Source organism: Pollachius pollachius (assembly GCF_949987615.1).
Source record: "Pollachius pollachius genome assembly, chromosome: 14".
Taxonomy (NCBI): domain Eukaryota; kingdom Metazoa; phylum Chordata; class Actinopteri; order Gadiformes; family Gadidae; genus Pollachius; species Pollachius pollachius.
The window spans coordinates 15,246,682-15,379,949 of record NC_136947.1 but is presented as its reverse complement, the minus strand read 5'-3'; the positions used below and the strand labels follow the sequence as shown (position 1 = coordinate 15,379,949).

General features: G+C 47.6%; 3 protein-coding genes across 5 annotated transcripts; 1 reads left to right on the top strand and 2 right to left on the bottom strand.

The window, feature by feature from the left end:
* Positions 1–13,804: 13,804 nt before the first annotated feature.
* Positions 13,805–71,466, bottom strand: mib1 (MIB E3 ubiquitin protein ligase 1). 3 transcript variants are annotated; one of them, XM_079751078.1, is made up of 22 exons: positions 70,588–71,466; positions 69,934–70,105; positions 66,118–66,247; positions 64,541–64,645; positions 63,467–63,533; positions 62,640–62,844; positions 61,907–62,090; positions 60,310–60,454; positions 60,046–60,179; positions 58,462–58,569; positions 57,200–57,397; positions 56,920–57,071; positions 28,392–28,524; positions 27,114–27,200; positions 25,702–25,860; positions 23,230–23,411; positions 22,243–22,432; positions 21,890–21,968; positions 21,571–21,729; positions 20,511–20,582; positions 19,134–19,234; positions 13,805–18,600 (listed from the first exon to the last, which is right to left on the bottom strand). In XM_079751078.1, the coding sequence occupies exons 1-22, from the start codon at positions 70,814–70,816 to the stop codon at positions 18,460–18,462; spliced, it is 3,132 nt and encodes a 1,043-aa protein (XP_079607204.1). In that variant the 5' UTR covers positions 70,817–71,466; the 3' UTR covers positions 13,805–18,459. The 3 variants fall into 3 exon arrangements, with proteins under 3 accessions (XP_079607204.1, XP_079607205.1, XP_079607206.1); XM_079751079.1 differs by having other exon boundaries at positions 20,511–20,579; XM_079751080.1 differs by lacking the exon at positions 13,805–18,600 and having other exon boundaries at positions 19,152–20,582.
* A 1,585-nt stretch (positions 71,467–73,051) lies between these two features.
* Positions 73,052–83,976, top strand: abhd3 (abhydrolase domain containing 3, phospholipase). Its single transcript, XM_079750322.1, has 9 exons — positions 73,052–73,284; positions 74,553–74,716; positions 76,827–77,009; positions 77,987–78,032; positions 79,935–80,047; positions 80,726–80,899; positions 81,232–81,280; positions 81,412–81,577; positions 81,940–83,976. Exons 1-9 carry the CDS (start codon positions 73,123–73,125, stop codon positions 82,122–82,124), a joined length of 1,242 nt encoding a protein of 413 aa, XP_079606448.1. The 5' UTR covers positions 73,052–73,122; the 3' UTR covers positions 82,125–83,976.
* Positions 83,977–88,877: 4,901 nt separating this feature from the next.
* On the bottom strand, positions 88,878–116,445 carry greb1l (GREB1 like retinoic acid receptor coactivator; the record flags this gene model as incomplete). Its single annotated transcript, XM_079751689.1, has 33 exons — positions 116,335–116,445; positions 110,312–110,471; positions 109,646–109,828; positions 108,815–108,991; positions 108,209–108,385; positions 107,436–107,558; positions 106,103–106,228; positions 105,087–105,224; positions 104,871–104,996; positions 104,165–104,311; positions 103,620–103,805; positions 103,010–103,309; positions 102,375–102,503; positions 101,999–102,133; positions 101,081–101,278; positions 100,457–100,637; positions 99,135–99,324; positions 98,626–98,759; positions 97,830–98,172; positions 97,260–97,375; positions 96,654–96,889; positions 95,505–96,166; positions 94,950–95,052; positions 94,671–94,820; positions 94,423–94,565; positions 93,989–94,150; positions 92,710–92,914; positions 91,364–91,526; positions 90,776–90,997; positions 90,532–90,673; positions 90,159–90,359; positions 89,422–89,560; positions 88,878–89,041 (listed from the first exon to the last, which is right to left on the bottom strand). Exons 2-33 carry the CDS (start codon positions 110,466–110,468, stop codon positions 88,878–88,880), a joined length of 5,958 nt encoding a protein of 1,985 aa, XP_079607815.1. The 5' UTR covers positions 110,469–110,471; positions 116,335–116,445.
* Between the last annotated feature and the right edge of the window lie 16,823 nt (positions 116,446–133,268).

Below are 133,268 nucleotides of genomic sequence, written 5' to 3'. Positions count from 1 at the left end.
ATTGTTTCTCACAACAGAAGATAAAATAACATTTTTTTCTTTGGGGTTTCGACAAAGAATCCGCAACAAAACGCTGCACAATGTTTTTCATAGAAATGGCAGAGTCAGACTTAGCAACATTTTAAAGTCCACAGTCATGACCAGGAACAAAAACCTCTCTCTCTCTCTCTGTCCCTTTCCTTATTTGTTTCCCTGCAGGCTTTCTTTATTTCCGTCAGACGGAAAACGTGTTCAAATGTGTCTGTGACTTCTGTGAGTCTGAGGAACAAAAAAAAGCCCTCTTGAGATCTGATAAGATTCCAGCGTTATTGAAAAGCGAGGCCCGGGCACACCAAGCAGACGTGGACTCACACCGGGCCAACATTGTATGGCCGTTGTCCTTCTGTGACCGCACCGACTCGCCTTGTCTCAAGCACTCACCGCAAGCACGTACACACACACACACATGCGCAGGTGGACGCGCAAAGAACACACACATTCAGACACGCACACACACACACACACACAGGCGCACGCGTAAAGAACACACATGCGCGTGCACACACGCAGACAGACATTCACTCACTGTGCACATGCACGTACACACCCCAACGTGTGTGCACACGCACACGCATACACATACATGCACAGACTAACGCTCTCCCTAGAATACACACAGACAAGCACACACACAAATTCAAGCCGACACAAACTGACACAAAGTAATACAAATACACACACACACACACACGTAGCCCCTCAGCACACATTAAACCAACAAACACATATACACACACACACGTACACAGCCCCTTAGCACACATTAAACCCACAAACACGCATAGGCACACACACACACACACACACACACACACACAGCCTCTCAGCACACATTAAACACACACACGCACAGACTGAGTGAGGTTTCAGCCACCCTCGTACTTTACTTTTCTCAGTTGCCAGACAATGAGCACATTGAAAGGCAGTTTCTATGGCGTGACCAGGGCTTTTGTTTGACTGAAAGAACATATGCATTCTACATGCTCCAATTATGGTTTTATCAGATCTCCGTCAAACACACCAATCATGCGCCTGCCTTTGTGCCGTCTCTGGCCGTGTGTACTGTACCATGCGGATATGTGGCTCGCCATATTTGCATGTTTACCCATGGAGGGAGTGTATCGTCTGAGCTGGGCCCAGAGTCCCCACCGCAGGAAGAGACGTTGGCCCTGAGTGGAAAAACAATATGTCACGTCGTCGGCTGCTACTTCAGAGTAACTGATCGCTTTCAAAATGCCCTCACTTTTTCTGACGCTGTTTCGCTTTTAGCACGGTAACGTTAGCAAGGACCAGAGAAGCAAAGAAGGGTCTCAAGTTTCTTAAATCATTTCCACACAAAGCCCTTCTTCGGTTTGAGTGTCGGTACCGCAGAGTCTAAAAGTTATAGGGGGTGTCGAGGAGAGCCATAGCATGTAGCCAATAGCCGACTTTGCAGCTCAAAGGAGGACGAGCGGGCAACAATGGAAAAGACAGTTGGCCATTGGCTCATGCCTCGGTCGTTCTGACCGCTCTGGTGTCCCAGAGCCGTGTCCACAGAGGTGACCTCGACAGATGTCGAAAGAGTGCGTTCCCACACAAGCGTAAAAAACAAATAGGCACTGAGGGAAGGAACAAAGTGGCTAGCTTAAAAAAAGACTGTGTAGTGTATAAACTTTGTTTGTTGTTCCCTCTCCACATTGGAGTCGGACCGAGGTGAACACACAGCGTTAGCGGTGTTTTCTTTTTTTTCTTCTCCAGCTGAGAGACAAATCCTATTAGCGAGCTCATGGGGAGGCTCATCGTTTCCCTTTAGCGGTTGATCCTGTGTTTTCTCTAGCTCGACCTCTGGCACTATCGCAGGCAGACACAAAGGCAGAGCGGGGTCATTGTTGTGAGGCTCAGGGTGGTGTGTTGATTAGGACCTGGGCCTGTAGCTTGAGGGGACCGGCTCCACCAGGTCCACTGTTTACTGATTATGAAGAACACAGCCTCCCAGACCGAAGATGCCCCCATCCAGACTCACAGACAGTGAGACCGACAGAAAGAGAGACAGGCAGACTGGTTTCACGGCTAGGCCGGCTGATATGATGACAGTGGCAAAGAGGAAAACGCTGTTGTAATGCTTTAGGTTGGCTGGAGACTGGGATGGTTATCCAATACGCTGGTATCTCGGTCACTGCTGCGTCATGTGACCCGAGACTGTTCTGAACAAGTCAAAGAAGAGATAAGGATGCATGACACGTCCCTCCGCTTCAAAGCCAGCGACGCCTTGCCAAACAGTCAATTAGATCGATTCAAAAAGGAAATGGCGTTTATAACTTTCATCCCCTCAAATACACAATAGGAGGCCGGCGTCTGGGACGGGGCTGGGCGGAATACCTCTCTCACCGCACAGTGGAATGGGAAGACAAAGGTTGCCATGAATACAAGACTGTAGTTATAGGGCAGGCGCCCATTGTGGTGCTGTTGACTCGAGAAACACCTTCTGCCACAGCCAGACCACTTCAGAGCCACATCACCTGGGGACAATGGGGAGAAGGTGACACGGCGGCGGTTAGCTGTGAGCGTGTGTGTGTGTGTGTGTGTGTGTCTCGATTAATGTGTTTGCTGTCTGCTTATTAGGACCACCAAAGCTGGACACTAAAACAAGAGAAGACGGTTAAGAGTTAGCCCCATAAATTAGCCAATTTTGGGACGCTTTTCTGATGAACTGGCAAACAATCTGAATGTAAACAAATGAACATATTTTTTTGTCATTCGATGCATTGGATTGCAACACACACACACATGCTCTGCTCTCATATCTCACCTGAGCTGTGATTGGCTCATCACCAACGTCATCCTCGCTACACGAAAAGAACTGAGCTGAGCCATAAACACACACACACACACACACACACACACACACAAACACACACACACACAGAAAAGCACAGAACCACACAGAAACACACCCCATTACAACTCTATATCTATGGTCGTTTATTGTACACAGGATAAAGGTCAGCATGAAGGTCGCTGGGAGGGGTCCGAGGGAGACAGGAGGAGACATGTTGCCAGTGGAGTAGGAGTGAGGGCCCCGGTGTAGGGAGAGGCGGAAGTGGGGGAGAGCGAGCGAGAGAGAGAGAGAGAGAGAGAGAGCGAGAGAGAGAGAGAGAGAAGGATGAATGGATATAGGACGAGGAGAAAGATGAGAGAATTATGATATGAAGGGAGCAAGGCTGTGGACCTCCAGCTCATACGCGGACAGACACACACGCACACTTAAAAAGCCTACACACACACACACAAACGTGCGCATGCACACACACCAAAACCCACACGTACACACCTGCACACACACAAGCTCAAGCGCCCACACCCACACGCACACACACACACACACAGGTGGGATACCTGCAGCACAGGTCAGCCAGAGTCTCAAGAACAAGAGGTGGGAATGAGTAACAGCGTTATATGGTGTTGTTAATGATTAACGCGGCCCCTAGACTTGTGCCCTAGCCCCATGCACCTGCAGCCCCCTTTCATTTTTACAGCCATCCTCCCAGGGCCAAAACAAATACCCACAATGCTTATTGGGCACATCGACAATATATAAACCATCTCCCTTGCCCTGTGTCTCTCCTGCTCTTGTTCTATTGCTTCCTCTCTCTCTCTCTCTCTCTCCATATATATATCTGTCTCTCTCTCTCTATCTCTCTCTCTCTCTCTCTCTCTCTCTCTCTCTCTCTTAATCACTCGCTCTAGAGGCCAACAGACCTACAAAAATCTCTATCTGTGGAAATGGTCAAAAGTGTTAAACCGTTTGAACGTTCAAACATGGCAGTTTTTTTTACTGTCAGCTTTTCATGTGGAGTTCGGCATCGCTGTCAAGCTGCTCAGCTGCACCATGTCCATGCATACGCCTACTCTACACTACTCTACTCGGCCCTACTCCACTCTACACGGCCCTACTCCACTCTACACGGCCCTACTCTACTCTACACGGCCCTACTCCACTCTACACGGCCCTACTCTACTATACACGGCCCTAATCTACTCTACACTATCATACTCTTCTCTATCATACTCTAATCTACAATCTCATTATTCTACTTTATGCCTACTCTAATCTATTTTTACTCTCTTCTACTATACTCTGCTATATTCTACTCTACTCTAACCTATGATCTGAATTACTCTCAACCATTGTATTCTATTATACTCTTCTTCAACCTATGATATTATATTCTTCTCTACTCTAATCTACTATAACTCAATTCTACTTGAACCTGTTGTATCCCACACTCTTCCTTATTTAACTCTACTCTCACCTTTTGCATTGTGCCTAACTCTAAGCGGCTCTTCTCTACTCTACTCTATTGGAGTGGTGTTGCTCATTAAAGACGCCCACTGTCCTTCAGGGTCACAGGAATAGGAGTGATATCTGGCTGCACTCCTCCCTGCAGATGGCCTTGTGGCTTCACAAACACACACGCACACAGGCACATGCACACGCACGTGCACACACGCACAGACACAGCCACACAAATACACACACACACGCTTAAGCACACTCTATCCTTGACAGACACCTTCACAAAATCCTGAAGCTGTTGAGACCACCTCCCCCTCAATCCGTGCTCTCCCCTGTATGTCTCTCCTGCCTGTCTCCACACACACACACACACACACACACACACACACACACACACACACACACACACACACACACACACACACACACACACACACACACACACACACACACACACACACACACACACACACACCTCCTGTGGCTCCCCAAATACAAACAGCAAAACTCCAGCTTTGGTGAGGATAACCTCATGGTGACCCATCGGCTACATCTCCTATTGTGCCCCCCCCCCCACTAGAGGTCTTCCCATCTGCACCACCGAGCCCACCATAGATATGCACACACACACACACACACACACACACACACACACACACACACACACATTTACACACACTCTGAACCACATAGGGGTGCAGGGGAGAAGGAAAGAGAGGTAGGTGGGTGAGAGGGAGAGAGAGAGAGAGAGAGAGAGAGGTGGGGGGGCACTGAAGGCAGTGCTTCGCAGCATGGCTGAGCGGAGATGCGTGTGTACAGTGCAAACAGACCCTTGTACCAAAGGAAGCCCACAACGACAGACTTTGAGCAAGCCAGAGCGAGCACGTGGGCTAATGTCTGTTTCTCACACTAAATGGTTTTTTGATAAGGAGAATATCTGGAGATAAGTGTTGTCACTATCCTATCTAAAACAAAACAGAATCCCGCTCGATAAATCTCCTGTGTAATCTAATAGAGGCCCTCGGATGAGCTACTACCGGGCAAACAAACTTTGACTGGATAAAAAAATAGAAAGTGTGAGTGCGAATCTAGGCGGTAGAATTTGGGACACCCTCTGAGCAGACACTTCCGATAAGACCTTTACATTGTACAAATAACTATCACTGCTCAACTCTGGATTACTTTTGGATTTGTTGATTTATGGAGGTAATAGGCGATAGCCCTCCTCTGTTGCCTAGAGACGGAACATAATGTGTGTGTGTGTGTGTGTGTGTGTGTGTGTGTGTGTGTGTGTGTGTGTGTGTGTGTGTGTGTGTGTGTGTGTGTGTGTGTGTGTGTGTGTGTGTGTAAGTTGCTTTGGATGAGAGCATCTACTAATAGACTGAATGTAATGTGTTTTGTCGGCCATCACCAGAGGTAAAACTCCAGTTGAGGGATTACAAGGTCTGGGATTACGGTAATACTGTTATGCATTGCTGGTTATGCACCCCACTGACATCAGACAACACATCTGGTCAGACTGCATCCTGGCCCACGAAGAAAAATAAACCATTTATCTGTCTCCTCTTTCTGTATTGCAGCAGTTTGCTTATTTGATACATTTTATGTTCTTGCATGATTCTTGCCGTTTTTGTGTTGCGCTCACAACACACTTACTGTAAGTCACCTTGGACAAAAGCCTCAGCTTAATAAATGTAGTGTAATGTAATTAAATTCACTCCACAAAAAGTAAAATAATTATACCAATATATTCAATTCAACTTAATCTGTGTCACATATACAATCAATCACAACCAATCTTTTTAACTAAAATATTAGTCAGGATGATTTCCGTCAAATCACCTGGGTGATGGGCTCAACATTCCACCAACCAGCGCCTAGTGGACGCCCAACCACGCAGCCCCCAGGTCCTAGTGCCCGCCCCCCGCCACACAGTGAAGCCCCGGGCTCACGTTCAACACGATGGACGGATGAGCGTTTCAAAAGAACTGTGACCGCCTTGTTTCAGAAAAGCGACATTTCATCGAGTCTACCTTTTCAAGTCAAACACGCATAATAAATATCAGGAAGGAGAGATGGCGGAAGTTATGAAAAGGGGGATGTTTGACTCAGCTAAATCAATACAGATCCTTGCACTAATAACTAACAGTTCTTACATTAGTTAGTCAAAATGATACAGGAAAAAGGAAGAGAACGCACAAAAGAAATCTTCATCTTGTAGACTGCAGGCGTTTGGGTGGGGTTTAGATTGCGGTTTATGTGAGGGGAGCGAGGGCCCACGAGGTCGGAGGGAGGCCCTGAGCCCCCGCCCTGTCCATGTTTTAGCCGTGTCAGTGATCTGAGCGGCCCCTGGGCTGCGAGCAAACAGTGCCCCCCCCCCCCCCCCCCCCCCATGACCCGGGCTCCCCAGGGGTGAGCCCAAAGTAAACTCCGTCAGGCAGACCACCTCCAGCGGAAAACCGCCCCCCCCCCCCTCTCGGCCTCCGAAACCCCCCCGGCCTTCCTCGAGACCTCCCCCCGCCTCGCCCCCTCACCCGGTCCAACGCTACCTCCGCCCCCAGGTATTTCTGTTTTCACACCTACCATTACTCCTCAACAAAACCTTCTCCTGGTGGTCTACAAGGTCTCCCTCCACCAGCGATAAGACCACCCCTCCCACCCCTCCCACCCCCCCGGCCCCCTCCCACCCCTCCCACCCCTCCCACCCCTCCCTCCCCCTGCTCCTTCCCTCCCACCCCTCCCACCCCTCCCACCCCTCCCTCCCCCTGCTCCTTCCCTCCCACCCCTCCCACCCCTCCCACCCCTCCCACCCCCCCCGGCCCCCTCCCACCCCTCCCACCCCTCCCACCCCTCCCTCCCCCTGCTCCTTCCCTCCCCCCGCCGCTTCCTTCCCTCCTGTCCACCCGTCACCCGGGGGCCTGGGTTTCATCCCAACATGGCTCTCTGGCTGACTGGCTGTCTGACTGGCTGGGGACTGGCTGACTGACTGACTGACTGACTGTCTAACTGGTTGGGGACTGGCTTTCTGACTGACTGGCTGACTGACTTACTGACTGAATGACTGACTGGTTGGGGACTGGCTTTCTGACGGACTGACTGTCTAACTGGTTGGGGACTGGCTTTCTGACTGACTGGCTGACTGAATGACTGACTGGTTGGGGACTGGCTTTCTGACTGACTGACTGTCTAACTGGTTGGGGACTGGCTTTCTGACTGACTGGCTGACTGAATGACTGACTGGTTGGGGACTGGCTTTCTGACTGACTGGCTGACTGACGGCTGGGGATGGCACATTGACTACCTGACAGACTGACTGACTGACTGGCTTTCTGACTGACTGACTGTCTGGCTGCATGAATGACTGGGAGGCTGGCCTGACTGACTGACCGGCTGGGTTGGCTGAATGGCGGGGCCGACAGATCTTCTGGCTGGCTAGCTGGCTGACTGACTGGGAGGCTGACTGGCTGGCTGGGAGGCTGGCTGGGAGGCTGGCGTCTCCTGCGGTGGAGACAGCCTATCAGGGCCCTCACGTCATCTGTCTCCCATGGGGTCTGACTGACGGGTCGCTGCGGGAGATTAGCATGCTGCTATCAGGAAGGGGAGGGGGGGACGCCTGTCCTCTGGCGCTCTGGCGCTCTCGCTCTCTCTCTCTCTCTCTCTCTCTCTCTCTCTCTCTCTCTCTCTCTCTCTCTCTCTCTCTCTCTCTCTCTCTCTCTCTCTCTCTCTCTCTCTCTCTCTCTCTCTCTCTCTCTCTCTCTCTCTCTCTCTCTCTCTCTCTCTCTCTCTCTCTCTCTCTCGCTCTCGCTCTCTCACCATAACAGTGGTTGGGAATCAGGGCCTGGTGCAGGCATTTATCTGTCTGGGAGACACTGTTGATCAGCCACAAGGCCTTCAGGGACCGTGTGCCAGACAATGGGGGATGTCAACAATCTTAGGCCATCACAGAGAACACAGTGAGAGTGAGAGCGGGGAGGGGGGGCGGGGGGGATGCGTAGGGAAACGGGGCCACCCAGCGTTAAGAATTTTCCGGCTTGTTTACTCGTGTGTTAAACACCCAATGGGTCACTCTGCCGGCGCGGCCCGCTGGCGGACTGGACAGGACTGGACCCGCATGGAAAAGTGGAGGTGTGCAACCAAGGGCATGACACCCACAGATGCTGTGTTTCCCAGGATGCCTGGCGACCACAGCAACACCTGCTCAAACACACACACACAGCCTTCTGCAGCAGTCACAGCAGTAGTATCGAAATGTGTGTGTGTGTGTGTGTGTGTGTGTTGGTCAGTGTGGCTTTTTGCGCCTGTGTGTGTGCTTATGTGCGCCGACACGCGTGGTTAGTGAGATTCCCCCCCTTCATTGTCAAGTGCTTTGTGTACCTTTAAAAAGCGCTGTATAAATGTAAGAAATTAGTAATATTATTTTTGAGATTTGGAAAAAATGGCCATGGATACGTATGGATTAAGGCTCAATGATTAAAGTTATTATTTCTAACACTTCATCCTCCGCGTACGTCTTCGGTTTGAATTTAATCAGCGTCAGGAAAAAGGAACCAGAGACCTACATCAATGGGATCCCCCGTATAGCTGCAGGCCTGTGAACAGACTCTCCCAGATGCTGCAGGGCTGGTAAACTCTCAGGCCCCGCCCGCCACTCCGTCCAGAACACAGAGCTCTGGGGTATTTGTGTACCGGGTATCGATTTGGGGGTACAACCCTTAGCTGCAAAAGCCAGATAACAAAAGTTAAGCATTAACTTTTTTTTTTCTCCAGGGGTCACTATGAGCATGGACAGGACCAACCGACGAAAAAAAAGAAAAAGAAAAAATGTGATGGACTCTGGATTATTGATTTTTCTCTCTCGACAGAAAGGCCTTTGCAGTCAGTATTTCCCTTCCGAGTTCAGATAGGGTGGCAGCATTCCTGTCTACTCCCTTCAAGGTTGCGAGCTAGCCGGCGTAGCCAGGCGCAGGCTAGCACCTGCCAGATGGACGCTTGTTTTATGTCTTTGTAGCGATTTTCCCCTCTCGCACAGCAACTCCTTTCTATCAACTGTTAGGACGAAATAAAAAATAAGGTGAAAGAGTGAAAACACACAACTGTGTTACTAAAAGTCTGTATTTTTGTTGTTGCTGTCTTGGCCATTTTGCCCAAAACAAATGTTTCTTATACAAACCATAATTGTACCAAGAAGGCACTATTTCTCACTTCACCTATGTTGAAACTTTTCCCAAGCTGGTGTTTAGAGTGTGACTAAACGCCATTGCACCACATGCAGCCCGTTTGCTTAGTGTAAGGGGAGTTGTCAGCGAGCTGAATGTTCCTGGGTTTGCACTTGTTGATTAAGTATGTCTGCCCCATTGTTCCAGGTACTCCTGTTGGTGTGAACCTAACCGGGGCTTCACAGAGATAGAGCACAACTGTCTGTGTGCAATGGGTTTCTTCTGTTCGCACAAGCCCCATTGATCAGCTGAGTGATCAATTCACTTAAGGAGAGAGGTCGTCCCTGATGTTATTTGATTATATGTTAGATTAATTTGTGTCTTCTTGAGTTGGTTTGATGAAAACATTTCTGAAGTTAACCTAATGGTTTTTTAAACATGTCTATATTGCAGCGGATTTTATCATAATTTTACAGTTAAAAAACTTATCTGATCAATTATAAATAGACCAAATTATATTAACTATCCAATTATTATTATTATTATTCAAGAACTAATGCATTTTATTCATCATGACTTTTTATTCTAATAATTTACCGTATGTTTTATTTAAATATAGTAATTATAACACCTTTAAAATATCAAATTCTTGAACGGTGCAGAAATATATAATCTCAATAAATCCTAATTCAATAACGGCATCAAAAGCACTCTGCAGTTTACTGCCCAGCCAAAGGTTGCTCCTCCACCGCTTTATAGAATTATTAAGTAAGCAATTATGATAACCTACTGTTTTAAAGATAATAGGATGATAAGGTTCTGCCAAACTCACACTGCAGTTTGCCCTCCGGTTGCTTTTTACTCAACCAAAAATCAATGATCCTTTAACCCGGTATCCTCCTATCCACCGTTATTTATAAACAACATATATCTTTATTCCCTCGCGCATTCCTCTCCAACAGACCTCTGTTTATTTTATTAGATATTTCTGCTGAGTGTATTGGGTTTCAGTCGTCACTGCGCGTTGTAGTGACCCCACTTGGCTATGGCGGGTTTTTTATCAAAGCTCATAAACCTTGAATGACTATATATTGATAAAGGCTGTTTAAAGTGTCATTGGAACGATAACATTTGCACTGTAAATGCGGCCAGCGGGCTCCGTGTGTCTCCACTCTAGCTCACCCAGGGGATGATTAGCGACCACAGCGAAACACAGGCCTTACAGGATGCTTCAATAGGTCAAAGGTCACGACGTCTTTGATTTAGGGGGGTGGATGGTAGGAAACTAATATCTGTTGGCTCATCATACGTATGAAGGTTTGGGTTTGTATTATATTGAAATATAAGACCTATTAACACTAGGACGAGGCGTCAGACACAGGGACAAAGTCTGACCGTAAAATACCTATTTAACTGATGGCTGATAATAAATAACACAGAACCATCTCATTCATGTCTTTCTTTATAGGGTTAGCTTAAGAGGCTAGCGCCGTTGTACGATAACCTCAACAAACGTTTCCTGGGAGGAAGTTATCCCCACAAACAGCTAGGTCTCCTCGTGCGTGGGAGACCGTAGTGCGCCATCGAGCCGTCTCCAGGAAAGCCACCAGGTCCATGCACCGTACACTATTTGAGCCTTCATTGCTTTTTATTTGTGTCAGTATTAAAAGAACACTGGGCTATTTGTGTTGGCCATAAATAACTCACCATTCGTGGAGGGGGTGACTGAGCACTGACACTTTGCCCCCGGTTCAATATCAATAAAGCAATATGAACGTCAGGAGCCTATATGCCGGGCAGAGGAAAGAGAGAGGGAATGACTTTATGGCTTTACCGTGGAGGTGGGGCGCCGGTCCCAGGTACGGCCAGTCACCTATACACACACCTAGGACACGCACACACCTCATGCTAGTCCCCTTCCCTCTGCCTCTCTCAGGTCCTAAAAGGAAACTTTCCAGACAGCTTCTCAGTGTACTTTGGCCGGCGTCTGGTCATAAAGACAGGTGTAAATACAGAGATCCACGGGCTGCATAACAGGAGGGACCTTCAGACGCGCCACAATCAATAGCTCCAGCATGGCAGCGCACCAGCACACAAACAGCCAAGACTTTCCACTGGCGCGGAGAAACAAAAGGTTCCTCTTTTGTCGCTGCTCGTTTCTGTAGGGGGTCAGCGGGGCAGAGGAACGAATTGGTCGTGTTCCCCACAGGAGCGCACTGAATGGAGGCCGCCTGAAGTGGTGTTCCTGTGTCACGCCGGTGGCTGCCACGTGGCCCCCCCGTTTCAAACTGAAAGCATTACCTGAGAGCTTTATGGCTTCAACATGGCAGTTACAACAGCACAATTACCATATTACTTCCTTATGCAGTGCCCCGTATCAGTTCATCGGCCTTGCACTATTGCTGTTTACGAGCCGATTCAATTTATATAAAAACAACTCGCACACCAGGAGGATATGGCTGAGATTAGAACAAATTCAAGTCTCGTCGTTGATACATTTTTTTTGTTAAGACTTAATAAGAAGCGCGAGGATTTCTTGGTGACCGAGTGGTTAGATCCTTACAGCCATTGTATGCACTGCCACCTTGTGCTATGCTCTGAAACCTGCAGCCTACAACTTCTGCTTCTTTGACTGGTGTTCATCACGGGCTAAATGAATACACTCAGTAGTCTAGGGCCATACTTTAGGGTTCACTCCCCTGGCCAGGCTGAGGGGGGGGATGGGGACAGCAGGCATGAACTCTTTTCCCAAGGAGCCAACTGACTCGACCAGCAGATAGAGACACAAGCCTACATAGCACAACCCCCCCCCCCCCCCCCATGAAGCATTACATTGCCATCCATGCCTGCTACTGTCGGAATGTCCACGCAGCCAATCAGAATGCTCGCACTTATCCCCAGTGACATCACAGCGAGACCTGACAGACGCTCAGAATCATGATCCAGAATAAATCCCCCTCCCCTCAACCCCCCCGGTCCAAACGCTTTCCTTCTCTCTACCTCACCCTCCCCACCCAGAGACATCCGTCTCCATTCACGTCTGCCTGCACCGCGACTGTGCCGGACCAGCCCCCAATTCCCCGCTGTGAGCTTTAAGACCCCCCCATCCCCAACTCGCCCACCCTCTCCCCCCCCCCCCCCCCCCCCCCCTCTCCTGACGTGGGGAGTAACGACCTCTTGGCATCTAGTCAGCAAACACGGCCCCCTAGAAGCGGCAGCGGCAGCAGTGGTGGGGCGGCAGCGTCTCCAGGATCAGGCTCAGAGGCCAAGGGGAGATAGCGGAGTCTCCGGCCATCACTCAGCATGGCAGCCAAGGGCAGGTCTGCAGTCACCAGCCGCCGGTGATGGACGAACCGACCGGGCCCTGCCATCATACACCCCACGCACGCCCCTCTCCATCACGCGCATGCATGCACACAAAGGCACGCACACACAGGCAAGCACGCTTTGACAGGGCAATCCATTGAACCAGTGGATCTTTGGTGACGTCAGCGTCCAGGTTGTATGTGTGGGCGTGGAGTGTGCGAGAGTCAGAAGCCAGAGTTCTTTACTGGTTAGAACTGCTGCGCCCGACTCTGGCTTGGAAGAGGAAAATGATTAATGTCAGAGTCACTTAAGCGAAGCAGACATGTTGTACATAACACTGTGAGGGTCTTTACTTGAGAAGAGAGAGCTCGCTGCAGGCGCAGGCAGAGAGGTAGCGTGTCTGGGAATGGGTCTATGATCTCCGCAGAGCGAAAACAATGACAGCATGATGGATGTCTTGTTAGGAGAGGGTGCATAGTGCCGCTGAACACCAGCCAAGTCCAAAGACATCCATGCTTTCAACGAGCCAGTAAATGAGCTATAGCATTAGAAACAGCCCAGGGTCATCATTTATGCGATGAAGATAGCTTTTGAAACGCCATTTGTGTATTCCACTGCAGGAGCTGCATCCATCTATTTGAATATAGCCCATTCCGCTTCATATTTCTGTTGGGGTGCCTTTACGTGTTTGAACTGTCCCTTTCTCTTTCCGGGTATGTGTTGCAGATTAGCATAGCTGACTCATGGCATGCTGGTGTCGACTCATTATGAGGTGTTAGCATTTTCAATTACCCCCACACCCCCTGCCTACGTGTCACGCTGCCTCCACGCTAGTCAGACGCCCCACAGCAGGGGAAAGGCAACAAAATGTAAATGATCCGCTCGAAAGGGCTGACTGCAGCTGAGCTAAACCAACAATAACAAAAAAGTAACAAGACAATTAGCATTTCAAAAGTGGACCCAGTGAGGGAGGGGAAAAAATAACGAATCCAAAAGGATCAGAAAACAGCGATACAGGTCATTTACCATGGTTATTTTGAACTTTATTTCAGCTATATGGTTGTTTCAAAAGCACTTATCAGCAATACAGAGTGAACAGGGTTTTGTGATACATGTCGGACTGCATACATCAAACATTCATGCCAAACAAAGGAAATACTATTGGAATTCATTTAGTTTTCCAACCAGAACAGACCTCTGTGTTGCAGAGGGAAGGTACAAAATAAGCGTTTCATTAACACCTTGAACAAGACAACACTACCATAAAGCGTATTAGTGCTTCTAGCGTAAAAGTGTCATGGTAATTGGAAATAATAAGAACTCAGACTGCAAAACTCTAGTCAAAAATATACTGAAAAGAAAAGAAAATAGACACCTTGGCTGTGTTCCAAATCTCATATTTTTTCTTTTGACACGTAGTACGTGATGCAGCTACCCTTACAAAGTGTGTACAGTATGCATACAAGTGGGACATACTACAGTGGATTTCACTGATCAGCACGCCAGTAGGGCTAACCATCCATTTTCACGGATTCAGTCGATGAAACGCATCTTCTGCTGCACAGAGCATTGTGGGGCAGAACAGCCAGCAACCATGCTGGCTTGCACACTGCGAAATGCGACCGGATTGGGTACAACATCCTGGTATTTTTGGCATACTGCATTTTCCATACTATGTATGGTACCTATGCACATAACTCCTTAGAAGCCAAGGCCGCTATAGCCTGCGTTCGCAGGATGATCTCCATTCGCCGGTTCCGAAGGCTCATACTGAGCTGGGGAAAAAAAAGGTATTCCGTTTTTTTTCCCCAGTATTAAGTATGCTGCCCAATCTGCTATTCAGACCCTCCAAAAAGACTTCAAACTATCACGTTGACCTCATTTGTATCCTTTGGGTCTTTACTGAAGGACTTATAATATTGAAATAGTGGACATTGTACCCGTGTATAATTCCTCACTTGAATTCCCCAAACTGTCTTTTAAATGTTTCAAAGTTGCTTTTTTTATTTGTTTGAAACATACAGTGGGGCAAAAAAGTATTTAGTCAGCCACCAATTGTGCAAGTTCTCCCACTTAAAAAGACAAGAGAGGCCTGTAATTTTCATCATAGGTAAACCTCAGCTATGAGAGACAAAATGAAAAAAAAAATCCAGAAAATCACATTGTCTGATTTTTTAAGAATTTATTTGCAAATTATGGTGGAAAATAAGTATTTGGTCACCTACAAACCAGCAAGATTTCTGGCTGTCACAGACCTGTAACTTCTTCTTTAAGAGGCTCCTCTGTCCTCCACTTGTTACCTGTATTAATGGCACCTGTTTGAACTCCTTATCAGTATAAAAGACACCTGTCCACAACCTCAAACAGTCACACTCCAAACTCCACTATGACCAAGACCAAAGAGCTGTCAAAGGACACCAGAAACACAATTGTAGACCTGCACCAGGCTGGGAAGTCTGAATCTGCAATAGGTAAGCAGCTTGGTGTGAAGAAATCAACTTTGGGAGCAATTATTAGGAAATGGAATGCATACAAGACCACTGATAATCTCCCTCGATCTGGGGCTCCACGCAAGATCTCACCCTGTGGGGTCAAAATGATCACAAGAACGGTGAACAAAAATCCCAGAACCACACGGGGGGACCTAGTGAATGACCTCCAGAGAGCTGGGACCAAAGTAACAAAGGCTACCATCACTAACACACTACGCCGCCAGGGACTCAAATCCTGCAGTGCCAGACGTGTCCCCCTGCTAAAGCCAGTGCATGTCCGGGCCCGTTTGAAGTTTGCTAGAGAGCATTTGGATGATCCAGAACAGGATTGGGAGAATGTCATATGGTCAGATGAAACCAAAATATAACTTTTTGGTAAAAACTCAACTCGTCGTGTTTGGAGGAGAAAGAATGCTGAGTTGCATCCAAAGAACACCATACCTACAGTGAAGCATGGGGGTGGAAACATCATGCTTTGGGGCTGTTTTTCTGCCAAGGGACCAGGACGTCTGATCCGTGTGACGGAAAGAATGAATGGGGCCATGTATCGTGAGATTTTGAGTGAAAACCTCCTTCCATCAGCAAGGGCACTGAAGATGAAACGTGGCTGGGTCTTTCAGCATGACAATGACCCCAAACACACCGCCCGGGCAACGAAGGAGTGGCTTCTTAAGAAGCATTTCAAGGTCCTGGAGTGGCCTAGCCAGTCTCCAGATCTCAACCCCATAGAAAATCTTTGTTGAAAGTCTGTGTTGCCCAGCAAAGGCCCAAAAACATCACTGCTCTAGAGGAGATCTGCATGGAGGAATGGGCCAAAATACCAGCAGCAGTGTGTGAAAACCTTGTAAAGACTTACAGAAAACGTTTGACCTCTGTCAAGGGCATGTAACAAAGTATTGAGATGACCTTTTGTTATTGACCAAATACTTATTTTCCACCATAATTTGCAAATAAATTCTTTAAAAATCAGACAATGTGATTTTCCAGATTTTCTTTTTTCATTTTGTCTCTCATAGCTGAGGTATACCTATGATGAAAATTACAGGCCTCTCTCATCTTTTTAAGTGGGAGAACTTGCACAATTGGTGGCTGACTAAATACTTTTTTGCCCCACTGTATGTGTGTTGTCCTTTTTATGCTGCCCTCATGGCAAGGTCTCTCTTGAAAAAGAGAAGTGAGACATAACAAATCTTTTTCTGGCATACTAAATAGTATGGGCGTATGAGTATTGGAACACAGGGCTTGTTTGTGTTGACAAATTGCAAGCTGGTTGCCATGACGATTCTACAGAGGCAACTGCCTTTTTAAAGAGATAAAGCAAGCTCTGCAAAACATCCCGCTTTCTTCCAAAATAAAACACGGATGCCAGGATAAAAACAAACTAATAACAAAAATGTGAAGGTGACCAGGTTGCTACTATAATCTGACAAATTAACATGACTTGCAGACTTACAAATATCCATATCAAACAATTTCAACGAAACAGGCAATAACGTTTCTACAGTTGAAGCAGTTTGTAAAAAGCAAAACAAATGACAAAAAACACACCACCCCCAAAAAACAACCAAAACCAACATTGATATCAAAGCAGAATGTTTAGAGAGGTTTTGAGGCTACATTTAAAGTAGGCAGTGACACCTATATGGGGGTAAGGGGGATGCAATACAAAATAATTTACATTTCAGTTTAGTGTTCTAACAGATTGTACGCTATAGCTCAATAAATGCTCTTTGTTTTTCTTCAAAGTAAACTATTTTAAATTATAAAAGGTAATACAAGGTAGAGAGCACCAGTTTCCCATACAATTTGATTTTTTTTGAAGCAAATGGCACAGAGTAATCAATGGTAAATTAGCAATGCTCATAAAGTCACCGTTTCTTCGACAGACAATACCACTTTTATAGTCTCAAAACCGGCTTACATCAATGTGTGCACAAATATACTGACTTTTTTTTTGTGTTTCTCATACAAATGTTTTGCATCGGGGTGCATATTGAAGTCCATCTACGAGGCGCGAGCTATATATTAGACATGAATATTAGCTACGGTAGACATGAAGCAGGAGGGGCTGGAGCTGTGGCCAGGGGCAGCAGGAGCCAGGGGAAGGAGCGTCCTTGGCATGCCGTGACTGCGCTGGTAAAGCCAGGTGTGTGTGTGTGGGTGTGTGTGTGCTAGTCGATGGGACAGCGGGTCATCGGAGAACGACCTCCCATGCGTACAAAATCAAGATGGCCGACGCGGTGAGATGGGGCGATGTCGTGCCCGCGAGCGAGCGACTCCTTCTTTCACAACACCTTTGTCCCTCCTGATGAGAGCGGCCGGTTCCTACCGGTTCCTTAGCGTCGGCGCTGGCACACCGCGGAAAAGGCTGCCTCGACCGCCCCTCGAATCAGACGCTAACTGAACATTGTACGTCGTTACAGAGGTCAACATATAAAAAAAATAAAAATGACGCCGTCTTTCGCCGCACTTGGGGTGGTACACGTTACGTAATTCCTCCATACAGTGATGAAAGCGTCAAGTCCCGGGCATTCTTGTATTCAAGCTTCAGATGCCCACGTGCTTGCATAAGAGATGAACGGTACAATAGAACACGACCCCCCTCGCTCCCCTCCGTCCGAGCGCGGTGGTCTACAGCGGAGGGTCCAGCAGGGTTTAGACAGGCCTATGGGAGGCCTGATCCCCGCCCCTCAGGTCCAGGGCAGGAATGGGGGATGCATAATTAGTGGAACCAAAAGAGAAATCACAGACTGTACAAAATAACGGAGGCTGGGTTTGAATTGGGAATGGGGGAGTGACTGAAAGTAATTCAAGCCAGTATAGTGAGAGGCTTTATCGAGGGAAAACGTTTTTGGGGTAACAGCGACCACTAGGGGCGGCATTTAGAAAAAACACAAGCAGAGAAAAGAAAAAAATCTTCTCTTTGTAACAGCTTTCCAGTGGAACTCATCCGAGGTTTCTTTAAAAAGACCCTTTGAAGTGAGCAGTAAGACATGAGCGGGGGGGGGGGGGGGGGGGGCAGCGAGAGGGATGCAGGACGCGGCGAGCTGGCAGGCTGGAGCGGTAGCAGTGTGTGTGTGTGTGTGGTGGTTTGGGGGGGGGGGGGGGGGGGGGGGGTGAGGAGATGGGCGCTGTGGTTGCTGGGGGGAGGCGGGTGAGCGTCAGTGGAGCCCACAGGGCGGCGGGGGTCCTAGTAGAGGAGGATGCGGCGCTCTATGGCCTTGCGGCAGATGGGACACTCGCTCATGCGGTCGCCACACAGCTGGCAGGTGCCGTGTCCGCACATGAAGATCATGTTCTTCAGCCGGTCCAGGCACACGGGGCACATGGTCTGCACGGGAACCATACCACACGGGCCGTCAGTCAGCTGTGGCTTTCGCTTTTTTAGAGTTAAAGGAAGACCAAAACCCCCTGCTTTCTATAAGCTAGCGTTGATGATGGGCCCTGGCTGACTTCTGGCTGACTTGTTTATGTTTAGGAGAGGGGCTATATTGCTGTTCGACTACGCACGGGTCACTCCCACCAGTACAATCTGATTGGGGGAGGAGGTGCTGTAGCCAGAATGTTTGATTGTTAGCTGGTTAGCCAAAACGGCTGAAAACTCATGCGGCAGCATGTGTTTAACCCATAGAGGGCAACTTCAGTATACATTACTGCTACGTTTTTTAAACCGTAGTGCATCCAAGACCATAGATGTGGACCGGGATCAATCCACAGCACAGTTACGCAAGCCATTACGTCACTCCTCCTCTGGAATACGTCGACATGTCTGGGGTTTGGTTTTCCTCTAACGCCGGGCGAGCGCGGACCACTACGCATGCAGATACTGAGAAGAGAAATGGAGTTGAGTACGTTTGTCCTCACCTGCTCCTTGATGTCCTGGAGCTGCTGCTGGAGCTTCTGCACGTCTGCGTTCACGTTGGTGTTGTCCTTGTCGCGCTGCAGGCCCGGGATGTTTCCGCTGGCTGTGAGGCAGCGGGGGGGGGGGGGGACACAGAGACACACCACCAGCACCACGCCACCACGCGACAAGGGGGAACACGAGGCGCCGTTAATCAGGAGGAAGGGGACGCTGACCTCACCCTCGCCATGAGACGAAGAGCGGGTCAAAGGTCGTCCCTGGGTGGTGACGCTAACCCCGTCATTCGATGTAAGACCACCAGAACGTAAAGCGATGCTTTTGACAAGGTTGGTATTCTATCGTGTGTAGAACGACTTATGTTTGCTGTAGGCCTGGCCTTTTAAAACGTCTAATCCTTTTTTTCTTTCTTGCATAGAACAACGGCACTGATCGATGTGTTCAGAGGCATACCGCTGCAGGTTCAAACCAGGATAAAACAATCCTGTAAGCCTTCAGAAACCGATGAACAGTATTTATTTTTGAAGTTGTGTTCCGCCCCATTTAAAATGGCAGGGGTCATAATGCTGTTGTGTAATAGTTTGGCACAGATTTAGCCAGCCGATGGATTTGTAGCCATGCATAATTAAATGAGTATGAGAAATAACATGACTTTTATTTGTTTTCAGGGATTTAGTGTGGTTCTGAAGGCTTGACTGATGGCCTGCTCGCCGCCCGAGAACAAATTGTACAATATCTGCAGGTTATTCAACAATCATGACGTCGGGGGAGGTTGGCTGCTTACCACGACCATAAAGAAGGCTGAAAAATTATATTTAAATAGCGGTGATAACAGCTTTTAGAAAAGGTGGAAACAAGCATGCATGTCAGTAGTAAACATGCACTCTGAAAGCCTTTGGCAACATTAGCAGAACCTCTTCTGACCTGCCATGCGATAGTTTCACCTGCTTTTTCAGGACTTGACTAGCATGGCCACAACGTGAATCAAGTCATGGCCCATGCTACTGTTGGCATGACGTGGTCAATAGGCGTATAGAATGCATGTTTGCTTTGGTGGAATGAACAGGAACGAGCAAGAGCGCTGGCTGGACTGAGGCCTTGTTGTTCATGCCCAATTGACACCGATTTTTCGGGCTCAATGCTACATATTTATTTGTGCGTGTGCGTCACAGATTCTTCCGTCTGCTGGCGTTTATAATGTATGCGTGTGTGTGTGTGCAAGCGGTACTGGGATAGGCAGGTGGAAAAGAGAGGAGGGCCCAGAGGGCCAGGGCAGCAATGTGATTGGAAGAGGAGAAAGGAGACGGAGTGGGGGTGTGGAGGCAGAGGACCTGGCTCTATAAAGGGACAACGGTCTAAGGGGAAGATGGAGAAATACTTACACCAACTTAGCGCCAGATTGTTGGGCTGGAGCAGATCCTGCGAGCCCCCTGCCATAGAGTTAGTGCTCCCTGCTGAGGATATAACCAGTCACAGTGTTATAGCGGGACCCCCCCTTGCTGGCCAGAAGGCCAGTAGCTACTACTCACTAGAGGGAAAAGCCAGAGCGGCTGTAAACAGCGATCAGAAGCACGAGTTGTATAAGGCGGTCGTTTTCCTAGTGGAGCGGTTCAAATTGAAATGGCCAAATGAATCCATCCGTTGTCCTTTTTTGTGTGGCGCTTAAGAATATGTCGAGATGTCTTTGAATCACCTCTGGGTCGGAGGCTGATCAATCGCTGACTTCAATGAACTGGAATTTTATGTTATGAGGTTTCTTATAGGATGAGGAGAGGAGGTTCACAGTTAATGCTGCCCCTTGCGTGAGTGTATGGATGTGTGTGTGTGGACGTGTGTGTCGTTTTGAAGGCAGTGTGTGTCCGCATTTGTTTGGACTCTATGGGCCTGCAGACCTGGTATATCTGTGTGGATATTAGTGAACCTTAACACCAGTGTCCCCTTTTAACTCAACGTAAAAACGGAGAATACGAAACACAATAGAGGAAGACCAGTATTAAGGTGCTCTTGTGGAGACAGTATGAGTGACAGGACGTGGCGTGGCTCAACTTATACACAAGCACAGATGGGAAACTGGACTGAAACGGATACGCTACGTCTCTATATCCTATGTACCAGTGCACTTTAAGCATCTATCATGGTAGAACTCAAACAGGCCAATGGAATGCAATCATCTATCTAAACATTTCATAGGATGACACCCATTTAAGGAAGGCCATGTAGTCTCAGCAAATGATGGAATTGTGTGGGAAAAATAAATGCACTATACAACAAAAGCAATATATACAAAACAAACATCAACAGTATAACGGCACAAAAAAAACTAAAAAACAAGACTAAAGACAATCATTTGAGCATTGAGTCATGAAAGGATGGAAAGAAAATGAATCAAAAAACAGAAAAGAAGGATAGACTTAAAAGGGAACGTGTGGAAGATTCACTCACTAAGGTCCTCATCCTCCTCATCCTCATCCTCATCATCATCCTCATCCTCATCAGCGGCATCATCCTCCATACCTTTCCCTCCACAGCACATAACGAAGGGGGTACGACGCTCCACCACAGCCCGGCACTGTACGCACTTCTTCATGAGACTAGCACAGTCTGGGGGGGAACCACAGGTAAAGGCGTCAGTACGGGCACAGAGGAACGGAGCCACAGGGGACGGCGAGGAGGCCCGTGGGGGCCGGACCTTCTGACTAGTCAGAGAGGCAGGCTCAATGTAAAGTGAAAGGGAAGTTCGAAACGGAAAACGGAGACTTACTCTCACAAGCGCACATGTGACCACAGGGCTGGAAGAGCACGGCGGCCTTTTTGTCGGAGCAAACGACACACTCCTCAATCTGCAGGGGGGGTTGGGGCAGAGAAGGGGCGGAAGGAAGAACAGCAGCTCAGTAGGGGGGCGGACAGGCGGTCGTTCAGCAGAGTGAGCAGAGCCAACAGAAAGGGAGTGCCTGCTGGCCCCGGGGGTCTAGGCAACGCTGAACGCAGCGTCCCGGTCGGGCCAGGCCAGGGCGGCGATCCACCAGAAAGCACTGAACACAGACCGGGGACCCGGTCTGTGTTCAGTGCTTTCTGGTGGATCGCCGGGCTGGGAGGGGGTACGGATACGGTTACCTTGGTTCTGGACTGGACCTGGTCCTTGCAGATGAGACACTTTTTGACGCGCGGCGAGCACAGGGAGCAGGTGGCGATGTGTCCGCACGGCGCGAACAGCGTGTCGCGCTTCATGTCCGAGCACACCATGCACTCCTCCAGCGACTCCATGTTGCTGTTCAGAGAGGGGCTGCGCGAGCCCACCTGCCCACTGCGACACAGACACACACGCACGCACGCACACGCACGCACACACGCAGGAAACGTGAGAGCCGGAAAGATAATACAGCATGAAATATTACCGGGGAGAGAAGGGGAGAACCGAGCGGAACAATAGAGGAGTGAATATGTGTGAGCAGTAGATGCTGGAAAGAAAAAGGCATAAAAGGACGAAAAGCATAGAAGAAACAGAGCTTTACCGGGAACAAAAGCGGGCTAGGGTAAAAAAAAAAATGGGAAAAATTAATGGAAATCCCTTGAAAAAAAAAAAAGGCAATTTTACTCTCTGATTACTTTCCGATTTCTATATCAGGTATTCCACAGGAAATATGGGAGCATGACAAAACCTGCCCTATGCAGTCGAGTGATCATCACCCCCCACACTCCATGGAGAGCCACGTGATTCAGAGAAAACCTTTCAACACCTGAAAGATCTCATGCGCGCACACACACACACACACACACATACACAGCTACAGCAGCTAGAAGCTCTGGCCTGTCAAACAGAGCTATGGGTGGAAACAGCAAAGTGTACAACCGTTTCCAAGCCCAGCTAGTTTCGTATGCTTTAAGACCTTTTTAAATGTCAGCTGTAAAAATGCTCATTTCGGTTCGCCTATAAAGACAAACAGTCAAAGAAAAGCAAAAAAAAGACCCTAAGCCAAAGCAAAGCCACGCTGCAGATCCAATAAACGCGGTGTTTGTGTGAGAGAAAGCGGGAGCGTGCGTGTGCCTGGCTTAGCAATGACTCTAAACATCGTGGTAAACACTCTGCAGCGGGCTGTTTACCTGCTCTTCTCCTTGTGGCACTTGGCCAAGGCCTTGCAGAGGCTGGGGTCGGGACACAGGTCCAGAGGGGACTGCCCCTTCTTGTTCCGGATGGTCAGGTCGGCGCCGTTGGCCGCCAGGAAGCACGCGATGGACGCTGCACTCTTCTTCTCTGCCCCCTGGGTGCCCAGGCCCATGATCAGCTGCAGGGAAAACACACAGGGAGGGAGGAAGGCTCAGAGGTGGATGCCACGCTGTCCGCAAAAAGGGGAAAATACATAACAAAAATAAAAGATGCGTTTTAATGAGGCAAACTCTTGGACTTTTAAAGAACGAGTGGGTGGCGCTAACAAGCCCAGTCAAGAGATCGCTCTTCAGAACCTCCGACGTCTCGTCCGATGTCAGTCAGGCAGAGGCGCTTTCCGCCCCTCTGTCTAACCTTCACCACCATAGCGTCCCTCCCTCTCTCTTCCGTTCTCCCCTACAGCGTTCATCGTCCTCTGCATCCACGCCCCCCGCGGCTTTCCCACACCGCCAAGCCGCTGGCTAGATTTAGAGCCCGATGTGACAGATCGCCTTCAACCGGCATCTTTTTTACATCTTTGCAGATGGAGCCAGTAGGCCGGCTAATTCAATTCTCCTCCAGCATGCGGGGGAGTGCTACGGGAGAGTGGCCCAGATGCACACGTCTCAATTAGGGCCGCTGACTGTCGGTTCCACTGCTGCCGCAGAGAGGACTCAGTCAGGACAGCCGGGAAGAGAGACAGGCAGAGAGAGCCCAAGAGGATATGAGAGAGGCAGAGAGAGAGAGAGAGGCACAGAGAGAGAGAGAGACCAATAGGATAAGAAAGAGGCAGAGAGGGGTATAGAGAGAGAGAGACCAATAGGATATGAGAGAGAAAGAGAGAGAGGCAAAGGTAGAGAGAGATAGAGCCCAAGAGGATGAAAGCGAGGCATAGGAGAGAGAGAGTGAGAAAGAGAGCAAGATCGAGAGAGAGCCAGAGACAGGCAGAGAGAGGCAGAGAGAGAGGGAGGCAGAGAGAATGAGAGAGTGGAGATAGAATGAGAGAGAGGCAAGGAGAGAGAGGCAGAGAGAGAGACAGAGGGAGACCGATGGGTGTGACAGATAAAAGTCCTGAGTGGAATTAGCCCCACATTCCTGTAGGAAGCTGCAGTGTGTCTGGTTACCATGAAGGAACCCAATCAGTAGCACCCTATCTGCCACCACTGATCACTGGAGAGAGAAGGAGCGGGATCCCATTCAGGACGGTGCTGTGGTGAACGCTGGCTGGCTGTCTGACTGAATCACTGCACTGGGCTGCCGGGTGACTGATGGGGGACTGGGGAGGGGTCTCGTGCAACCTGGGCAGTCAGTCCAGTGATGCGGGAGATGGTGGAGGCTGTCGTCTCGGCAGCCGCGTGTCATCATTTACTCACACTTCACTCAGAAACAGGGCCAAGAGGAGCTCCTCAAACAGGTGACAACACTGATCACCGTCGGGCTCAGAGGCGGCGTGGAAATGATTCTAGACAGGCGGCGGCGGGGTAATGCCGGGGGAATCATGTAGGAAGAAATGAGGTACCTGTGTGGAGGGTACTTGTAGTGATATTTAAGAGGGGCTCTGTTAAAAGCTACAGGCACATTTGTATACTACATGGGATTAGGGCTGGGCGATTAATCGAATTTTGATCGCAATTTCGATTTTAGCGTCAAACGATCACAAAATTAACAAAATCGAGTTTTTCAAATTTTTTTTTTCCTTTTATATATTTTTTTGATTTAATGTTTTATAGAAGGGGCAGAACAGCTGGATACATATCTGTTTATTATTTTAGATTGGAAAATTTTGAGAATTTTTTTAAGGCGAAATTTCAAAGTTCTCAGTTACAAAGTACTTTTTGGGAGAGACATGCTGAATAAATACATCATGTTTTCGAACAAAAAAAAAAGGTTTGAATAATAGTGATTTCAACATTGCCCAAAACAATCGTGATTATGATTTTTCCCATAATCGAGCAGCCCTACATGGGATGACTTCTGGCAGTGTGTTATTAACTATTGAGTGCTATTAATAATGGAAAGGCCTTTTCCAAGGCCAGCATATCAGGTAGGCAGAAAGGATTTGCAGATTCAGAGTTGAATAGATGGTCCGAAATGTCCATATTATCATCATTATTTTATATTTATATGAATGACTATTTATGATTTAGACTTGGCTTCATCCACACTGAATTAGAAGGAAGCCAGCTACATGTCATTAAGGTGCAATTAAGGGTCATGCATGATGCTCAATGGTGCCTGGGGTTTGATCATCTGGGATCGAGATCCAGCAACGTTTTGCTTGACATCACCCTAGTCACAGCACTATCCGGGCCGTACAGTACAGCACCAAACAATGGTTATCCAACATATTGTCACAGGATTAGCGCAAGCAGCAGGCTGGCTACAGGAGAAAACCAAAATGGAGGAGCTAGCGGGGGTTGTCGTGGTACCGTGTTCTTTGAGGGCTCCCAGGGCTCCACCTTGCTGACGTCCTGCATGTCCTGCAGCTGGCGCAGCTGGGACAGGGTGTGGTGGCGCAGGGACTCGTGCAGCGGTGTGTCCCCATCCTTGTCCTGTACGTCCAGCTTGGCCGCCGCACGCACCAGCAGCTGATGACACACACACACGAGAGAGAGAGAGAGAGAGAGAGAGAGAGAGAGAGAGAGAGAGGAGAAAGAGAGAGAGAGAGAGAGAGAGAGAGAGGAGAGAGAGGGAGAGAGAAAGGATGAGAGGAGAGAGAGAGAGAGAGAGAGAGGATAAGGGGGGGAAGAGAGAGAGAGAGATAGAGAGAGAGAAAGAGAGAGAGATAGAGAGAGAGAGAGAGAGAGAGAGAGAGAGAGAGAGAGAGGAGAAAGAGAAAGGATGAGAGGAGAGAGAGGGAGAGAGAGAAAGGATGAGAGGAGAGAGAGAGAGAGAGAGAGGATAAGGGGGGGAAGAGAGAGAGAGAGATAGAGAGAGAGAAAGAGAGAGAGATAGAGAGAGAGAGAGAAAGAGAAAGAGAGAGAGAGAAAGAGAGAGAGAGAGAGAGAGAGAGAGAGGAGAAAGAAAGGATGAGAGGAGAGAGGGAGAGAGAGAAAGGATGAGAGGAGAGAGAGAGAGAGAGAGAGAGAGGATAAGGGGGGAAGAGAGAGAGAGAGAAAGAGAAAGAGAGAGATAGAGAGAGAGAGAGAAAGAGAAAGAGAGAGAGAGAGAGATAGAAAGAGAGAGAGAGAGAGAGAGAGAGAGAGAGAGAGAGAGGGCGAGAGGTGGAGAGCTCGATGTTAACCAAGCGTGCATAAATACAACATACAACATTTAAATGACATTCAAACAACCTGCATGCTTTGTTGCTATGCAGATGTCTGAAAATGTTGCGCGGTAAGCGTTTAGCCGTACACGAGCCTACGAGTGCCACCGTTCTATAGTGTCCTCTATAGTATCCCCCTCAATTAAATGAGTGCATTTTTCCCGAGGTCCACAAGATGGCAACGTGGCAATCTCAATGCAGCCGCATGTGAACAGGGACTGGGAGCGGAGCGTCTCGCAGAGAGAACATTTCCCTTGCACAGTGTCAATGTGCACACGGGCCCACTCGGCTGCAGGCCCAGCAGTTTAAATTAAATGCGGTGCCGCCGCGATGTTCCACAGCCTTTGGTGCAGAGAGCAGAATGAGAAGGAGCCATACAGGGAGATAGGATCTTCAATTAGTGCCATAAGTATGGAGGTGACGGAGGCGGACGTGGAGGAGAGGAGCGCAGGAAGGAGAGAAGGAGGAGAAGAAAGAAACAAGGGGAGAGTTGGAGAGAGAATGTGGAAGGGAGGAGGAGAAACGTGGAGAGGACAGGAGGGCTGATGAACAAAGGGAGACGTGAGTGGGACTGACCCGGACTATCTGTGTGTGCTGTCGCTCTACTGCCAGGTGGAGGGCGGTCTGCTGGTTGACGTTCTGGATGTCAAGACTAGCGCTTCCCTGTGGTGGAGAACACAGAACCGTTAACACACACACAGACAGACACATACACACAGCATAATAACCGAATAAAGACATCAACTCCTTATGCCATTACGCGTAGAAATGCAATCTAACAGATTGCTTGGCTGAATTGCGATGTATTGAGGGACGAAGGAACAAAGCGCAAAAGCAAACAATTTGGGTAAAGGAAATCCCTAACAAGATTCACCAGTCTGGAGTCACAATACCTCCGCATTTCACCCATGCCTGCCGACACGGCAATACCTCCGGGGCGGGTCGGATTGCATTTCTACAACATCGCCGCGAGTGATTGTCATTTCCAATTGTGGGGCACCTCCGGCGTTGAGGTGCGGGGAGGGGGACGACGACGACGATAAGCACTGTGATCACAGCCAGGGCGCGGAGCGTCATGAGCAGCGGCCGCCCGGCCAGCCTGACCGCACCTCGCAGCCCTGCATGCGTGGGAGAGTGGGACCGACACTGCGACGCATGCTCCCTTGCGACAAGGTTGTCCCAGCCCCTCCTAACCACCACCACCACCGCCAGAAGCAGCGCCACCACCACCATCAACCCGTCCCTCCCAGGTACAGTGGGAGAGGTTGCAGCGGCTGCAGCAGCAAGCTGGAGGCTGCTGCTGCTGCAGCCTCCGCACCAGTACCTCCTCATTAACCCAGTTCCCCTGCCCTCGCCTCTGTCCGCCATACGGTCCTTTACGTGGCGGTCTCCTCCCTGGGCGCCGCCGCAATCTCAAAAGGGAAAGGAGCGCGGGGCTGTGATTGCGACGCAATGGGCGGAGGCGGAGGATATGAACGACCGGGCGCTGGGGAATAGCCCATGAGGCCTGTATGGATTCAATAAAAAAAAACTGCAATTACAGCGACTTCATGGTCCGACCTGAGCCTGAAGTGCTTCATAAGGTGGAAGACGCACTAAATGGCGCGTTGTCTGGGTGCGCCGTAAAACATGACAGCGCCGCGGCAGCAGAGGGGGTTACGGCGTCGCGTACGAAACAATTAGTATGGGCCCCACGCATGTGCTGAGACACCAACACCGCCTGTGTGTGCGCGTGATTTGTGAGTGCTTTTATGCATGCCTGTGCATGTGTGCGTGTGATTTGTGAGTGCTTTCATGCATGCCTGTGCATGTGTGCGTCTGCGTCCGTGTGTGTGGGAGCGCGCGCACGCTCACCTGGTGCACCAGCAGCTCCGCCACCTCCACGTGGTTGTTGAGGGCCGCCAGGTGGAGCGCCGTGTAGCCGTCGTCCTTCTTCTCGTCCACGATCCACGGCCGCGGCAGCTTGGAGAGCAGCACCCGCATGGCGCTGGGGGCAGAGGGAGCAGGGGAGAGGGGTTTGAGTGGAAAGAGTCGCTCAAGGTCAGGAGGCTGACGCCAGACTCCGAGGTTAGACGCGTCGGCCAGACGTGTGAACGCGTGGTCCGTGCGATCCGCGTGAGCTAAAGCTCACTGACAAGCGCCGCCTTGTCAGGAAGAGACAAGAGACGAAACCGCATCAGTTGCAAACAACAGAGCGTGTTGTACTGCGGGGGGGGGGGGGGAATGGTGCCTCTCTTTATTCGATTTCTCCAAATGTATATATACGTTTAAATTGTGATTCGCAGCAGCGTGCAGGGAGCCCACTCTGGTTCTGGGGGACGAGGATACTAAATCAAGCCGGGGACGTGACGGCTGGCCCCTGCAGAGCAACATTTGCATCCGTCTTTGAGCAGCACCAAGGCGCTGCGCGGGATTTCAGAGCACTGGCTGCCGCCTTCCTACAGCCCCTCTTTAAAAAAAAAAAAGAAGAAGAAGAAAAAAGACAGTGGACTCTCTCCCATGGTGATGCGCAAAAGTGCCCATCATCGTGAGGTAAAAATGGTAATTACACATGACTTAGCTGCGTTAACTGGTATCTCCTCTTGGGGAATGGAGTGAGACAAGGGAAAAGGAGCCGCGAGAGCTGGCTTTTGTATAAACAGTGGCGTTTAAACAAAATGTACAAAAGAGAGGTTGATATAAAGAGCCATTGAGCCCGCCTCCCGTCTGAAGGTCGTTGGCAGGCCGTACAACAGAGTGGGGGGGGGGGGGGGGGGGAAGAGAGAGAGAGAGAGAGAGAGAGACAGAGAGAGAGAGAGAGAGAGAGAGAGAGAGAGAGAGAGAGAGAGAGAGAGAGAGAGAGAGGGGTGAGAGAAAGAGAGCGAGAGAGAGCGAGAGCGAGAGAGAGAGAGAGAGAGAGAGAGAAAGGGGTGAGAGAAAGAGAGCGAGAGAGAGCGAGAGCGAGAGAGAGAGAGAGAGGCTCAGGCTGTGTAGGGCAACTGAGAAAGAAGGACAAGGGAAATGGGGAATCAAGAGTTGTCACCTTAACACAAGTTAGGGGAACATCATATGGGAGAGACCGAGTCCACGGGGGACATTTAAATGTGGTTCAATGTGTTCCCCCAGGCGGGCAGAGGGAAGAACTAGATGGATCCTGGTAGGAATGCGGTAAATGCATTATTTGGTCCTCCTAAAACCCTCCCCTTCAACACAAAAGAAAAGGAACAGCTATAAACTTGTGAAACTCCCCTTTAAGCCTGACCACATTGCATGACGTGCCAAGTTCAGCTGGACATCTCTCTGGGCACAACCATCCATCTTTCCACTTCTCCTTCACATCCCTCCTCCTCCTCCTCCTCCTCCTTGTTCCCTCATCATGGAGCACAAAGGCGGGCACGTGTAGCAGGCATGGGCACACCCTGTTATATACCTCAGAAGGTATCTACACCGCATGCATTAAAGAGGGGGAAAAAGGTTTGGACAAAAAGGCTTCAGCCACACCGGTGAAGAGCAGCAGCAGCAGCGGCGGCATATAGTAGTCAAGGGCTGGGTACACAATGTACGGTATAAAGCACGACGTTGGAGCCGGTTCTCACCGGCGGTGAGGAGGTCTAACCTTGGGTAGCCCTGAATAATCATGCAGGGCATATCTTTGAGCTGCGACAAAAAAAAAGGAGAGGCAGAGGAGGCCGCCGACTTCACCCTGTGACACGGCTCAACGGTTCGGCTCGCGGGGGGCGGGGGGGGGGGGGGGGGGGGTAGTGGCACACACCACGAGCAGGGGAACGAGGTGGGGGTTTGGAACAAAAATATGCATATACACTAAAGTAAAATAACTAGAGAAAAAAAGAGATGCATGTATAGAAAATAGGGGTAGGGAAGCAGGTGGCACTGAACTTGCAAGGGACGGCTGGCGCCCTGCAGGGTTCTGCTAAGCCTATGGCCCGTGTCTGCATTATTGTAGGCTAATGGACAATAGCACTATCAGCAAATGAAAGGCAGGCGCAGAGCGAGAGAGAGAGACGCAGAGAGAGAAAGAGAGCGAGCTAGAGAGCGCTAGACAGGCAGGCAGGCAGGCTGGCAGGGAGGCAGTCAGTCAGCAGCCTGCGCACGGACAGAAAGCCAGAACTGCCGTACTGCTGCAGTGATGAACAGCGCAGCACACTGATACCGAGCAACCTCGCTCTCCCATTCCTTCTCCCTCCCTCCCTCTCTCTCTCTCTCTCTCTCCTTCGCCCTCCCTCGCTCTCCCTCCCTGCCTCTCATTGCACCGAGGCTTACGCACACACCTGCATTGCTTGCAGCTATCTCCAACCACTTAAACGCGATAGCGGCCTCACCCTTTCCGCCTAATCGCTCATTCATGGTGTGTCCTCTCCTTTTCTGTGTGAAGCATTACGCCTGCTATAATGGAGATTTATCATTTCTTGGGGGACTTTCAAACAATTTGCGTTGCAGTGCTCCCGTTAGGCAGGTTGACACCTGATTGAGAAAATTATCGCAGATGACTTTGCCGTGTAAGATCATTGTCTGAATGCATTAGACATCATTATTGGTCGAATTGAACATACTTTCGACTCCACTTCCACCTCATCTACGCACTCCCCAATGAAATTGAATTGAAACACACTTCATGGACGCGTTGCTCATTGCCTGGCTTTTACCGTTCCCGAAAGGAACAAGAGCTAAACTCTGACGTAAACCCTTTGTTCTTTCCCTTTGCCTCGCCACTACTGCTGCATTCCTCAACATTTTCGTTGTTCCTGATTGGCCAGGAAATATCTCCTTTATGTAGCGCAAACGGCCAAAGCATGCTGATCCCTATGCCAGCATGATCTATAGGAGCAGGAGTGGCGCCTTCTGGTGACCGAGGCTGGCATTGCGGAATTGGGCGTCTCCCTGCTGAGGGGGGGGGAACCCCTTACAGTAGACACCTTGATTGACAGGCTGCCTGCCACGCTGGGCAGAATGGTCAGACATTAATATTAATGCCCCATGCTGCCACTGCTGCATTGCAGTTAAGCAATTTGCTGTGAAGAGCAACAGAAAAGAAAAAAAAGGAAAATCCTTATTTTGTGATTAATATTATTTTCATTGCTTTGTTTGTTTCGTTTTGGAGGGTAAAGAGCTGTCCAGAGTGGGGAGAGGGAAGGAAAGGATGGGGTGATGGTGGATGCAGAACGCTAATTCTCAGCTGTTGACCCTTTTACGTGGTACAGATGTTTGCTTTGCGATTTTGCGGAGTTTACATTAAGATTACTGGGAAATAAATTATTCATTAGAGGGAGAGATTGAAGGAGAGAGAGAGCAATGGTTGGAGTCAAGTGAGTGGGCTTCCCCTTCCACATACACCTTAAAGCTAAATCTATGGTCTGGATGGATAAGGGAAGGACACGAGCCAACGAAGGAGAAAAGCATAAAGAGAGGAGGAAAAGAAGGGGAACAAGAGATGGAGAATAGGGGAAAGAGTGGGAAAAGTTGATGCGGATGGTGTGAGAACGAGAGAGAGAGCGAGCGGGAGTGAGAGAGCAAAACGAAAGGAAGAGAAAGAGAGCAGAGGTAAAGAGGGGGAATGATGGAACTGGGTCACCCTGTAAGTCTCTCAGGAGCGCTATAACGGGTCTGTTGTCTTAGGATGCAATTTGTCATTGACCGGGTGCCCAGTGGTGCATGTGGGCATGTATGTAACTATATACCTGCATGTGTGTGTATGTGTATGAGTGCATGTGCACATTTTTGCTTGCCAGTGGATTGAGGCGTGGTCCAACAGAGTGTGCACGAATGCATCGGTGCAGGTAAAATAAAGAATGTAATGCATGTGCATGCGTATGTGTAAGTCTACCATTGAGCTTGTCCTTGTGCATAGAGGTGGCTTCAAGTGAGTCTACATAGGAGAGATGAGGAACTCTACACAACGCGTATGTGTGCGTGCGCGTGCGTGTGTGTGTAATGGATGACAGGGCCCTGCTGCTGCCCTCCGCTGGCTGACAGCCATCTGTGAGGTGGTCACTGGTAGCTGTTGCAACAGGAAGTGAGGGTTTCGGGGGGAGAGGACAATAACGTGGGCAGGACAGGGGCGAGCCAGGGACACTCAACATCTAGTCTCAGATGCATGGCCCCCGCCTAAACATATGGTACCTCTGATGTACAGGGGATGCGGCATACGTCTCCGCCTTAATTAAGCAGCTTCGAGCATCAAAATTAAAAGTGCATGTATATCACCCATCTGAAAGGCTTCACCTAACAACGCAGCCCAGCTGTCTCTGAGAAACTTGAAGACAAGCCCTGTGTGTTGCAGAGGGAAAGGGTGAGCGTAGCTTGCACTTATTGTCAATGATCTGCTGGGTCAAGCGTACAGATGAGAATTACTTCGGTGCTGCCCTGTGTTTATGCTAGTTGCCGCAAGCCACAAATTGAAACGGCTTTTTCCACATAAGTCGACCTCAGAGGATACATGGCGGTGTCAGCTTATCGGGAACCAAAATCAATAGCTTCAGGCCCTTTGAAATAGTGACCCCTATTCCCAGCAAATCATTCACAAACGCAACGCACCGATTACCAATCCCCAATACTGCTCCGGGGAGCCAAGTCCGCTCCATCATAAGTGAGGGTTTTGCACGGCAGAAAGCAGTTGGCCTATTCAGGGCGCTTTTTCAGTTGTTCTGGATCACATCTCGACAGTGAGCCTAACCAATCTGAATGACACTACAGGCTTGCAAAAACATACAAAGTGAAGACAAATAAATGATGCACACCAAACAACCTGCAAAGCAAAATGCTATATATAGACACAAATACAGAATTTATGAAATTGCCCATAAAAAGTGGATAACGAGGTGATAAAACAAAGGACAAATTGTATCTCAAGACAAATCTTTGGCATTGATGCCGGCGGACAAAAAGCAGCGCGCGTAAAGGACCGGTCACCAACGTACAAGACCCCTGCAGTGTACAGTAGGTGAAGACTTGCATCGCTGGGACTCGACGTAAAAAGAAGTGAAGAAAAAGATTTCATTACCCCGCTATGAGTCATTTCCACACTCGGCGTGACCTTACTCTGTCTTTGTATACCTGATGCCCCTGAGTGAGCATGCGTTTTATTAAGGAATATTTGCATAAATTAGGATGAGAGGTGGAGGGTGGGCGGGGGAGGGGAGATGGGGGTCGGGGCGGAGAAGGGGCTGACATGTGCATTTCTACAACATTCTGGGTTATCACCGTAGCGACGGAGGCTATGGCTGACGGCTCGGGAGGTTGTTGGGGAGGGGGGGGGGGGAGAGAGGCGAGCGTGCTTTCCTACATCTCTGGCCCCATTCAGAGGGCCATTGGCAGACGAAGGTGAGAGCGCATTGCACCTTGGCGTTAATTAGCCTAATATCGCCCAGGCATTATGGCCTGTCCTGATTCACAGGGATTTATGAAGACGGAGGCGCACAGACATTGCAAGGGGCCTGATGGCACACCTTAATGTCCCATTGGTTCTAGATGACCCAATTATTTTCCCACACTCTCGTCTTCCTGTACACTTCATTCCCCGCCATGCCATTGAGTAGAAGAAAAGAAGAAAAAAAAGCCTCTTTCCTGAACCGGCCGTAATACACGTCCATTAACCGGGGCTTACAAGAGTGCAAAGGAATGAAAACAAGCCAACATCGATCATATTACAACGAAAGGCCATCTACACCTCATGAATGCTTTATATTAGAGTTGGTTAATTGCATCATTATGTACAGTTTAACAGACTGTGTAACAACCATGTAATCACTGGTATATGAACTTCCATGTATGCCCCTGCACAGTCAGTAAGGGGGTCCTCATTGTTTAATACCCAAATGGATATTTTAGGCTGGTTTAAACGAGTCTGAAGTCAATGAGACAATAAAATGTAGTCACCTACATTAAAATTAAGAACACGCAGTTAACATTGGAGGCTTACAAGCTCGAAAAATGATTTCTGTTTAAAATATTAAGAGTTATAAGTGGTGTCCTTTGGCTATCAAAGTGTTAAAAGCGTGAATTGTTAAAAGGCCCATCTATGGTCTCATAGAGCCCCTCGCTGAACAGGTGTAACAACACCTGATCTAACCTGCCTCTTGTTCCTCCCACTACCTCTACTCCACTGCAGCAGCGACTGCGGCGGGTCAGGTTGATGGGGAGGAGCCCAGCGTTTCCTGTCGACACGGCGTTCCCTGAGACCACTCGGTATGGAACATCAGGCTGCATTTCCCTGTTTCCTTTTTGTTTTTTTGAAGGCTCAGAGGTTTCCAGGCAGAGATAAATACAAACCAGCACGCTTTAGATCAATGGCTGCATGGCAACGGGGACGGGCAGACTGCCTGAGAGGTTCTCATCATCCCCAGGTCTCACCATAAATCTACCGCTGTAAATCTCCCTCAGCCTGCCTCTGATCCACTTCACACCACCACCACCCTCTTAGGCTTGTAAGGAGGACTACCTGCTACGCATAGGCCCAGGCCAGCGGTGGAGGCCTAAAGTGCCTCTTAAATCAATACCGCAGGAGGGGGGGGGGGTCCAACATATAGGGCTGCAGAAAAGGAAAAAGCAATTGGCGGATGAAGAAGAAAGAGGGTTAAAAAACCCAGCGTTGCTGAAACATCGCCGCTGGTCATGGGGTTCTCCGCCACCGTCGGGCACACATGAGGAGCATGCCGCTGAGACTCCCAGCGCCCATGTTGGTAATTAACATCCAGCGTTTGCAGAGGGAAATAATGGGGAGCAAAGGGCCCCGGTATCAGCCACTGTTTGCCGTAAGCGCTGAGACAACAAGCCATATGCCCCAGAGCCACGCGCCAAATTGTCTCGCAGCTAATTTGCTGGAGGAATGGGGCTTGCATGAATCTACATGACATGGGTAATGCGAGGGTTCACGTGGCACCGTGCCGTTTCATGGCGCTACAGATGGCACAAGAAGGGCTTTTTCTTGTTCTCCGTGGATGCAACCGTGTCTAATGTCACCAGCAGGAGTCTTGTACTGTGGCTTTTCCATTTATTATCTTGTTCACGCTCACACACACACACACACACACACACACACACACACACACAAACAAACAAACAAACAAAAACAACTTCAAAAAGCTTATCCTCTCTGACCTGTCACGCCACATTCGCATCCTGGCCATCGAATTTACAGTGGCTGGACGGGTTACCAAGGTAACCTGAGCTGCATTATTCATTAGCTGGGCCTGGTTGAGATGTGAACACGGGTCTGCACGTGGCCCTTGGAGGTTTGCTAAAGACATTGTGATGTACTGAAGACATAAAATGGAAGCTGATGCGCATGCTTGCACACACACACACACACAGGGACCAGGAACACGCACACGGACACAGACACACACTGAATGTAATCAAACAGAGGGCAAACAATGTTATTTGGAGCCAATTCAACAATCCCCAACATTGCGTTGCGTCCATTCAAATGACTGTTTTTTCATCAGCGTTGACTGCAGCAGCAGAGCAGTGTTGACGTCAGGGTGAGGACACAAACTTACTGAGGAGCATTAAGCCGTTGGCATTTTAGTACCGTCAAGTGAACAAATAAATTCCATCACTTGTTCCAATCCATCAAGCCAAGAGATAAACTATATTTGTTTTATAAAATGGAGGAGGCGGGAGAAAATATTAAAGATGCCCAACAGCTGGGCAGTGGAAGTATATAACTTCGCTCTGTCATATTTACTACCTGCATAGCTAAGGCACTTAAAGGCAGCTGCCACAAATAAACCTAGCTCTTTCTAGGTTTGGCATTCTCCGCCCGGGACAGCACTGCTCATTCAGCTGCTGCAGAATGCTCTTTTATCTGGACTCTATAGTCACTTTAGCAGGGCTTTCTTTATTTGCTCGGGTCCTTCGTGAAGTCCTTCCTGACATCCCTTACATCTATTTAGTTTACATTGTCTCCTTTATCTGTCAGCCCGCGCCTGCTTTCCCCCTTTTCATCCTGCTATGCTGCTCTCATCCCTCTCTCCCTCCCCTCCCATCATGTAAACAGATGCTCGGATGCTTGGTGTTCCTCCATGCCTCGGATGGAAAAGAGCATTACAGCATGGCGGAGCTTATCTATTGGCTAACAGCCACCGTTGGCCCAGCCCCCAGAGGGTGTGCGCATCTTCTGATTGGCTGCGGTAGAATTGGGGGATTGTATTAGCTTGTCCTCTGGCTGATCTGTTGGACCGGTCCCAGCGCTCAGCGAGGTGGATGCTAACATGGCGGCGGAGCCCGGGGATTGTTTCAGAGGGCCGGTTCTGAATGCGATGGCTCGCTGCCCTGGCCCCGCTCCGCTGCCTGGCTGCCACCTTCAATTAGTCACCTGGATAGGAAAGTCCAATTGCATTAAAGGGTAATGAAATTAACTATGGAGATAAATCTCTCCGGCCTCGACTACGTCTGAGTCTAGGATGTCGCTCTTTTTACAGAATAATATATTCTGTGATTGCGGAACAGTTGGAGTGAATAAAGACATTGTCTCACAGAGCTCTATAATGGCGGCGCATTTGGATTCCAGAGGTGGCATTGGCCACATCGCAAAGATAATTTATCTTTTAATGAATTACAACCAAGCACTTATTCTCCTGCTCTCCTTTGACAATGCTAATCATCTGCACCATCCAGTCATAAAGAATTATCCTATATTACCCAATAGAAGAAAACAAAGCGGATGCGGTCTGACTAGGCAGATTCACACACACAGACTAATTGCCCGTTGCCTATTGTCTGGCATGAGACATTTACCTTTGGTCCTCAATGCAGACACCAACACGACACAAACGTCTCTCTAGGTGTCATCCGTTTAAAGTGACGGGGAAGCCACGCTAGACGCTTCACTCCTGCCCTATATGAACAGGCAGGCATGCTAAGCGAACACAACCACCCTGCATAGGTCAGACGCAGTGTACAAACACGCAGCGTACAGTTTTACTCCCACCGTCAGGCAATTACGCACACCAGCATAACTGCTTCATTGGTCGATTTGCGTCGACTGAATCGGAGCCCGCTGGTGCACACGCACACACCGACAAGCACAGACACAGACACATGCATGCAAACTGGCCTGCAGATAGGTGTTTATAAAGTGTTTATGAGTCACTCAAGCAGCGGTATGTGGCGCCGGTGGGGTACCGTAAAAGATCAGAGACCTGGGAGGGCAGCTTCCGCCCGCAGTACTGCTGGAGTTTAACAATTAGAGTGGAGGATCACAGGCTCTGACTGCCTCCGTCGGCTTACCTACCTATCCAGCACTCAGGTAGAGCTGGCCCATTCATAAATCACTTTTATTTTCAACTCCCCACTCAGTGGCTTCCACTCGCCCACCGCCGCCACCGCAAGCCTCCCCGCCTAACGGTGCCCAGTGTAAGGGAAGGAGGAGGAGAGAGAGGATTGGAGCCGGGCGGTGATCGAGGGCGGGGCACGGTACAAAGACTGAGGCTTGGAGTGATAAAGCAAGCAGGAGGGAGAGCCGGAGATTAGTGCGAATAAAAAAAATAAAAAAAAACGAGACTCATTAGAAGTGGCTGTAATCCTTCTGTGATGTTGACTTTTAGACAGACGCACGCAGAGGAGGAATTAAGGCCATGCCTGAAGGAGCTGGCCAGGGCTCACGTTTCAGCGGTGGGCTGCGTGCAGGGCGGCGGCAGAGGGGAGAGTGCGGGTTGTTCTCGCCGACCAAGCGCCCCAGAGGTCCCCATAGTAGACCTTCCCCTCCGCCCACCTCCCTTCAGATGGACCTCCTCGCGTCAGAGAACTGACAGAAACCTCGGCCATATAGCTGTTGATCTGGAAGCCCCACCACGGAGCCTGAGAAACGCTGAGTTTGTTCCTGCCGTCAGATAGGGTTCTACCTAACAGAACTCAATATGACGGGGAGCCAAGATCCCCGTTTAACAGCCTTGAGCAAGACTGCGCGGCACAGAACGGGGCGCTCCACCCCTTTATCCAATGAAACAAAACAAACCATCCATTAGTGCGCCCCCTTTCTCATTGATCGATTAACTGCTCGGCTAAACATTCAGCCCAATACTATTCATCATGAAGGAAGGATGTATGCTGGATTTAGGGGCAGATGGGACGCCTGGCTGTAATTGAGATTAAACTGGTGGGTTGGTGGGTAGGAAAATGCAAGGAGGATGCACAGAGGAATGGATGTACACCACCAGGCAGGGGTGCAGTCAGCGCTGAGTGCTGCAGTGGACTGCTGAAAGTTGAACTCTGCTCACTGACGTACTATTTCAAAACGTAGAGTAGACGGGTGGCCATTAGGAATACACTTTTACTAGCATCCATAAAGGGAGTGTGTGTTCTCATGTGTGCATGGCTCTGGCATGAGAGTGCCACTGTCAGGGATTCGCGGCAAACCCGAAAGTTATGGTCAGATTTGTTTAAAGGGGTCTACAAAAAATTGGAGACTGCTGGGAGAATCCCCCCACCCCCTCTCCCCGCCCCAATAACAGTTGGCCGTCCACAGCTGCCATATAGGCTTCTGCAGTTCTGCACTTTCATTGGCCATGTAAGGTCAGGTTTTGAGCAGACACATTAGCCTGGAATCCATTCCACCTGGCAAATGGTCAATTCTTGTAATAGCTGTAAAGATAATGTAATCGAATGGCAATAAATTGCACGCGACAATGCATTAATTGAATTGCACACTTAAATTTATGCAGAATCCTCCCCCATAAAAGGTGGCCTAGGAGATAATTGTGAGTGGAGAAGAAAGTATGCTAGTGAGCTTGTTTGAGGGAACATCAAATGAATCACCCGATACGCAGTGAAGGGGGAGAACTCAATCAGGACGCATCCTGTTTGACGACACTTCACTCTGCTCCCTGTATACCCGCTGCATCTATGGCGTGTCGGGAGCCATCGCAAACGCTCTCAATTTCACTGACAAAAGACAATAGCCGTGGCTTGGTTTCCATAGGATTACATGCGAGAACACATAACGGTAAATGGTGTGCAAAAACCCATTAGCATACACGTCCTGGGGCACCGTGTGCTCCAAACAGGGGAGGGGTGATGGGCACAGGACTGGTGAGCTGTCATTGAGATAGAAGAGGTGAGAGAGGAGGAGAAAAAAAAAGTGAACGTGGAGAGAGAAAAAAAAAAAAGAAGAGAGGGCACAGAGGACGTTTATGGTATACAGTATAGATGTGCCCTGCGATGAGAGCGACTAATTAAACAGATTCTTCCGTGGCTGTGCCTCGGGATAGCTTGAAAAAGAAACGTGAAAATTAATGAGCTCAAAAAAGACGAAGTGGCCAGAACTTATCAGCACCTCGGAGGTGAGCCCGCCGCCCGACCCACTACGAGACCGGAATGCATTCGACTCCTGAAGGTGAGAAAATTAAAAGACGGACAGCGCCGGCACGTCCGCCCGCTCCAACGCATGCGGTAGATGCCCCACGTGCGCTCAATGCACCTCCTCACGTTTCTTAAATACGCAGAGCGGTTCTAAGTATAGAGCGTCGCAGCAGCAGCAGCAGCAGTAGCAGCAGCCTCACAGGCAGCCTCGACCATAAGCAGTGTGCTCCGGCTCCATTCCAGAGGGGATGGTCGTGAGAGACCCGACACACAAAAGGAGGGGAGCGGACGAAGGTGGGGGTCAAGAGGACATCGAGGGAGATGGTGTGCAGGGCGGGGGGTTGGGGGGAGGTGTGTTGCTGTTGGCAGAGTGGTTGGGTTGTAGTGGAGAAGGTGTTGGAGGATATAAAACAGCGAAGGGGGGGGGGGGGGGGGGCGTGGCATCCCGAGTATACAAGCGGAACCATGGGAGAACACTTTATTTGGAGCGTCTAAAAATAGTGTGGCAAACGGCAGCGGGACCTAGCTGGCCCTGCTCTCCCCTGCCAGGCCGTTGGCACTGATAGGTAGGGGGCCACAGGAGAAGCCTCCTGGAGCCTGTGGAAGCAGCAGCTGCTTGGGGGAGGAGAGGGGAGGGAGTGGGGGTATGGAGGAGAGCGATAGAGGGGGCGGGTGGGGAGGGAGGAGAGCAGAGGAAACTATTTTTTGCACTGCTTGACTAAATATGGTCAATGGAGGTAGAGAGAAGACACAGGAGCAGCCCGGCAACAGGGGCTGTCGCGTGCTTCAAATGCTTGGCCACAAAGCGCTTACCATTTAGCTTAGCTTCCCGCGCCGCAGGAAGGGAATCCGCCCGCCTCTTGTTCCCCTTTTATTCTGGCTACCGAGATCCGCACGCCCTAACATCCACATGTACCACCAGCACTCTGTTTTATAAGGTGACCGTGTGCTATCCAGGAAGCCTCAAGGGGAGCATAGTTAATTTGAAGATATGAGAAATGTTAGAAATCTGTTTTATTTTAACTGCATGCAATTTCTCCAATGGTGACTCAATGACTGGTGCTTAATTAATGGCCATTAAAATAAGCTTAGGCTGTCAGCAGCAAGAAAAGCTAGTTGGCTTTGTCCTCTTTCTGCTCTTACACATTCAGAAAACCTCCTCGCAACCATGTGTGAAGTTCCAACTGAATAATAAAAAAGTGTGTTTTAGGAGCGGAGGCGCTGGCGTCGGAATAAGAACAAGGCAGGACGGAAGGACGTTTGCCTTCTGCACTTTCTGCCTCCCCCACAGACCAGGGCATCCTCCCAAGCTCTCTCCCTCTCGCTCTTCCTCAGAATGCACATGATGGAGGGGAGTGCTGCAGAGTCCCCCTCCACCACCACCACCACCCTCCTCCTCCTTTTTCTCCATCCCCATCGCCTTCTCTCTCACTCACTTCCTCTCCCTCTCTCTCCATGCGTGCTCAACGACTTCCCTGCTTCTTAGGTATGGGCTTGCGCGTTTGTGTGGGAATGCATGTGTGCATGCTTGCCTGTGAACACATTCTCTCCTCCTCCTCCTCCTCCTCCTCCTCCTCCTCTGCCCGACTCTGGCACGTGTAGCCCCCTCCGCTCCACCCCCCCCTTCTGGAGAAGCTGATTCAGCGAGTCAGGCGTGCGCCCTGCACACACGATGGCTGCAGCAGCTGGATCCCTCTCTAGGTCATTATGGCTCTCCCTCTCTCACTCTCTCGCTCTCCACCACGGGAAATAGGAGCAGGAGAGGAGGAGAAGAGAGGAGGGGAAAGGAGATGAAGAAGAGCGAGAGAGAGAGGGAGGGAGAGAGAGGGGAGGAGCAGCCCAGAGAAGAAACTGATCTGACAGGTAATATATGCTCCCTCTTTTTGCTTTCGGACGAGAGTGTCAACCGACGGGGCCATGCCGTCTGCTGTCCTGTCCTCTCTCCCCCTCTCCCTCTCTCTTTCCCCTTCTCTCTTTGTCCCTCTCTCTCTCTCTCTCTCTCTCTCTCTCTCTCTCTCTCTATATATCTATATGCCTCTCGCGCTCTCTCCGGACTCGATCAGTTGTTAACCGCATGGCTTGACTTGGAGTCGCGTAGTCGGAAGGGGGGAGAGGAATTCACAGCTCTGCAGCACAGGCGGCAGCACCGGGACACAACTTAACCAGCACCAACACCTCTGGGCTTAATACTCTGCTTACATTTCCTCGTTTTGCCGAAGAGAGGAAGAAGAGGCTTTTTCTTTTCTTTTTTTGTATGGTGGGAGGGGGCGGGGGAAGAGACAGGTGCAAGGAGAGTGACAAGTGAGGTTGGGGAGTAGCCATGGTCCACATGGATTTCAGCCTATTCTCTCCCTCTTTCTTTCTCTCCCTCCTGTTTCGCCAATGCTGTAGTTCTTTACTTTTGCTCATCGCCCTTATATTGCTTGCTGCCTAACACTCTTCACTCTCTCTCTCCCTCCTTTCCTCCTGCTACTTCTTGCCCTTTCTTCTCTCTCCCTCTCTGTTGTTTCCGGCACTTGCTGGACATGCTGCAGCACTGGAGCTCCCTGCCTCATTAGCCTTCATGGTTGCAGCCCCGCCGCTATCTAATGACGGACTCGTTAACTCAGACCCACACTGGTGTGGAGAGACATTCCCATGGGCATAATGCGCCCTCTGCGACAGACGCCTCCCAAGACTTTTTTTTTTGCTCTACCAACCAAGGGATACAATACGGATTGGGACTCCTGCACGCTAATCCAAACTGAAACTTCCACTCAACGAAACCGAAACCACCTTTTCCAACCCCCGTGTTTTTTTTTTTTTCTGTTGCAAACTACAGATGTTGTCGGCAGATGGGCAGAGCTAGTGGGAGGGGGAGGCAGTCTTTGATGGACGGGTGGGAAGTTGAACAGGAGTTTGTCTTTAGGAGGAATGACGAAGCACCAGTGGGGTAATGGACGGCAGGACAGGTCAGGGTGAAGCGGATTGGGTGGCACACAGCTGTGATGTGTATTAACACAGATGTGACAGAGAGGAGCAGGGGGCGGGGGGAGATGGGATGTCGGGCAGGAACGGATTGCCGTGCGGATGTGTGTCACTGGCTGAACCCACATCACTTAGGGTGGTAACCTAGTTTTTATCTGTCCCTCTCTCTCTCTCTCTCTCTCTCTCTCTCTCTGGTCCAGTTTGATTTAAGCTAGTGGAAACACGCGGGGCACGCGGCACAGCAACGTAATCATCCAGACTGCAGCGGATAAGAGCGACGCCAGGCTTAGTGGCGTGCTTACGTTACCGCGACCTCTGGTCCGACTGGCGGGAGAGGGCGTCACCCCCCCTCCCAACCCCCATCCCACCAACCCCACCCTCCACTTTCCTCTCCTATTCGCTCACACTCTCGGGTGGCTGTGACATTTCCTAAACAGGACGTCACACCTTGACGACGGGCGATCGTCCACCCCGCCATCTTGGTGGCGATCTCCTCGTCGGAACACGCCAAGGCGTATTGCGCTTAAATATATCGCTCGCCCAATCTCCCTTTTACGGTTATCGTCCACATTCCCCTTCCAACTCTCCCCCCGCCGTCTAAAGCTGAGGATAGTCCATCCTTCCATTTTGTCCTTCCACCCGCAGCCTGGGTGTTCAGGCCTGGGTGACGGCAGAGCGGGGACGGGGGACTGCTGACTTGTGGAATGTGTTGGTCAGTGGCAAGGATTCATTAGAGACTCACTGAACATTTTGCGCAGACATGCAAATGGTTATTGATCCATTACCCACCGCTTCAATAAAGTAGCTGGTGTGTGTGTGTGTGTGTGTGTGTGTGTGTGTGTGTGTGTGTGTGTGTGTGTGTGTGTGTGTGTGTGTGTGTGTGTGTGTGTGTGTGTGTGTGTGTGTGTGTGTGTGAATCTATATATAGATCTATCTATATATACACAAACACACACACACACACACACACACTGACAGGTGCGCCGGCTGTGCTAGGGAGGGCTAAAGAGACAATATAATGTATGGAGAGGCGAGGGGTGAGAGCCGGAGAGAGAGAGTGAGAAAAAGAGAGAGAGCGAGCGAGAGACACTGGGACCGAGAGAGACTGGGGGGTGGGAGTATTGGGTGGCAGCTAGTGGTGGGGCCACGGCCAATCCACAAGTGCTGAGCGAGCATTAGCGCCTGCATGTGACCTATGGCCTGCCTCCTGCGCCTAAAGCCCAAATCCTGCTCACAATAGCTTCCTGTTCCACTTGGATCGCCCCCCCCCCCCTCGTTTTTCAAACATCAGCAGGCGCTCCGGCCCACGGGCCACTGGGGACGTCGCTGACACGGGGGAGAGAGACGAGTGAGGGACAGGCCATGGGGGAGGTACACGCTGTGCTGGGGGAGGCGACGGGAAGAGGGGGGGGGGGGGGAGTAGAGGTAGAGGGAAGGAAAGAGGGAGGGGAGAAGCTGTAGGTGGGGGGAGATTAAGAGAGAAAAAGAGAACGCGAGAGGAGGGAGAACGAGTATGAGAGGGAGTGGGAGGGGAGAGGTGAGAACAAGCAGCATGTCAGTGGGACCATTAGGCTGGTGGGTTCTCCCGCGTTCCCAGGACACGGTGCCGATGCTCGCACGAGGCAGGGGGTTCCAGGCGAAGAACGCGAAGGGGGGGGGCGCGGGGGGCGGGGAAAGGACAAGGACGCGGTGCACCACGGAGAAGGAGAACGGGAAAGAGTCTTCCTCCTGCCATCTTCACCTCGCCGGACAGCCGTCTCCCGATTTTTAATTTTTAGTCCTTTATTTATTTTGGAAGAAGAAGAAAAGGACCACCCACAACTAGTGGAAATGAGAAGCAGCGGCGCTTTAAACATTGCCCCCCGCCCTCCGGGTTTTAATGGTTTGTCCCAGTTCTCTGGAGGACAGCAGGGGTCACCAGGACAGTCTGTTATGGTATGGACCACAACACCTCTGAATCAGTCGCGGGGGTGGGGGGGGGGAGGGAGGGGAGGAAGGAGAGGGTGGACCAGTGGTTCAGCCCTACATGGCCACTAAAAAAGGAAAGCCTTGAGCTGAATTTATGCTCAAAGTCACTTCACGGTGCAGACTGCCATACTTGGGAAGGAAGCACAGGGAGGAGAACATGTTCTGCTCGTAACTTCCTTGACGTTGGTGAAAGGTGAGAAAATGTGATGTCTTGAGATTGCCTCCTTGGTGTACATACTTCTTTATGTGCCCATATGAACATATGATAGCTATGGAATGTAAAGAAGTATGTATTCCTGGCGGGGCGCGATTCCTCACGCATGGAAAATGATGTTGGACAGAGATGCCTTAGACTGTGTAATGCACTGTGGAAACTGTTAATGTGCCTGTATGCGTGTGTGAAAAAGAGAGAGAGAGAGAGAGAGAGAGAGAGAGAGAGAGAGAGAGAGAGAGAGAGAGAGAGAGAGAGAGAGAGAGAGAGAGAGAGAGAGAGAGAGAGAGAGAGAGAGAGAGAGAGAGAGAGAGAATGTGAGTGGTGCAGGGCTCATACATTAGCTATACTGGCTCTGGGCAGTCTTACTGCAGCAATAATCGCTGTAGGGGACTTACTGCTTTCTCAAACTGGCTGACTTGGCCGATAAAACAAATTCTCTCAATTGAGCAATGCCAAAAGCACTTGCGCAAATTGCATGGGGTGCAGATGAAAAAGACAGCAATCGAGTGTTTCAGCAAGCCCTGATTTACTGATAGCCATGTAAATTAATTGAGTGACTTCATTCGCCCACCTGCACCCGCTGAAAGGCCTGTCAATGGGCCTAGGAAATTGCCGTTAAGAACACGGCCCTCTCTTTCGTCAGTGTGTGGTTTTACTGCATTGGCACCCTTGTAATGCGACCAGCTGAAACTTAGCCCCAACTTGGGCAAGTGGGGCAGTGTGACAGAGCTGCCCGTGCCTAATAATAATACTGTTATATTTTCCAACGGGCCCACACTGCTTACTTAGGTGAATCAAAGGGCGGTGAGCTGGCCAGCAGCTCTGCCATCGTCTACGCTGGCCTTTTTTTGTATTTATTACATGCAATTTATAAAAGAACGGTGGAGAGCTGCTGAGGAAGCAGTTTGTGGAGGCGTTGAGGCCGCGGCTGGCCAGTGCTGTATCATATAGCTGCTCTGTTACCTATACTGCACCCCCCCCCATCACCCCCACCCAAACCCACACCCACTCTCCCTCCATCGGCTGCCCAATCCTCCCCTCCCTGCCTCCCCCGATTCCTGCTCCCATTGTTCACGTTTGCTACGCTTGCCAAATGCTTTGCTGTGCCGCATGGCGGTCAGATTAGGCCGTCGAGAAGTGACAATGCAGGATCAGGGTCGACTCTGGCCTGTCAGCTGATTTCCAATTGTCAACCGCTTCAAGCAAATAATGGCAACAGAACTACGGACACAGAGGGAGGGAAAGTGTGGGGAGGGGGGGTTGCCTATTCATATCTAGCACTTTCACCTTTTCTAATACCTTTGCTTCCCTCGCCGGCCCCACACTGGATCATGAACAGGGCCTGAATTAGCTTCAGAATTGGATCACTATTCCTTTAACCCCTCTGCGGTAGAAGCAGTAGTGTTGTCTAGGGCATTTGAAATGACTTATGTTTACTTTGTGAAATATAGGAGCAAACACTAAAAAACTAATTTGATTGCGAATGTAATCTATTTTGCGTGAACAAAGCAAGCGTGGTATATTCGATTAGCCGATTAACATATTTTTTTACTATTTGCATTTATATCCGTTAGTCTAGCATTGTTGAATCTGCAATGCAGACTAATTAAGACCCTAACTGTTATTAATCTCTGTTTAACTACATGACATCTCAAAGGGGACGGGATAGCTTTGCTAATAGACAATGTTCTACGAGGGTGGCTGTATCCTGGGAGGCCGGCACAACGTACTTTAAAAAAATCTGCGTCACACCCTGTGCAGTGTAGAGACAGCAAGCCTTTATATACACAAGTGTTCCTACGGGCTCACTCATTTCTTTAAAAACCAAAACACTTGATTTAAATTAGATTAATATTCTGTGTATGGCGTCACAACCAATTCCATTTTATGTGAAGGATGTAAAGCGGAGGGGAGATTCTTAACTGCATTTCTATTTCACTGGCATCTAGGGAGCCAGATAAAATAAATTAAAGCAGACCACAGAAATTAGGGTTCGCAGCGCACTCTTCCCATATTCCATTTTTTGCTTCAGTTAAGTCATATTTGATGCATGAAGACTAAAATGGAGGGAGCACTGTGGGTTTTAGGAGGGTCGAAGATGGAGGGCTAACGACAGACAGACCTTGAATCAAATATTAACAGACTGCAAAACCAATTCCGAGGCCCGGCTTTTACTAAACGGTTGCTAGACGAATTTAAATTAACCAAACCCAAGAAAAAAAAAACGAAACATTTCTAAAAGACAATTGTGCGGTATATTAGATGCTCCTAATTAGAAAGATAATTGCGTCTCTTTAACAGATATCCCACAAACACAGAAAAAACAGCCTCTGCTTCTGAATAGGTTTTTCTGCATTCTTATCCCCATTTCATGCGCTCTTTCAGGTCAGGCCTCCGTTTGTCTGCCTTGCTTCTCCCATGCCATTCGTTCAGGTATGGCCTGCTCTATCAGCGCTGCTTTGTCAGGCCCAGAGCGCATGGCTTGTATTGACCGGCCCAGCCCAGCCCCAGGAGTGGCGGTGACCCGCTTGTCTGAGTGACACCCACAGCAGATGCTGACATTATCAAATGCTCGACGCCTGTCGCGCCTTCTCGCTTCTCTGCCCTGTTATGGCCAGTGTACGAAGCCAGAGTCCCGGCCACCTGACGTGGTGAAGTGGTCGGGGGGCATGTGGGTGTGTGTGTGTGTGGGCGAGCGTTGGAGTGTATGTTACAAATAGAACTGCGCCTGGCGTGCCATATCAAGCTGGCCCTGTGCTGACCTCCATCGTGTCTACAAGCGGCTCAGTCTATCCTTCAGCTGTCGTTGGTCACTCAGAGCTCATGGACAGGAGAGGAATGAGGGAGGGGGGGGTAGGGAGAAGCATAGTCAATAAATGTAAGAGCTGACTAGGCTTCAACTGCCGTGTGCAAAATGCTCCCAATGAACCTTTAGCATTGATTAAAGAAGCCCAGAAAAGAAAAAGACCCACGCAATGTGCAGCTGTGGGTTTCTTCAGAGCCTTCTGGCCTCAGTCACTGTCAGAGTGTGCCATCTGAAACATCTCGTCTCTGGGACTTAATTGACTGTTCCAAATTAATGTTGTGACTTATCACCTGAGGGTACTGTTTCAGGAGCGCTGCGGAGAAGCAGTGTGGGAGCGAGTCATCCGGTGTGTGTGTGTGTGCGCGTGTGTGTGTTTGTCTATTGGCCGTCCCAGTGACCAAGGCAGCAGTATGTTGATGGCAGGGCCCATCTGTCAGAGCCTGTAATTGCTACATGACTCCGGGACATTTGACTCAAGTGCACCGCCACAGATTATTATTATCCTTTTCTTGGGCTACTATTTTTCTCCCTATCTAGAAAGTTGTGGGGGGTGCTGGTTAAACTTACAAGATAGCAACGAGGATAAATAGATTGGCTGGAAGGCAGAGGGTGTGAGAAGTTCTGAAAGGTTGACTGAGTGCAGCTGTGTGTGTGTGTGTGTGTGTGTGTGTGTGTGTGTGTGTGTGTGTGTGTGTGTGTGTGTGTGTGTGTGTGGCATGCTATATGTAAGTATGCGTCAGACAGATTGAAAGTGAGCAGAAAAAGAGATGGATGGGGCTGTCTGAGTGTAAACGTGAAGCCTGTCGACTACGGTTTTGAAAAGTGTGGTTAAAGATGCAGCCACTCCTTTTTATTTTGCACTGTGGGTTTCTATGCAGACTGCTGGTAAGACAACTATCTATAGGCCAGGCTGTATCGCGAGAACGCTTTACCACCAAGTTCCCGCACCTGTCCCCGGAAAGTGTGATCCACAATGCTTTGCTAAAGCTGGTAAAATGGAACCAAATCACCTCTTGAATGGATTTGGTCCCCTTCAACCAGCTGTAGCTATGCTTTGATGACTACAGGAGCTCCCTGATGCCGTGTGCTCTTAAGTGTTACAATTAGCCCTCTAACCACCTTCAAGACGACCAGAGCGATGCCGCCGGGCACCAACTGAAATCATATGTGAGTGTTGTATTGATTCCCTCCACGTGTATCATGTAAAACCTGTCTCTTAATAAATGGAAAAATAAAATAACTAATCCCACCTTGAAGACTATTTTTCAGTAAGGCTCACTTTTTCTTTTCGAGCGTCGCATTTCATTACCGTCTCTAAAATAGTAGGGGAGTGAAGGCATGCTTACCGCATGCACCAATTCAGGACGCGTACCCCTCACATGCCAGCGTGTGAATGTGCAACTTAAGACAACTCAACCTAAGCAACTGTCACTGGCTGATAAGAGTAAATTACACTGTAGGGGATTTGAGGGAGAAGTTGAAGCTGAAGAGATATATCGCCAAAATAGCACAGTGGGAATACAATAACACTGTAAAGAGTAGATCTAAAGCAGAATTAGGAGTGTTAAAACGAGACAATGGAGATTGTTCACACACACACACACACACGCACGCACGCACACACGCACTATGGTCCACAGTGCCCCGGAGTGTCCTGTCGTGAGACTGGACCTGGAGGAGGAGATTAGAGCCAGATGCTCCAGAGGACAGCAGCTGAATGCACAAATCACAGGAGCACACTTCTTTCTCTAGCTTACACACACACACACACACAAACAAACACCGGCACGCACGCACAAAGCTAGTGCCGCAGTGTATGCAGACAGATCAAACTGAACTCAGAACATGCAGTGTCCCCTGCCCTTTTTGTTTCGTCTTCATCCCTCTCCCTTCCTTTCTCCTTCTCCTACCCGCTCGCTCTCCCCCTTTCGCACTACTCTCAATTTGTCTAATTTGGCTGACAATTAAGCGCGTGTCAAATTGACCTTGGGGAGAGGTAAAGTGAAGGGAAGGGGGTTTTACAGGTACTGAGTAACTGACGAGTAGCTGACGAGTGAAATAAAGGCACGACCAGAAAGCGAGGGTTAGACTGCAGATACTGCAGTTCTCCAGAATGAGCCGGAGCCAGGGCTCGGCGTAGTTCCCAGCATTTACACATTTTCTGTGTATGTGGGAAAATTGACAATACATTTTTTTTTTCTAATACAAACTAATAACGCAGCCTTACTTGGCATGCATACACCTGCACCGCGGCATTGTGAGCGTTGAACTAAATCCATGAAATTCCAAATGATAATATTCTAAAAACATTTTATTTTTATAATGAACAGTTTATGCCATGGTACAATCCACGTGTCCAGTGTGACGGGGGCAATCAAACACAATTACGGCAAAACTGACTAGACCTCATCCAGATCAGCTTAATCTGAACATGACGGGAGGGAGGGGGTACGGGGGTAGAGGGATGTGGCGATAAACTCCTAATTCCACAAAAACCCATGGCGGAGAGCGGGAATGCAGACGGGCGCCAGAGGAACGCAAACACTCAGCCCGTTTCCACACAGTCGTCTCTCCACAGGCCCAGAACACCATTTCCCCATCTCATTATCAACCCAGTTACGAAGGCTGCCATCACAGTGCTGTGCCCGTTTGTTCCGACAGAGCAAACCATTACAGTGGGAACACTCATTGGCATTTGCAACGGACCTGAAAGCACTGAGGTTCCTGTACATCAGGTGGGGTAATGGGTGATTGGGGCCATCCTCATACGCCGACATGTTAAACAAGACCAGGGTCCGTGTTTAAGAGGGTAGAAAACGTGGAGGATGGGAAAGTAAAAAAAAAATAGAAACGAGGCAGAGGCAGCCACTGCAGCGCGTGTTTGGAGACCCTCTATGAGTCATGGGCTATTAATCGTACTGTTTACAGTGTCGTAGCAGCCCCTGGCCTGGAGTGGTCCGAGGGAAGAGACGCGGAGATGAACCAGGCTCCCCTCAGCAGGGGCGGGAGCCGCAGTGAACACACGCAGGCAGCATTCCCATCATGGCTGACCGAGGAGTCGTCTATGAGTCGAGCCGCACTATGTGGTGGGACCATTCGTTCTCTCGCTCCTCTTTTCCTCCACTTTGGCGGCGTTTGTAGAACATCACAAGGTCTAATTTATGAGGAAATGCATTTACACATGCCGTAATTCACCGCGTGTGCGTGCGCGAGAGTAATGAAGGGGGGTGATGTATAGCCGGGCGCCCAGATTACCGGGCCCGGGCGGGTGTGGTTGATTTGTCTCGGTATCAGAGTCTGAACATGGGCAGACTCATCCGTCACCTCTAGGGTCCTCTCCAGTGTCTGCTGTTGGGGTTGTTTTGTTTTTTTTACACACACACGCACCACTGAGAAAAGCAAGCTCCAAGCTTACAAACACACAACCGCAGAAACACTGGCTTTGCCTGGTGGCTGAACATACAAATGCAGACAAGCATTGGATGATGAAAAGCACTTTCAGCACTTCCAGAAGATCAGGAAACAGGGGAGGTGGCTGCCATCTTTTCTCTTATCGGGCCGCTTTTATCATTCTCCTGATTGGAGACACCGGCGAGGCTATGAATGAAGGGGCTCGTTCTGAACTGTTGTCCCGTAGCACTATCCCCGTAACTCTATTTAAAAACACAATGATAAGTGGTGGGAACCTCAACCTCATCAACCGGGAACTTATGGAAACTCTGCAAACATAACATCTCTGCCACGGTCCTCATCCCCACAGCCCCCGCCATCTTGAGAGCTGTTCCATACAGAGCTTAGGTTACATTTCAGTTGATTTGATGACGCCAACGCGCGCAGTCACAAGTGCAATAGAAAGCCCTGCCAGCAAGGGAGGCCATACCCCCTACTTGGAGAATAAATCAGCTGAAATGCAGTTATAGACGGCTACACTCGCATACTTCTTCTGTGTAGGGGGCGGGTTTACTAGACCATGCAAATGATGACAAATTGGCGCATAATTAAAAGCTAATATCTACTTGTTTAGCGACAACTATGATTAAAAAATAACAATAAGGGAACGTTTTTTGCACCATGGTTAAATGATCCGTCTCCGGGCAGCCAGGCCACTACAGAGAGAGCGAGGACGGGCCAGGTGGGGTAAGTCTGCTCCCATCCATTCATCAGACCGTCATAGTGACTTATGTAGAACAATGCTGTTGCTGCGACTAAATGGAAAACATTTGGTCTGCGGATTAAATAATACTGTGTCGAGTCTCATTTTATTAAAATGTCGTTGCGTCTTACTAAATGTATCCAATAGGATCAGCGTTGAGTATTGATGAAACACCGAAGCAATAAACCTGCATCCGATAAAGAGAATCGGTATCTACTAGACATGTTGCCTCACGTACATTTTCTGCGCAAATGCGTGTGAGCCATCTCTTTGTGTGCGCAATATTCCGCACGCATGCTGAAATGCTAATGCTAGCAGGGCTAATGAGCGAGCACGCCAAATTTCAAGCCCTAGGCCGCTTAGAGAACGCCTTGTGATTGATTGAATAGTGTGGCAGATCGTTTTTGTTTGATCACGAGTTACAGCGCCCCCTGTCGACGAAGGGATACTTTACCACTTTTTGGAGATCTGCTGATGCGCTGATTCTGTACGTGTACCGCCGACTTTGACAGCTCTGCTTTTTTCCCCATTCCCTTCAATTATAAAAACTAGCTTGCTGAGCATCTGCAACAGTGGTTATTTGAAATTGACCATGTAAGGTAGCTTTTTTAGCTATGATTACAAAACGTTCGACATTACCGAATGGGGATGTCCTTAGAGGGCCCAACAAGCTATTGGTCCCTGGGTTTTTTCTGAAGCGGACTTGTGATTGAATGAACAATGGCGGCTCATTTGTATAATCTTATTTTCACATAAATCTGCCATAACCCATTTTTAGAACAATAACAATTAAAAATATAACCGCAAGCGGTGATTAACGGGGTCCGAGCAAAATTAAAAGTCAAGAACAAACTAATGGAAGATATATAAATAACATAATTTTCATATTTAAGGAAGGATGTTCCACTTATAAACCTGAACTGCAACCTCATTCACATGATCAAAATGTCCATTGAAAAGCACACAACATCCAGAAAACTCAAAGCACACATTTCTCAAGTGAATTAAGGGCTTTCTTCAAAGCATATACCTGAAAAATCTTTGAAATTCTGGGGAATTTAAACATTTGTAGTCAAGAACACTAACGGAAGAAATATAAATATGACAGTTAATTATGAAGAAAAAATGGTTAATGAAGAAGTTCCCCTTAATGCCATACTGTGTGTTGGCAGTCTGATTCTTAGAAACTAATGAACCGGAATGTTGATTGCCTGATGAACTTCAGGTGCTGTTCAATGTTGTGTTTCTTAAGTGAGTGGCAATGACAGAATGTCATGTTCAGCTTGTTCATAATGCTCTAATCAGGATTCAAACTCTCAACTTAAGGATCACCAGTACACGGCATTATCCTGTTGAGCCACTGACATTCCTGAACTGCATGAAGCCTCATTCACATGGTGAAAATGACGATTGATAAGGACACAACATCCAGAAAACTCCAAGCACACATTTCACAGGGGAATTAAGGGCTTTCTTAAAAGAGTACAGATCTGAAAATTTGCACTGTTAATGGTATCCACCTAATGATAGCCGTATGGTAGTTATACATCAACAAAACGGTTGTATAGGCAAAATGGGTTGAGACTGTGGACGTTTGGGTTTTCTATGAAATTGTGGGAAAAGTAAACATTTTTAGAGCAGAAGACCAGGATGAAAAAGATGCATCTGATTTTAGAGACTAATATGCTGAAAGAATTATGAGTCTAGGTCAATCTAGTAAGGAGAAATAAGTCTAGTTCATAATTTTTAAAATAGCGCCACCTTTGGGTGCAGTACCACAATTTGGGTTTATTAGTAGTGGGGGGTATTGATATCCACCTAATAATAGTCGTATGTTTTTTTATACAATAACAAAATTGTTCATATAAGAAAAATGGGCTAACTGCTCCAACTTTATTGCCCAGTATTTCTCAAATGGAACTAAATAAAACAAATTATGTTCTGTTTTTGTGAGGCTTGGTCTAAAGATTTTATGTGGCGATTTTGGTAAATTTTTGATTATTTTTGTAGCCTGTAAATCTTTTTATCATGTTTAGCTTTAATATGAAATTGTGGGAAAAGGTTTTATGAATGCATCTGGTTACATACATTTTGGTTTATGGGTAGTGGGGGTTATTGGTAACCATACCTGAAAATTTGACGAGTTTTTGACTAACGGTATAGGCTGCAGTATGGCTTTGACAGAATTTGAGGAAAAAAAAAAAAAAGTTACAGAAACAATAGGGGACCAAGCAGCTTCGCTGCTCGTACCCCTAATAATACGATAAGGTTGGGCAGTATTAAGGACCATGTGTACCAAATCTGTTCTCAAGATTTAATCAACGTTTTCCAAAACTTTCAAGGTACAGATAAAAGCTTTCCAGGCGGACATTAATGGTCTGATGCAAAAAGATGCAGCATATCAAATAAGGCCAAGGTACCAGGTTTCAGATTATTTCATAAAGCAGGGCTGTGGCGCTGCTTCCTTACTTCCGGTCAAGGTATACAGATTGAATATGACAGCTCCCAGGGTTTCGTTATTGCCCCATTCAATTTCCATATTAGATATTAATATCAATAAAAAAAAAAAGTATGTTCAATTTCTAAAATCGTAGGAATTGCACACTTCACTGATATATGTGGAGTTCTTTGCAATGGGCAAGGTGTTTCTACCTGCAATACTGTAGGAGGAGATAATTACTGAAAATGAGGGGGGGAAATAATAATAAAAAAGAAACATGATAACAATATTGTGGCTTGCTTTGCAACCACACTAATAAAATCCTAACGATGCCCAATCCTACGCAATAGTGAGGCTCCCATTTTAATGGATAAATAAGGCCAGTTATTTCCCAGGGATCCATGGGAGGCCTCTGCCTCACCTCCAGTTGTGGAGGGTTACAGTCATCGTCATGACAGTCACCAGGGGGGCTTTTCAGGAACAGGCCTCCACAGATGGACCTGAGGCAAACACTCAATCAACACAACTGCCTCTGCTACCGAAACACCCACCAGCACAGACATTTTCACTCCAACCCAGGGAGAGATTTCGGAGGGTTTCAGGGCTGAGGCCGGGCATAGACGACCTTCCCTGCAATATCGGATGTGGGGGGAACTCAAGTGTACAATAAAAGTAAATGGACCCGATTGGGCGAGAAGACATGCATCTTCGTTCTTTGTGAAGGCAAAAGCTACACAAATAGCACAACACACACACAAGCACCCACCCACACACAATACTTGTGAACAGTGAATCCAAAACCATAACTTTTCACCTCCAAGTTAATGACAGCCAGAGGAAGGTGAGGTCACACACAAAAAGGTGCAAGGGAACCCCTGCGGCTGACCAGCCCCCCACCTCCGTTTTACACCAGAACACGGTTGTGCCCTTGATGTACCAGTAACCGGTACAAGAGCGTTAGGCTTCATATAAAACTATAACCCAAAGGATTTATCATCCAGCTTTCATGTTATTACCAGTTGGCAAAATGTAATAAAAAAAGAAAGAAAGAAAGATATATATATATATATATATATATATATATATATATATATATATATATAAATAAATGCTATGTCACAGTGCTATGAAAAATGACTCCAATGCATTTCCGGGTACCCGGTAGGAAATAGAATGTCAGAAGCAGGCTGATTGCGGCCCAGATTATTGTCTAACAGGCTATCTATCAGGGAGCCGCGTGGTCATAGGGGGGCCCCCTCGACAGGCCGGGCGCTGCGCTGGGGCTCGCGCTGCTGCGACGGTGCCGGCTTCAACAGGGCTTTAAGAACCCAATTGCATTTGTCATGGAGCCAACACTTGTGCCAACAACAGGAGGATGACAATATCTGTCCCCTTGGCCCGGGACAAAATACAGAAATCACTCATGCAATGCAAACACAGTCCATCCACCGCAGCAAGAAAAGGGAAAGCTATTGACACGAATACAAAGAATAGTCCTGACACTTGAACAACACAGAAGTACGTCACCTTAAACACACACTGGGCCATCCTTAATACTTTTATAACAGAGACCAAAATAAACCCAGCAGCGCTGGGAGGAACGGTGGCCAGGTGGAACCAGAAATAGCCATGGCCAAGGACGAGCCAGTGCTGCTGCTAGGCAGGGCTGCTGCTAGCAAGCCAGGGCTACTGTTAGCCAGTGTTGCAGCTGGAGGCTCGCCACCGCTAGCTCACAGTGCCCAAAAAAAAAAAAATCAGAAACAGCATCCGCCATAACAGTAAAAGATACAATAATGAACTTCATGGGCTATTAACTACATGGGAAAAACACTATTTGACAGATGCTTTGAGGATCTCCAAGGTAGCATTATTTCAATTTCAATCTATACCAGCTGTTGTAGCATAGATGCTATGCTATAGCCTGTAGGGAAACATCAAGCCCTGTTGAACGTGAGCTTCAGCCAAAAAAACATTCTAAAACAATTTAAAAACGGATGCCGCAACAACAACACTAATAAGAAGAGATTATAATGTAATGTGTGCGTGCGCATGTGTGTGACTTAAATGTGGAACCAAATTCCCTTGCGTGTGCCGTCAACTTATCTAGTTTCAATGCTGGGTTAATTGGGCCTGGTTGATTTCACCATTGCCATCCACTGTCCCATTGCGTATGTGAATTTCACACACGGTAGGATAGATCATTCAACAACCATCCCGTTTCTGTTCTAAATATATATTTCAGGGTATTACATTTCTTCGTCAAATGAGGAAGAGCAGGTTGGGCATTGTGATTGAGTCTGGCAGGAGCTAGAAATCACACCGTCTAGCACTGTGTGATTTTCTTTAAAACTAAATGAGTTGGCTATAAAGAATTGCTGGACTGCCTCAGAGCAGCGTTTATAGCCAGGGCCGTTAGGGAGCCGGAATGGACTTCTCGCAGTCCAAACCGGAGGAACGCTGCTTCCAAAGAGTAGCCACAGGCCACTTTTAGGTGTGCCAGATATAGATCCCGCCGAGTCAGGTCTGTTGGCGTGGTACCTGGGATTCCCTCGCAGGGCGGCGTGGTGCAGGGCGTTGAAGCCGTTGTTGTTGGTGATGGTGACGTCAGCGCTGGCCTCCAGCAACACCGACAGCATGTCGTCCCGCTTCTTGCTGATGGCGTCGTGCAGGGGCGTGTCTCCTTCCGAGTCCTGCAGGGGGAGAACACCGGGAGAAGACCATCAGAACGTGAATCACTCGAGCGATCGAGGGGAAACGTCGACTTCCAAGGGTATGGTGGGAGCGGAGACTGAGACCTGAATGGGTGAGGCGATTATACCTGGAGGCTGGGGTGACAGCCGAAGTCCAGCAGGGTTTTGACCACCTGGAGGTGGCCTTTGTTGACAGCGATGTGCAGCGGCGTCTGCCTGCGCTTGTTCCTGGCATTCAGGTCGGCCCCACCCCTCTGCAGGACCTCGATGACCGAGCCCTCGTCCCCGAAGGCTGCGTGATGGACGGCCCGGTCTCCGTCTTTGTCCTGGTTAAAACATTCAGATGCACGACTTTAAAAACTGTTTAGGATTCACACTTTCTTGATTTCCCCTCCTGTGCAATCGTATCTTTCCTCCATAAGACCAGGATATTTGGGATCACATTAATACTGACCTCATCTCTCTGTTTACCATATTCCGTGGTAGGGGTGCAAAGGAGTACTTGTCAAGCAAACACTAAACGATTACAAAAATATTGTAATCGAGAATCATTTGCATCCTTGCTCATTTTTCATGACATCTCATGAATATATTTTATATTATGTTTATATTTATTTGGGCAAAATTTAATGAAAGATTACTGTATAAGTAAATTGTATGAAATAAAGCAGTCGTTGTTGCATATATTTGTGGGGACTTAAAAGAGGTTAGTTGGGCAACTTTTAACGCTAGCCTTTTATGGAATTTTAAAGTCATTGATATTTATTTAAGTTACAAATATATTTTGATATATATATATATATATATATATATATATATATATATAATGAGTGTATTCCGCAGGCTCTCCAATGATCAAGGGCAGGAAAAAAAAACTATCCAGTGGAGCACAAGTGTGGACACAAACGAGTACACGAGTACTTGAGATTTGGACAACGTATTATTATTTTTATATAAACATCTTTCTTGCATCACTATTCTGTGGTATATAGATGACGTAATAACAACTCATAATAATATGCACTAGGCATAGACTTTCTTCTTATCCTAACCGGTCGAGTATCTCACAGCGGCAATAACAAACTGTAAACATGTTCTGGTTTGACTCCCGGGTTGGTCCACGCTCGAAGGGAGGGTAAATACAGAAACTGAGACAAGCCGTTTGTATCCAACAAGAGGTACAACGTGTGTACGGCACGGCGTCCAACTCAAACTCTTTAGTTGTACACAGTCTCTTGGATTTCTGGGCGTCAACGTGTGCATAAGGAATTTATCTCAATGTAGCTCTAGTGACTAGTAGTGGTAGTTGCAGTACGAGGATTTTTAGCAAGGCATGAAGGTGATAAATATGAACATTACGCCTAAAGAAAGAAATCTGTCTCAGGCAGACCTCGGCTTCCAGGTCCACGTTGTGTTTGAGCAACAGCTTGAGCACGTCGACATGACCGTTTTGACTGGCTGCCTGCATGGCCGTGTGTCCAGCACACTGCCCGTTAACCTGCAAAATGAGAAAACAACAGTGAGGAGATGTGTGTGTGCGTGTGCGCCTGTTTGTCTGTGATATGCTGCATGATTCCATCTATACTACTATCTGTTCACTTGGAACCGTACCGCATTAGGGGAGTGTATGTGTTTGAAGTCTGTGTGTGTGTGTGTGTGTGTGTGTGTGTGTGTGTGTGTGTGTGTGTGTGTGTGTGTGTGTGTGTGTGTGTGTGTGTGCGTACACTTGGGCTTCATCACAGACAGCAGCACTGCAATAATTCAGTGCATAAATATTAATGTGGACTCCTTTGGGAGTCTCAAGATGTCTCTTGTCCTGGCAGGCGGATCCCTTGGCCGAGCACAGCGCGCTCAGCTTTAAGCAAATAATTCCACTGAAAGGCGGTAGGGCACCTGGCCAGCCTTCACCACAATGACACACACACGCACACACACACACACACACACTCTGAGTAAAGACAGTACTGCAAAGCATTCAGGGTTGCTTGATCTAACCAGCTTTCAGAAACTTTACGGAGCCAAGGCCTTGTGTCTCTTACAAATGATACCATTTACACACATGCACGCCTGAACCTGACACACACAAAAGCATACAACTGCTCTGCAGCCATTCGTATCAGCCACCCCCTGTTGAGCCACTGCATCATTACATCATGTATGATACTAGTAGCAACTGTTGGGGCGGGGCCTGGAAAAAATGGTCGGGTCTGGTTGTGTAAGAAAAGCCATTCAACCAAGAAAAGCTTATCATTTATTAACTGTAAGGAGACCCTGGTACATTCATCGGTAGTTATTGACAGCATTAAGAAATAACCGGTTTTAAGTACTGCTTTGAAAAAGGGTACGGGTGTGCAGTCTAGCCCGAGACAGGACAGACTGTGTGGCTGTATGGGGACGTCTCACGTTTATGTTGAGACTAACAGCCGTGTGCTGCAGTAAACACAATAGCTCTGGGTTCTCCTCTGGGCCTAGACATAATGCTTCTTAGAGTAACAGAGGATCACATGGGCCTCTCCAAGGAGTCTTCCTTCCTCTTAACTAGAAAACTAAAAAGTGAAGGCCATTCAGCTAACAATACTGTTTGAGACCAAGTAGATGCAAATGTAAACATATGCAGGGAAGGGGGGTACGCTATCTCACTATTCCAGTGCAGTCTAAGCATGAATCTAACTACAACAGTTTGTGGTTGTAGGACCATGCTCAGGCCAATGAGCTGTGAATTAGCATGAAAAATAAAGGATATTTATGCTCCATTTTTCGCACCACTTAATAAAACTGAATATGAATTAAAATGCAGCTTGCCTTGAGGCATATTATGCAAAATCATCTCAGTCACAACATTTCAGTGTAAACCTCAGAATAAAAATACTTTAATTCAGCCCACCTAAAAGGGCCGGTGGCCAACCGCCCGCCCCCCCAAACCCATCAGACAAAGCGTCCAACCGATTACGCCGTAAACGGCGAGCACACTCACATCCACGTCGGGCCTCATGAGGATGTCCTCCACTTTGGCCAGGTCTCCGTTGGCCGCCGCCTTCACCAGCTCCTCGTTGATGTCGCCCGACTCCTGCGTCTCAAACAGCTTCTTCAGCAGCTGGGACAGGCGCTCTGCGGCACACAAGAAGGTCCAAACCAACCCGTCAGAACTAGACCAGACGTACATCGAGCGTGACTGGCCACCGCGGCCTCGGGGGTCAGGGCGGGGGGAGAAGAGGGAAAGGCGTGCGCGTGAACCTACCTCCCGAAGCGTTGGTGACAGCGGCGCCGGAGGGGGCCACCTTGGTGACAGCGGCGGGGTTGTACGTCCACGAGGTGCCGCAGACCTCCACCTTCAGGTCGCTGTCAGAGTAGATCTGCTGCACGCGGCCCACCTTGCCCAGCGTCTGTCAGGAGGGGGCCGGCGTCTCATTAGCATACGGACATGAACAACTTATCTCCGGGCTGTGCATGTGTCTGCGGCGTGTGAGTCGGTGGGCGAGCGAGCGAGTAAGAGACTGGGGACTGGGAGAATGTGAAGGGGACAGATAAAGGATATAAATAAGAGAGGATGAAATCCAAGTGGTTTTAGAAATACAATTGTGCCACCAGCAGAAGGAAAAAACAGGAGAGAAGGAAATAAAAGTGGCAGGCGAAATATGATCACGGAATATTTTAAAGTTTAGCGCTCATTATTCATTCAATGGTTGTTTGATTGATACAGAAAGGGAGGATGAGCACAGGAAAGACCCAGAGGAGGAGGGATAGATGGAGGGAGGGAAGGCGATAAAGAGAGAGAGAGAGAGAGAGAGAGGAGAGGAAAAGCCCATTCTATTAGCACAGCGATTATTCATCTATACAGCCACCCTCTCCTGGGTTTCTAAGGACACACCCGAAACGCTTTCCAATTCTAAAACCATATCAACCAGAGCTGGACTGGGCGTGGGAGAGAGAGAGAAAGATGCACACAGAGTCTTGGGCTGTGCTGGAGGATGCCATCAATAACGGGGACTGCTGCAGTGGCAGAAACGACGGGCTGGGAGGTGGTTTGCTGTGGTTAGTGATCAAAGCTACCGACCGTCCCCAGGTTTTCAGGCTCATTAGCCGCTGAAGGGGGCTTTGGCAGGGACAAGTGGCGTGCCGGAGTAGACGTTGTTACATAACCCCAGGAGTAGCATGGCAACAATTTACAATACTTCATAAGAGAGGGACAACTACACTGCCTTAAGACGAAACAAGACAATCGGGGTCAAAAATCGGAATGGCCGTAAAGTCATTATAACCGTCTTATAAAGTTAAGATGGCCGCCGGTGGTTCGTCTTGAGACAAGAGACGATGCACCATCAATCTGATATTCATCACAGGAGACAAGACATCCAGTGACTAGGGTGTGCCGGCATAGACAGCCAATTTTCAAGAAAGTGAGAATCAATTTGCGGGAATTGATGAATGTTTTTCATGCGGCACAATCGCTCATTCCACTGCGTCAAAGTGAGGTAGGAATTAAAAAACTTTACTTTAATACTGAAATAAGTGGGGGAGATTGATTCTGTCAAACTCGTGATGAATCAAAAGGCACATTATCCCTGTTCAGAGTTGTCGAGCGATAAAGTCCCCAGCCTTTGGAGCCCCATCTTTCATTCTGGGGCCTTGAAGATTGAATCCTGCTCTCTGACGCTATTCTTCTGTATTCCTTTCTATTTTTATATTCCTGGTACCCTTCTTTTTTTGGGGGGCGAATGACATAAGTCTCTGGCCCAGGTCGTGCCATGTTCAGACTCAGTTAGGGGAACATTCTGGTGGTGCGGGCTCCTGCAGCCGGTGAACCGAGGAGGACGGGGGCGGTGGGGGTCCCTCACCGGCAGCATGGCCTCCGCCCACTCGCCGTGTCCGCGCTGCAGCAGCTTGATGCGGTCGATGTCGTAGCAGATCTGGACTAGGTCGCCCACCAGGAACTGGCAGCTGCCGCCCTCGGCGCCGGCTGCCGCCTCGCCACTGCGCACCACGTTGGCCTTGGTCAGCACCGCCGGGTTGAACGTCCACCTGAACACAGGGGCGGACACGGCCGCTTATAGCCTCCTGCTTGCTTTAAACCTGCATTATGTACGTTTTCCCGTCGGCGGCCTCTAGTGGCTGCAGTTATGGAGACATCAATCGCATGCAATCTGAGGTGTTCCCGCGGTTGGGGCAGAAACGCGGTGCAGAATAAAATGTGTCATGGAGAAACATTTCCTGTATAGGTTGATTGGATGGGTGCATTCTATCAACAAAATACTGTATATTCATTACGGAGTAAATCGCTTTACTCGAAAAGTCACATGACGCAGGTTTCAAATATGTACCAATACTCATTTTGTTTATCTTTCTACATCAGTCATGGAAAAAAGCCTGCACAGGAGAGAGAGAGAGCAGAGGGTGCAAGCAAACCTGAAAGGCATACACCCCCGTTGATTGATAGATCAATCGTGTACTGTTTGGCATGCATTGTTTCACCTCTAGACGGGTCAATGTATCATTCCCACGGGCCCAATCAGTTAAAAAACAAGAAATAAAGAAATAAAGCGGTGAGGGGACCAGCGGTCGGAGGATCACCTGTTCCCGCTGGGGTACTGCACCACGATGTCGTGGTCCTCGTCGATGCCACACACCGTGCCGGTGGTGGTGAGGGTCTCGAACATGCCGTCCGTCCAGCCGCCGTGGCCGTGCTGCAGGGACTGGACGATCTCCAGGTCCAGGTCGATGTTGACCAGGTCCCCGATCTGAAGACCCCCAGGGTTCCTGTTGCCGTTCTGCTCGCCTGGGAGCCGAGGAGGAAGCCGTTGAGACCCGACACCACAGCAAAATGAACAGGACCGGTGCATGTGTGTTTATCAACCGGACCGGTGCTCAACAGGACCAGTGCTCATTTAAAACGTGGGCGCGCGCACACACACGCACACGCACACACACACACACACACACACACACACACACACACAAAATGTAGGGCACAGCGCTGAGCATCCAATAACATCCAGGCTGTCCCAAATGTGTTCCCACAGACTGTCCTAATTAAAAAGTGTACACTATATTTTACTGACTCAACATTGAAAGTTAGCACTTGATTAAATTTAGTGGAGGTTGTAATGCAATACATGGACTAAACGAGGTCACTCAAGCGTAATGTTTTTCAGAATCAAAGCTGACACTGAGCCCATTCCCAAGTATCCCACTGTGTTACTAGCATTCCTCCCTAGCAGGAATGCTGCGCCAGCCCGCCCTGATTGCAGTCAGGGGACTGAGCTCTGCTGCCATCTAGCTACCAGAAGGCGCCACTGCAACATGGCTCCCCTAATGCCCTTGGAATTTACTGCACCACAACGGGAGGTGAGAAAAGTGGTGCAATAACGGCAGTGAGCATGGATCACCGGCTTACTCACCCAGCACCGGGCAGTGGTCTCTGTAGAACGAGCCGCCTTTGGCATCCTGGACGCATTTCAGGTCCGACTGGAGGAGAAGACAATTGGCGTTAATGATATAAATCACGGGTACAACAGGGACAATTCCATTAGGGAAGAAGCAAGATCATCAAATTATCTTAGTGAGAATTTACACGGAAGGAATCCGAAAGCGCTCCCAGAGATTTACAACAATAGCAGTGCCCCGAGGACGGGCGAAGGACAGTAAAACGTCAGAGTGCTGTACAGAGAATGCATTATCACACCTTTTTGTGATGACTCAGACATGTGCAGCCACTGTGGCAGAGTTAGAGGGTAGATTTGATTAAAAGGCATTGCACACATTCCTCCTAGGAGATGGGACTGTTCATCCCTTCGCGACGCAAGGATCAACAAATAAACAGGTTTGTGCTTGTGTGTTCACGCCGTGAGGCTCTTAAGAAAGCATCGGTGTGCTGCTTGCCGTCTTAAGACTGTAGGCTACGTTGTTTTATTGAAGAGACATCAGTAGAGTTAATGCGTACGGAAATGCCCAACACTGAGACCAGGAGTCTCAGAAATACGTTGAAAATTCCAGAGCAGATGCCGTCTGCCCCATCATCATCCCTCATTAGCGTAACAAAGGAGAATCTGTAACACAAGTTGGGAGGGCCGATTGGCCATTCGGTCAAATGCAGAAGCGACCTCACCCAATAGGGAGAGGGCATTTTTTAGGCGCGTGTGTGGCCATAGTCCTAAGCCTCCAACATCCCCAGCCCAATTCTCTCAAGCTGACCTCAGTGATCACTCTCTTCCCCTGCACAGCAGAAAGGGGAGCAGATTGCCTTTATCATGTAGATCGTCCCCCTCCTCCCCTTCCAGCTGCCTGCACAATGGCGCCTCACACATGCCGGCTGCGTGGCTCTCTGCAGCCAAAGAAAGGGCCTGGCAGCCAAAGAAAGGGCCTCAAGCCTGTGGTCAAACACAAAGACCAGCCGACAGCTGATCTATTGTAAGACTGAGCGGGTGTGGACCGAGTGCGTGTGTGTATGGGGGTCCGGCTGGAAGTTTGCTCACCATTCCCTCAAAGCCAACTCGGTACAGGTTCTTGGCGCCGTTGTCCCACAGCACGTACGCAGCGCTGTGGGGACTGGCAGCGCTCCAGTCCTGGATCTCGGTCACCTGCAGAGTAGGTAGGTGGAGTTAGAAAGTAACAGAGACAGAGGACTAGGGAAAATGGATGATTTATTCCATTGATGTCGTCTACGATGGACCATGAACCTCCTTCTCTAGTACATAGAAGCGTGAGGCTGAACGTCTGAGTGGTCTTCCCCTACAAGCCCTCTCATAGCACTGAACACTGAATCGCAACATCAACTGACATCCTTGGCGGCGGTTTCAGGGGAGACCAAGTTGCTCGGAAAAGTTGTGTGTGACAATTTGTAGACCAGCACTACAATGCACCATCTGCAGTCCTGTCTCCTATACCTCCACTATGATCGCAACACAGAGACCAGCTGCATTCCCCAGCGTCTGGAGAGTATGAAAAGTGGGAGTCAGTAGGGGAGATCTCATTCTATTTGAGTTCTTGGGGGAGCTGTTAATCAGATTTAATCAGATTTGGATCTCGAATTTGTTTACGCAGCAATTTGATTCAAAATACATTTTTATGAGTCCGCTGTGACTGCCAATCTCTCTTATAAAAACACAAACAAAAAGGATTTCAAGGATATAGAAATGATAGAACACACACATGACACACACGTAAACTCAGAACACTGAAACATACACATCCCAAAAACACCATGAACATGTAAGTACTTGGATATACCACTACTTCTAGTGGACTATAATAACTACATTAGATGACGAACATTGAATTTAAAAAAAATAGACAATGAATGGGTAATGGAATGTTTTCTGAATATTAAAACCGCAGGGCTGATGACAATTATTTGACAAAAGCCAGTAAAGGAAAAAAATAATAATACCTTTAGGACCTAAAGATCAATTCAAATCTGTCGCATATTTCACCATGAGCTATTGGTAAGCCACAAAGGAGCTAGCCCATCAATTTTATGAGAAAGCACAGCCACCTCACCTTTCATTAATTATTAAACAGTTATGCCCTTAGTGAATAAAGAGTTTAAAATGAGACATGTAGGGCTCTATCAAGGAATAATTGATTAATGGCCCATAAGAGGTCACATTTGTAATAAACAGTTAATCCAAGATGAAGGACATCTAATAGCAGCTTTCTGGGGAGCATATTGCTTACAGCATCATAAAAGAATAATGAAATATGCTATTAAATAACAGCAAAATGAAGTCTTAATTAGCCTGGAGGGATTGTTCAATTGGAAACACCGGGGTCTGAACTGGAGTCAAACTATGAGGGCTTTATAGCGTTGTTGTCGACTGTTCACCCTGAAAAGACATTGTGTTATGGCAGGGACGCATGGCTTTAGATAAAGTACCGCTTTAATGGTTCCCATCCAGGCTCTTTTACAGGGCTTACATTAAAAAGATGATGATAGATTTCATGGCGGCTGCCCCACAGCTAGAGCTTCTGCATAAACAACGTCAAAGTGGTTTACTTTGGGTTTGTTTATATGCATCAAGCTCTTTGTGTCCCACTGCGCGTCTCCTCATACCTTTCCCCTCCTGCCGTTGCCTCCATCCTGGTCCTCCCACTGCCAGTCCACTCCTCTCACCACCCGGCCCCCCGTGAAGATGCCCCGGGCAGTGATCTTCTTGGACTTCCTGCGGGACTCCAATAGCACTCTGTGGAAGAGCGACAGAGACACTTTTTTAGAAGGAGAACGGTACCAAGAGCATTTGCATTTTTTCCGCATGTTTCAGGAAAAATAAATGATTCCCCTAAATCCCTTGTTGGTATGGCTGGACCTGTGAGCAATATCATATGGAACATAATACAACAAAAAAACACTGCAAAAATACATACATTATTACACCAATGCTACACCAACCTGATAAGGATATTGGAATGGAAATTTTCCATTTTAGTGCATTTTTATTCTTAAAATCTCATACAAAAAAACAAAAAAAACAAAAAAAAAAGAGAGTCCTGGGGGTCGTAAAGAGCTTATAAAAGTTATATTTAAAAGGCGTATGTCACAGCAAACAAAGTGGAATAAATAAGTGTCTGCTCTGGTACTAGTGATGACCACAGCGCTGGATGCATACCATATTGCTACGAGAATGAACGGATGTTTCAGAAGGGACTGCCTGTCGATGGCTCACTGCTCCCTACCTCTGTCGCTCTGCTATTGCATTTCACCTACTATTCTCCTGTTTACAACACCACACACACACACACACACACACACACACACACACACACACACACACACACACACACACACACACACACACACACACACACACACACACACACACACACACACACACACACACACGTTCTGCAACATGGTGAAGAAGACTGATGGCCTATGATTTACTTGTAGATTGACAGAGGGAAATGACTTGAGCTCTAGAAGCAACGAACTCTATCATTAGGCTGGCCTATGCCTTTTACTGTTGACAGCTGCCATTTCTGCCTGGGCGTGCGCAAATAAGACCGACAGACTATCACTGCACACGTCTCTAGAGATCAAACGGAAAGGCGAGGCGTCTGATAAATGGTTTGAATCCGGTATATTTTATGACAGATATTCAATGTGGCGACATATTGTTTGCAATCTCCAAAATACTTTTGGTGACAAATACTCAATGCGGCTTAATGATTGGAGCAGAAAGTCAAAGCAGATGCACTGATGCTTTCCAAAGGCCTCTTGGACACTGTGCTTTTTGAACTGCCGTGTAGAAGAAACGACAATCACTGCAACCAAGATTAAATGAAAATGTTTGTTTTCCCAGGTGTGGTAGATGAACAGTTGTCCAGCTGTGTGGTTGTCATTGGGTAAATATGGCAGTATAGATCTAACATTTATGTTTTTTCATCAGAAGCATCACATAATACTATTAAAATAGTTGAAGCTTGAATCATAGAGATTATTCGATGGGACCATAGCCTAAAATGGTTTCCTGTCTGAAATACATTGCTTACAACTGGTCAAGTATATATTCACATTATTTGCAAATATATTCTACTCCAATTGTACAACGATATATCCCGGTTGTCTAAAAGAGTTGTCCACATCCTTCTTAAAATATATCTTTCGTTATCAGCACTGTTAAACAAAATGCCCTACTTATTCTAATTTCTCTGCTTATTGTTACGCTGCGGTCATCTGAGGCAGGAGAGCCTACGATACTTAAATGGGCAGCTAGTGCCATCACCGCCTCAACGACTAAAATCTGATGCAGGCATTCACTAGTTTAAATTTGCGATCATGGATGAGGCGCGGTTGATAGTCGAGGTTGAGGAATACAGCAAGTTCTAGAACCCCAGATATTGTTTATACAAGGAATATTTAAAGAAAGACCAGATTAGGAGAACAATTGGTACTGTCATTGGAGCTTCAGGTGAGGTTTGTTGAGAGATCGCCAAAGAAGACATTGGCCTGTTAAATGACTAAACATTTACTGTATGCACAATCCACTTGTGATTGATCACAACAATGAAAAAACATATATAGCCGAGCAGTCATTGTTGTTTACTCTAGATCTCCTATATGCTCCCTTTGCTCCATACAAGACGCTTTCATGAACAGTGTAGCTCCCGGGTTAGCCCAAAATGTATTTTTTGTATTGAAATAAAAACACACTCTTTCTAGAGCTGTTTGACTTTTGACGAAAGGGAGGTATACAGGGCTGGCAGATTCCTTTCTTTCTCCACAACCTTCATGGGCAGGTAAGACGAAAGCGAATGAGTAATGGAATTTTTTGCCTCTATAGATCGCACACGTGCAGAATATCGAATGAAAACCTAAAATATATAAACCTAAAATATGATGCTTTGGCTATTTTCAAGCCGGCTGGCTATGAGGCTCCATCTCCCGGTGAAACTGCTTGTCAAGATCCCAACGTTTGAGGCCACCGATAGCGTTAAAAGGCTGATTTAATAATTCCTTTTGGCTAGGAACCAAAAGGAATTATCCTAGGAATTAGCGTAGCCTATTTACACAGAGTTATGAATGGAGAGCTTATGAAGGTCATAATTCATCAATAGTCAATTACTCAAACATGCCTAGTAGCCGTATACTGGATTTGTAAATGGGTAAATTATGTATGAAACTAAAGTGGGCAGAAAAGTGATTTGAAGACCAGCTTGCTTCCACCCTGTGGCAGAAAATGAGTGTAGCAGCTCATGGCACAATGGAAACAGACTCTCTGCACTCTTGTTTGATTATACTAGGTTTCTTTGTGCCACTGAAACATAAACCTAAATGTTTTGGGGTGAGGTTAAAAATATGTATATACCTTTCTGCACCAAAAACACATACACAGTAATTGTGAGTGGGGAAATCTCCAATAATGATCAGAATTACTGTTATGGCTTCGGTGTTGAACAGCATAGCCTCGAGCTTGCTAAGTAACTAAACAAACAGAACGCATGTCAATAAATGCATTTGAGAAATGGCTGATTAATCCCCTAGCACAGTTAAAACCATCCGACCCCAATGTGGCTGCTAATGGTAGACTCTGAAGCTGGACCAAAGCAAACAGGGTGCACCCTTCAAACACTCCCTCCTCCTTCTCAGTGGCCAGTGAAAGAATCTAATGTAGCATGACCCAACACCCCACCCTGCTGTTGGAAGAGTGTGGAGAGGGGACACCTCCAGCCCCCATTGTGTGCTGCCATGCAATATAACCGTCTCAGGGGGCAAACAGAGTCATACTCAGCTGAAAAGGCTGCCAGCTGTTAGGCCACAAGACCATCAACTGAGGTTCACAACAATTTCTGTCTGGAATGGACAAGAAGAGGCCATCGCAAAAATATTGAGACACAACATGTTGTATTTGAACCTGTGACAGCACAGCCTTTGACACAAAGGCGCATTTCATCTATATCAAGACATTGTATTATGACAAATAATAATTTACATCTGACTGCAAACTGCAGGTAGAATTTTACATACAATGGCTACACAATGATAGGCTCAACTCTATATTTAGATTACAAAGGAATTAAGTGCTTGTGAAAGTAATCGATCCAATAATAAATACATAAATTGGTCTTGACCATCACATCCTGTATTATTTTAAATAGCTGTTTGAGGTTACACAAAAACTCAACAGAAAAGCAAATGGCTCTGAAAACGAGTCTGCGCTGTTGCCGGGCAACATGTGAATGCAGAAAGACATGGCTCAGACAAGGCCTCTCAGATTTCAGGGAGAGAATGCATCAAAAACCGCCATTCCTAGCGAGTTAAGAATAGGCCATGCCAAAGTGTTACATGCTCCATACTTTGTTCTCCGATCGTATCGGAAGTTTGACGATGCTTGAGAATAATTGTTATGGGGTAGTATGGGAAAAACTTTACCTCTCACTGCCAGGGGTGGTAATCCTGTAGAACCGGTGTCTGAGGTGATGCTTGTCCCCATGGTAGCAAGTTGTGCAAAGGTCATAGTTGGTGCACTCAGCACACTTCCATCGGATCCCAATGATGGGCTGTTGGCGGCAGGTGTCACACATGGTGCCGTCATGCTTGATCCCTAGGATATATTAAAGAAAGGTACAACGGTTATGGTGTAGACAATATTATCATTGACTATCTTGGGTTTAACAGCATGCAGATATGTACTATATAGGTTCTTACATATAACACATCTCCATTACCCTTTTTGTATAGCATATATACATGATGGGGGGTGATTCACATTGATGCACAAGACTCAAATTGATATAAATCGATTGGTTATAGTCTTCACTGGGAGTGAAAACATTTAAGCTCGGCTTGTAAGAGATAGAAAAAGTACGCATGGCTTCACCAAAAAAACAGTTATTATTTGAAATGGAAATAATAATCTCGAAAATAACGCATTTATTACAAAGGACCCCACGTTACTCCACTAGCTCCACAAGAAAGTGCATGCATAACCACATCAGCGTAGTCAACACGGACGCTGCACGCTTTATCAACAAGTGGTATTTATCGCTGACCTGTCGCCGAACAAGAAAAGATAGGGGACCGTACCTGTAGGAGCACTGTCAAATATCCTCACGTCGTACGCCCCTGAACAGCGGTAGTTAGCAGCCGTTCCGTTGTCCCACACAACGACCACTTCTTCGGGACTTTCAAAACTCCGCACAGTCCCGACATGTCCCTCTCCGCCATCCTGTTTACCCCATTTCCAATCGGGTCCACGGAGCACCCTCGCCCCGACTCCTTCCATCATCACCCGGTTATTCCTGCCAGTGGTCATTTGCGAAACTGTCTCGCAATGCCACAGCCAATCGGGTTAATAAGCCAGCTAGACAGAGCCAGCCAGCGATGTGCGCTGTGATGGAGGACTTGGGAGCAGCTCGCGAGTACAAGTCTTGACAGGAAGGTAGTGTGGAGCGAGCCGCTGAAAGGCTAGCCTGCTAGCGGGAAGTAGCTACTGGCTACCCAAGGAGGCACGCACCTTATTTTCCCAACTATTGTGAGAAACTAGCAACGTGAAAACACCTACATTCGTGGTTGTGTTGTGAAAGACCAATGTACCGCTCCACCAACACACAAAGAATCTACAGAGCTAGACTAGAAATATGTGTATAGGTGAGCTGGGTGTCTCTCCTCTTCTTCTCTCCACACAGAAGAATGCCACCTCTTAACTTAGCGAGCAGGCTAGCTAAGTAGCCAGCTAACAACAGCTAGCGAGATAACCCTGTTTTCCTCTGGTAGGTAAGTCCAAAAGGCGTGAGCAAAACGGGGTGATTTTGGATGAAATAATCCTTGTTGTTATTGCGCGAAAGACAGATTTTATATCCAAGTTATTTTCTTTGTGAAACGCCTCCCTTGAGTCAACTCAAAATAAATGCGCCGCCATTATTGTCAATCATGGTTTTAGCGTTCGCTGAGTGTGTCCGGGGATAGACGACATCGCACGAAGACGCTGAGCATGAAAAAAGCTCGGCTTCGGCCTGTGTTGGCAGCGTCATCTGACGCACATGGAGGCGGGTCCAACACGGCGCTCCCAAACAACCCTTTTGAAGTTGATCATAGAAAGAACGCGTTAAAAAACAAATCAAATAACCATTTTTTAGATGTTTTTTGTGGTGTGTATATATCCTTTTAAAACACAGTCGGATAAGTAATAAATAATATGTTTATTATTGTAGTGGCCCTTAACATGGCACAGGGTTTATAGACTAGTGACCATTAACTTGGCCACTGCTATATAAACCGATCAGTTTGTTGTTATCTAATCATATGTCCTTGAAATATGCAAAGTTCATAAAGATATGCCACACATTCCCAGTATATTAATGCACTTAATGACATATGTTATTACATATTTATTACAAATACATCCATTCTAGATATAATAAGATGCCTGTGTGATTTTTATGGAATATTGAAATAAATAGGTTCGCCTAGAAATACATTTCTTCAATACCTTCAAAGACAGATATGTTGGCCTATGAAGTTATTGTGTAATTCTAAATATTAAGTAACAGTGTATCTCTTTGTAAAAATATAAATTGATATTAATTTCTGTTTCATTTAGATTATTTATTATGGGAAAGTCCCCGTATACATTATTTGTTTAAAGCTAAAATGAAGCAAGCCCATTACAATTATTGTGGTATGAATTAAAACAAATGATTGAAAAAACTATAGGAATATATATATATTGCAGACTTTTATCTTAAGTGGTTAGATAATTCTTAATAGAAGGATGTGGATATTGGGAATTCTACATAGCAGAGTCAAGATAAAATGAAATGAATTAAAAAATTATATCATGATGTGGCTTTACATTCACTTTTCATTTCTAAATATTTATCGTCTGTGTAATTCCTATTTCTTCCCCATCCACCCTGTTAAGTTTGTGTTCCCTCAATGGTTTTAATGACTTGATGAGTTCCTTTAATATTTGGTTTAGTTTAGACAAACGCCTCCACTAAACAAATATGGCCTAACTCACGACAACCATTGCACATTGCACAGATGGATGTACGCAACCCAGTTCAGGGACAGATACGATCAGCAATGAACTGATGTGGTCTGCGGTTGTGAATACGCAACGTTTTTTTGCAACCCATTACTCAAATGTTGAAAATACTTAAACTGAAAACCATGCAATATCTATGGGCTATATGATCTTTGGTTTCTGTAGTCTACGCTAGAACGACCAAAAAATAGTTGCATACATTGCATCTATGGGATGCATGCATGAACACACAATGCACCCAAACAGCTTTAAAAATGTCAAACATGGGCTCATCAGATGTGGAAATTTATTTGCATCAGTCAATCCAACGTATTTTCCCATAATATTATGAAACAAGTCAGACTTTTGTACTACCGCTATGGCGTCTGTAGGTGGTGCTTTGCACTTCTTTATACCCACAGTGGCAGAGGCCCTGAGTTTAGCTGGTGAAACAGCGCCATCACCTGCCCCTATATATAGCAGGGAAGCGGTCCCCTTGACTGTCTCCTTCACTTTGCGAATGCAGCACCCAGCTGGACCTCAGCGAGAGACAGCCGCCAACCTCGCTGCTTGGAGAAAACAGCAACATTGCAATGATCTCCCTGGACATCAATCTCAACGTTTTGACGAGGGACCTGTCACTGTATTTGGAAAACCAAGTGAAAGTTGGTCTATTCGGATCCGGAGTCGGACTGTCGCTGGTGCTTGGCTTTAGCGCAGCGTATACATGTTACTACTTGGTGTCCGTGGCTAAGGTAACTATTGCCGGCTGATTTGCATAAACGTGTTTCCTATCAACGGAATATACCTATCTATTTACGATTTGTTGTTAATTTCGCCGAGGACGGCAACAATCGAGGATAGGTCAATAATTGCGCTTTGCGCAGAATCAGCCTGTGCTTGCATTCGCTGATGGAAATTTGGATAGGGATGCAGCAGCCCCCGACGGACTGTACGGCTGCACGCTGTTAAAGAGTGGCAGACATACACACACAAACACACATATACAGGCCTATCATGAAGTTGATGTCTTGATCTAGCCCGTGTCTTAACTTAGGTAGCATTTCATCTGATTTGTATTACGACTTTACAGGCATTTTATAAATCGCCGGGAAATCAGAATCGGATCCACACCCGATTTGCTGTGGTTAAGCTAGGCCATCCCAGATGCCGGTACGGGTTATTATGCAACGCTGTCGGTGCCGTCGCTGTACACAGAGCACGCGCGCAGCCTCATCATATTTCGATTCTAAGTTATTATATCCGTGACATTGGGATGCAAATAGGCGCTCAGAAATGGCAATTTGCCTACATGGATTTAGTCTACCGAGAATAGGTTTGCATTTTTAAGAGGATTTATGATGGCTACTGAGTATAATTCAAACCGAATAGACCAAATCATACAGCATGGTAGGACATGTTTTCGATGCGCCGGCTTCTACTCCCATATAATAATGAATGTGTTGGAATTCATATGGCTGCACTGTACAGCAGCACTGCAATCAGTTCAGCTCACATTATTTGAACACGCTGCTGGTCAATATTGTTGGACAGTTCCTGGCTACTCATATTCTCGTCATTATTTATTGCATAATATTGCAGTATCAGTGTGCAACTCATGAAAAAGTACCAAAACAAGACTAGAAATGGATGTTACACTGGTTACTGGTTACACTGGTGTAACACATGTGTATTGCTTTTGTTAAACATTAATTGTGTAAAACAATTATTACACAATTATACCCCCCAAACACACACACACACACACACACACACACACACACACACACACACACACACACACACACACACACACACACACACACACACACACACACACACACACACATCATGCGCATTCTAACAAAAGTCAAGCGATCACTTTTTCTTCATAATCATATCCAGTGAAACTACACATCTACTATTCACAGTTACATTTGCTCTATTTTAAGAGTTATTTCTGGATATACTAGTTTGTTTTGTATGAAAGCGTAATCCAGCACATTTAATCTCTACGTTGCAGAAGCCTCAGCTGGTCGCTGGGGGTAAGAAGTTCTACAAGTTTCTGCGGGAACAATGTCCGGTGGTTTCAGAGACCTACTACCCCACTTTCTGGTGCTGGGAGAGTCGAATCCAGACGCTGCTGAGACCTTTCGTCACCGCCAAACCCGGGGTCACCTACAGAAAGTAAGTAGTGACACTACTCACAAGTGACAAGGAGTGGCTTCCTCTGACCGAAGGCTGGCTCTCACCCGTCCATTCATTCAAATTCAACTCACTCTGTCCAGTAACCCGATGGGTTTGTGTGAGAGTGCGAGATGAAAGTGGAGCGGGACAGTTTACAAGCCACAACAATGATTGTGGGGCATAGGGGAAAACGCTATCAATTGTTAATTGGGCAATATACTGTTATTACGGCTGATATTTATCTAAAGGGTACTAAAAGGACCACTGTAGGAGGTTTTAGGAGCAGGCTTGGGAACTTGGCACGTGCTCCAAGGAAGTCTTTGTCCGCTGTTCCTTCTTGCCTTTGTATTTTTCTTTCTAGGTTTCACAATTTGTCAAACAAATCCTTATTTTTTTGCATTGCCAAACTCCACGGCTCAGAGAAGTGAAGGAGTTCTTTCATTCTATGGTGTTGGTCCATGGCTGCTTTCAGATCATGTAGATTACGGTGACAATGAACATGCAGTACAGTCCATTGTTGCATTTTGGTGTTTTCCTAGGGATATCTTGGAAGGGCTCAACAGGTTTTTTATGTTTGTAGAGGACTAATTCTGTTTTCTCACCCGTGAGGGAAACGTAGATTGACATAACCGACCTCCAATCCAAAAACAAGCAAATTAAACATTGTCTATCGTGGAAAGAAACTCTACGTTTTCGACATTTCGTTTTAGTTTATAACAAAAATTAACACTTCTTAGTAAAACAGAATGGAGCCCTTAGATAAAACAGTCATCGTTATAAGCGTTGCCATGTATGTGATCACGTTTTACCCTCAACAACAAAGTAGACCCGACAGACATATGTTATTCTGTTAAGTATTCCTCTATGTTTTGTCATTGTTATTTGTAAGCCCAAGGTATGATACCAAAGTTCTCAGTAACATACTAAAAGTCAACCAATAACTGGCCATTCATGCTACTGCTGTAGCTTTCATCCCTATTCCAACTGCCAGTTTGTTTTTTTGAGTCAACTCAGCAGTTCAACTGAGGGTCCTACTATGAGTGGCACAGCTGCTAAGGTGCACTGTTTCCTCCAATGGCATCCCTACACCCCACCAACTTTGATCCATGTTCCCATAATGCAACAGGGCCACACTATGTCTAGTTCATGTCCCATCGTATGTCTTATCACAATGACCGATGACATTCACACAGAGGACAATGTTACTGTCCCCCCTCACACACACACACACACACACACACACACCTCCACATCCCCCCTCCCCCCAGAGGAAGAGAAGGCGACAGGACTCAACCTATTCTTGAGTCTAATCGAGGACAGGTGGAACAAGATCAGAGACCATGTCCGATTCCTCCACGGGCCAGGAGTGAAATTCCACTCACATCACTAGTCCTTTGGTCCAATAAAGGATTAGCATGAGGCCTTGGACAGTTGCTCTCAGCTCTCAGAGTCTTTTCTGCAGCCCGGAGGTGCATATTTCATGGCGGGTTCTGTAATTTCAAGCCGATGGCTGGACAAGTGTGGCTTGCTGGATGCCTCTGCTGCTTTATGCGTGTGTGTGGGTGTGTGTGTGTGTGTGTGTGTCTGTTCAAGAGACTTGTGATATACATTGTGGTGGGATTGAATGACCTCATGCGATTGCTTCGCTGTACTGTACAAATTCACCGGTGCAATGCCGCTGTCGCAATCATTGCAAAAACCATGTGCCTTGAAAAGCACAGTGACAGGCAGGTCACTGGAGAGGGGTAGGGGGATTATAGGTGCAGCTGCGGGTAACACTTTGTGCAGTCAGTTCGAATCTTACTTCCTGACTTCACCTCCTAGGTATTTCATTTCCCTCGACAATGCCAAAAACGCCCCATTCAACTTTCACTTATCTTACACACCATCATTGTTCTGCAAATTACCTTGTTCGCTGTGGGTGTGTGGGTTTTTGAAAGTGTGTGTGTGCGTCATTGAGAGTGTGAGTGTGTGTGTGTGTGTGTTTGTGTGTGTTTGTATGTGTGTGTGTCAGTAAAGGAAATGCAGCAAGTTAGTTATGATGGTTGCATAAGCCTGTGTACCCAGATTGTGTGTCTCTCTGAGTTGCATGTGCCTCTCTCCTCTGCAGTGAACTCATTAAGGCAGCAGACGGGGGCCAGATCTCCCTGGATTGGTTTGACAACGATGAGAGCCCCACCCACCCCGACCCCGCCTCCAGGCCCACTGTCATCCTCCTGCCCGGCCTCACTGGGACCAGCCGGGAGTCCTACATCCTGCACATGGTCCAACAGAGCCGAGATCTAGGCTATAGGTGGGTGGGCCTGGCGAACAGCCACTATCCCCCCCCCCCCCTTAATGTTACACCGTGTTGCACCACGTGACATGGGATGGGGGGGGGGTCAATCAGGCGGGCAGGTGCACAGGGGAAGCAGGGTGCCGATCACATTCTTTCCATAGCTGCCTTTTGTTAATAACCAGCGAATACAGCGAAAGCATTGAGAGATGCAGAGGGAGGCTTTTGTTTCTCTTTCTCGTCCTCGTCCTCCTTCTCCTCCTCTTATGGAATCAGAGACTGCATCTCTCTGTTTTCATTCTTCCACAGAGGTCACACCCACAGAGAAAGGGACTGGCGCAAATTCAGCAACTTCCAACTCGGGCCCCCGTGTGCGTGGCTTAATGAACCACACAGCTTATCCCCGTTAAAAGCTTTCACGGCTTAGGCCGGCACAGTGACTACCTTGCCGTCCGTGCTGCAGTGTAGAGTGTACAGGAGCACAGCCTCTCACACAGCTCTCAGTAACCCCCCCCTCACCGAGCCCCACACGGCACCTGATTGCTTGCGATGGAAACAGCTAATCTGACGACATGAGACAGTGGGGAAGAGGAAAAGAGACAGGAAGAGAGAGTGAGAGGGAGAGGGAGTGAGGGAGAGAGACAGTGGGGAAGAGGAAAAGAGACAGGAAGAGAGAGTGAGAGAGAGGGAGTGAGGGAGAGAGACATGCGGCATGTTTCTCTCACACACAGCTGTGAATCTGTTCCTTGGCTCATCATTTTTCGTGTTCTGTTGTTTCTTTATGTTAAGAAGAACATTTACCAAGAGAGAAATGATGGCTTTTGCGAATTTGGAACTGAGCTAGTCACAAAACACTTGAATGGAATGCACCTACACAGTAGGGCCAACTGGCTCGCCTTGTACTATATGCAATGATTGGTCGACAAAAAAAAGCATGACCTTGCATTTACTTTATTTAACTCACATGTGTTGTTTTGTTTTATTTTGAATTTCAGATGTGTGGTATTCAACAACAGAGGGGTCTCTGGTGAAATGCTTTTGGTAAGAATGCAATGTGATTTTTATTATATATTCCTTATATGATAATTATTTTTGTATCATAATGATATTGTAGGTCAGAGCACTCATGCCCAATATGAAGGCCATGGGTAGTAAACAACAGATGTGCTAGCCAGGTAGAGAGAGCTGTGAGATACCTAACCTTAGTCAGTAACTGTAAGCCCTCTAAGTGCCAGTTGGATAACTAGAGATGTCCTTTCTGTTCCCCTCTGTCTGCCCATGCAGACAGAGTTGTCACCATTGCAGGGATTAAATTGCAAGGCGGACAGATAGTGTATTTCAATTAGAATCCTCCACCATATGACCTCATTGGGCTGGTGTTGCAAAAGAAGCACACCATTTGTTTCAATCATTTAGCGCACAGAAACACACTAAACCAGTCGTGTACTTTTTTGCATAATGTGCCCACTGTTTGGGTCGTCCTTGCTTTCTTCCTCTGTGGATGTCTGTGTGTGGGGGTCTTTTCAAGCGACACATTATTCCGCTCTACTGATAGTATGCCAGTGTTACTTGGAGACCGCGTCCTAGTGTACAAATGGTGTTTGTTATTAGCCAGGGTGTTCTCCACAATCAATCTAATGTTAGTTGCTCAAATCCTTCCAATGTGGCTGTAATAGCCGCTCACTTTCCTATATATATACACGTATAGCCTAGAGTAAGGATCTCTATACTCAAATGGGAAAAAGGCTTACGTCATGTGAGTATTGAAAGTACTGTAGCAAGAGAAAATATCCTCGGGCCTGCCAAGTGTGCGCTACGTTTTAGATGCAAATCATTTGTCCTTTGTTAGCTTTTGTGGATGTGTTTCTCTTTGGCCAGTGAGTGTGAATACGCTCCATTGTTTAAATAGGCCAGCACTTGTCCAGTGTGTGCGGTGGACGCTGCTTCAAAGACCATTCTGACAAGCCAGCAGCCCCGTTCTCGACCTCTCCCCATTAATAGCAGTTACAATAACTGTGAAAGTAAAAGAGGCATAAATCACACGCTGTGTTCTTTGACACGACATGTAAAGGCAGCATCACTGCTGGTAGAAATGAACAAGGATTCAAAGAAAAAGATCAACACTGTTTACAGAGTATTCTCCTTTTTTTGTGAATCTTAATGAAGGGCCGTGTCTGATGAGTCAACAGCATAATAAGAGTTGGGTGAAAATGTGAAAATGTCTCATTAATCGAATCAAGTTTGGAAGCGTATTTCCTTTGGTCCTTAGATACGAGCTTTGCTTCAGACACATCGACAATGTCCCATTAAATATTACTTTCATGGTTAGTTTTGCGTTTTTTGTATTTGTATTTTATTAAGTCACAGACGAGATCCTTATTTATTTTAGGAAGCTTTCGAGAATACAAATAACCTCAAAAGTTTGTGAATTCACCTCAAGAAGGCTTTTACTTGTCAAATGAAGTACAAAAAGTGAGGGTATGGCTTTCAGTGCAGAAGTCCACTGCTTTAATTTATGTTAGGTATATCCATCTATTTTTTATATCTATTTAGCTTGCAGATGTTTGCATTAAACAATTTTTTATGGGAGGAGCATCCCAGCATCCAGCATCCCTTAGCATCAGACTGCAACTCATTGGCGATGGCCAATGCATTATCTCATGGCAAACCTCCATGTCAGTCCAGAGAGTCACGAGTCAGCCATTTGTAATGAGTGGGGCTGCACATGAACCAACCGAGTGTTGAAGTTGTTCTCTCATAACCCAGCATGGAGAAAATTCAGCTGCAGATTAGTTTTCATATGATTAACACCTTCCCGTAAAGGTAGTAGATCAATGGATATCTGTAATGGATTCTCAAAATAACTTTATTGATTATAAGTGTTTTGGTGTTGATAATGTTTCATTTCTAAACCCCCCCCCCCCCCCCCCCCCCCCCCCCCAGACCCCCAGGACATACTGTGCTGCCAACACGGAGGACCTGGAGGCGGTCATGGAGCACATCCAGCGGACCAACCAGGCGGCCCCCCTCATGGCTGCAGGAGTCTCCATGGGCGGGTAAATCAACCACCGCCCCAGCCCCTATGTCGATACTGGCTGGTCATATGATAGCGGTGTGATGCACAGCAGCGGTGTGTGTGTGTGTGTGTGTGTGTGTGTGTGTGTGTGTGTGTGTGTTTGTTTGTTCAGACAGCGTGACATTGATGTGACTGGTTCTGGTTGAAATGCGAGCGCTTTAGCATCCCTCATGTTCACCGGAGAGACCAGCGGCCAGCGTGTGGTGCCAGATAAACAGTTTTTACTGAGCTAATCCCTGCGGGCGAAGGATTGGTTTATAAAACATGGAGCGTGTCCCAATCCCTTATTTTTATCTCTATCCTATCCCATTCCCTTCTGGCTCCTCTCTCCCTCTCCACCTCTGTCGTTCCCTCCAACTCTTCCTCTAACTCTCTCGGTCTTCATCTCTCTCTCTCCACCTCTGTCGTTCTCCCCAACTCTTCCTCTATCTCTCTCGGTCTTCATCTCTCCCTCTCCACCTCTGTCGTTCTCCCCAACTCTTCCTCTATCTCTCTCTGTCTTGATCTCTCCCTCTCCTTCTCTGTCGTTCCCTCCAACTCTTCCTCTATCTCTCTCGGTCTTGATCTCTCCCTCTCCTTCTCTGTCGTTCCCTCCAACTCTTCCTCTATCTCTCTCGGTCTTCATTTCTCCCTCTCCCTCTCCCCATGCTGCCCACAGCATGATGCTGGCCAACTACTTGGGACGCAAGGGCCGCGCCACCTGTCTGAAGGGGGTGGTGCTGTTCTCGGCCGGCTGGGATGTGTTCGAGTGCACCGCCTCGCTGGAGAAACCTCTGGACCGCTTCATCTTCAACTCCTACCTCACAAGCTGCCTGCAGGCCTCTGTGGACAGGTCAGCCTTGGTGGTGGTGGTGGTGGTGGTGGTGCCAGCAGTGTGCGGGATTAAGCCAGATTAAAGCACTAGTGCCATGGCGCCCGGCCAATCTCAGCCCCCCTGCAGCTGTGCGGCCTGGAGTTTAGATTACTGTTTCAGAGAACAGGCCCAATGTTCCAGTATTGGCCCATTTTCCACTGACTCACCGTGTTGTGTTGCGTCAAGTAATTTCCCATCAGCGGAGGCGTTTTACATATTTAATAAAGACGAAGAAATCTTATTACAGGAACCTAAAATTACTTAGTCACTTACTTACATGCTTTCTTGTTTGGCTTCCCTCTCTTCACCAGGCACAGACCAGTGCTTGAGAAGGCTTACGACATAGACCATGTTATGAAGGTACAAACTCACTCTTTTTAGGGTTGAAACTAATTCATGCCTCAACTCTCTTTTAGAAAACATACATTTCAGGAGTAGGAGTAGGAGTAGGAGGAGCTGTAGGAGTATTCATGCTGACGGTGTCTCCACAGGCAAAGACCATCCGAGAGTTTGACGAGAGGTTCACCTCCATCATGTTTGGCTACCCCACTAACGATGACTACTACCACGCAGCCAGCCCGGTGCACACACTGAGGTCGGTGCAGGTGCCAATGCTCTGCTTGAACGCTGCCGACGACGTCTTCTCCCCCTCTCATGGTGAGCCCCAGACCGGCCCCCAATGGTCAATCACTGGACACGTCCTTTAATGAGAAGGCAGAGGAGAGGACCGGGGGACCACCTTGGAAATTCTCTTTATTGACCATGCATCATTTTTTGGGAATTGCAAAAAGTTGCCGCAGTAGTGGAGGTCGTACAATCAGAAATACGAATCAGATATCTGGTCGTATATGAGTAAGAAAGGATTCCTGAGTGATTTCTGATCCTGATTGCACTTCTTGACTTTGAAAATTGAATTGTGCAATTCTTATGCTTAGGAGTGGTTTTCCGCAATAATGATTTAAATTTGCTGGTTGAAAGATAGGCAGAAGTCTAATGTTTGTGTGTTTGTTTTGTGTCAGCCATTCCAGTGGAGGCCGCGAAGCAGAACCCCAACGTGGCCCTCCTCATCACATGTCATGGGGGCCACATTGGCTTCCTGGAGGGCCTTTGGCCGCGACAGAGCACTTACATGGACCGCGTGTTTAAGCAGTTTGCCCAGGCTGTCATAGAGGAAGGAGCCCTTCTCACGGACCTATCCTCATGATGAGAGAACCAGTTTGTCTAATTTTATCTTCTTAAATTCCTTTCCTTCCATGGTTCCTTCCTTACTTCCGTCCTTCCGTCCGTCCTCTTTTCATTCCTACTTTCCCCTCTTCTGCGCTTTCCCTTTAGTTATATTTTTAAATTCAATGATTCTCTCATTCCTTCTGTTTTTTTCCCATTATTATATTTTGGTCATTTCTTACCTCACATTTTTTTATTTTTTGACCTTAGGCAAGGCACATCGTGAAGATATTTATTTTGTAAATTACCCACCGTCCTCCTATTTATTCCTCCATGTAACAAACCAGTGTGTGTAACTATGTGATGAATGGTAGTTAATCAGACCTATTCCAAAAGTCCCATATGGAGCATAGCTTTTCTTGTCATTATTGAGAAGCATTAAATGTCTGCCTCTTTTTAAGTTGTGCAAGCTAGCTAGCTAAAGGATTATGTATGACATTGTGCAATTCCTTTTATTTTAAGGATAAACGTACTGTACAACATGAAATCCAACCAGGGTCCTTTACAACTTGTATCCGTAGAATTCTAAACCCTCAGGGATTAATTTACCCATGATTCCTTTATGTTGAAACTTAAATTCTTCTTATTTTCTGGTAATATGTATTTATTAATTGAAAGGTTAATGTTACTTACTTGTTAACGTTCTCTTGTTTAGATTTTCTGCATGCACTTTTATTTGCACATTCTACCTTTAAATGAGCAAATAGTTCTGACAAAAATGATCCATTAATGACAAAGAATGTAAAGTTGCACTATTTTTAGTTGTTAACACCATGCCTCTAATCCCTCCATCTAAATCATGTCATTTATGAATTGAAATTCCACAGAGGAGGAAACGGCCCTGTTTTCTGGTTCTACAGATAAGGATCTAATTATCTTTACGAGATTACATGTATGACTTTTTCGGTGCATTCATTTCTTTAATGGCCAATATATGAACAGGTTGTAATCCAACCTAACAGATGAGGCCCTCCCTGATTCCCTCTGTGTCGTAGAACAGCCTAGTGGCTGATTTGCATTATATTTGAACTTGTTCGGTTTCAAATGGGAAGGAAGTGACGTCAAAGCGCGGATAATGGCAAAACTTCTGTTCCTAACTTAAAAAGCAGTTCAACTTTGATTACCATAACTACACAACTTTATGATGGTTAATGTCTCAGCCAATGGATCCCGCGCTCAAGTGCTCTGAATGTGTTAGCTGGAGCCAGCTGTAGTTCACTTACTGGCCAAAGGGGCCAGTAATGAGAAGGAATTTCGAATTCTTACAGTAGTCCTTTTAACTACTGTCAGAAAGGGTGACATACAGTGATGTGAATGAGGTAACGTGCATCAGAATAAAAGGGGGCTTTAAGGGCTGATGCTGCTTAACAAGATGCATTGTATCAATTATGTCAACCGGTTGCCAGATTATTTTGTCTTTTCAGCCAACAATGATATAGGAGCTGGCTACCGTATAGGAGTTGGCATCGAAGAAAGCAGAAACAGATCTGGCAGCTTGGCTTTTCAGACATGCACTTGCATGAGGGATAACCACTTCCTGTTTCAGAGGAATTCTTTGTGTGCGTGCGTCCTTTGGTCGTTTGTTCTGCCAAGTGTCGATCAAGTAGCATGTTTCTCACATACGTCATTATCCCTAGATCACTGGCGCTAACAGCACCACCTCGTTACCCGTAGCAGAAAGGACAGCCTTTTTCACAGTGTATGAGCATTCATTTTGTATGTTACACAAAAAAAGAGAAAATGATATTATATGTACAATTTGCAGCAATAACATTTGAAATTTGAAAGATCAAGCGTGAATTCTGCTGTATTAAATAAATTGTTGAATAGCGTCTAAATACATCCATTCCTTTTGTGTCTCTTTCCTTTGCCTATGGCTGCTTTAAATAGGATCATAAGACGTCTGAGAGTAAATTCAAATTACGCCCTGCTAAAACCCTTATTCAGTCTGCTGTAGAACTGGCTAATTTGATGTCAACTTCGCAATAGTATTCAAGTCTTAATTAAGTATAATGTTCTTTCATTATGTAAAAAAAAATGTTTTGTTGTTGAAGCACAACAAAGCCATTTTATCTAGATTAATGACAGCATGTACCTCTTTAGTGGAACAAAAGGTTCTGAATACACAGGGCGTTGGAGTATCAATGTTGTCCTTCATGCAAACAAACATACAAAAATACATATACAAATTATTTTTCTATTATTTTGCAATTATACATACTGTAAACTTGAAAGTGTCTAAGGATAATCTATCCTTAGACACTTGCTTTACATCAAGCTCCTTTTTATCTTTCTTAAGTATATCTATAACATCTATATTATTTATATTTGACTGGTTTCTTTCTTGTTACTGCTCTCTCTGGACTGATATGTAGATTTTGACGGTTGTCATTGACTGGTGCCTGTGGGCCATTATTATGCGCGGTAACTACTGCAAACTCCGTCCCTTTACCTATGGGTTACTGATAATCAGGCAGACCGATTGGTGTTGGTGAAAGATCAATTGTTACAGAGGGCAGCGGTTCATTAAAAAAAGAAAAATAGGAGCCATTTCTGTTTGTGTGTGTTAACATCTCATTGAATGAAGCCCAAGAAACATATTTATATTAACATATTTACATATTTGTCCTTATTTTATGTCTTATTTAGAGGAGCCATTTCTGTTTGTGTGTGTTAACATCTCATTGAATGAAGCCCAAGAAACATATTTATATTAACATATTTACATATTTGTCCTTATTTTATGTCTTGGTTAATGAAGGGTATTGTTGGCATACAGTATGCATGCTCAATGTTCAATGACTATCAACGTCTAGTATCTGTCATCTACAAATAGGTCATGATTCTCTGAATCCCGGTGCAAACTGGGTGGTTATCTCAGTTTAGTCCAACTTCAGTCCATACTGAATGTCCGTCTGGACATTGTGTATTAGTATGTTTATTCTCTACATTATCAAAGTTTCTCGAGTGTGAATGTATTATATGTGAGAAGGATACGTACCACGCGGTACGTAAGTGGTTCAAAGACGTGCAGTATTAAATAACACACTGCCTGAGGAAATATGTCAGGGGAAGCCGTCAGGAGACATCCAATTAGTTTTGAACTTTGCGCGGTTTGGCGGTAAAGCAATACTCTAAAAGCCCACATATGAACTAAGCCTTGGGAAAAGCAAAGGTTTATAATCTGAAGGTATTCCAATGTTTGCGTCATGAATGTGAAATACAAAGTGGCTCAGTTATATAATTGAGTAATGCCTTACTCTTCTACACTTTTAACTACATCCAAATAGATTTCATAGAAACAAAGGCATTGGTCAAATTAAGCGAATAGCCTTTGAAAACAACACCATATATTTTCACCTGATAAATACAGGCTTTATTTTTTAAAGTATATAATTCCAACAGCCATATTGAAGTTTAATGCCACGTCATCCCCACTCTGCCTCGTCTACCCTGGCTCTCAGTCAGTCTGGCACTGGGCTGATAATAGCCTGGTGTTAAACCGGGCTGATGAGAAGCGCTCGGACGCTACCCAGCAGCTGCTCCAACAGCCCCGCCACCAACAATGCCCTGGAGAGCACCGCCCAAAGGGCCGCCAAGCATCCAACAGGAATGCTCTGGTCTCAACTATAAATAGGGAAGAGGTCGGATAGTAAGATGATATTAAGTGGGCCCAGGTGGACTCAAGTCTTTATGCAGACGTGTGGAGGAGGAAATACAACACTGGGCGTTGAACGAATGTTTGCAGCAATGATTGTGTGATTACCAGTATACTGTACAATTAAAAAGAACTGCAGCTAGTTCAAATTTCAGTTCAGTTTTGAGAGTGTGCGTGTGAGAAAGACCGACTAAGAGCCAGAGGCTGAGGGAGAGAGAGATGATATTACAGTTGGAAACCGAGCCCCACATGCAAATCAAAAAGTGCAGTGTCAGCACCAGCAAATTAGCAGTGAAATTTGTACAGATATATCATAATTACTCCTTAAAATGTCATTTTTTATTACATTCATAAATGTCCAACAACAAAAGCATTGCTCCAAAGTCATACATTAACAGTCCGCACCCACAATGGTAAACATGAGGTAGATCACCCAGGCGCTAACGTTAGCACGTTAGCACACTTCAGTGAGGATTGTGAGAAGCAAGTTGCATATTAAGTTATATGTTCCAACTAATCATCGACAAAGACACATTCTGTGGGCCATCAGAAACTTTATGAAAGGGGTTCAACAACAGAGTCTTCGTAACTATGGATTGGTTCTTGTTGGTAGTGGTGGTGAGTTTTCTTTGGGAGGGAAGGTGGGGGGGAGGACAACTTAAATTTTTTCGCCTAGAAAATATTTTTGCTGCTGGCGATCCGTAATAGTGCAAGTTCATATTTCCTACCACCATAACATTCTGTAGATATACTCATCATTCTCTTGGGTCTTGTGCAAAGCCTTCATATATGGTTTTCACAAGGACACTCCGTTGGTGAACGAAATAGAAGAGAAAGGTGGAAAACCAAAGTAAAACGAGCACAGCATGCAATCAATTATCACATTCCTACCACTGTCCTCAGTCCAAAATGCATATCAAATAAATAAGAATCCCTCATGGACCTGATTTTCGTTTTCCAAAAGAAAAAAATTGTAATCCGACACAAAACAGTTAGGGATATGAACACAGGGAAGGAACACATCTAGGTAGATTCTTCTTGCCTTCGCAAAACAAAACAATACGAAAGACAACGTGACCAATATAATAACGGCAAAAGATTCAACAGAAAAAAAGTAACCTTCTGTTGCTATCGGGCGGATACAATATATTAATAATGTTAAAATGTAAACAAAGCATCAATCAATAGACATAGTCCTAAATCCATTCTTTTTTTGTATCATTCCCTTGCTTGATTCAGATATAAACTATTCATCCCCTGGTAAGCGAAATTGCTTCATTATCATTGGTCCGTGAAAAGAGTTACTTTGGCTCATAGTGACACCCGTGTAACAACATCACTTAAGGCATATTCTTTGGACAACCCTGTGCAGTAACATATAAAAACATCCCAACCCTGTGTCAAGTACAGTATGTGACCTTGTCGTCTGCTAGTGACTGTGTACAAGCTTCTGTTTTTCTACTCTTCTGATGGGGATTTGGGTGCAGACGCTCGACTTTTTTCACGTTTTTTCAAGCGGTGGCAGGAACCAGAACTACGGTTAGGCACAGAAAACACTACGAAAACGTGAAATAACAGGCACAGCAAGAAGCAAATACCATTGGCAGTGGTTTGTTCATCCCATAGCATCACACATGGCATCTGGTGAGTTCCTGGGGGTTATGCAGACCAATGCATAGCATGGAGTTTCATTAGGACATGTTTTCGGGTATAGAGACATTAATGAAATTGATTGTAAGGACGATTGAATGGCTACACCAGTCCCCTCTCCCTTTTCCCTTTCCACAATGCTTCATCTGATTTGTCCAAACCCTAACTTTTCAAAATAAGAGAACCCATTTCATAACATCATTCTAGCTATCTGTTATAGCTATTCATGTATGGAACACAAATACATAAAAACTTCACAGAACGATCATTTACAATTTAGTTAAATTTGGAACCCTATAAAATGCCTCAGAATTGCACAGAAAAGTGTCTTGGGCTTCGATTTTGATTCCAATGGCATTATCAAATTTGATAACTCCCCTTGATGGCATGTACAGTTATGGCAGATATCAAAAACATTGGCATGCCATTCATAAAGCTCCCTGCCCATTGGCTTTCTGTAATGTTATGAGAAGTGTCATTTTGGTGGCTGAGCAGGGATGTTGGTGGAGGGGGGGGATGTGCACTCTGGCATGTTCTTTGGTAATCAAACCCACGAAAAATGCAGATATGGGACCCATTTGAAATGCGATATCACAATGTGTATGACAACATCAAGGTTACCGTAATTCACCGTGAAATCCTCCTGAAACCCTGAGATAAGCGAATATGTACAGAATTTGACCCAACTGCTGTCACAGTCCATGTAGACGTCTTCAATCCGTAAAGTCTTTTATACAACGGTCACATTAGAACACCAAATAGTCTCTTCGGTTTTGGTTAAAAAACAAACACAGCTGTGGGCTTTTCTTTTTTTTTGCTGTGGCTTTTCTTCACAGCAAAGGTTAAGTCACAAGGGAGATAAGTTTTGGGACAGGCCCAGCTGCAGGTACGAGATAAGACCGCGGAGGCGCACACCTTTTATTGTTCGTGCCGGCACGCGTTGCGCTGTGCTGGTGTGGCCGAGTGTGCTCGGAGGGGCGGTCCCTCCTCTGCTCCTCTACTCTGTTCTTTGGGTACGTCTTGGCTTGTGCTCCAGAACCAAAGGTAGTCCCCTCCGGTGCCCCGTCACACGCGATGAGGATCCTGATTTTCCGGGCCTTTGGGAGGATTGAAGTCCTGAAGGTGACCTGCACGCCGCCCCAAACAAACCCAGACGCACAACTAGAGAGCGTGGGCCTGCGCCGATTCACCGCGTGTTCGCCCACAACAAATGTTATCAGACAACCGGCCGCAGCCACACGCAGGTACGGCCCAGTGGCCCGGTGTCGGGGTTGGTTGGGGAGGCCTGACCCTGTTCCGGTTTCTACTCCCTCTGGATCCGACTCTTATCCTCACGCCTGATTGTACTCGTATGCGTTGCACTCTCTGTGTGATTTTCTTTGTGCGAGAGGTCCTCCACCCGACCGCCTCGGGGGTCCGGGGGTCTCAGATGTGGCGGCCGGTGAGGAAGTACAGCGGGCGGTCTTCGAGACAGTTGGCCGTCTGGAACTCGTCCCGCAGGCGGAACTGCCACTCGTCCTCCAGCTCTAGCCGCACGATGGTCTGCCGCAGGGAGCTCCGGTCCTGGCTGATCACACACAGCGTGGCGCCTGGGTGGGGGGGGGGGAGAGGGGGGGGGCAGGGTCAAGAGAGACTCTAAACTCTGTTGGGTAACATTGGTCATACCCTGGGGAGGCTAGTACTGCACCAGGGAAAGGGGGCAAAGGGAGTGGGATCTAGTGGTTGGCTGAAAGGTTGGGGGTGTGAATCCCAATGTCTGCGGCCCGACTGTAAACACCCTTGAAAAATGTCATGCCTAACCCCAACCTATGTGTCTAAACAAAACGGTGAAAAGCATTGGCTGACATAACACTGTCGAGAAGATACTATCCAGACATTCTCCAGTCAAAACAAGATAAAGATCCAGTATCAGCATCATCATCGTCCGTATCAGTGTCAGCGATGAACACACAGAACCACCGTGTCGCACCTTTGAGGAAGGAGAACTTCTTGAGGAGCCCGGAGACGACGAAGGAGTCACACAGATAGAGCAGGAGACCGCTGAACACCAGGCCGTGGTGGTCCTGGTTGGTGGAGTGTGGACGAGAGTTGATGTAGCACACAGACACCTGAGGGAGAGCAATGAGGTTGGTTTATACTGTCTCGTGGTATGCAGTTCCTATAGTACGGTGTGCCTTGTAGTTTATATTTCTAACATCAAGAATCCCAATGTGGTCATTAGCATGCCTGCAAACTCATAAGAGGTGAGAGAAGTGTTGTTTGTAAACCTAACCCCTTAGGCGGGTCTATGGCATCCTCCCACAAATGTTGGGCTGCCCAGGACTAAAGATTTTCTTAATCTTAGTCGTCATTTCAAAGCAGATCTTTGTCTCCGCGCGATTCAGGTGGATGACATATTTTATTAAAAAAGGCGAATTTCACCAAAAAGAGACTAGTTTGCAAGTATGCTAAGTACACTGGACGAGGAGGGCATTAAAACCCTCAAGGACAGGTGTTTAATTCCCATCCATGCGAGTAACAAACAGATTTCTCCTACGGGGGATAATAAGTTGTATCTGATCTAATCTATCTAATGCATGCACTCACTGTACCCCGTGAGAAGCTATGGATTAAAGTGTCCACCAAATGGCATGATTACTGATAGCATCATGCTAAAGGGTACTCCTTAGCATGATGCTATGTAGCATGGTGTCGTCCGTAACTCACCTCAGTGCCGATGTTGAGGTAGCTGTCTATGGAGAGCACCGGGTTGTTCCGGTTCCGGATGGCCTTGGGGAACAGCTTGTGGCTGCAGGCCTGCAGGAACCTCTCCAGGAGGAACTGGGCGGGGGCGGCCAGCAGGGTCTGCTCGCTGTCCGGAGCGCACACGTACTGGGACGGGTTGATGGGGGCGGAGTTCTCCATCTCCTGGAAGGTGGAAGACGAGAGGTTAAACCGTGTTGCATGGTGTTCACTCGATTCATTCCCAGGATGCACTTCATCACTTCATCCCATCTTATAACTGCCATGGTGCGGTGTGTGTACAGCAAAGGGGTTTATAAATGGGTTTGTCACTGAGGGCGTTGACAAATAAAGCTACCATTAGCTTAGGTTTGACCACGTAGTCCTTGTGGCCCCCGACTGGAATGTGTTTCTTCATGTAGCTGAAATGGTTGAAGCGACAGAGCAGCAGCCCACTGCTGTTGGCCCTCAGGTTAAAGTCCACCTCCTCACAGCCGTACCTGCAGCACACGCGAGGAGAGAGAGGAAAAGGATAATGAAGCGACGTGAAACCCGTTGAGCAACCGGCAGTCCTGCCAGGCGCTTCACCGCCGACCACTTACCGGTTGAGGTCGTACTGCACGTTCTGGGTCAGGTCCACGTTGAGCATGACAAAGTCGTGGAGGTGGCATCGAGAGAAGGGCCGCCCGCCTGCCTTGTGGCCCAGGCCACTGCTCCACTTTCGGGTCCCGCACATGGCGTACAGGGAGACCTTGGGCGTGGCCTCCATGTGCTGCAGCACCGTCTTCAGGGACACGTTGGAGAGGCCTCCTTCCAAGCTCTCACTGAGGGAGGGGAGGGTTGACAAGGGTGTGTGAGAGGGAGGGAGGCATTGAGAATAGCCCTGGTTGGGCCTGGTCATGACCGTTTATTATAAGTGTTTAGCCATTTAGCAGACGCCTTTGGTCTTTCCCAAGTATTGTAATCTACAAGTTAAGTTACGACATGGTGATTTAGGAGCAGATAGGGGGTTAGATGTTTGGCCCACGGACGACTACAGCTTAGGCTGCGGACATAGGGGATCGAACCCAGCCGGGAGACTCTCAGCTGGGATTCAAACCCCCCCCCCCCCACACCCTTAGCCATCAGACGCTGATCTGGCGATCCACAAATGTTCATCCATGAATCGAAGGGAGTTGAGCGATGCCTACCCGGTGTCGGGCTGCTGGTGTCCGTTCCACACCACACAGGAGTCGTCCATCATGACGATGAAGGGCCACACGTCCTGGCGCTTCACTCCCTTCTCCTCCAGCCGGTTCCTCTCCAGCTCCAGGTTGTGGTAGGACAGCTCCTTGATCATGAAGCGAGCCGCGCCTGCACAGCAACATGGCACAGAGACGTCAAGAGACCGGCTAAGGCGAGGCTCTCCATGACTCTCCATGTTATCAATCACATTTCATTTGGAACTTTTCTGTTCCACAGCCCACTTGCAGGCTGATTGTTTTTGTACTTTGATGAGCAAGTTACAAACCCCAGTTACGCGATGATTGCATTTCATTTAGCATTTATTTCGTTTTCCTCACCGGGTGGCACGTTTACAAATGCATCTACATCGTCAGCTTCTACAACTGCTCTGCATTATCACAGTGTCAGCCAACATAATGACTTGATTACGGGATTTCTTGTCAACATACGGAAACACGTGCAAAGTATACGAACAAAACGTTTGATTTAGATTGGAATGGAACGGAACTAAACTGGTATCTGCCCAGACTTTGTCTTTGTTCACACTGTTGGTTACACTGTAAACAAAACAAACAATGTCAACAAAAAAGGGAGTGTCCCTTTTTTGTTGACATTGTTTGTTTTGTTTACAGTGTTTTGTGTACTTTCAGCCAAATCAGTATCTAGGTGAAAGGTCATTGCACAGAGCCAAGGCGGTTTCCCCACGTTTCTTTTAATGGTTGTTTAAAGAAAAAGTAGCTAACCATCTCAGTACTTGGATGTAGTACTTGGATGACTTAAACAGCTCTGAGCACCTGGTGAACTGTGTGCTGTTTACCCGTAGCACCCTCTCCCCTGTGGCCCAGTGGCTGCCAGTAAAGAGTTTCCATCACAGAATGTTAGCGAGCTGCTCTGCATCTGACTGGCTGACAGCCAGACCAGGCTATTCTCCCTGAGGTGTTTTCCCCTCGTGGTGCACCTCTCCCATTGGCTGATAACACCGCTTGTCTTTTCCTTGTTGACTCTTACGCTGCGGCCCATAAACGTGACAGGTTGGAGTAGAGCACTAGACTTTGCTCATGGAGTGATCGACAAGTCACTGGGCTGACACTTGAACCTGCCACGATTCAAGCGTTCAGTAGTGATAATCTGAGTTACCATCTCGGGAAGGGAGTACAAATATAAGAAAGTAAAGGAAGCCGTTTTCATAATCAGATGAAAACTTATCAGTTTCATGGTACAGTATGGCACAGAGGGAGGCGGGATGTTCTGTTCTGTGGATGTTTCGGGCCCTGTATGTCAACCACACGGGTGTATAAGATGTGCCCCTTACCGACGCCTGCGCTGTTGAACATGGCAGGCAGCACCAGCAGGATGTGGTTGGGCCAGTACTTCCTGTAGTGGGGCATCTCGTACTGCTTGACTACCAGGATGTGGAGGTGGTCGGCGCCCTCCAGGGCGTGGTACAGGTTGAGCAGGCCGTGCTCCTGGCGGCCCGTGGTGGGGGTGAAGATGGGGCTCTTCAGCCTCTCGGTGTCCTGCAGGGGGAACAGCCGACAGGGTCAGAGCGGGTCGGACAGAGAGAGGGAGAAAGGGGGAGAGGGAGAGAGGGAGTGGGAGAGGGAGAGAGGGAGAGAGGGGGAGAGGGAGAGAGGGAGAGAGGGAGAGAGGGGGAGAGGGGGAGAGGGAGGGAGGGAGAGAGGGGGAGAGGAAGAGAGGGGGAGAGGGAGAGAGGGAGAGAGGGGGAGAGGGAGAGAGGGAGAGAGGGAGAGAGGGGGAGAGGGGGAGAGGGAGGGAGGGAGAGAGGGGGAGAGGAAGAGAGGGGGAGAGGGAGAGAGGGAGAGAGGGGGAGAGGGAGTGGGAGAGGGAGAGAGGGAGAGAGGGGGAGAGGGAGAGAGGGGGAGAGGGAGAGAGGGAGAGAGGGGGAGAGAGGGAGAGGGAGGGAGGCAGAGAGGGGCAGAGGAAGAGAGGGGGAGAGGGAGGGAGGGAGAGGGAGAGAGGGAGTGGGAGAGGGAGAGAGGGAGAGAGGGGGAGAGGGGGAGAGGGAGCGAGGGAGAGAGGGGGAGAGGGAGAGAGGGGGAGAGGGGGAGAGGGAGAGAGGGGGAGAGGGAGAGAGAGAGGGGAGGGGGGGCACAAGAGAGACAGAGAGAAAGAGAGAGAAAGCAAAATAGAGAGCGAGAGAGAGAAAAAGAGTGGGAGAGAGAGCGTAAGAGAGAGTCAGCAAGCCCGAGAGACAGAGAGCAGGACAGAGAGAGAGAGAAAGAAAGAGAAAGAGAGTAAGAGAGTGGGAGACGTGCCGGACTTAAGCCAGGCCTTCTCTGTATTCACACCTGCTCTCACCAAGTCCCTGCAGACAAGCACCGTATTGTTTGTCTAGAGAAATTGCCCCGCTGCCCACTGGACGCTCACACTGAACACCCACACCATCATATTCATAAAGTTCACATTTATCCCTGTTGCATTTCTTGGCATTGCTGGCTTGTTGTAGGAAAGAGAACGCCTGCTGTCCTTTCTCAGTGTAAAACCCTCTTCATTCAGCCTGACATGGATGGTGATGAAGACCACACCCATATCAGTCCATATCAATACGTGTGTATCTACAGCGTGTGTACCTTGGTGGAAACAAGGGGGAGCTGCATGCTCTCCAGGTGGCTGCCCTGCTGGCTGAAGATGAAGTGCTGCTCCTTGGCTTTGGGAATGATGAAGTGGAGCTGCAGCTCCTCTCCCAGCATGGAGGAGCAGAAGGTGAAGGCATGAAAGGTGCACTCGGAGAGCTGCAAAACACACACACACACACACACACACACAGAATTCATCGTCAATGATGATGCTACAGCCCTCAACATCGCCCCCACACACACCGATAAACCTGAAACATGTCAAAAGTATTTAGACAAGCTACCTGTTTTTTTTTTAAGTTGTGTATGAATGATAAACATTGGGTCCCGAACTAAATCCGGCCCCATGTACAGAGTGAGTCTGAGGTGCTTGTCTGGTCCAATCAGGGTTGAGGTGCTTGTCTGGTCCAATCAGGGTTGAGGTGTACCTGTGTGGCAGGGCTGGCTTCACAGTAGTGGTGGCACTGTTCACAGTGGTGAAATGCATTGTGGGCGGCGAACCGACTCAGGCGAATGGACCGGGTCTCTCTTTTTGCTTGTGTTTGGCTCTCTTGAGGTTCTTGTTTCAGATCTGAATGTGAAAGAACAACAGCTTGGATAAAAGGATCTCGGTGGGACGGTATCTTAGATTAATTCATATACTAAAGCTCTGTTCGAGATTAAGGTTTTTGCTGACCTTGAAAGAGCTTTGGCATGTTGTCCGAGAAAACGGGACTGTCTCTCCTGAATTTGGGGTCTCGGGGAAAGAGGTCAAAGGTCAGCATGCGGATGTCCTCGATGTCGGGCCACTGTGTGTTCAGCGGAGACGACGCCTCGCTCTGTGTTTCTGCATAGGTCACAAAACAACGAACAAGATTTACATTTCAGGACTACCTCAGGTTACCCCAGGTTGTTCATTTTCCCACACCATAGTGTGTTGTTTTCAGTATTATTTAAAGTTAAAGTTGGGTCTGACCTTCGTCCAGCTCCTCTTCATCATACACATCCACCTCCAGCAGTCTGATGAGCATGCGGGACAGGATGCGCAGGAACTGCAGGTAGGCGCCTGTCTTCCCCACCTAGAAGGGCCAACCCACATCGTTACGTGAAAGCAACTGCATTCATATAAAATCCGATATCGTGATTTGTCATGTTTGATGCTAGGGCTGCTCAATATAGAGCTTACGTTCATTGCCTCCAACGTTCAATAATCGTTAAGGCCCCCAGATTGGACGAGGAGGCAAACCAAAATGAAGATAACATAGCAGCATAATGGCTCATGATAGGATGACAGAGAGGGGGAATTGAGATCTAATGACGCACTAAGGTGCGTTCTGGATGCAAATCCCCCTCGGCAGGTCGTCCGTGCCAATCTAATGTCAGCAAAGCGGGTCAAACCAAGTTGACCTTTGCATCCCCTCCTGCCCTAATCGAGGCCTTGACGTCAGGTTGACTTTGCCTTCAATCGGCCGACGGGCGACTCTCTGATTTGTGTAAGCGGTTGGTGGGGGGGCGGGCTCTGGGGACTCGCCTGCGGGGGTCCGCTGAGCAGCAGGCGCCGCGGGTGGGGCGCGGCGGGGCCCTCGTGGTCGGCGTGGTGCTGCCGGGCCACGCTCCACTGGCGGTAGTAGGCGCTCTGCTCGGGCCCCCGGAGGTGCTGGGTGACGGGGGGCCGCAGCGGGCTGCTCCAGGCCACGTCGGCGTGGGGCAGCAGGGCGCAGGAGCTCAGCTGGCTCCCCGACTCGCCGGCCAGCAGGTTGTAGGCGGCCCGCGACAGGATGACGGTCCGCGGCGAGCGGCGGGGCGGGGCGCGGGCGGCGGCGGTGGCGGCGGAGGCGCCGTCCCGTCCGCGCTCCGTGGACTGGCTGGGCTTCTGCGGGGTGGCGGAGGACGAGGACGGCGAGAAGGAGGAGCTGGTGGAGGAGGAGGAGGAGGAGGAGGAGGTGGAGCAGAGCGACGGCGGGGGCTTGGAGGAGGGCTCCGACGGGGGGAGGCTGGCGCCCGCGCCCAGGGAGTCGCACTCCAGCTTCACCTGCTGCCCGGTGTTGGAGGACTCGTCCCGGTGGTGGGGGCCGGAGGAGGAGTAGGAGGAGGAGGAGGAGGAGGAGGGGGGGTCGGGGGGGAAGGAGGCGGGGGGCTTGTGGGAGGAGTAGGCCACGTCGGAGGAGCTGACGCAGTTCTCTGCCAGGGAGCCTGGAGGGGAGAAGGGAGGCTGTCAGAGCAGAAGAGACCAGCGGGTGAAGGGGCTATACCCCTAATGCTAACCCAGGGGTCCCCAAACGTATTATTCAGGCCCCCCCCTTTGGTACAAAATAAGTTTGACTCCTCATCTCCCTGCGCCTTCTAAGGGAGACGTACCTCCCACTTTCGGAACCACGGTTTTACCTTTCCATGCACACACACACACATATACGCACACATTCACATGCTAAACAAGGTAAAATAATTTGGGGTTCTCGTGTTTTAATTTATTTATCATACAGAATAACCAAACACAACAAGAACCCATCCAGGCATACAGGTGGGGGCAGAGCCTCTCCCAAGTGCTACGATTTCTGCCTGTGGCATTAAGTAGTTTGCTGTATAATGTAAAGTGTCTTCATCGTGAACCACAGACAAGAGAGAGAGAGAGAGAGAGAGAGAGAGAGAGAGAGAGAGAGAGAGTGAGAGAGAGACCAACCGAAGGCTCTGGCGGCTTCGCTGCCATCGCTCCGGCGCCCCTCCGGCTCCTCCCCTTTGTACGACCTGCCCACCCGCTCACCCTCGCTCTCCCGCGACGGAGCCTTGTGGGCCCTCTTGGGGTCCCGGACCCCGCCCGTGGAGACGTAGGTGCAGGCCAGGCCCACCTCCTGCTCCAGGGCGGTGCGGGTCAGGTAGCTGCAGTCGATGAGCCGCAGGTCGCTGTACTTCAGAGACCTGTGGAAGGACCGGGGCGGTTATGAACAGCACTCAATAGGTGCCATGTGTCAGCTCGGCTGTTAAGTGAGATCTGAGATCGCTGGGAGCCGGCGATGGTGAGTGTGAAGGAGAGGGGGGGGAAAACGTGCGGCCTTCAGACTGTGAGTGAGGGTAATTGAGCAGCCGTTACAGTAAGCTGTTATTGACCGTACAAGTACGGAGAAAATCCATGAAAACGACACGATGAAAGGCAGCGGCAGGCATGTACTCTGGGGCTTTGATTAAAACCTGTAGCGTTTCATTGCTTCTCATAGTGTGTCTATGTGTCCATAGTCTTTATAAGACGGTTCAAAGTTCAGATGTCAGGTAAATTGTCACAGTGGTGCACCTTGGGAAGGTTTCTCCGAGGGGGTCTTTCCCAGTGAGGATGACGATGCAGGGGAGCCCCTCTAGGTCCTCATACGTGTGGGGGACCCACTCTTCATTGTCACAGCCTCGCCACGCCTTAAGAGAAACAACCAGTCCTTTCATTAGTATGCTTTCAATTTGCATTATGGTGATTCTGTGAGTCAAAAGCATTAGTAACTTGGTCTTTGCCCTTTAATCTCGAAAAAAAAGACAATTGTCTATTGTAGTTGTACTGATAATAACCAATGTCAATATAACCATCTCTTCCCCAGTACTTTCAATGCATTTCCTTTTCATTCCAATAGGGGGCGATAGAGTAGCTACAATTTTAAATGAAAGTTATGGGACCAGAATTGAATACCGTTATGTACGAGTAACAAATATTTTGGAAATTAATTTGTTTAAATGTATGTAGAAGAATAAGGCAAATACATAGCAATATGTAGAAGGCAACTACATCATTACATACATCATAATAAAATAAAGATCCCAAACGAGCACAACAGAACAACAGGCCTCTGTCCCAGCAGGCTGCTGGCGGCCGGCTCACCCTCAGGCGGCTGGTGAAGTTGGCGGGCAGGCTGAGCTCCGAGGCGGGGCTCCCCAGCAGCACGGCGAAGCAGTACTGCAGGCCCAGCTTGTCGCGCACGTTCTCCAGCCGCTCGCGGGCCAGCATGGCCAGCTGCAGCGAGGGCACGCGCACCAGCAGCATGTGGCCGCGGCCCTTGGAGCCCTCCCTGCGGGGGGCACTGATCAGGTCCTCCACCATGGCCAGTGTCTCGGGGGTGATGTGGTCCCTGAGCGACGGGGAGGAGGTCAGCGCCATCATGGCCTCTGTGTACTGCTGGATGAGCAGGTAGCTGCGGATCACCATGCTGTGGAGGTGGGGATGCCTGGGCAGGTCCAGCAGGTGTTGGAGGGGGGGAGGAGGTTTGGTTAATAATTGCTCTGGTGAAACAATGGCGGGGGGGGCCCTGTGCGAAAACAAGCTCTTTTGTGATAGATGGATTGATTGTGTTTGTATTGATTGGCTAATCCATTCTGGTTTACTGCCCAATGCAGCTTGCTTGATTCAGGACCATTTTTTGAATTCTATGGGCTTAATTTAAATAATTGGACTGATTGATTGATTGAAATCTTTATTTCAAACATGGAAAAGAAAAACCGAAATTGTCATTCAGAAAATATTGATGTCAAATTCCCACGGATCAGTCTTGAAAACCACTCATGAATGAACGCACCGTAATCAGATTTCTAAGAAGACACAAATCAACATAGAGCTGAGCTGAAGCAGTTCACGGTGGCCCCTGTGGGATGAGCTTCAGGGGCCTCTCCTCCTGACTGACCTTTGGAGGAGCGTGTGGACCATCTTCTCGAAGGCATCGTCACAGCGCAGTATGGGGCTGGCCACGCCCCACTGCAGGGAGCTGCTGTACTCCTTCATACCGAAGTACACCAGCTGCTCAGGAGACGGCGCCCCCTGCAGGAACATTACACACACACATCTAGACCCACAGACCCAGACCGGCACACACACAGTCTGTGTCTAACACATAGTGAGACAATACTAACACATAAGACCTATGACCATTAACATGGACATTATATTGGCAGAAATCGTTGTCTTTAACAACAAATGATGCAATTGTATTACATATTGGACAAAAATAACAACCCGAAAATGACCTAAAACATAAAATTAAAAACCACATTCAAAAAGTATTTTTCCTCCCATAGGGGGGTGTCTAGGATTGGTGTCAGGCAGCGCACGCTCTGTACAACGAGAAAGGTGGGACCCAAACCATAAGCCATACCATGGTATGGATTCATCCATCATTATCATCCCCGTACTCACCGGGCTCTGGGCGGAGGGCCAGTGCACCTCGTTGTGGGAGCTGATGCGGGACTGGCGGGTCTGCAGCGTGTAGGGGAAGCAGCTGACCTGCAGCACCACCAGGTTCACCGCCTCCAGCACCTCCTTGCAGTTCACCACGCGGTCGGCCAGACCCTGCAGCTCCCCGTGGCACACGGAGCCAGAGAGGGCACTGTGGGGCGGGAGGGAGGAGCAGGAGATGGGGGGGGGGGGGGGGGGAGGTAGGGAGACAGGGAGGAGGGAGGGAGGAGAGAAGGGGAGGGAGACAGAGGGAGGGAGAAAGACGGAGTGAGGGGGGAGAGGGAGAGAGAGAACAGAGGGAGAACGAGAGGGAGACAGAGGGAGAGGGAGAGAGACAGAGAGAGGGAGAGAGACAGAGACAGAGAGAGAGACAGAGAGAGAGACAGAGACAGACAGAGACAGAGAGAGAGAGACAGAGACAGAGGGAGAGAGACAGAGAGAGGGAGAGAGACAGAGACAGAGAGAGAGACAGAGAGAGAGACAGAGACAGACAGAGACAGAGAGAGAGAGACAGAGACAGAGACAGAGGGAGAGAGACAGAGAGAGAGAGACAGAGACAGAGACAGAGGGAGAGAGACAGAGAGAGGGAGAGAGACAGAGACAGAGAGAGAGACAGAGAGAGAGACAGAGACAGACAGAGACAGAGAGAGAGAGACAGAGACAGAGACAGAGACAGAGGGAGAGAGACAGAGAGAGAGAGACAGAGACAGAGACAGAGGGAGAGAGACAGAGAGAGGGAGAGAGACAGAGACAGAGAGAGAGACAGAGAGAGAGACAGAGACAGACAGAGACAGAGAGAGAGAGACAGAGACAGAGACAGAGGGAGAGAGACAGAGAGAGAGAGACAGAGAGAGAGAGACAGAGACAGAGGGAGCGAGAGAGGTCAGGAGAGAGCCAGAGAGGTAGGTAGAGTTATTTTGTCTGGCTATAAAACAGTTTAGACCTATCGTGTATACACAGATCTAATTACTCAACATGAGGGAAGGCTACACATGACGGATGCCAATTATTGTTTTAAGTGAAAGGGCTCACATCTCCTCCAACTTCTATCCCCAACCGATGGCGCCTACCTCTTAAGCCCAGTCATCCTCACCCTTTATCTCGAAGCGCCATTTAGTTGAGCCGTGCATGGTCATTATCAGCATCATCAGTCTCATGTGACGCGTCGACAGGATCAACACAACCCACGGTGTATTGTCCGTTCTACCAGGCAAGGCCATCACTCTGCGGTCTCGTTTGTACAGTGCTACTTCCTGTTGGGAGCGCCTGGTGATTGTTCTTACCTCGTGAGGTCGACGTGGGAGTTGTCGTGGATGAGGACAAACAGCGTGTAGGGGTTCTGCTTGACCTTCCTCATGAAGGCCTCCATCTTGGAGTTCACGTCCCCGTGCAGACGCAGCACGTACTTCTCTGCCCGCTGGTGGGCCGAGGCCACGTCCTCGATGCCCAGGTCCACCAGCACACCTGCACAAAAGACATGCCGCAGCCGTTAAAAAACACCACTCTCCCTTTGAAGGACGCTGGATTCAGAACACACTTTGTCGCCGGCAAGGTTTCCACTCTCTGGAGCCCTGAGATGCTGTGAGGTATTGACGGCGCCCTGAAGCACTTATAGATACAACAAATGACCTCTATTCATCCACATTCCTTTAGCGGCTTTGCACTCCGACCACAGGTGTTGAAACTGGGCTCAAAGCAGAGATTTTTGTAGTTTCATTTCAACTTTGATTGCGTCTCTCAACCACTGAACGCAATAAATCACTCATCGTAATGTATGACAGCTAAATGTTTTACTCGTATCGTGCTGTTTCTTTGCGTCATGACCGCTGAGTTTCCCCCCCCGCCACCTTAATCGCTCACCATACCAAGATCGATTGTCGGAACGTAAATGGGGTTCTGGAGCGTACCTGACTGTCGGATGCGTTGGGCCGTCTGGTGCATCAGCGCGTGAGAAGGCGGGACCAGTACCAGGAAGTCCACCTTGCAGAAGCGCCCCAGGTCCAGGCTCTGGCTGCCTGAGTCTGCTATGGAGCAGACCTGGGAGAGCAGGCTGCGGGCCACGCTCAGCTGGGGAGGGTAGATCTGGAACACCTCGTCCAGCAGGTCTGGGGAGACCAGAGGAGGTCAGCACATTGGTATGGCTAAAGATTGCCTGATGCTATTACCTGTTTGTTAAGCCACTGAGATGATCAGACTGGTGTATTTTTTGTAGTTTTTTATTCTTAATTAAAAAATGGTATCTATCTTCTTATTACTGTAGTTTCTGCTGTCCAGGAGAAACAAAGTGAGTCTTATCTACGGAATATTATTTATTTCCAGCCGGTTTTCTATTAGCTCTCGGCTAGGTTGTAGATGCGTCTCTATCACAAAGATATTCCAAGCTTATAATAGGTCCAATAACTTTGTTTTGGAAAAGACGAGTAGGGAGAGGGGCTGTGAGGAGTGTGTTCTCTTAAGAGGACAGTTTCTGCCCTCTAGTGTTTAGAAAATCGCTGTTCAATTTATACCTTTTACGCGTTTAATCAATGGTTTATTTTGCAATTTGTCTATTTGTACACTAAATAGCTGCTTTCAAAATGAGATGATTCAATTAAGTTAAAATGATAATCATATTTAATAATAATAATCATTAATAAATATTATTAATTCCAGTACTTCAGGTACCAAATCAACCAAAAAATCCAAAAAAACAAAACAAGAAATGTGGTTTCCAGATTGAAAGAAACGATCACACACAGAGGAGCGTGAATTTGCTGAAATAAGAGCCGAGCTGAGTGAGAGGTCGGGGGAGGTCTGGGTCGGGGGGGGAGACGTAGCGGCCTTACCCTGCTCGGCGAGGGGCAGCAAGCTGGCAGCCTCCTGGGAGTGGAGGTGGTCGCTGACCTCCCCCTGGAAGGGCTGGACCACCAGGCCTTTACGCCGGCGCTGGTACTTCACCAGCTGCTTGTCCAGGTTGTCCCCTGAGACCAATCACAGACACACAACATCACGTTAGATCACAGTAAAACACACAAAGGACAAGTGGCGATACGATAAATGATTTGATCATTGAAATATATATAGAAAATAAATTCTACAATTAAGAAATTATACATGTGAATGATACTGAAAACCTGAATCTGATGCATTTTTCTGAATACGTTTTTTCCTAAATGTAGTCTTCTAGAGCAAAAAACAATTGAACCGCTCGCAGCTGCTCACCCAGCGAGGTGGTTCTGAAGTGGGACGCCAGCACGCTGACTTTCCCCGTGATGAGCTCGTAGCTGATCTCCTTGAGGAACTCGTTGGTGCTCAGCATGCCCTCTGCCAGCGCCCGGGCCTGGTACTTCCCTGCCGCCGGACACAGGTAGCACAACGGTGGTTTAGCCCTATGCCCATCGGTAGCATGTGTTGTGATGCATTCAGACATGGCCCTGTGGCATGCTGTGAGTCAGGTCTGCTCGGTGGTGCTGAGTGACCACCAATTTTCTAGGTCCATGTAATAGCATGTGTTCAATGTGTTACTGCAGGCCCCCATGGAATAAATACCTATTACGTTCAATTGCTATTCATACATGCGTGTTCCATGCAATATAAGCATCAAACATCTCTATTATTAGAGACTTTCCATGTAATTCCAAGCTACAGCTGCTCTCTGCATCATAACAAGCTATTATTGGCACAAGGTAGTGCATGGACTAAAACCTGGTATTAGAGTTAATGTGTTTAAAGTAAGGCCAAGTCATTCATCTGTTTGTGCTTTTTGTGGACGTATCCGTGGAGCCATACATACAGGGTTCTCTAGCCTCTCTGTTGAATAAATCCAATGAAATGCCTATTCCTTAAGCGTCCCTCACCGAGCACCAGCACGCAGAACTCGGTGCCGCCCATCTTGGCCACGCAGATGATGACCACGTAGGTAGGCAGGCACTGCTGGGGCAGCGGGCCCTCGCCCAGGGAGCGCAGGGACTCGGAGATGCCCTCCCCCAGGGAGCCGCTGGTCACCAGCACCTGGACCCCACCCCCCGACACGCTGGCCTCCAGCCGGGCCAGCCAGGGCAGCTGGGAGGGCGAGATGGCCGGGGAGCCCGGACAGCACAGCATGGCCTTCAGCACAATCTGCTCAAACTCCTCCCGCAGCGGGATCTGGGTCGGACCTGTTCAACACACGCACGCGCGCGCACACACACACACACACACACACACACACACAGCAACCGTGACTTTAAATCAAGAGTCGAATGTTTAAAAAAGACAAGAGGAAAGCAGCCGAGCTGAATTGACCACGGGTAAGAAGGTCAGAGGAGGCGTTGCTATGGAAACGAGCCGGGACTCGACCGCTCACCGACTCAGGCTGACGGTTAGTCATTACAAGTCGCGCTTCAAAACAGACTTCCACCGGTGACCCCCCCCAGCGGGAGACGTTTCCCCGGGCCCTCTAGTGTAGTGTGTGAGTGAGTGGCATACCGAGGCGGGCGAGGTACTGAAGGGTGAGCAGGGTCATGGTCTCCACGCTGAGCAGCTGGTTGGGGCTCAGGCCCAGGTTCTCGCGGGTCTTGTCCGTCAGCTGGCTGGTCTTATAGCAGCTGACCAGCAGGGGGCTCACCACGATGTCCCCCACGTTGCCATAGAAGTAGGGCAGAGTGCCGTGCCCTGGACAGTCATGACCACAGCATCAGCACCCCTGTATCTCTTCATCCCATCTCATCAATCGGCTTTACAATTGTTTGCAGGTAAAATTATTATTATTATTATTATATACAAATTTAACCTACCCAATTTTAACTAGTAGTTATAAACTAATTAAGTGACACTCCAAAGGGTAGGACTCTTAATAACCTGTATTCAATTGCATAGGGTTGCGTTCATCAATCATCATGTAACCAAACCAATATTTATGTATATATTTATATATGTTTATATTTTAAAGCTGTCCAATCAGAATGTTGTTGTCCTTGAAAGATGCAGCATGATCTTGCAGTAGAGCTAGCCCCCCTCCCGCAGTAGTGTACCTATGAGGACGACGGGCCGCACGCCCGAGGAGTTGAGCAGGTTGTCGGGGACGATGACCGTCTCCCCGGCGGTCAGGGGCTGGGGCTGGATCAGCCCGGCGACAGGGAGGGGCGGCGCCACGGCGGTCTGCATGGCCCCCACGGACCCTGGGGACACGGGAAGGATCAATACCGGGAACCACTTTCAGAGTCAGATTCAGATTCGGAATTGACTTTACTGCCAAGTAAGCTAAAAAAAAAAGGAACGTCAATTTGTTTTGGAGTTTGGCATGACAAAAGAGATATAATAGTAGGAGGGAATAAGAAGCACACCAAGAATAGACACCTTTACCATGAGAACACAATGTGTAAAAAAGATAAAGGATAGGTAGAGTGTGTCTGTTTTCAAAATGAGAGCGCTGTACACTTTAAATGGGCCAAACACAGAGTTCATTCAGTTGGCTTATGGGGTGAATGCACTTTAAAATTCTGGCTAGAGATCCTTCTATCAAACTCCTCTTTTGAATGTGTTCACATCATGCACACACACACAGACACACGTACACACACGCAGCCAAACACACACACACACACACCCACCGACACACACGCAGCCAAACACACACACACACACACACACACACCCAGCAACACACACACACAGCCCAACACACATACACCCTACCAACACACACACACAGCCCGACACAAACACGCGTGTACTGACCTGGGGAACATCCGATGGGCCGGATGGCCGGCACGGGCACGGCGGTGGGGGGCACGGGCACCAGAGACCCTGGGTGCCAGCCCCTGTGGCGTTTCTTTGGAGGGGCGGAGTTCATGGTCGAAGAAGCTGCGGGGGGCGAGAGGAGAATACACTCAGGTTCACACAAGACGCGGATAAAATGAACGACCGACATGGTGGTGGTGGGGGGTGGCTTACAGGGACTGTCTCCGGGGTCGGCGCTGCGGTAGGCCTGGCTGGGCGGGACCAATGAGGGCTGGGAGGGGCCTAGCAGCGGGGGGCGGGGTTCAAGACCCAGGCCGTTGGTGGGACCGTTCAACCTCAGAGCTGTGGGCACTGAACACACACACACACACACACACACACAATATTTAACATTTAGAGTACATTTTAGTCAGGCATTTCAGCAACATACAATATTCCTCAATACATTTCCTTCATTTTGAACATTAACACAGAGCGCCCAATAAATAGAGATGAGTCAGGAGCAGCACTGAGCTATAGATTTCCAATAGATGATTGACTGTTGTCAAAGACCCAATGGGTCTTTTTCCAATCGCAATTGCACGGTGTATGCATTACACACAGGGAGATGGATTGGTATGCGTAGCGCTTACTAGTCAATATCACAACCTTGTAAAGGGGCTAATGGATAGCCAGGTCTTAAAAACTCATTACAGGGATCCTTCTTTTAGTATTGATCTGTGTGGAGGCACAAGCGTGCTTCTCACACACAAACACACATACACACACACACACACACACACACAAACACTACATTGCGTGCTTACACTCACATGTGTGTGAATGTTTGTGTGTCTACTCCAGGCAATGAGGGTGAGACGTTAATCATGGCACCTACGAATCTACGGCTCCATCTGCCATATGCTAACCCGGGTAAACAAACTGGTAGCTAGGCAACGCCTTGATGCTGTCGAGGGGGCCATGCCCCAGCCGACTGAGCTTAGGACTTACTCGGGCCGGGGTCCTAATCCTTGAAAGGTCTGAGCTAAAAGCCTCGATACAGGCCTAAATATGCCCCCCCCCCACAGAGGTCAAGCAGAATTTGTCCAGTACAGTTCCGGCTGTTTTCACTTAAGATGCTTTTCTCTGCTCTTTCGCTGTGATTATCCGTAGTCATCAAACAACATTCGAAACCAAATAAATGAAATGGATGAATGAATGAATTGATTTAGTGGTGGCGCACTGCTCACCTATTGGTAGTGTCTTGTTGTTGCCATTGGTGGAGGCCAAAGGTTTGAGGAAGCTGCAGTCTCTGCTGAGGTCCTGCCCTCCAAAAAACACAGAGGAGACCTGTCCACTTCTGGTCGGCGGAGAATCTAGAAGGTCAGGCAAACAAGCAAAACAAACAAAACCAAACTAGGATCAATAAGTAATAACATGAGCACACAGCAGGACCTGCTTATCGGGTATTCTCTTACACGTATGGATGGGATGTCCATTCACTGATTCACTGAGACTCATTCAATTTAAAATTCAAGTCAAAAGGTGTGTGCTGATTGGTCATTGAGCTCACATATTATTTCAATAAAAACAAACATCTATTTTATCTAGTATATTTTAGGGATCTATAAATTGTATCCTATTTTACCTGGTTAACCACATGTTCTAAACAAATATCTGCATAGCCTTTAATATTAGTGTTCCGTTAAAGCACCAGGCAGTACGGTGTATTACGGTGTGATTGTGAAAACCAAACTAGGTTCATCCTTGGTGGTTTGGCGAGGGAGCCTGAAATGTCACCGTGGCCTATCACGGTCTAGCTCAGAGCTAGCATGACTGGCTCCAGCTGCGCTCAGGCCACGCTGCACTGCGGGCCCATCACAAGGCTGCAGTCAGGAGAGATCAGCCAAGAGCCATGTTGACAATGTGCTTAACCACCTGGCTCGCTTGTATGTGTGCTCTAAAACCGCTCCAAATGGCCTTCAGAAGAAATCAATACCGTAGACCACAGAAGATTTGGGTTGGTGAATAGTAATAGAATAAATTTATTTATATCAGTGATACATTTTGTATTTTTTATGGTGGTGGCTTGGAGCTAACACGAGTCGCCAGAAAGTGTGTTTCACAAAAACCTCTGGGAAGTCGTCCTGGGATACTGTTTGGATTGGGTACGGCACACAAATACTCGGTAGGGGATTGGATGAACCATCTGTCTATCACTTCTATCACATAGATCACGTAGGTCATCACAGCCACGCAAGGTTAGCTCGGGGCTCACCAGCAATAGAAGATATATGCAAAAAACTGAAATGATAATCGTGTCTGTGCTGCGTATCGTCTTACCTTTCAGGTATATTCCATACTATTTGATATAGCCTTTCAATGAGTGCTGGAGCCCCCCTGATCTAAAAACCTCCGTGTATTATATCATATGCATCATTATATATGATATATTACATGGATGCTTATGTCTGCGCCGATCGTGCTCATAAACTCTTGAAGCCTCATGGGATTAACGGGAAGCCCACATGACGGAGCAACCTCTTTAAGGAGGGAAAGAGGGATTGCGGGGTTGAGCCTCACCTGAGAGGGAGAAGGGAGAGGAGCAGTGGCCGTTGGTGCCTCCATTCTCCTTACTGCTGACGGAGGAGGAAGAGCTGGGCTTAGAGGTGGATGCGCTGTTGGAGAACTGGCGCGTTTTACAGTCTGGGGGCGGAGAAGCAAGGGGAAACGTGATCATTGCCATCCTTATTATGAGTATGATTGGGGAGGCAGGACGGTGTGGTGACAGGGGTAGTCCCAACCAGAAGGTTCTGGGTTTGAGCCACATTCGTCACAGCCTATTTGGAGGCATCATGATCCCTCCAATTAGGAAACAAGATGCATAATCAAGATGCATAATCCCTGCTACTGTTTGTATGCTGCTTTAAATAAAAGTCTTTGCTGAAGACAGATAATAACAAGAACAATCAATCACGCTGCTGCAAGCCACAAAAAGGGGGAAGACATGCCACACACACACACACACACAGAGACCCACAAACCCCCACACACACAAACACACACACAGACACACACACACACACACACACGCACGCACACACACACACACACGCACACACACACACACACACAAACACACACACACACACACACACAGACCCACAAACCTCCACAAACACAAACACACACACACACACACACACACACGCACACAGGCACACACACACATGCACACACACACACACACACACACACGCACACACACGCACACACACACACACACACACACACACACACACACACACGCACACACACGCACACACACACACGCACACACACAGGCACACACGCACCTTTCCAGCTGATGAGAGGCCCCTTGCACAGAGCCCCCTGAGAGGTCTTCCCCAGGTAGTACTTTAAGTGCTTCTGCTTCTTGGGCTGAGTGGACAGCTTCAGGTTGATGTGGTTGGAGAACTCTGTGAAGTAGCGGAACCCCTTCTCCCCACAGCCCACACAGTTCCCGGAGAACCCTGAGAACCAACACAAGAGGGCCGGGTTAGGATCACTGACAGCCTACAGCTGTCAATGAGCTGATTGGGTACAAATGATACCGACGACGTGTCAGTGGGGAATGTGTACCAATGTTTACGTGTTCAACTATGTTCAGTGTCACGTACAGAGAAAATATAAGATGAACTCTGAGACATTTTTTTCTAAATGGATATTCGAGCAAGATTGAAATAATAGATTTAGATTGAAATAATATATTGAGTAAGATAGTGTTTACATTGAAACGCATAGATTACACACAAAAATATTATTAAAAAAAAGAAAAATCCCCCAATCATTGAATCATTCTCCCTGGACAATCTCCCCTTGTATTTCACAGAATATAACATACATGTATTTACAATAATGTGTAATAAAGTGATTCAATGATAAAGTGATGGCAAACTGACCTAAAAGTGCATTTTTCCCGTTGTCATCGGGCAAAAAGCGCCGGTCCACCGCACACACCAGGACGTGCTCGGGAACACTGGGTGACTTGGCACCGACCAGCTCGAAGCCAGCTGGGACTTTGATAGACTCCGTTGCTATGGTGACCAAGCGCAGGTCCTTGCCGGCCTGACAGAACCCTGGAGGGGGTTGAAGGGGAGTGGTGGAAGGCGAGTAAGCGAGATAGTGAGAGGAAGAGGGAGTGAGAGGGAGAGAGAGAAACACACACAACGTTAAAAGCGGTTTAAATATGGAAGGACACTCCCTATCTTAATGGACCCTGGTGAGAAGCCGTGCTACTAAGCTTCCTCTGTTGTCCCCCCGTAGCCTGGACATCGGTAGCTAGGCATCCTTGGTTGCCATGGGGCCATTAATTAAGCCTCTTGTGTTCTCTGAAAGGAACTCGCCTCTGCGCAATTGCGTCTGAGGTGTATTGACTGTTTGTCCTCGTATACATACTTAGCAAAGAGAAGTAGCTATAATTGACCAAGCTTTTAAGCTGAAGCGATGCTTTGCCACGACACAAGCAGATATTAGACCTATTGGAACCTTGATAATGCAGCACTCGTACAGGGGTGGTTCCATACCATTACAGGCAGCCTGACCTGCTGGCAGCTCGTGAGTCACATCCTGAACTACGCTTCTTTAATAACCTCCGACCAAGTCCACTCTACGTCACTTTGGAGGAAAGTGTCAATGACCAAACAGGCCCCCGATGGGGTGGCTATGCCCCGACCAAAGAGGTGGACGAAGGGCAGCATGAAGGGGGGGGGGGCGGCTAGACGGACCCCTACCGTCTTGCGTGCAGCAGCCGTCGGGGGCGGGGGTCTGCAGGTAGGGCAGCGGGGGGCTGCTGGTGTCCGAGTCGTCCTCCTCCTCCAGCTCCTCCAGCTCCTGCGAGGAGTGTCCGTTGAGCATCAGGGCGGGGCCCAGGGGCTCGCCGCCGTGCAGCGACAGCTCCACCTTAGGCTTGACGTCTGGGGGAGGAGCCAGAGGGAACAGGTGTTAGCGCGGCGCACAGTGCTGGGCTCATGCTACTGGGAACGAGGCTGGGAGGTTCAGCTGTGTCGGGCTTTGAGAGCTTTTGTTGTTTTTTTTCACTCTTACAGTGTTTTTGAATAGCTCGATTTGTCAGACTATATATTTGGTGTGCTGAATGGAGGTGACAGGAAATCATCTTCTGATATAGTTACTGCATTATAAGACAATGAAGACAAACGGACCTGCCAACGTTTTAAATGCATCCAAAACAATACACATCTATCTGGCCATCCTAAATCAGGCTTTAGTAGTCAACCAGGCGGACGGGGTGTTTTTAATTTAAAATGCAGTATAAAGGAAAGGCGTCAGTGCCAAGAGTAGCTGCAGCCTTGTAACTGCAGCGATGACATCATCGCAGGCATATGTCATCTCTGCAGAAACCGTTGTCCTCGGCGACCAGTCCTGGTGGTAGTGCGTACCTCTCATGTTGCCAGGATACTGCTCGGGCTCCAGGTAGAGCTGGGTGAAGATGGGCTGCGGGTCCACATGGTTGGAGCGCAGCGACGCCTCGATCGAGTTGTGGAGGGCCTCTTCGAACCGGGCCGACTTCAGCTGTCCAGCATAGGAGTTCCCCATTATCTGCACCGGAGCAAAAGAGGGGGTTCAGTTTATCTGTGTATACTTCACATTATACACACGAGACAGCGACAGAGAGCGAGAGAGAGAGAGAGAGAGAGAGAGTGAGAGAGAGAGAAAAAAAGAGAGACAGAGAGAAGCAGAGAGAGACAGAGAGAGAGAAGGAGCGAGAAGAAGAGAGAGACAACAGAGAAAGAGAGAGAGAGAGAGAAAAAAAGAGAGACAGAGAGAAGCAGAGAGAGACAGAGAGAGAGAAGGAGCGAGAAGAAGAGAGAGACAACAGAGAAAGAGAGAGAGAGAGAGAGAGAGAGATAAAAAAAGAGAGACAGAGAGAAGCAGAGAGAGACAGAGAGAGAGAAGGAGCGAGAAGAAGAGAGAGACAACAGAGAAAGAGAGAGAGAGAGAGAAAAAAAGAGAGACAGAGAGAAGCAGAGAGAGACACAGAGAGAGAAGGAGCAAGAAGAAGAGAGAGACAACAGAGAAAGAGAGAGAGAGAGAAAAAAAGAGAGACAGAGAGAAGCAGAGAGAGACACAGAGAGAGAAGGAGCAAGAAGACGAGAGAGACGACAGAGAAAGAGAGAGAGAGAGAGAGAGAGAGAGAAGCAGAGAGAGACAGAGAGAGAGAAGGAGCGAGAAGAAGAGAGAGACAACAGAGAAAGAGAGAGAGAGAGAGAGAGAGAGAGAGCGAGAGAGAGAGAGAGAGAGAGGGAGAGAAATTGAGAGATCGATTAGTAGAAGATGTACAAACGATTGTGTTGTAAAAAAAAAAAGGAAAGAGAGACAGCTGTTTAGGATTTCTTGTGCAAGGGAGAAGGTATATATTTATACAACACATGGATGTAGACAAACATCCCCATACCCCTCACGCGTAAATACCAAAAATGATCCTCAAGCATACACGTAGACAAATATATTAGCCAGGGTTTCCCCTCTGATCTTTCCAGCCGGGCGCAGAGGGGGTTTAGTGTGATCAGTGATTCCATTAGGTCTCTGGTACATTCCCACTGAATGGTAGAACACAACAACAAATTGCATGCTGGAGCACATTGTCCTCAATCGACATATTTTAGCATTCATGTTCGCCCAGATACCGTAGCCAGTCTACAATTTGAGGCCATCCCACCATCTGGGTTTCATAATACACAAATAAACAGGAACATACACTTTCTATTATTAAGCCACTTTTTTGTTTCATGTGATCTTGAATATCGGTATCGCTGCGGGGCAATTTCATCGAAACATTAAACAAAAAAAGCCTATTTTTGTTTAATGATGATTTGACGCACCCCAAAACGTTCAAAGCTATAATTGGGCCTTAGGTGGGCCGTCTTTAGCAGTCTTTTGCCACCCATGCACAGGGCCTAAAATGGTGCCTTCTGACATGTGTTGTCCATTGTCCCCGTGGCTCGTCCAGAGGGCCACCTGCTTAAAATGGAGGCCTTGCACTGACCGAGTCGCTCTCAGACCGGATCCCAAAGCCACTGTTTTCCTCCACAAACGTTTTGAAGTGCAATTATGTCGATTAGTCAATATGTTCTTGTTAAAAAGGAACGATAAAAAAAATATATATATTTTTTTTTTATTTCAATTTATTTCTGCAGTGGCGCTAATCATCCAGCGGCGGCGCTGTGCCACTGCTGGATACAGGAGGGGGAACACTGCGGCCCATGCAAAGTCACCAGTACAGTGAGGCTGGGAGCAAAGACTTTTGCAGACATTTTTCCTGTGAGTAATACCAGCCATTCTTTATGTGATCAATGTTTTTCCTTTACTGTTTTGTGGAAAACGTTATTATAGATTGTATCACATTAGCTTTCTTCCCCCTTTAGTCCTAGGGATAAAATAACAATTGCAGATATATTACTACAATGATAGATTGTACACATGCACCAGATAAGCCTCTCTGACTAGCCCCTCTATCTGTCTCTCTTCCCTTTGCTCAATGTCCTGCCTCGTGTGTTCTGTCCCTCTGTCCGCCCCCCACCCATGCCCCGTTGTGCACTCGGGGACATCTGTCAGGGTAAAGCAGAGGGGGGTCCGGGGGGTCTGAGGTGGCACTCTGCTGGAGGATGGCAGCTGGGCTGGACAGAGGGACGTGCACCAGACCACGGATGGACAGAATGTGGAGGGAGTGGAAACACAATTTAGGAACCAAAAAGGGAAAGGGAGTATCCGGGGTTAGAGGGAAAAATAAGAGTGGGGAGAGATAAGGAGAAACCAAAATAAAGTGGGGGAGATTTCCTTCTCTAATACCTGATGATATCTAATAATTACCCAAATTGCTTTAACAATATCAATTCCCTACATCAATGACCTTATAAATGAAACATCCACTACATCGGTTGGGATCAAAGATTTATTACAATCCTTGTTCCAAAGTGGGGAAAAGGTCTCGATCTTAGGCTTAATGGAATGGAAGTCAGTCAAAGTTAAGACAAATGTATATTTGCTTTGGGGTGGGTTTGCTCTAAGGAAGGTAAGTAAAAAATAAAGTCCAACCACTCCATGCCAGGAATGTTCCCTCGTGATCTCCCCTCAAAAACAAATCACTATCCATGTTTATCCGACCCGGGCAAGTGATCAAAAGCATTCAACTGAGTTGGATGAAAAATAGTTAAATGGCAGAAGTAGGTCTTGTCGGCTGCTTCTCCTGACATATGCTCTTGGCCTAAAACAACCCCCCCCCCCCCCCTACATTTGTCCTTGAGCTACAATTGCCTGTTGGACACCTGTGTTGAACACCAAGGAGACCGGCGGCCAAGTTTAGTCCCAGGTTGAAGGCCTCAGCTGCTTGGGAACCCCCCCCCCCCAAGAGCACTAGAAAGAGAGAGAGAGAGAGAGAGAGAGAGAGAGAGAGAGAGAGAGAGAGAGAGAGAGAGAGAGAGAGAGAGAGAGCCTTGGATGAGATATAAAGACAAATACAGAGTGAGACAGAGGAAGAGAAAGAGAAATAGAATGAGACAGAGGGGAAGAGAGAAAGAGAGGGAGAGAGAGAAAGAGAGAGAGAGAAATAGAATGAGACAGAGGGGAAGAGAGAAAGAGAGGGAGAGAGAGAGAACGAGAGATAGAGAGAGAGAGAGAGAGAGAGAGAGAGAGAGAGAGAGAGAGCCTTGGATGAGATATAAAGACAAATACAGAGTGAGACAGAGGAAGAGAAAGAGAAATAGAATGAGACAGAGGGGAAGAGAGAAAGAGAGGGAGAGAGAGAAAGAGAGAGAGAGAGAGAGAGAGAGAAATAGAATGAGACAGAGGGGAAAAGAGAAAGAGAGGGAGAGAGAGAACGAGAGATAGAGAGAGAGAGAGAGAGAGAGAGAGAGAGAGAGAGAGAGAGAGAGAGAGAGAGAGAGAGAGAGAGAGCAACAGACCAAAAATAAGTGTGTGTTCCAGAATGGGCAGAGTCCAACCATGTGCTCTCATCTGTGTTTTGACTGAGGAGATGATAGAAGACAGCAAATACATCATCCAACATTTTGAATTATACCTATATTAATGGATAACCTAGCCTTTTTACCAGACTCCTAATGGTAAATCATCATCTGCGCTAGAAGTAAATGTGACACAGCGGAACACTGTAAAATGGATTGACTCCAACGCCATTTTGATGCGAAACAAATTAATGTACAGATTAGCAAATGAATGTCAGACTTAATGCAACATAATGCTTTGAGGTAAAGCATTGGATACAGAAAAGCTTCTGATCTGCCTTTCAGAAAAACACCCTTTGTGTTCATACAGCTACAACCAATTGATCTAATCAGTCATAGAACAATGATCGGAGAAAGTTCAGAAGTCCAAAAAAGATGGAGAATGTGTCTATGTTTCAAATTGCAAAAAAACTCAGTAAATCTGTGTGACTCTACCTGTTTTTGTTATTTAACATCAAATTTATATTTATCTCTTAATGATTGCAGTACATCCCATGATGAAAGACTAATAAGCAATATACTGAATCGGGACCCTTGTATCGCAATGTGTATCGTATCGCCAAATCCTTGCCAACACCCGACCCAACTCAACATTGATACAATCCTCATAGTAGGACCTAAAGTCGGCATCCGTTCATTCATATATCGATGCCGAGTGGAACCTCGACTAACCCTGCCATGGAGCTACGTAGTGTGTGTGGGTAAGGCGTGTAAGAGAAGCCTCTTCTCAGCTCGCAGTGTCCCATGCGGCTCACTCCTGGACAGGTTCCCCGGCCGGTGTTTACATAGGAGCCTGTGTGTGTGTCTCTCTGTGGGGGCCGCAGGAATCCGACTGACCCAGACAAAGGAGCAGATTAACAAGGCTTGTAGCGCAGAGATAACAGCACCAGAGCTACAGCACAGGTGGAGGGAGGGAGTGACGGAGAGAGAGAGCGGGGTAGAGAGAGAGAGAGACAGAGGGAAAGAGAGAGTGAGCGGGGGGGGGAGAGAGAGACAGAGGGTCAGAGAGACAGAGGGACACTGTATAGGGACAGGGAGAGGGCGGGGAGAGAGAGAGAGGCAGAGGCACGGAGACAGAGTGGGGGAAGAAAACAGGGGAGAGAGAGAGAGAGACAGAGGGAGACAGAGAGAGAGAGACAGAGGGAGACATAGGGACAGGGAGAGGGCGGGGAGAGAGAGAGAGGCAGAGGGACGGAGACAGAGTGGGGGAAGAAAACAGGGGAGAGAGAGAGAGAGACAGAGGGAGAGAGACAGAGGGACAGAGAGAGACCAGGGGAGAGAGACAGACATAGGGACACAGGAGAGAGAGAGAGAGACAGAGGGAGAGAGACAGAGGGACAGAGAGAGACCATGGGAGAGAGAGACAGACATAGGGACACAGGGGAGAGAGAGAGAGACAGAGGGAGAGAGACAGAGGGACAGAGAGAGACCATGGGAGAGAGAGACAGACATAGGGACACAGGGGAGAGAGAGAGAGACAGAGGGAGAGAGAAAGCAATGAAAGAAATTGCTAGAGAAAAGCAGGGAAATACAGAGAGAGGAGTTGAAAGACATTGACAGAGAGACATAGAGAGAGAGCGCTTTTAGACATAATGAACGAGAGAGCAACAGAGGAGGAAAGAGAGAGATTGTGAACCCTCAGGAGAGAGCAACTGCGAGAGCCAATGAGAGTTGGGAGAGAGAGAGAGCTTAAGAGAATAAAGGAAATAGAAAATAAAGGAAATCACAACCGTGTCGTGTCGCGTGTCGCGTGGTCAGAGCGCGGCTCCAGAGTCCTGCGAGGGGTCCCCAGGGGCCTCTCTAGGACTGAATTGTCAATTACCTCGCTCAAGCAGAGTGGAGGCCGCTGTGTGCGACCTCACCTGCCCTCCTCAAAACAAAACCTGGCCAGAGGTCACCTGCCCGATGTTTCTCCCAGGGGTGGTTGCTAAGGTCAGTCCACGTGCGTGGCGAAGGGGAGGAGACAGGGGGGGGGAGGCACGAGCATAATGAGTTTGAACACAGTTCCGGGCGCACGTTTTACAAAACAACAGGTTAAACGTTACAAAGGAACGGGGCGCCATGGGGAGGAGTTGAACAGTGACTGCCTCTCTCAGTCAGCCAGTCAGTCAGCCAGTCAGACAGTCAGCCAGCCAGCCAGCCAAGTGTATTCCCCGGCTCCTGGGTGGCAGCAGCAGAATGCATGACTATGACCCCGGGTCACAGCGAGTCGTAGGCCTGCCTGATCGTCTGTGCAACAGATTCCCCCCGGGGCCACAGGGGAACAGACCGGTGGAGAACAACTCCGGCACACAAACAACTCGGACAAGTTACACAGCCGATGTTTCTCTGGATTAATACCACTAACGCACACGCCCTATAAACTGGAGGCCGGTGCTTGACGTGAGGCAGTAAGTTGAGGGAATACACAATGCACCGAGGAGGCCGTGAGGTGGGCTTACCTTGTCTGATTGTTGCCAAGCGTGAAGGGTCTTGTTTATGCCTGCTACATGCTGGGTCGCTACCACTCGACGGAAACCTTTGGCCTAAGACATCTCCACTCGTGTCACCGCTCTAGACCTGGGGGAAGAGAGATCTCAGATAAGCTTGGCTGCCATGATGATGTAGCCTTTGAATACAAAAGAAAGCAGTAGACATGTATGTCCAAAAGGGACATGTGATAATGGACAGATAAGAGATAGGGCTTCGATTTGATGTCGTTTTGGGAGCGCTTTGGACATGAGGTCACAAAATACTTGTATGTGTATGTTATCAAAGTATGAAAAAAATGCATTTACACTTGGATATTCAATCTCCAAGTGCTATAGTATATTCAGCAAATTGCATTTGTGTGGGAGAACAACAAGATGGCTACCCCAGCTGTAGCAGATTGCATCAAACCACGACATATGTAGCGGCTATAAAAGAGCCCTGACTGGTTATCTGACACCACCGCCCTGGGGTTATTTTCATAAAACACACTTGGGTGTTTCAGTTGAGGGTTGAACCCACTCTACACACGCAAACACACACACACAAACACACACACACACACACACACACACACACACACACACACACACACACAGTCCTGTTATTTTGATTTGGATACGGTAGCTAGTAGCTACCTTGCCCCTTTTGTCGATTGCATTGTTAGACACTCAGGATCTGATAGGATAGAAGCAAAGTTCTTTCCGAAACATTGACTATCCCAATCTGGCTTGTAATCATTCCTGACGGGGTTATGCTACACTGTGTAGAAGTACAAACCGGGGTCTAAGTCCTGAACTGTACATAAGCTGGTTCAACTTGCATTTCATGACCGTTATTGTGACTGTAACTTGTAAATGATTAGCCAGGTTGGGTTGAGAGCCTATTCAAGCAATCTATGCAATCCCACTGACTCCTGGCTTTTATATTTTCGATACAAAAATGAATTAACAAACACATGTTAGTTGAATACAATTACTAAATATATACATATTTGTACATACAATCCAAAAATCCATTAGATCCCAGTGATTGTGTCCACTCTCAACACAATCATCACACAGTAATCACAATCTTAAACACTTAATACGCTGTTTAACAGTGTTTGTACTGTGTACAGTTGGAATACAGCTGGACTACAGTTGAAATGCCTGCTGGGGTCATCTCAGCCTAAAGTCCTGAAGTATTTACCCTGCTCGTCCTGACAGCAGCTATTTTAAGTATTTTGATGCTTATCAAAGAGGCAGTGGAGGGCGGACAGCCCCGGAAAAGAGACACAGATGGCCCAGAGACAGGGGGGGCTTCAGATGGACGTAAATCTAGACACGGGACAGGTACGGCCCTGGGTGCTTAAAACGGTCGTGTGGTTCTCGTAATGGCTTTAAAGGGGCCGCTTAGGCTGATACTGGGGCTTTGGAATTACAAAGGAGGGGCCCCAAGGAGAGTCCCCATATGATGGGCCAACGTATACACACGTGCACGCATCCACGTGGGTGGGTGGTCACATTCACATGTACATTGCAGAAAGATCCTACACAAACACACACACATAGGTGGTGGGAATCGTTCACGATTCTTAATTCAAAACAATTCCCGTTTAATACATAGTGGGGCTAATTGACGGGTCTACTCAAGTCTGCACTGCGCTGAGAAAGGCAAATGATGGCATGGAGGCAGAGTAAAGTGTGTATAAGATGATGCTTTGTTTTTTTATTTAAAAGTTATATCAACTGATTACAATGATGTAAATACACAAAGGCACTAGGAAAAAGGTAAAAAATAAACAATTTAAAAAGAAGATTTTTGGAAGTTAATCGTTTTAGAGTCAATGAAGATAGGAATTGTGTTTTTTGTGTCTAGTTTCACCAATGCATTATAAAAAAACCTCTCAAATATAAAAATCAATGATGTCTGTCGTGCAACATTATTTTATAGAAATTCTGATCATCATCGCAACATATTAAAGGAAATAATTATTTAATTTATTTTCATTTTGATGACCATAGAATACTGCTCCTTTTTTCTGGAGGTGCATCACATATATAAAGTTTATCTAAATTAATTTAGAGGGATTCATGTAAAATACGTTTATTTCACGAGTTTCCTTAATCGATGTATATATGCCCTTTAATGATTGCATGTAACTGTAAAAAAAATAATTTAAAAAAACATGCACTTTTCTTTTATCTGGCAAAGCAATTACCAAGTTCTATCCAAAAATAGAGTAAGATAATTAACATTAGCCTGGTAAGTGGACCCTTGCATTAACCTTGCCTTCTTTTCTCTCTTTCTCTCTGTCTTTCTCCCTTTCACATTCCATACAGCTCCTTTTGTTTCCCCTTGATCTGCATAATTACATTACAGAGCTGACAATGGAGGGTGTGAGGCCAGGTCCTTGCTCTTAACCCGCTCAGGGCCTTTTCTGGCTAAATGGCTGGAGCCGCTTTCTATGGTTTAAAACATGTTTTGACCATGTTAAGCAATTCCTTAATTTACACACTAAAGCAAAAACAGCACTAATCAGGCTAAAACTAAATATGTGAGTGTCCTGGTTGTTGACATGAGTCAGTAAAAAATAGGTTTCCATTTCAGCCACTAAGTATTTTCCTAATACAAAATAATTAATATTAACACAAAGTAATTTGAAGCTTTGCAACAAATGCCTGATACTTCAATATTTTAACATTGACAATGAAAAAGAAAAACTATGAAAAACGTGCATGAAGCTCAAATTAAAACAGAACGTAATTCAGCCGGCCTTCCACACCATCAAAGGCCTATCCACACCAACATTAGAAATGCGGAAAGAGCTAACAACTATTTTTAACATTAGAAAAGCAGTGTTGCCACACAGAGACACAGCAGTTGTGGGGGGTGTGGTTCAAATACAGCCCAAAACACTAACATTTCTTAACACCCTCTAAATTAGGTGTTAAAAGCCCATCTCTTTAATGATATGCTGAGCCAAATGCTCCATGGGACACCTGTACCTTCCATGACGCCACAGCAAGCAGATCCCGGCTCTCCAAATCCAAAGCCAACTGCAAACACCTTTAAGATCCACAATTATAAGTCGGTTTCTAATGTGAAAGGTATTCCACGGAGAGCATAGATCCAGCTGAAGCGCGACCAAAACGTGGGCAAAATATATTCACCAGAGTCCCGGGAAATTTAAGAAATGTTGTTCTGTTCTGGTGCCCCCGCAAACATCCTTAGTCATGACACTCTGAAGAAGGACTTGGAATCCCTCTTGTTCCTCCAACACAGTAGAATCTCTCCCTCCCCCTGCCTCTCTTTCTCTCTCTATCTCACATACAAACAAACACACACACACATTCAAATCCCTCCCCCTAGAAATCTTCTATCCTATGCCATTTGCTGAGTAGCAGGAGGAGGAGGAGGTAGGAGGAGGAGGAGGAGGAGGAGGAGGAAGGGGGGGAGATACACTGTGGAAGGGGAGTTGGGGGGAGCTGTATGGGGGGGGGTCATTCATCTTGGCCCTGCTGCCCCCCCCCGTGGTGACAGATGCTCTTGGAGGGCCACAGAGCCACAGGAGGGGGTGGACACAAAAGAGAGGCCTGTATCTGCTTGCTGCCAGGCCGGCGCGCGCCACGCCACGCGTGACCCCCCAGCCCAATGTCAGCCGTGGGACCCTTGCCGACCTCATCAAGCATCCTTCAGTGGTTTGATTCATTTCCTCTGTATTTTTCTATTTTTATGAATGAACATGTGAACATGAAGGGCAGAATGCTCCTCTTTCATTAGCCTCTCGCTCTGCGGATGGCCACACCCACTGGTTCTTTTTTATTAGGGGGGGTCAATTAACAGACAGGACAAGCAATGTGTGGCAAAATGGGCAGCAAGAATGTCAGGTCAGCCTGAGCATTTTGTCTCCCCGTCGCCTCGCCTGGATTTGACCCCTCACCGGGCTGTTACTCGGGCTATAAATACCAGGGGCTCATCTGGTCAAAATAAATAAACGCACTTGCGCCACCAATCAACAAGCGTGGAGGGCAGATGTTGAGGATTATGTGTCATTCTAGCCCTGGTGACATGCCTTCACATCAGCGTGCTGAGTGGAGAAAGAGCACATTCTCACCCAACTATTGGCTTATCCGTGACTCAGCATGTGTGAAAGAATAGCAGCGCAGAAGGGAGGAAGGAAGGAATGTTTATTTTACTGGGAAAAGCGGTAGTGCGCAGAGCCAGGAAGTCTAGTCATGGTTTCCAATTAGAAATGTTTACATTGACCAACCTCTCATGACATGTATTGATCTTGGGGCATTTTTAGTGATCAGTAGGATAGCAATCCGATACAAATTCACAGCAGAGGTGAGCTGTCTCATGCTCTGGTTCCACACAGTCACAGTCACTCCATGTCACAACCGTGAACAAACACCTGACTATCTCACCCGACTTTGAACAGTAAACATAGGCAGCCAGCAGACTGCCCAGTCAAACTGCATCGACATTCCCTTGAAAAACTGTTGTGTCTTCTACCAATTGTACTATAGCCTGCGGCAGTAATCTACTGCAGCTCTGTCCTGCTGAAAGATAAATAAGGGTTAGGTCTACTATGGACAAATGATTGATTATTCACCCAGCATGATCCAACAAAGCTACCGTTTCAGCTTCCTTTGCTAGCTATTAATTACAACGTCTACGAATGATTAATTAATGCATTTGTTAGGGCTACGTCAGTAATAAACCACACTCTGTTGATCGTTTACCGACCCTTATAAAGACGGAAACATAGGAAGGAAAAGGTTTGCACTCCAACCTCTGTAGATAATAGAGCTCAAAATAGAGTTTAACCATTTCTCATTACATACAATGAAGTTAATAGAGGATCAATCCTAACAAAACAGCAGCTCTTCTGCACAAAGGAAACAAGTGTTTCCTTATTCGACTGACATTCCAGGCCATGAACCGTGACTAAGTGCCGCAAAAAAAACATTTATCGTTTTTTTGGGGTGTTGTATTCCTTTGAGTAAATTCAGCACAAAACTGTAGTAGAAGTAATAGCAGGTTTCAGTAGACCCACTTTGTAGTAGAGTACACTGTCATCTTCAGCAGTTACGTTACGATATTGAATAAATGAATGGGATGATACAATTATTATTATTATTATTTAAATGTAATAACTGTAGTGGTCATCAATCATACTTGGTGTTTTTTTCAACCATTCAAATTAGAAGCGCTGCCAGATCAATTAGAAAATAATTTCCTAATAAGAAAGCTTTCAGTAGATAAAAGGGAAGTAGAAAATATAAATCTCCCTTTACTGGCTCGGGTTTCTCGGTTTACCGGACCATTTGACAGCCGTTCCAGTTCATTACCACAGGCACAGTCAACAGTTGTTTTAATCAAGCTGTATAGGGCTGTTCTCACCTTCACTCCAATGGTTATAGTGGGGGTGCCGCTAGTGTGAGGGACAGCTGTAAACCAGCACACAGGCCAATCACGGCCGCAATTAGCCCTAGCAGGACTCATCTCTCCTAATCTGCCACCTTTGTCTAAACATTGGGCTTGAGGTTGACTGTGAAATTTGTCCAGTTAATATTGCCTCAGACCACACATGACCTACAGCCTTTCCTCAGCAAGTGGAAAATCTACCGGCCAAGGAAAAGTCTTGGCCGGTAGATTTTGTAATTATGTAGCCCGGATTTTTTTCATCTGCCAAATGGTGAAACTCTATCCGCCCTTGGAAGGCGGAAGGTGTTCATTTTGGACCCGGATCAGGGGGATGGGGTTTGAAAATGTCCAGAGACAGCTAACACACAACTAAAACAAGAGTTCCCGAGGTATAAAACAAGTGAAACCTCAACGTGATCGCCGTCCGTCAGCGCGGATTGACCGGCCGCCAGAAGTTCAAACGGGGGAAAAGAGCCGTCAACATGATTTATGCCCCGGGTCTCCCCAAGCCCCTGACTTTGACACAGCTACCGCTCGCTGAATGGCCCATTTAGGACGGACATAATGAGTGAACCCCTGCAAACCTCTTTGGTCTCAAAAGGGAACCCAAACAAAGGAGCCCCGGTCTCAATGCTTTGCCCTGTACCCCCCTGTCCCCCACTCAAGCTCATCCCTCATCAGCCCACTGAGCTCCTGCTAAAGGCTCCTCACAAAAGGGGAAGTATCCTGCCGCCGCCACCTGATGAAAGATGAGTCATGTGACACGCCAGGGCCTAGTGCTTAGTGTGTGGGTTTCAGTGTGTGTCTCTGTGTGTGTATGTGTGTGTGTGTGTGTGTGTGTAGTGCTTTGGACAGAGCTTCTCGGCCCGAGAAAGGGAGCTATCATAATCCTCCTCATGGGTGGACCCTCTGCCTGCGTGCTTTGTTTAGGCTGACTCAGCACTCAACACATGTGGTGGCTCTACCTTGACTCTCAAAGGTCCCATGGGTTTGAAACACACACAAACACACACATGCACGCATGCACAGACACACACACGCACGTACACACACATATACACACACAAACATGCACGCACGCACGCGCACCTACACAAACACACATGCACGCACGCATGCACACACACACACACATACACAGGCACACAGACACGCAAAGACACACACACACACACACACACACAGGGGAACAGGAGACACACATGCACGCACGCACACACACGAGCACACATACACACACGCACAGACACACACACACATGCACACAAGCACACACACACACACACACACACACAGGGGAACAGGAGAGACACTGGCCTATGAGCTAGCGTGGGACTCTTCTTTTCTTGTTTTTAACCGAGAGAATAAAAAAGCGTGGGAGAGAAATCTAGGCATTTCAAAGGGGTTTCCGCATCATCCCAAGATGCGTAGCATATGGTCGGTGGGGGTCCTGACGTTGAAGGGGTTGGTGGTATAAGGCGGCCCGGGGAGAGAAGGGAACATTCAGTTATCCAGGGGTGTCACACAGGGTGCTCCGCACGACAACCCCGGAGCTAACATGTCAAAGACACAAAAGGGAAAGAGACTCAAAGACTCGAAAGCACGCCGAGGTTCCCGCCGCGGAAGGCCAAATTCCCAACGCGCGTGGGCCACGCTGCCAGTGTCAGGAATCACACTCGTCCGCTACTGTCCGGGTGGCAGGCCGGCGCTCTCATTTCCTTATACAAGCCCTGCAGCGCTCTCTGCCTCTCTCCCCACTGCCCTGTGTTGGCTACCTGCTGGGCACTGAAGTGCAAATCAGCGCTAGTGAGGAGGACAGCAGATGAGCCCGGGTCATTCATGCCTTCGCAATGGGCCAAACAAAAGGCTAACATTCCTGCTGAATGCCATTGCTGAAGTCGGCAGCAACACACAGAGAAAGAGTCCAGAGAAGGGCTTAGCCCAGATAATGGCCTGTGGGCGTGTGCGCACGTGTGTGTGTGAGTGTGTGTGTGTGTGTGTGCGCATGTATAATGTTTTTGTATGTTTTCTGTACACACACTCAGAAATGCGCATGCACACTTGTGTGAGTGCACACGTGTGCATGCGCCTGCATGGGTGTGTGTGTGTGTGTGTGTGTGTGTGTGTGTGTGTGTGTGTGTGTGTGTGTGTGTGTGTGTGTGTGTGTGTATGTGTCTGTGTTTCTACGTGCTGTAAGGGGATTATCTCGGGAACTATAAAGGGGGGTGAAGCAGGGTTTAAGGGATGGTGTGTGTGTGTGTGTGTGTGTGTGTGTGTGTGTGTGTGCGTGCGCGCGTGCGTGTGTGTGTGTGCGTGCGTGTGTGTGCCTGTGTGTGTGTGTGTTTGCGTGTGTGTGCCTGTGTGTGTGTGTGTTTGCGTGTGTGTGTGTGTGTGTGTGTGTGTGTGCGCGCTTGCAGTGAGAACGGGGGTTGGGTGCTTGCAGGCCTGGGGAGGCCGACAAAAGGAGCATTTGGGCAGATGAAGAAGTCATCATCATTAAGCCTCTGGGACTTTACTGTCCAGTTATAAAACTCATTTCAAAATGAGGGGGGCTCCGGGGTGCACGTGAAAGGCCAGCGGGGTGGCGGGGCCGGGGAGAGGCTCCAGCGGGGGCCTGCAGGGCGGAGGTTTGCCCCGGCCGTGGTACTGTAGAGCTAATTAATTTGGAGGGACAAGCCGCCTTTATGTGAGCTGATTGGAGTGGTGACCTTGCCACACACTCTGGCCCGGAGGATGAGTTTAAGGGCAAGGCGTTTAACCTTAAACTAAATCTCAACCACACACACACAAGACAAAAGCCCACCGGATTATACTGATTATATTATCAGCATGATGCGAGTTAACAAATACCGGTTCCAGTTAGCTTTGCTAGCTGACTCGGCATGTATGTATTTTCAATTCTGTAGCTTTGGATAAGTTTATGTATAAGTTTCAAGTCAAATGTGTAGCCCCTGGAAAGGACTTTAATTCCTCATGAACCTCAAGCTATCACTTATTCTAACTTAATCAAGAAAAAAGAATCCCGAAAATAAACATTGGCCAGGAGGACATCGGTGTAGAAGAAGACAAGGGCGGAATCCAACCAAGGCCTTCGGTGCCTCCAGAATAAGTCAATGAAAGTGAGGCATGAGTGACAGTTTACAATGCTCTCCATGGCCGTGTAATAAAACGGAAGGCCTGCATGTGAACCCTATCTGCATTTTACAACATTGCCAGGGTTGAACGCCAGTTCACCGTTATCCGGACAACAGAGCAGCACATAGGACCCTAATGCATTTATGGACTTATTCAGGGCGGCCATATTGAATGAGACAACAGCGCGTTCTATTTCATACTGTAAATCTGTCATGCACAGTGGTCAAACTGCGGTCAATGGTAAAGGTCTACAGAGGGGGCGGAGGAAAACAGGGGAAACATTCCTCGGGCACGTAAGATAGCACCTACGTTTTGTGACATGGTTCTGTTTTTTTGTTGTCTGTATAAAATGTGCATCGAACTAAATAAAGTTTTTTTCAGGAAAATACCATATGCATGAGTAAAAAACAAAAACTGATTCTAACACATTGTACATTTACCACGGAGAGAGAAACTCAACTGAACTGATTGACGTTTACTACCAATCACATCATCAGTCAATGGGAGGACCACTTCCCAGAATTAATTCAGATTAAAACAACCGCTGCTATATCATTTAACATCTGGTCAGCCCCCTAATGTCTCTCATCCCTGACCCCATCTTTGATGATGGTTGACCAGGCCTTGTCCTGGCCATAAATTGTTGTTTGGACAGCCCTTTTTGTTATAGGGGTGTAAAAGGGGAGTCATAGATCACGTAGAGAGGGCAACACTATCAAAACATTGGCTCTTATCAGATGACACGACGAGTAGTCGGGGGGTCGGGTTCCGCTTCCGGGAGACCCCACCCTTCACTGCTCCCCCCCGCTGCGTCTAGGACCGCTTTGGGTCACATGATACGGCCTGGGGCTGTTTTTGTTTTTTAATGAACAAAGCCAGGCAGTGTAACATTGGCTTGAGCCTAAGGAATCAACGCTACGGACGTAAATTAACAAATTCTCAAGTGATTTATCTCCACATTAGAAAGACTTATAGAAAAAATGTAAATAGAAAAATCTAAACAAGCATTGATCTAAGCAAATAATGCAACCGTTTCAAGAAAACAAGTTTTTATTGCATCTGAGCCTTGATCTCTCCTTGATTACAATATCAAAAATTGGAATACATTAGGGCAAATTCAAACTGCCCCCACCAAGTTTCTGTTGCTTTTCATCCCCCATTGGTATAAATCTAGCATTCCTGATAGGACATCGGACCCTGCTTTCATTCTTTGTCCCAGAAACAGACACATCCAAGCCACGCGGGAGCCGATGCCGGGAGCAGCACATAGGGAGGAGACAAGAAAGAAGAGACAGAGAAAGACCCAGGAGAGAGACAGAGAGAGACTCTCACAATGGGAAACCTCTCCTTTCTTTCCCTTCCTTAAAGAAAGCTGCCTGAGCCACCTTGAATCCATTTGAGTGACACCACGACAAAGAGGGTTCCTCAATGTCCAGAGGAAGGATCCCACTAACTTACCCCCCACCCTTCCCCATTCAACTCCTTCCTCCTAAACTTCCTCACTGGGCGATCAGTTGTATCCATCATGTCCCTCTTCCTGGCCCAAGGCGGCTGGATCAGCGGCACCCTGTCACCACCACCAACACTGTCTCCTCCACTTCCATCTCCACCACTACAAACACCACCATCAACCTGTCACCACCTTCTCCTTCTCCTCGATCTCCACCAGCATCCTCTCCCCTCCTCCATCTCTACCGCTACGTCCTCCACCACCTCTCACACCTCCACCACCTCCATCCCCATGACCACCATCCCATTGACCCACACCACCCACGCCTCCTGCATCTCTGCCACCAGTCCCTAAACCACCTCCACCGCCCCCACCATCCCCATGACCCTGTCACATATTCCAAAGCCATCCCTAAAACCACATAAGCAACCTTTATTTTCAACGGCATACCTTCTACCACCACCACCAAAATCTCCTCCACCGCCACCTCCTCCACCCCCCACCATGTCCATCACTGCCACCGTCACCGCCGTGACCCCTGTCCCATCCTCCCTCCTGTCAGTCATGTCCTTGTTCCCTCCAATTAACTCATTCCCTTCCTCCATTAACCCCCCCATCCAAAGCCGTAGGGCTCCCTCCCTGTATGTCTCCTCTCTCTCTGTGTCTCGGTCCCTCTATCTCTTGTTTTGTCTTAGCTGAGACAATGGGTGCCACAGAGCCGTCCTTTGTCACCGACCTGACCCCCACACACAAACCTGGCCGGTGAGAAAAGTGACAGTAAGCCTATTGAGCGGCCGGGACCACTTCATCCTGATGCTCCGCTCCTCCACTGTGAGCCGCCGTGTGTTCCCGGCTGACAGATGTGCGAGTGGATCAGGCTTGTTCTTCGGGGGGGGCTGTTCCCCAGCAAGCCCAGAAGGTATGCACTCAGTAACTCAATAACTTTATCCATGCGAGGTGCAAACTGGGACATCGATATATATATATATATATAGAGAGAGAGAGATATACAGTATATATATTAGGCATCTGATGAAATCTAATGAAACTGGGTATTTCTCTGGTTCCGTTTGCAATTGATTCATGATAAGTGGATATTTAATTAAAGCACACGCGGACGAACACACACCGGCGTGTGAACAGAAACCCAGCTGGTGTGGGACAAGACATTATGACATTTTGTGGTGTTCAGCCAAGAGATGGCAGACAGACGTTTACACAACACAGGTCCAGTGAATAGCAGCCGAACAGAAACAACAGGCGTTCTCAACCTGGGCCTTATCTTATAACCCCCAGTTACATTGCAGGGATTGCTGCCTCTATGTTCAGACCAACAAAATGACAGAGAGGATTCAAAATGATGTATATATATATATATATATGAAGGACAGCGGAGGAGAACACTAACCGGTACTGTATTGACTGCTTCACTTGAGACACTCTGAATGAATGCATAAGTTAAATGATCACAAAAGGAGGGTTTAACACTCAACATGGATCCACACTGGATGTGTTACTTTGACCTCTCTCTGATGAGAGAGAGAGCGAGAGAGAGAGAGAGAGAGGGGGGGGGGGGGGGGGGGGGGGGATAGAGGAGGAGGAAATAAACATAGGGAGAACGCAGGAGAGAGAAGAGAACTGGGTAAGAGTGGGAAAGAGAGAGAGAAAGAGAGAGAGAGAGAGAGAGAGAGAGAGAGAGAGAGAGAAAGAGGGGGGGTAGACAGAAATAAAGAGAGATTGCATGAGAGAGAAAGAGAGAGCGAGAAGGAGAGAGGTGTTGTGTATAGAGAAAAAGAGAGGGATCTTGGTAGAGTGAGTGAGGGAAGGGTTGGGGAGAGAGCGGTAGAGAAATAGACAGAGGGAGAGATCGACAACGAATGACCTCGGAGACAGTCAGGGAACGCTGAGTCCCCGCTGCAGCAGAGAGACGGTCACCGTGGCCTTGGACAGCTCGGGCCAGCCTGAGCACATGGAAACAAGAGACAGAGCATCCACCCCCCCACACACACAAACACACACTGCCTGGCTACATCAACAAGCTAAAACCTTGTGTTTTCACAAGGGAGAGAGAGAGAGAGAGAGAGAGAGAGAGAGAGAGAGAGAGAGAGAGAGAGAGAGAGAGAGAGAGAGAGAGAGAGAGAGAAAGTAGACGGGAGTGAGGGAAGAGGAAGACAAGGAGACAAAATAAATGTTCAGAGTGGTGTGTTTGTGTGTGAATGATATGTCTATAAAAGTTAATTACAGACAATGGGCAGCAACATGAAAACATTTCGGTATACAAACGAGAGGCCCCAAGCTTCTTGTTTAGAGGGGTAAACAGAACATGAGTCTACAGGACTTGAGAAATAGTTAAGTAATATGAAACCAAAAGATCTATGAAAATGTGATTAAGCTATTGTTTTACATTGAAGTCCATATGATGGGGGTATATCAAAATATGATGGGTGAATCGAATACTCAAATTAAGCATGTTCTAGGTCCACTATTATAGCAAGGCATTTTTTCAAAATGTACAGTACAGTTAGTTACAGTACAGTAATTTCATTATGGTAAAAATAATCTAACCTCCAAAGTGAACTGCCACTAAATAGCATATTCCAAGGCAGTCACATGAAGAAGAGAACCCCCCCACAAAACAATTATAAATAATCTATTATCCTGTCTGAGTATGTCCGGACTCCGGACTACACAGCGTTAGAACGTAGCCAACACTCTGTACTCTTTAGACGCAGGATGACTAAGCTGCCAGTGTCATTTGGCAGGCCAACTGACATGATGCTTCGTCTTTGCCTGGTTGGCATCGTGGTGCAGTAGACACACTGCAGCACGGCCTATGAGAACACCCTGTGCCACAACAAGGAGAGGGAGAGGGAGAGGGAGAGGGAGAGAGGGACAGAGACAGAGACAGAGAGAGAGAGCGAGACAGAAAGAGAGAGAGAGAGAGAGAGAGAGCGAAAGATGGCTTAACATACTCCAGATGTCAATTGTCAGAGCCTTAGATATGTTCTCTCGAAATCACAATACCGAATACAATATGCTCTTCTTTTATTTTGCTGGTATGTTGCATTATGCCATGCATTTAACAATATTTTTGTATTTCATGGTAGTCAACAAGACTCAGTGTGTCAGATAAGGCAATCATACTGCCATTAGTATATGTAGTGATGTCCTGGCAACACTATAATGACAACAATCATCGTTAGTTGCTTTTCACCACCTTGTGCGAGTTCTAAGTCATCAGGGGAAGAGGGTCAACAAATGAAAAGAAAGAACGATTGCGGACCCGTTCCTGGGTGTCAGGAAGAGGAAAGTATGGGCTGTCTATGCTTCAAAGAGGACTCGAGGTACAAGTGTGTTAACACGCAGTTAACACTGGTCCATGAACCGTCCCTCAGTTTCGTAGTTCCACCTGACTGTGTGCCTCCTTCTCTTTGCCACGTTGACATATGTGCCGCCAGAGCACATAGAGTCATACTATTGGTCACAAGGAACTTGTCGTAAGAGTTGGGAGGAAAATGCACACATTTATGATATGCTCGAGTTTTCCTCTGGGTATCATGGGGCGATTTCCTCTCTTTGAGGGCAGAGGTGAACCCCAGCCAGTTGAGCTGCCCCTAACCACTCAGCGTGGGAGGTAGTTAGCTACCAGGGATCAGCGGAGACTGCTGGATGTTCCTGCGACCCTGGCTTGGGGAGGTCACGCACTATAGCCTCGCTATTATGGAAGTCAAGAGGATTTTTTCTGGATGGTTAGTGTGGTTAACATAAGTAATACTGTATATTACTGTATATATTTTCATATTTGGATTAACACAGATCATACTGTTAATACTGTATATATCTTTGCATATTCATATTTACCCTTCATTGTTACTTGTATATTCCCTGTATACATATGTAAATGCTCTGCACTTTACTGCTTTTTTGCATTTCTGGTTAGATGTTAAACTGCAATTCATTAGGACTCCCTGCAAGGAAAATAAAGTTGAAAAAAAATATCAAAAGAATCTAAATACATGTTGAGTCAGCTCAGAAACGCAGTGTCCAGTGGGTCTACTGATGTTGCCTGCCCCGGTCTGCTGCAGCTCTGAAATGTGGAGACCCAGAGGAACCTGGCCCCGGAGCGATTAATGGACGTCACCTTTTCCCACCACTGATGATGAGTGAAGGTCCTTCCATATACCTCTGCCAATACTAGCCAATACTAGCCAATACTACATTTCACAGGATTAGCCGAGAGTGGGACTCAAACAGCCCGCCTATGTCAAGCCTTCTATATTAATGTCTGAATTCTGCACGAGAACAGGAACTAGAACAGCCTACATCCTTACCACATGACGGCAACGACATCTGCGAGAGGTATAGTTTAGTTTTACGACATTTTAGTGGCCATAGCTCCAAACCAATTTACAGCCTTGCAGCACGTAACCAAGTTATGCCCAGGCTGTTGGCAAGCCCTCATGGAGCGTTGAACTCTGAGGAACTACTGTAGATCAAATGCCCTCTCCTTAAGAGGAGGCGTCTCTGGAGGATCTGGTCCCAAGGCAGAGGTCTGACATGAAGATGGCCAAATGGTCAACGTGCAAGTGCAACTCGGCAGGTTCTGAACAGGCCTGAGGCTCATCTGGGCTCAATTACAGCATGTTTTGCTACAAGTCCCATACAATGAGTGCATGAAAAGGAAAATGTGCAACATACTTTGCAAACTGCAATATACCGAATTATAATAATATCATTTTGGCTAATAATGTATTTGAGAAACAATTTGAAAGATCTATGTACATTTTTTCAAATGCAAAGTCCCTATTATTTCTTGGTCGTCTTTTAGTGCGTCGATTAAAATAATTAAAGAGTTTGAATTGATTTTCATTTTATACATGTCTTGTAATAGCAGGCTTTTGTTTTAAAGTTCTTCCACATGTCTTGCAATGTCGGCCTGGGCACCTTAAATCTATAAGAGATTAAAACTTAGAACGATGTGCAATCAAACCGCTAGCTTGTGCATCCTAGGTGTAAAGTAACAAATAAAAACTGCAGTTGGTTACATCTCTGGACATTTTTCAACCTTTGTTACCTTTGTTATACACATGTTGGTTACATTATTCTGGCACAGACCAAGCAACATGCATATTAAACAATATTTTACAGATATTTTTATCTTATTTGTATAGGATTAAAAATGCATTTAAGAGAACCTCCCTGGTTCCCCCATAATTCGCGCCCCGGATCCTCCCTCACAACAGAAAGAGCAGGATGTTCAGGCCAGTGCTTTTAGCTCTACTCCTCCATACTGAATGTCCTCAATCTCTGCCTGCCACTTCCTTTCCTCCCCCGTCATCATGCAGCCGGTTACAGTGAGAGGGAGAAGATCTCTTCCCCTCCTTCACTCTGCTCATGTCGTAAACACCGGGATGTGAGACAGACTCATGGCCCATCCACAAATTCATTGTCAGATATAAGGATGTAGCCTAACTGACGATTCCTTTTTAGTACCCTTGATTCAACAAGCAGCAAATCGTTTTTGGATCATTATTATAAACTATTTTTTTGGTTGTTTTGTTTCAAATGGTTCTGAAAGGGAAAAAGCTACCAATATACAAATATTTGAGGGACTCGGTTGAACAAAAAACACTTGCAGCCTCAAAACATTATACATACATCGTTTTTTAGAGAAAATTGTGCTTACGAGAACAATTATTTAAGAGAAGGACATTAAAACAGACGTTTCAATTCAACATTGACCCCTCAACATATTATTCTGCCATTTGTCTAATTTGCCTCAAGCAATAACTTATCTCTTTTATCATAAGTAATACGATACGACATTTCAAATAATACAGAGAACACGCAGAAATAAGGAATTGTAATGAAATACGTTGGCCCATTTCCGTGCAGGTGAAACTAAGACATAACAGCTGAGAGGTCTATGGGGAAGCAGGCCCCGCCCCCCTCCAGAGGGGATCAATGCACATAAATGGAAGAGGTCGCGGACCTTTGACATCTCCTTTCAGCCGGGGGAGGGGCACGGGCCTTTGTGCGATTGGCTTTAATGATCCAATTGTGCAACAGTGTCATACACCTTAATACAGTACACACACACACACACACACAAACACACACAGGGTCTCACCTTACTTTGCCTCTTGCCACGATTTCACTCCCCCCACCCCCTCCTTCCTCCCCCTCTTCCTCCTCCTCCTCCTCCTCCTCCTCAAAACCCCCTAACCTTATTCACATTCATTAAAACCAGTTGGGTCTAAATACATGCTAATGGGTTTGGGGCAAATGTTGAATCCTACTCGCAGTGAAAAATCCAGCTGTCAGTTAGTTATACTCTGTATGAACAACAACATCTTTAGACCCCTGGCTTTCTTTGTAATTTATTAGATCTAACTCTATTTTTTATCTTATTAAGAATTGATTGGTTCTATTGAAAAACCTAGTTTTTTGTTTTGAGCTCTACATGCCAAGAGAAAGTAAAGAATGAAAGACTAGCTAATGCAAGTAAAACAAAAAAAGTGATTTGATTTAATCTGATTTTAAAACAGTATATGACATCTTCTGTAGTAAGTGTTTTCTTATATCTCTATCAGTATTTCTTTCTGATATATTAAATGTTTATTAAAGGTTTTGACGGAAAACTAAAGAGATCTTTAAAACGTTGGCCTAGCGCTTCTCCTTATCCATTGCAACAATCTGTTTTAATCTATTTCCTTTCATCTTCCTTCTTTTTTTTTTTTACACATGGTTGACTGTTAGATGACTTTCTGGCATTCTTGACCCAAATTTAAGAAGGAACCCAGGGGTTAAAAGTTTACAGGCCCTGCAGAAGTGATGCTGTGTTAATCCTCTAGTGACTGACGTCTCATTCTGATACCTTTGAATCAGAATAAACTACTAAAAAAC

Excerpts from the sequence above, each read along its gene's own strand:
- mib1 (XM_079751078.1), bottom strand. The coding sequence starts at position 70,816 with ATGACCACTGGCAGGAATAACCGGGTGATGATGGAAGGAGTCGGGGCG. Across the intron at positions 62,091-62,639 it reads CAGTACCCCAGCGGGAACAG|GTGGACGTTCAACCCGGCGG; the intron begins GTGATCCTCCGA and ends CCCTGTGTTCAG. Across the intron at positions 18,601-19,133 it reads TCCAGGACATCAAGGAGCAG|ACCATGTGCCCCGTGTGCCT; the intron begins GTGAGGACAAAC and ends GTTCCCGTGCAG.
- abhd3 (XM_079750322.1), top strand. The coding sequence starts at position 73,123 with ATGATCTCCCTGGACATCAATCTCAACGTTTTGACGAGGGACCTGTCA. Across the intron at positions 73,285-74,552 it reads ACTTGGTGTCCGTGGCTAAG|AAGCCTCAGCTGGTCGCTGG; the intron begins GTAACTATTGCC and ends TCTACGTTGCAG. Across the intron at positions 78,033-79,934 it reads TCTCTGGTGAAATGCTTTTG|ACCCCCAGGACATACTGTGC; the intron begins GTAAGAATGCAA and ends CCCCCCCCCCAG.